The following is a 102,473-nucleotide window of genomic DNA, read 5'->3' as shown; positions in this document are numbered from 1 at the left end:
AAGGGTCCATCGTACAGCAAAATGTAAGTCTCCACACACTCCTTTCCCCAACTACTCATTTTCTTCCTGGAAGTAACCAGTTATAAATTTATTATGCATGATCTAAAAATGAAATAATGATGATAGCCACATTTGTTGGATACTTACTCTGTATCAACAATCATATAAGTACTACTATTATTTTCATTCTATAGATAAGAAAACTGAGTCATACAGACATTAAGACTCTTTTTTAAGGTCAGTCACACTTTGTAGGCAGGAGACTTGATTGAAGCAAAGCCCATTGCTCATGTATGTACAGATTGTGCTCAAATAAGAACTAAAGAGAATGGTTAGGAAAAACCTAGCTGAATTAAAACAATAGAGATTTAATAAAACTTAACTATTGTATCTTTAAAGGGGCTTTAAGAATTAATACTTTATTTATTTATGTAGAAGAATATATTAAATATCTGGCATGGTGCAGCTCTGTAAACATCCTTATGGAGCTAGTCTAGTGAGAGATGCAGACAAATGAAAAGCAACTACAATATTATACAGTGTATCAAACTGGGATAATGCCATAACAGAACTATGTGAAAGTGATTCCAGCATTCCCTGGCAGATGGCAGAAAACTGTTCAGGGAGCCTGGAAAAATAGCAAAAACATGACAGCATAGACTGAAAAAAATAGAAAGCTACTAGATAAACTGAAAAAAAATTAAAGATCCATGTTAAGTAGTGGTAAAAGTATCACCTGAAGTAACTTAAAAGCTAGTCCACCTAATGATTTGATAGATTTTTGTATTTTAACAGAGATTTATAGCAGGAAATTGTCAGCTAATTTACAGTAGTTGAGTATAAGGAACTTCAAGAAAGAGATGAATTCTAAAAAGAACTAATTTCTAAGCAAGTTTTAGGGAGACTGTAGAGGGGCTAGTAATGGCATTTTGAAATATAATTCTTATTTTCAGCTTGTCAAGCAAATGAAAGATTTTCAAATTAAGACATAGTCTAAGGATAAGGGTCAAATCACAGCTAAAGCTGCATGTATTTTTTCAGACTAGTAAAGAATTTAAGTAGGTATTTTTTCAGATGAACAAAATGGGTTCTTCAAAGCTAGAAGACATAGCTCTGCAGAAGCCTGGTTCCAAAGTAGCAGTAAGTCCATCTTTAATCTAACTCTGCCTTGCAAACAATTGTGGGTTTGGCTTCTAGTGCATGGAGTGAATTTTGATATTTAGAAAGTTCCCAAAGTTCTTAACAGAATTGTACAATGAAAGTACTGCCAGTGATAATGACCAAGACTAACCTGATTGGAAAGAGATTTTTGGCCCCTAACTTTACACCGACAGGAGCTTACTGGGAAAGCTGCACAAAGGGCATGTAGGGTGATAACTGGAATTGGACACTTGGAAACTTAAAAGCAGAGCAATCATAAAGTTCTGACACAGGAGATAGATGTAGGGTAGAGATATAAATTTGATGGTCATTAGCACATAATATAAATCCAGAGTTGCAAATCCAAGCTTTCAGCTTGGTTGAAATATAGGCAAAATCTTGGGACCCCTACATGATCGAGTTCCTCAACATGAACCCTTAATAGAAACAGAAAATTGTTGAATACGTACTTTTTTTTAAAGATCTATTTATTTATGCAAGAACTGGGGTACAGGCCAGAGGTGTGGGGGTGTGAGAGGATTCACCAGAGACAGAGTAGGGAACAGAACAGGCAGATTGACTGAAACACACTGCTGAGGGGAGCTGCGGGTGAATTAGGAGAGGTCTGCTGCACCATGTGGGTTGCTCCCTGGCTGGGGATCCAACTTGGGCTGCAGTGGCTGTGGACAGCTTCATAGGTTGCGTCTTAACCCCTTGCACCTCTGGGGAGGCCGTGAATAAGTACTTTTGAGAATATAAAGCATGAGGCTGGTTTTCAAGCACTGTTATATCAGTCTGATCCCTGGAAAGAAAAAAAAAATCACCCTAGATGGGTTCAAATTATGACTTCAGTGAAAAGAGCATTAACAAAGGTGTGGACAGAACTGATAGAGGTACTGAGAGGCTTGTGACAGTGGGGTACAATTTTGATGCCTACAACCAAAAAGTCAGGAGTAGGAAAGGTGTTAATAGAACACTGTTGAGGCCCAGCAAAACCTGGAGCTGGAGAGGAAGGAGGCAGGTAAGATACACCCTAGTCTTGCTGTCCTCCTGTGTTACATCTTCTGCTCATATCCCTCCCATTGAACAAACCAAAGGAAGATAACAGTTCTCAGAGGACAAGGTCCCAGGATATAGGCAAGGGAGAGAGGAGCAGAGAACATACCCGGATGAGCAAATGGAAAATAACTAGCACAGGTTTTAGGGTAATGATAAAGATTTAATTACATTTATAAATCAGATATCTTAAATGCACAAGGAAGATAGATAGATAGATAGATAGATAGATAGATAGATAGATAGATAGATAGATAGATAGATATCCCAGGTAGGGATAAGGACAGTTTCCATTTATATATATATATAGCTTCTGTAGCTTATAAATATGAATTGCTGGAAAGTTTGATGAGAAGGGGGGAAACCCTTTATTGTGATTCTCTACTTTTAATTATCAACATCATCATCATTATTTTAACTCAAAACAATAGAAACTGCAAAGTTTGTTTTTCATGCTTGCTATGATGAGGTATGTGTGCACTACAGCAGTACTGCATGGAAGTGTGTCTCTTCATCTTGTTTAAGAACTGACTTTAGGGCCTCCCCAGTGGCGGAGTGGTTGAGCGCTGGGTTGCGAAGCTGCCCGCAGCCTCTGCAGTGCTGGTTCGATCCCCGGCCCCCGGGTGAGGGTACCATATGGCATGCAGACCTCTCCTGCGGCCCGCTGTTCCCCTCAGCAGTTTATTTTGTCAGTCTGCCTGCTCTGCTCCCCGCTGTGTCTCTGGTGAATTCTCTCACCCTCCCGCACTTCTGACTGTACCCAGTGCTTGTATAAATAAATACATAAATAAATAAATAAATAAATAAATTAATCTTTAAAAAAAAAAAAAAAGGAACTTTACACATCTGTGTTGTAATACCCAGCATTGTGATGGATGACTAAGACACTGTCAACCTAATAACTTTGTTCTGTCACTCCACTGGTATTTAATTGGCATGAAATAAATTGCTAATCGGGATTCATTAACACATTTATTTTGGCTTTCTCCTCATAGACCTATTTAAACAAGATAGTCTGCGATTCCAGCAACTTCATGTCTAAACTCAATGTCAAGCATTTTCCTCCATGACGTGGGTGATAATTACAGTCTTGGGAACTGATGACATCAATCCTATACTCATGACAGTGAGAAGGAAATCTTGCCTAGGAGAACATGAGGAACATCAGCATTTACAGGTAATACTGACAAAAAAGTGTAACTTGCAGATAGACGGGGAAAGATGAATGTGGTGTCCTACAAACCCAGTGACAAAAGAAAATGATCACAATTTCAAATGCTGCATACAGATTAAATAAGGTCAATGACCGAAATGTGTCCATTTAATTTAGATGCGGGCCACTTATTGCTGACCACAGTGGAAACACTTTCACTGGGAACCTTAAGAGCAGAAACTCTGATCCACAAATTGTAGAATGAATGGGGAACGGAGATGTGAAAATACTAAGTATAAACTGTTTCAGAGATACTTAACTTTCAAGAGAAAAAGAGACAGGCTAGTAGCTGCAGAAAGTAAATGGAAGAAGAGATTTTTTTCCGTTTAGTTTATTTAAAGTGGTTTTAACTAGATACGAGTGTTAAACATGGTTAAACACTTTGGTGAAGGAACCAGTAGAGTAAGAGAAACTGACTCTACAAAACAGAAAAGAGTTTATCAGTGCATGGAGCCTGGCACTGGCTGCAAAGTAGATGATCAACACTTTTTTTTTTTTAAGATTTATTTATGCATACAAGAACTGGGGTACAGCCCAGAGGTAAGGGGGGTGAGAGGATTCACCAGAGCAGAGTGGGGAGCAGAACAGGCAGACTGACTCAAATACACTGCTGAGGGGAGGAGCGGACAAGTCAGGAGAGATCTGCTGCACCATGTGGGTAGCTCCCTGGCCAGGGATCGAACTTGTGCTGCAGAGGCTGCAGACAGCGTCACAGTGCTGTGCTTAACCCCTTGCACCACCAAAGAGGCCTGATGCATGTTTATTAAACAAATAAGTACATTCCTTAGGAGGCAGGAAGGCATTTAATCAAGAAACTAGATGAAGGAGTTATCTGCAGACAAGGAGTAGGACATCTCTTCTATCAAAAAGGTAAGAAGGTGGAAATAGTGTGGGAGCAGGTCATTTGGCAGATGTGGTGTTGAGCACTTGAGAAAGCTCCATCAGATGATGTTTTCCTTTAGAAATGAAAGAAGAGATTATCATAGAGAAATAAAAGAGGTCAACAGCTTGGAATTACAGAAAAGAATGAAAAAGACTTAGAAATAGTCTCCTATGGGGGGGCCTCCCTGGTGGCACAAGGGGTTAAGACGCAGAACTTTGAGGCTGTCCACAGCCACTGCAGCACCAGTTCAATCCCTGGCCAGGGAGGTGACCCACATGGCGCAGCAGACCTCTCCTATCTTGCCCGCTGCTCCCCTCAGCAGTATATTTCAGTCAATCTACCTGTTCTACTCCCTACTCTGTCTCTGGTGAGTCCTCTTATCCCCTGCACCTCTGACCTGGACCCCAGTTCTTGTATGCATAAATAAATAAATCTTTTAAAAAAAAGATGTTCTAAAAGTATGCTTCAGTGCACGGGTGCATTGGTGAAGGAAACTCTATGGGAACTACACTTGAGGGGGTGGAGGGAAGCAAATATTGTTTAAAAATGAACAATGATGTAAAAAAATTTTAAAAATTAAAAAAAATAAAAGTGTGCTTCAGTGAAAGGTCCCTTTCCGCAGCTTCCAGTCTCCAGTGTTTACAGTGGTTCTGGAAGGTGTGGCCCAGCCTATACTCCCTGTACAAGGCCTAAGAGAGAAGTCTGAGAAACTCATTCCCTAGTTCCTCCTGCTAACAAACTTCGTTACTTATTCTCGCCTTTGTTTTCCTGGCATTGTCCCAGCACATTTGAGAAATGCCAATAGCTCCCTGACAGTCCAAAATTTTGGACAATTCTGCCTCCCTGTCTGAACTGTGTTTCATCATTTCCCCTTGAAGACATTCCTTAAAACTCATTACAATTCTGATAACTACCTAACTAGATATTGACCCACAGACTTCAGTGGAGCAAACTGGGCATAAGGTGCAGGAAGTGGGGTAGACCGACTTCATTGTCTACTCAGTACCTTCGTGCAGTGCTTGAGTCATCTTTGGGGAAAAAAAAACAAGGGACATGGAAACCTGCTCATAAGTCTCAGCTCTAGTCGTACCAAGGGCTTAAGTCCCTCCGTTCTCTCAGGAGGCTGATGGTAGAAAACTCTTTTAGACAAGCCCCTACTTCAAATCTCCAGGAATGTGGCTTAAGTCAAAGGTCTTAACAAACCAATTCTATCAGGATCGAATAGAGAAAGCTCAACATCCCTCTGAAAGATTAAATAGTTATAAGATGGATGGTTTGTTACAATAATCAGGGAAACTGACAAATTTGACAAACAAGGTTAAGTATTACAACCCAACATGAAAATCGAACAGAAAAATTAATAAATGGTATGTTGATGCTAGTCATTACCTAACCAACAAATGATGTATATAGATAAAGCATTATTTACAAACTCTAGGATTTTTTAAATTACTTCTCATCAAAATTTCAGAGGCTGCAACACAAACTCTTGAATAACACATGTAGCTTCACAGGGAACTTTGCCAAAATAATTGATTATCTAATGGTGAGATTACTTAAAAGAAAACACTGCAAAAGTTGACCTAGGAAATTTATCTTTAAGCCAGTAGATTAGGGGGAGGGAAGGAGTCAAAATGATAATTAAGGAATTAAAAACATTCCAAGAAGCACTGGATCTGCCTCTGGATTTTATAGTTACTAAATTATCTCATCACTTTGCTCTAATGTACATGAGAAAAGTTATTTAAATCAGGTAATATTTTATGGTTGTGGCTATATCTCTAGAAAATCATTATTCTGTTTTAGATCATTAAACATATTACATGCTTTTGATTAAATTTTCACTTCTCTCTTTGCTATACATTTTGATATTCTCTGTTTTAAAGTAATTCTCCCTTGGTAAGCAATCTATTGATTTTCTATTTTTTTTTAATTTATGTATAAGAACTGGGGTGTAGGCCATAGCTGCTGGGGGTGAGAGGATTCACCAGAGACAGAATGGGGAGCACAATAGGCAGATCTACTGAAACACACTGCTGAGGGGAGCAGCAGGCGAGATAGGAGAGGTATGCTGGGCCATGTGAGTCAGCTCCCTGGCCAGGGATCAAACTCATGTTGCAGTAGCTGTGGGGATATCACTGAGACTTTAACCCCTGCACCACCAGGGAGGCCCAATTTTCTAAAAATAAAAATAAAAAATAAAAAAAAAACAGCAGTGAGAGGCAGTCTCTGAAAGAAGCTATTTTTTTTTTTTTTTGAATTTTGCAATAGCAACAGAAGAAGGAGACCTGAAACAGGGAAGCTAGAAAATCTTTTTTATTGGACCTCACCATTATAAAGTATGGGACAACTCATTTCATTTTCAAAACAAGCAATAGAAAAGAATTCAGTCAAATTTCATGCAAAATTGCCATTTGGGACAACATGGATAGCACTGGAGAGGATTATGCTAAGTGTAATAAGTCAGGAGGAGAAAAACAAGTACTGGCTGTCACTTATATGTAGAATTTAAGGAAACAAAGAAAAGGAACACACAAAAAAAACCTTTGAAATACAATTGCAGAGAATCTAGAAAAACTGAATAAGGGACCGGGAAAAAGAATAACTATAAGAAAGGAAAAATCAAAATCAACAAACAACTATAAACCAGAGACACACTATGGGGGAGGGGGTGGGGAAGGAAGGGATGGGGTCAAAATAAGGGGGGTGCAATTGTATGGGGAATATAAAAAAAAATTGGAAAAAAAAAAAGAAATACAACTGCAGAACTAAGACGACCAGAAGAGGAAGCTGGGGGTGGAGCAGAGCAGGCCGGGGGCTCAATGGGTGGTGGCAGAGGATGGTGGTGCTTTGGTGATGGGGTTGGTGTGATGACATACATCTGAAGAGGTATGAAGTTATATGCCTAAATCATATGCTGTGTTGTAAACCTCAATAAAAGAATTAATTTAATAAAACTTAAGCCAAGTTTCATGTAAAATTATTACATGAAAAAGTAGAATAAAGGATAAAAAACCCTAACAAACCATAATAAAAAAAAATGCTTCAAGAAGACATGACAACAGATGATGAACCTATAAAATCTAATATTTCAAAATAAACTAATAAACTGATATGAAGTAGCAGGTGAAGCACATGGTGGCTTTCCAGCCAGCAAAAAAACAGAAGAAATAGAGGCAACACAAAGTCTTAAGAAACACAAAGCCTTAAGAAAGGTGGTCTTGTACAAAAAGACTGAATATTATAGAATATTATGAAAAGAAAGAAATCATATTGTACAGCAGAAGGAAATTCGGGTGTCCAACTTGATGAATCAAGCAAATTCAAAGTCCTCTGGGCCAGAAATGAACTTATTACAAACCTAAGTGAAGCAATTCAGACATTCAGCAAAATGATAATAGATATAACCACACACTGGAAACACTGGTCCCCCAGGGTTTATACTCGTTGCTATAGACCTTCACTGCAGGAAGCCCCATCCTTCAAATTAAGCTGCTTTTATAGTTTGAAGGGATTTGCAGATATTGGAAGGAGACCATGACAGTCTTTGTCTCTAAAAGCATTTGTCCTACCATTCCTTTAAAAACTTCTATAGGCCAGAATATTAATTTATATGTGACTCCCTCAAACCTGTTGCCTGAATCACCACAGCTTACACTCTGAAGTCTCCCTTCGTGCTGTGTTTTCATGATAATAACAGTTCTGAAATGGCACATCTTAAATATTCTTTTGTTCTTTCATTTGCCATAGAAATGTGAAATGCAGTATGGCATGTGAGTGCTTTTCTTTATTTTTATTTTCCCCCTCCCTATAAGTGCATTTCTTTAACAAATGTTCTTCATATGCTAAGAGTAGCTGAAGATTAATAGCTACTTTTGCCTAGGGCACTGTTATTCAAAAGAACATAAATCAAGATCAAGTTCATCAAGCTGTGCAATCCATTATACTTAATATTTCTGTGTGCTGAGAAATGGTGGTTAAATCAATAGTGGAATATTCCCCTTATTAAATACAGGCCCTAGTAAAATCAGCACTCCTTTGCAAATGACATAAAATAGTAAAATTCCATGTAACTAATGGTCTACCTAAGAAATTTCTTATTCAAATTTGAAGATTTTTAATTATTTAATTCTGAAATTCTTGATCAGTATAGCCAAGTGTATAGTGTAGATTTATCCTAACAGCATTCATTTCCTAAGAGTTAATGAAATGTGAACTAGCACAAAAGGAGGTAGATTATTTCTTTAGGCAATATATATAAAAAGCTATATAGCAAGTTACCACCAGAATGTTAAATGCGTTTAATTGCTCCCGTGCAGAAAAGAGTTAATGTAGCAGTCCTAAGTGCTCATACTTCAAAACCCCTGCTTACAAGGATGCTCTTGGCTGGCATCTGGGAAATTGATATCAGGAGAGTTCCCATCATTAACTGATATGAATGTGTCTGAACTATTTGAACAAACAATATAATTTATGCAAACCCCAGCATTCCTTCTGGGAGTCTAAAATTTGTGTGAGTGCCAGGCAGTGGTGCCTATATGTTCAGTCCCAATAAAATCCTTCCCTGTTGAGAGCCTCTAATGAGCATCTCTCCTTGGCAACATTTCCCATAATTTGTCACAATTTGTTGCTTGAGGAATTATATGTGACTTCATCAGAAGAGGAATCTTGAAAACTTTCATCTGCTTTACCCTGGGTTTATCCTCACATGCCTTCTCTTTGCTGATTCTGCTTCACACCTTTTTTTTGTTGTTGTTAATTTTATTTACTTTTGTGTAGAAGAACTGGGGTGCAGGCCAGAGATGTGGGGTTGAGAAGATTCACAAGAGATAGAGTGGGTTGCAGAACAGGCAGATTAATACACTGAAATACACTGCTGAGGGCAGCAGCAGGCTGGACATGAGAGGTCTGCTGTGCCATGTGGATTAGCTCCCTGGCCGGGGATTGAATTCAAGCCATTGCAGTTGTAGCACTGAGACTTAAACCCTAGGCCACCAGGGAGGTCATGCTTCACATCTTTTCACTATATGACCATATGCTGAGTTCTTCTAATTAAAAAACTAAGGGTTGGGGCCTCCCTGGTGGTGCAAGGGGTTGAAACGCAACCTATGAAGCAATCCGAGCCACTGCAGCACAAGTTCAATCCCCAGCCAGGGAGCAACCCACATGGCACAGCAGACCTCTCCTGACTCACCCGCTGCTCCCCTCAGCAGTGTACTTCGGTCAACCTGCCTGTTCTGTTCTCCACTCTTTCTCTGGTGAATCCTCTCAACCCCCACACCTCTAGCCTGTACCCCAGTTCTTGTATGCATGAATAAATAAATCTTAAAAAAGAAATAAAAAACTAAGGGTTGTCTTAATGACCCCAAACGCAATCCCCAATCTACTTATTTTTTATTTATGCATATAAGAGCTGGGGTATAGGCCAGAGATGCTGGGGGTGGTGGTGAGAGGATTCACCAGAGAGAGTGGGGAACAGAACAGGCAGATTGACTGAAATACACTGCTGAGGGGAGCAGCGGGTGAGACAGGAGAGGTCTGCTACGCCATGTGGGTCTCTCCCTGGCCAGGGATTGAACTAGTGCTGCAGGGGCTGTGGACTGCTTCAGAGTGCAGTGTTCAACCCATTGCGTACTAGGGAGGCCCCCTAATCTACTTTTAAAAGAATCCTTAAATTGAGAATTTGTAGTTTGCATGCCAACATAAGAAACGTTTTTAAATTCACTACTAACGAAAATTTAGGGATCCCTATGCATTGTAATTCAAGAAATCTACAACAATTGATTCTAACTATAACTTGCTATGATGTCCCTTGCGATGCTATAACCAGTGTTAGGAACAATTGATAAAAATCTCTTTTAACTGGGGTCTATCAATAGATGTTGTTAGTGTAAAATGATAGCTGATCTGTGAAGTGCTCTTTTTACTAGGCAGGACCCATTTGCATCTCTTGACTAAACTGTATGTTTTGCTTTTATCTTGCAGTCACTCTAATGAGTGCTTGAGAGGGTTTTTTTGGGGGGGGTTCTTTCCTAATTTTAACTTTAGAAAACTAATAGTTAAATTGTAACCCAGTCTACACTACTGTACAGGATGGTAACCTATGCACGACATTTCTCGGCACTGATTGCAATTTTTTCCTCTTATTTTTACATGTAATTACCTTCCTTGACATCTTTTACTTCTCTTCCTGTATGTGTTATGGTCAGACATTTCAAAACTTTCCCGTGAGGGCTGAAGCAAGGAAATTTTCAGATAAAGCCACATAGGAAGGAAGAAAAGAAGTGCTAAATCTATTGGACATCTACAACAAGAATGGTGAGAAAATATACACCATTAATACAGAAAATGAGAAGCAAAGACAGAATGAGTCAATATACCACTAAGCACTATGAGGGGTACATTACAGTGTCCAGCTGTCTGCTGTGCCTGAGCCTGCTGGACAGAGACATCTTACCAGTGAATCATAGATGGCTTCTATAATTCCCTTTTTTCTGTCTTCATGTCACTGAGCAACCTTCTGATTTGCATTCCTCAAGGGGTGTTAATGTTTTCAGTGTTTACTGTGTTTCAAAAGTGGTGCTTAATTTTCGCGGCAACCCTAAGGGCTGTTATCCCTGTTTTACAGCTGAAGAAATAACTACCATTTCTACCTGGGGCTGCCCCTCTGGTCTCAAAATAGTCACTGACACCTCTCTTCCTACACTTTTAAAACATTAAAGCTTTTATCAAAGAGCAGCGTCTCCATTTGATGCATCCTTGTCTCCATCATAAGCATCTATGTAGCATAGCAATCTCAGAATTTTTGAGTTAACATGTCTACTCACCCCCTGCTCACCCCCTACACACCCTATATGAACTGGTGGGCCAAGCACAGGGTAATAAAAGCCTCCCCCAAGAAAAGAGACAAATGGAAGACGGGGCATTCACTGGTCCAGACAGCATGAAATCTTGCCAGCAGCCATGTTGAAGACCCCTCCCCCCGACCCAATGTCATGTTCATTCATTGTGCAAAATGGATAAATCTTCTGCTCTCCCACATTCTATAGTAAACTAACCAGTTGATTTTTGTTATGTGTTATTGATTGTATTACTTCCCTTCCCCAATAGGTCAGAAGCCCTCTGAAAGCTGTCTTTTCGCTGCTGTACCCCAAGTGATTAGCACATCAGGTATGTTCAATAAATATGTGTTGAGTGAATGAGTATCAAAACCATTACAGTCCCCTCTTCCCTTACATTTTTCAATATAAATTAGTAAGTATGGGTTTTAATCTCTATAATGGCATTCAGTGAATTTGGTCAGCATGAACCATTCCTCCTAAGGTTAGCTCACTGGCCTGATTGAGTTTGACTTTCAAAGCTCTAGATGCTGGTCCATAGACTCATTTCCATCATCCATAGCAAAATGCTGTGCATCAGAGACTTATTACTTGTTTGTTTTCACTTCAGAGGCACATACTTAAATACTGGATTAATCATTTCATCATGGTCCTTAGTTTGTGACATACTTTTGCCATTGGTCTAAACATAGCTCTCTTATTTTATGTATGCTAATGATATAATAAATGCCATGAACTTATCACCCAACCTAAAGAACTGAACGTTACCAATAATCTCATGTTATGGTTTCCTCTTCTGTTCTGCCCCTGACTTCTCCCTACATTATGGTACGAAAGTAACTACTACCTCTATTTTGCTTTTCATTTTTTTACTTATTTATTTATACATACAAGAGCTGGGGTGTGAGCCAGAGGTGTTGGGGGTGAGAGGATTCACCAGAGACAGGTGGAGAGCAGAACAGGCAGATTGACAGAAATACACTGCAGAGGGGGAGCAGCAGGTCAGACAGGAGAGGTCTCCTGAACCATGTGGGGCTCAAACTCATGCTTCAGGGGATGCTGATAGCTTCACAATGCTGAGACTTAACTCTTTGCACCATCAGGGAGGCCCTTACTTATTTTTTTATAAATTTTTACACGCACACATATTCAACATTATGTGACTAATCTCCACCTATAGTGTTGTATTTTTGGCTTGTTAATTTTCCCTCAATACAATAATATACTGTGGAAAACATACCACTATTATTAGCTCTCCTGTCCGTGGTCATTTGGGTTGTCAAGTGCTTCCCTATTGTGAACAAGAAGCTAAGGACATTCATGAAGATAAATGGGTAAGGATTCTAGCAGTAGAATTGCTGAGGCATAGGACATACATAATTCAACTTTATTAGATAATTCAAATCATTTTCAAAAGTGATTGGATCAATATTTACTTCCTTCAACAATATATGAGTTCCCATGGGTATTCTTTTAACTTCTTGCTTTCCTTAAAATGATAATTTCCTAGAAAATGCCCATTTTCTATGGAAATGCCAAAATCTCTGTTTGAATGTATTTGTCACAGTCTTTGGAATAACCAGAAAAGAAGTTGGAACTGGTCTGCCCCCTGAGAAGAACCACTGCACCAGAGGAATTAGAAAGAAAATGTCAGAACGCTGGTGTATAGCCCCCTTCTTGCCACATTTGTCAGAGTTCTCAGGCAAGGTTTATGTGCAGAGGTAGAGGGAACACAGCTTTGGAAGGAGGCTGTCTGTATCTGGGTGCAGAAACTGGCTGGGACTTTAGAATTGTCTTCCTTGTGAAGATGAACATGTTCTGCAAGCACAAAGAAGGATGCCTATAGTTGGTGAGCAAAGAGGAATACTGTTCCAGTCGTTGCTAGTTTTCCTTAGAATCCATTTTTCACTCATAATATAGCAATAAAATTTTAACTGTGTGCACAGCTACCCAGCTACAGACTGTTTCTAGTTTCCTCTGCAGTTAGATGTGGCTGCATGAGTAGGTTCTGGCCATGGGGTGTGAGTGGAATGAGCTAACACCTAGGAGATACGTTTACATGGATGAGTATGCCTGTCCCTTTCCCTCTTCTGCTGCTTGGTATGTAGACATGATGGAAATTGGACCTGCCATGTGTCACAGATGGAACCCAAGTTCAGAATGGCTTGTTATCTACAAATGAGCCTGTAGCCTTCAATGACTTGCAGAAAGACCATATTCTGTCAACAAAGTAAGAATTCTCAGCATCATTCTTATTCTTCCAAATCTCCCTTCTATAGGCACTGAAAACTGGAGACTCAATTGACTAGGTTCATGTGTCCACTGAGTCCTGATTTAACTTCCATCAATGAGAAGGACCCTCATTATGAAGAAAAGGGTGAAGAAAGTAGCCTGCTTCATTAAGCATGCTGACAGGTGGCAGAAAGGGTCAGTACAGTGGCTCCAGGTGAACTTCTGCCTTGTGAAGACTATTAGCAGTGGCTTTCCCTGAAATTTCTGTACCCCTGGATTTTCTAAAAGCCAGCAAAGATTTCTCCTGAATTGTTCCTTCAATTTTTCTGACAGATTAATGAACAATTTCTTGTATAAATTATCTTCCTACTTGAAATATTTAAAGCAATTTGTTTTCCAGATCAAGAACTTACACAACCATCTAGCACTTCTTTTGTCTGATTGCCTATTTTTTTCCCACATATTTCATTTTATATATACTTACACTTTTCTGATTTTTTTTTCCAACAGTTTTATATCTGCGGGGTTGCTGTTCCCCACCTATATTAATATAATATTCTTTAGATATCTAATTTTTATCCTTTGTATTTATTTATCATTAATCCATCTTGAATTATTTGTCCATGACTGCACTATTTAGTATATAAATTATATTTTCCCACTCAATTAAAATACCATCATTGTCCAAGATATATATATATATTTTTTTTAAAGATTCATTTATTTATACTAGCACTGGGTACAGGCCAGAGGCACGGGAGGGTGAGAGAATTCACCAGAGACAGAGCAGGGAGCAGAACAGGCAGACGGACTGAAAACACTGATGAGGGGAGCAGCGGGTGAGATAGGAGAGGTCTGCTGTGCATGTGGGTTGCTCCCTGGCCGGCAGGGAATTGAACTGGTGCTGCAGAGGCTGCACACAGCTTCACAGCACTGTGCTCAACCTGCTGCGCCACCCGGGAGGCCCTGTCCAAAATATTTTTATCTAATTCTAGACTACCCAATCTATTCCAGTGACTAATTTGTAAGCACTGCTATATAGTTTTGCTGTGGTTTTATAAAGTATTCTAACAACTAGGGTCCTCCCTGGTAGCCTAGGGATTAAGTCTCAGTGCTATCACCTCTAAGGTCTGAGTTTGATTCCCAGTCAGGGAGCTAACCCACATGGCACGACAGATCTCTCCTGTCTCACCCACTGCTCTCCTCAGCAGTATATTTCAGAAGATCTGCCTGTTCTGCTCCACACTCTGTCTCTGGTGATTCTTCTCACCCCCACTCCCTTGTACCTCTGGCCTACACCCCAGTTCTTCTATAAAATAAATATTTAAAAAAAAACAACAACTAGAGTACACAAATTTAAATTCGACTGAGATCATCTAACACAATATGTTGTACTATCTGGGTAAGCCAGTTGTATATAGAACTCAGAATAAAATTTATTTTTCTATCTCTGCATGTATTTGAAATTTCTTTAAATACTAATAACAATTAATGATTGGCTAACATAAGTAATGGTCAATTCTAACCTGATTCCAAATGTTTTGAGAGCAGCTGTCTCACCTCTCTCATTGACTGTTTTTATATTAAGTGAATATTATAAAATGGAATTATAAAGTAACTTTATCTTTATCAAATACTAATTTTTCATTCATATAAGATTTTGTTTATAAAATTAGTACCAGTACCTGTAAGTTTTAAAACTACTGGTCTAACATATAAATTGTGTCTTCAATATCAATCATCCAATTGTTTGATTTTTTTTTTTATTGAGATATAATTAACACACCAGAGTTCACCCTTTATAAGTATTCAATTTAGTGGATTTTGGTACATTCACAAAGTTATCCATTAATTACCAATAATTCCTGCTTGTCTGATTTTTTATTAAAAAAATAGAAAAACAAAAGTGTAATTTTTTATTCAATAAATATAATTTGATTCTTATGCAATTTTGTTACAGAAAGTGAAGTCCATGATTTTGGAAGGATGAGAGTAATCTATCAGCCAAGTCAGTTTCACACAGTTTCAATAACTGCAGCAATTTCCTTGAACTGTTTGTAGAAATTCTGAAAAGAAAAAGAAAAAGATTAATTTTGCCTTCAGATGACATTAAGGTACTACTTTTAATTATATTTGACCACCAGAGGCTATGTCACATATTGTTTGCATTCTTTATTATTATTGAAGGTTACCATTAGAAATATACAGGTGCAATTTTTCTGGTACCGCAAGAAAAATATTACTATAGAATTAGATAATTAGCGCATGACTGAAGTTTTTAAAAAGCACGAGAAAGTACTTTTGAGACCACACCAGAAAGATTTATTAAATGCCCAGCACTGTTGTAGTCACTGAAGATAAGAACAAAAAGACAGGACAGTTCACAGGCTTCAAATCACATTGCATTTCAGGGTGAGAGGAACCGTCCTTTTTAAGATATGGATTCGGGTACAGTAAGTGATGCAACATTAACAATGGTTTATATGGTAGAAGCTTATTTCTTTTTCATTTAAAAATTAAGCTGTGATGGTGGTTCTGTAGAAGTCATCTTTGTTAACTCAGGTAAGAAAGATATTGAACAAAATCTCTTTTCCTTTCTCCTCTACCTGCCAGGAGAGGTAAACAGGGAAACTTCACTTCAAAAATTAGGATGCCTTCTAATGATTTCTTTATTTGTATTTCCCTTCTTTTTGGGTCTTAATTCTCTAATTTGCTGCTTAAGAATATATGTATTTTGTTTTCATTTATGTGCATTCATTATAGAATGAAGCAGAATGTAACTTCTTTGAAGATATAAACTGTATAAACTGATGCTTAAAATTTCAGGTACCAGAAAGATGTGAGTTAAAAATTCAATGAGAGTTTTCAGTCCTGTAATTTGACTAGTGTGCTATGATTGCCTGGTTAACTTTAAATCATGTAAAAACTACCTTTGGAAGAGTTGCCTCACTTGTGTTACTTTTTTTCCTATGAGAAAAACATTTTAAAGGTAGAGTCAGAGATGAGTGCTATGCAGAAAAGTAAAAACTAGGCCAGGATTGTGAATTATAAGAAAGATTAAACCTATATTCTCTTTTGAAATTGATTTGGTCCTTCTATTCAACTGAAAGTTACTCACATAGTACAATTCACCACATTCATTTCCTTTTCATCAAGTCCTACTTCCTTCCAAGACACCAATTTAGAATTAATAATGCTGATTCTATAACCATTATTTTTTGTTCTAATGCAGAGATATCTATTTTAAAGGAAATCAAAGGGAAAGAAAACACTTAAAATATAATTTATAAAATATCACTATGGTATGATCCAGTGATTCCACTTCTAGGTAAATATCAAAAGAAATAAAATCATTACCTCAAAGAGATACCTGCACTCCCTTTTCACTACAATGTTATTTACAGTAGCCAAGATATAGAAATAACAAGGTATATATCTATTTGCAGATGAATAAGAATATGTGCTATATAGAGAATACTAATCAACCTCTATAAAGAAGGAAACCCTGCTATTTTTGACAACATAGATGAACCTGGAGGACATTACTTTTGGTGAAATAAACCAGACACCGAAAAGACAAATACATTATAATACATAAGTGTGGAATCTAAAAAAGTGAAACTCAAAGTAACAGAGAGTAGATGGAGATCACCAGGGGCTAGGGTGGGGGAAATGGATAATGCTGGTCAAAAGGTAGAAATGTTCGGTCATCATATGAAGTAAGTTTTGGAGACCTAGAGTGTAGTATTGTGAATACTGTTAATATTGTTAATATATTTTTATATTTGAAATCTGATAAGAAAATAGATCTGAAGTGTTCTCATCACACATATACACAGGTTAAGTATGTCAGGTGATAGATATGTTAATTAGCTTGATTATGGTAATCATTTCACAATGTATATATGTACCAAAACAGCACATTGTACACCTTAACTACATATTGATACAATTTTGTCAATTATACTTAAATCAGATTGAGGGAAAACCATAATTTATGAAGAAAAAATCCAAAGCCTCCTAAAATGGCATTTACAAAGCTTTTCTTTATTATTTTTTAAAAGATTTATTTTTTATTTATACAATAGCTGGGGTACAGGCCAGAGGTGCAGAGGTGAGAGGATTCACAAGACACAGAGCAGGGAGCAGAACAGGCAGACAGACTGAAAGCACTGCTGAGGGGAGCAGCAGGCGCAACAGGAGAGGTCTGCCACGCCATATGGGAATCTCCCTGGCCGGCCGGGAATCGATATTTTCCATAAATTTTATAAAGAATTCTCATCCCATTTCCACTTTATTCAGTATGGTTGCTTTTGCTGCTGCAGGGCTTCTGACCTATTCACTCACCAAAGGGAACAAGACAATGAAACAAAAGCAAAACTCTAAGGTGAGTTAAATTAGTCAATGGCAGGTGATACTTTCCTGTTTGAACACTTAAAAGTATATTTGAGGGGCCTCCCTGGTGGCACAGGGGGTTGGGATGCAACCTATGAAGCTGTCCGCAGCCTCTGCAGCATGAGTTTGATCCCCTGCCTGGCCAGGGAGCTACCCACATGGCGCAGCAGACCTCTCCTGACTCACCCGCTGCTCCCCTCAGCAGTGTACTTCAGTCAATCTGCCTGTTCTGTTCCCCACTCTGTCTCTGGTGAATCCTCTCACCCACCATGCTTCTGGCCTGTACCTCGGCTCTTGCACGCATAGATAAATGAATCTTTTTTAAAAAAAGTATATTTGATTTCTCAACCACTCCCCCTTTTTCTTCTTCATTCACAGAAAAGAGGTAGAATGATAATAGGAATAATGTGACTGTAAATATAGACTACTGAGTTGCTCAAACCTCTGTAAGACTAGTCATCAAGTTCTGGTGCTCTGACTTGCCCCCTGTAAACATAATTAGTCAGAAAATTTAGGGTCATCACTGCTCAAAGAGAAGATTCATTTAGCTTAACATTCTTGACCACTAAGCACAAGAAGAATAAAACAGTCAAATGCAGAGTAAATGTCCTGCCAGAGATGACATTTTCTCAAATACATTAATAGAAAACTGTAAAAGTGAGAGCAACAATAGACACATTCAACATTGTAAATGGAAAATAATTCATGAAATTCCCAAAGGGAACAAATTTAGATCTTTTGTGTGTACTAACAAATGGAAAGCACATGAAAACAAATGCAAATAAATGGTGATTAAAATTTCCCTCTAAGAAAGATCTTGAACATCTTTTTAAAAGCAGCAATTACAGAACAATGAGCTAAAATTGAATGAGTCAAATCACAAACCTGAAACTGTGGAATTGTCATTTCAAAGGACTTGTTCTTTACTTGCCCTGACTGATCAGCCACTTTTAGCATCACTGCCACGTAAGGATACTTAAGCGATCTGCAATTGTTGGAGCTCACAGCCATTCCCAATTTCCACTGAAAATCCACAAGCTGTAATGAAACAGTACAAACAACACATGGGTAATAACATCACCCTGAATACAGGTAGTCACTCAATTTTACTGTTCTCCCATTTAACTTTTAGTTTCAATGCCAATCACAGTAAAGTAAAATACCTTCATTTTAATATCACTCGGGGAACAATAATGAAATGAAAATGGAGAGGCAGTTAAGGCATATAAACAGAGTTAGAAAACAACAGTCATAATCACAAAAGAGAAAACACAAAGATCTCCAGCACATGTGTAACGGCCGTAGAAGGAAGATGTGGCAATACTAGTTTTCCTTTTATTTTGCTTCTGCACTTAGGGGGACTTCAAATGCTTTAAAGCATCTCTTACATCATTTTCCTATTCCACAAAAACTTTTCCCTCATTCCACAACCCAGAAGTCCAAAAATGGAAGCTAAATTATGTACCATCTTCAGAGTTGATCAAGGCACACATGGGAGCCATTCCAATGTCTTTCCTTCCCACAGTGCTCAACCTCAAACATTATGTAGCCTGGAGACTGGCTGAGAAGGTGGTTTCAGATTTCATCACTGTTGATGATGGACACCTGCCAGGTGATGGACTGTGCAGTTCACATGTATTAATTACCTCGCTGAACCATCATAACATTGGACGGTATTATTTCCATTTTGCACATGACAAAAGTGAATTTCAGAGCAATTAGACAACTTGTGCAGTCACACATCTCTGGAATGAGAACTGAAAGCTAGGTCTGTTTGACTCCAAAGATTACATGCTTATTGACTACTGGCTGCCTCAATACTTTTTATCTAATTCCTGTCAATGATTGTTCAGTGTTGCATGGCATAAAACTGGCTTGGATAAATGCAGTCGTTAATACTGACTCTAAAACTAAGCTCATGAGTGAAGGATTTTGTGTCTTGATACCAGGCTTAGACAGGTGTAGAGCACTTAGCAGAGGTACTCATAAAAAATAGCCACTCACAATAATTGCTACCAAGTTAGTGCTAATTAGGCCAAAAAAGGCCTTGCTTGTTGATAAATTTCATTTTGGTGGAATTGGCATGAGAACCAAAATTTCCTCTATCTCATACGGTCTTCGGACCAATCAGCTACAGCATGAACACCAGGCTGGTGCTGATAAAAATTTAGTACCTTTAGTAAGTGAAAAGACTGCATAAGATACATTTTTAAATGGAAATTTTCAACACAAGAATAAAGGATACATTTTAAAAATAACTCAAGGTGGTTAATAAACACACGGAAAAGTGCTTACCTATCACCAAGTAACAGGGAAATGCAAATTTAAACCACAAGGAGCTACTGGTACAAACTGACCCAAATGGCACAATCCCAACATTGGCAGGTAGGATGTGTCCCGTGCTGTTGATGAAGTCTAAATTGGGCCAATCTTTTTTGAAAACTGGCTTTATCTAGTAAAAGTGGAATTATTCATCTCCATCGCAATAAAACTGGAGTTATTCAACTACTAGGGAAATAATGTAGAAAAACATGCATATAGAATACACGAGAATGTTTTTAGTAATATATTCCTAATAGACCCTAACTGTAAACAATTAAAATCTTCATTGATAAATGAAAATGATAAATGAAATTCTGTACAGCAAAGAAAATGAACTTAGAAACACTAACACCAAAATGTTGGGGAAAAAGTAAAAGTGTTTTTTTTTTTTTAAGATTTATTTGCTTATACAAGAACTGGGTCTAGGTCAGAGGTGCGGGGGGTGAGAGGATTCACCAGAGACAGAGCAGGGAGCAGAACAGGCAGACGGACTGAAAACACTGCTGAGGGGAGCAGCAGGCGAGGCAGGCGAGGTCTGCTACGCCATGTGGGTATCTCCAGGGCTGGCCGGGAATCGAACCAGTGCTGCAGAGGCTGTGGACAGCTTCACAGCGCTGTGCTCAACCCACTGTGCCACCAGGGAGGCCCTGGAAAAGTAAAAGTTTTGATTCCATTCACTTAAACTTGAGAAGTAATGATAGGACATCACGAAAGGAAAATCATAACCTATAGGGAGGAGGGAAGACACTGGTTTGACTGGGGAGGGCATGTGGTGAGTTTCTGGGATACTTGTCCTTTTCTTGAATTTTGATTGGGGTTACAGATGATCACTTTTAAATAACTTTTTTTTTGGTTAACTATTATGAGATGGTTAATTAAATTTATTGTGGTAATCATTTTGCAACATATGCTATTAAGCAGTATACCTTAAACTTACACAAAACTGTAGGATAATTACAGCTTAAGAAAACTGAAAAAAAATTCACTAAACTTTCCATGTGTTACACACTTTTTGGTATATATTTTATCTTGTACATATACCCAGTGTGTGAGAGAAGATATAAGTCAGTGAATTTCACATTTCTGGTTGAAAAGAAAATTTTATTATGATCCAAGGTAAGTTTTACAGAGGGGCTAAGCTTGGAATTCAATTTTGAATGAACAACTGAAAGTAAGAGGAATATGGGACAAATATTCCATAAATACAAATGCTTAATAAATTTGAGCTGAACCAACTAAAGATGAAAATAGTATCTGGTTATGGAATAGAGCATTTATCTGGCTCTTGTAAGGAAAACACAAGAAAATAAAGCTGACAAGTGATCAGTCATCCAATAATTCTTTGTAAATTGAGATTTCAAAGGTTTTCAAAGTACTCTCGTATACTTTATTTAACTATGGAAAATACCTCATTTAAACTTTTCCTGTAGGCAACAAGGATCACTAAATTGAGTAAAAGGAACAAGAAAGTATTGTTTAAAAAACATTCATCTCTTCAAAGCTAAACACAGTATTCCAGGAATGGTGGTGACAAGTAGGATTAAGTTGATGCTATAAAGAATCACTAGGTCTTGAGTGGTATCAAAGACATCTATAAAAATTTGAGTCCAGGTGACTGTGAGAATGATGATATCATATATCAGTGAGAACTTTATATAGTTTAAATCCAAAGCTATTAAGCAGGAGGTGATAGGAAATACCGATATAGGAATGTTCAATCACAGGTTAAAAATCCAAGAACAGGATTCTAAGGAAGCCGTGATTAGCATTATCGTCATTTAAATCAGTTCAATGATGATATCCAAAAATTTAACTGACACTACTTAAAATGTACTCAGCCTCTATAACTTCTTCATGCAAGAAGTCCTTTTTTACTGTCCACAGTAAGCTGCTAAGAGTATGACTGCTTATTTGATCCTGAAAGTCTGAAGTAAAATAGAATTATCTAGAACATTTAGCAGAAAAGTAATTATGGAACTCAATTTTGAAATCCACTGACCATTGTTACAGAGAAACTGGCATGTGGAGGAAATAGGGAGAGCTGTCAGCAAGGCAGTTTTTGTCCAATGTTGGTAAAAGAAAGCTGGGATTAGTTTATGACTTCAGGCTCTCCCAAATTCTAAACTGAACATGTAAATGCAAATGAAATCAAATAAATGTGCTTTAGGCTTAAATAGAAAATAACTTTACAGATTTTAAAAGAGAAAGAAAACCTCAGAACAGAACAAACTTGCCACTGTAGAGAATATTAGGAATGAAATAATGTAGCCTCAAAATTCTTATGGTATGAAGAAAAATTTTTATGGTATGAAGGAAATGATTTAAAAAGAAAAACTGCAAAAAAAAAAAATCCAGTGGTAAACATCTATATATAGTCATCAGTAAGATAAAAATGCTACTATAAAGACTCATTTTATATTTATTTTTATTTTTCAAAAATCATAAAATTACAAAAGTAATCATGCACAACTCTACCATAGTATAAACTATTTTCATATTCCTATGTCCCCATTCTAGTCTGTATCTCTATTTTTTTATAGTCACAAAATACACACTTTGAGGCTTTTAAATAAGTTTTCAAATGGGAAGAATGTTGTGTTCTGTACACACTGATCTTTCCAAAAAGGCTATGAGAAAACTGATTAAATAATGTATCCAAAGTTACAAAACAAGTCCAGCTGGTGTTGAAACCCAAATTTATCTGATTCCAACTCCTCTTATACCTAGAGTATGATTACTAATTGGAATTGAACTATGTTCTAGTGGGTCAAGAAAGTAGATAAGGGCCTCCCTGGTGGTGCAAGGGGTTAAGACGCAACCTATGAGGCTGTGCGCAGCCTCTGCAGCACGAGTTCAGTCCCCAGCCAGGGAGCTACCCACATAGCACAAAAGACCTGTCTCACCTGCTGCTCCCCCTAGCAGTGTATTTCAGTCAGTCTGCCTGTTCTGCTCCCCACTCTGTCTCTAGTGAATCCTCTCACCCTCCCGCGCATCTGGCCTGTATCCCAGTTCTTATATGAATAAATAAATCTTTCAAAAGAAAAAGTAGATAAGACTGGGATGGGCCAAGAATGTTCAGTATCTTCTACATGCTGGAGTTCAGCATCTTCTACATGCTGTCCAATACCAATAATATTTATCACTAGCCAAATGTGACCATTTACATTAATAAAAAATAAAAACCCCAATTCCTCAGTTGCACTAGACACATATAAAGAGCTCAACAGCTACATGTGCCATACTGGACAGAGTCAAAGCAGAAAATTAACATCACACAAAGCTCTACTGGACAGTGATGTGTGTTCTCAGTACCTTTATATGTGGAAATTGATTGAAGCATGAGTATTATCAAATTTCTACTTGGGGAGTCATATTTGCTCTAGCCTGAGTTTGCTAAGACACTAGCCTTTTCTCATTTAATGACATACTTTTATTTTCTTTGTATCTGAAATGTTTATTTAGTACCTTTCACCTCAAGAAAATGCAAACTCCATGAAAGCAGGAACACTGCTAATCTAGGTAATCAGTGAATCTACTGGAACAATAGCTGGTAGAAAGTCGTTGTTCCAACAAGTATTTACTGAACTGTTTACAACTTCTGCAGTAAGTGGCAATTGGTCTCCAAAGATAGCTTTCAACATCACACTCCTCCCTGTCTACATTTTGCCCCTCAGATTAAGAAGTGGTGTTTAATTTTTCCTCTGCATGAAACTGAGTGGTCCCTGTGATTGCCTTGGCCAGCAGAATATGCTAGAAGAGGTTCGCTGGCATCTTCCAGCTCCTGCTGGCATCTTCCTGCTCCTTAGGATGGCAAGTGTCCGCCTCTGCCATAGAATGCTGGCTTTAGGGACTCTCCCTCTTGGAAACCAGCCACCATGATGTGAGCAGCCATTGAAGGAGAACCAAGTCCTTCTAATTATCAGCTGTAGCAGAGGTCACAGCCTAAGTCATCACTAATCACAAGTGAGCCCTCTAGATTTGTGTCCCAATTAAGCACCCAGATGACTGGAGCCCCAGCTGACGTGATGGGGAGCAGAAACCACCACCCAGCTTAGCCTAGCTAATGCACAGAATCACAAGAGATAATTAAACAGTTGTTTTCCATCATTAAGTTTTGGGTGGTTTGTAAGGCAGCAATAAATAATTAAAGCAGGGAAACAAACTGCAAATAACTTTGTCAATAAACTTAAGTTGATAAATGACTTATCGAAAATGTATTCTCCTAACTACATAATCTCAACTATTTGTTTATAGGAATTTTAGCAAATATAAATAACAAAAAAGCATTTCAGATTTGCTTACTCAGTTACCCCTGAGATGTCCATAGTGCCAGTAAAAACAACACGGAAGAATGAAGTATTTCCCATTAAACACATAAGAGTTGGGAAGGCATTTAGAGAGAGCATGGGAGAGACTTCTTTGCGGAATTGTTTTAAGTAGAAAGAGACGTAAAAAAAAGTGAAGAAAAAAGCCACAGGGGTATCTGAAGACAAATTTCTGAACAAAGGGCCTGCTGAGTAAGTGCAGAACCAATGAGGCCCATGTGGCTGGAGTGGCATGAACTAGAACAGGAAGAGAAGTTTTTGAAGGGTCCTGTAGGCCAAGGTAAATATTTAAGACTTTTTACTAGAGTTACAGAATCTCTTGAAAGGCTTTGGGCAGGGGAGGAACCTGGTCTAACTTAGACTGCAAAAAACTTACCAGGACTGGGCCTCCCTGGTGGCCTAGGGGGTTAAGTCTCAGCATGATCACCACTGAGACCTGAGTTCAATCCCTGGCCAGGGAACTAACCCACATATAGCACAGCAGACCTCTCCTGTCTCACCTGCTGCTCCCCTCAGCAGTGTATTTCAGTAGATCTGCCTGTTCTGCTCCCCACTGTCTTTGGTGAATCCTCTCACACACACCTCCTCCCCACTAGCCCCCCCTGACCCCGGCACCCCTGGCCTATACCCCAGTTCTTTTATGCATAAATAAGTCTTTAAAAATAAAACCAACTCATTGGGATAGGACATTAAGTATAGGAAAGCAAGGAGTCCCAGTTGGGCGAGAGGATAGTGGCTTGGATTCAAGGAAAGGTGAATTTAGACCCTAAAGGTAGAGAAAATAGTATGCTGACAAGTTGTATGGAGCTGTGAACTCTGTGGAGTGGTCACAACTGAAATCCCTAATTCATATACGGGTGAGACCTATTTCAAGACAGGGAGGTATGAGAGCTCAAAAATTTCAAACTATTGGCCCTAAATATTAGTTATATCTGGTACATTTTTTAAAAAAACATACAATACAAACAGAAATGAAATATAGTTGAATGTCATAAACTTTTTGAATATACATAATCACTTTGTTTAGCATATATTACAAGAGCATAGAGGGCCTCGCTGGTGGCGGAAGGGGTTAAGCAATGCACTATGAAGCAATCCACAGCCTCTGCAGCATGAGTTCGATCCCCGGCTGGCCAGGGAGATACCCACATGGTGCAGCAGACCTCTCCTGTCTTGCCCGCTGCTCCCCTCAGCAGTGTATTTCAGTCAATCTGCCTGTTCTGTTTCCCGCTCTGTCTCTGGTGAATCCTCTCAGCCCCCGCATCTCTGGCCTGTACCCCAGCTCTTGTATGCATAAATAAATAAATCTTTTAATAAAAAAAAGAGCATGAGCTATGAATAAAAATGTTCAATTTAGGAGTCCCTAGAGGTAACAATCATAAACGTGTAGGCTCCTGAGTTGACCTGGTTTCTGAGATCTTAAATCTTTAATTTCTCCACATTGAACCTCCAACAATTTGTCAGTTACACTTTAGGTTCTCCTACTCCAACACTGAGGTTTCTGTTCTGCTGTGATTTTTTTTGGTATTTATCTGTCACTCCAGTTTATGGGGCAGTAGTTTGTCCTGTGACCTCACCTCTCTGATAGATCCAAAAAAAGTTGACTTAAGTTTAGCTTTTTACTTTGTTTTTAGGATAGGGTACTTGACTTCAAGCTTCTTACATGCCAGGCCGGAAACTGGAAGTTAAAACACTTTTTGCGATTTTTCTTTATGAAGGTTTCAAACATCTTTTGTTCAATTTATTGAAAGGTACTTTATGAATTACCTAGTGTTGTCAAGGACATCTTTTAAAAAGTACTTTTCAACAGCTTATCACCTTTCTAAGCTCATATATTAATTTTGTTTGTAAACTACATGGATTGGATATGTGGCAGGCTGAATAATGGCCCCCCAAAGATGTCCACATTCCAATCTTTGAAATCTTTGAAACCTGTGACTATGTTGTTTTACATAACAAATCAGACCTTGCAGACATGACTGAATTAAGTATCTTGAAGGTGGGAAGATTTTCCTGGATTACCCAGGTGGTCCCTGTGTATTCACAAGGACCATTCTAAGACAGGTATTGGAGGGACAGTCAGAGAAGGCAATATGATGATGGTAGCAAAGAGAGAGAGTGAAAACAAAAGCAGAGATTGCTATGATATGCTTTGCAGATGGAAATAGGTCTCTCTTTTCTAGCCTCTCCCAGCTAGAAAAGAACAGGAAACAGATTCTCTCCTAAAGCCTCCAGAAGGAACACAGCCCTGCCAACACCTTGATTTTAGTTCCAGACTAATTTTGGACTTCAAATCTCCAAGACTGAAAGATAATACATTTGTGGGCCTCCCTGGTGGCACTAGGGGTTGGGACCCAATCTATGAAGCTGTCCACAGTCTCTGCAGTGCGAGTTTGATCCCCTGCCCACCAGGGAGCAACCCACATGGCCCAGCAGACTTCTCCTGACTTGCCTGCTGCTCCCCTCAGCAGTGTACTTGGGTCAGTCTGCCTCTTCTGTTCCCCACTCTGTCTCCGGTGAGGCCTCTCATCCCCCACACCTCTGGCCTGTACCCTGCTCTTGTACGCATAAATAAATAAATCTTTGAAAGAAAAAAAATAATACAGTTGTGTTGTTTTAAACAACTCTCCCCAGTCAAAAGTTTGATTTTTAAAATCCTATAATCTAGCATAATTTAATTTCCGGCTATCATAAAACACATGCTTTAGCGTAAGGGAATGGATAAAATGATTTATGAGATTGAAAGTGCAGTTAACTTAGTAATTGACTTCTTCTTCCCTCCCAGAATCCTCAAAAGCAACAGCAAGATCAGCTGGAGACGAGAAGTCAATGCACATACTTCATCCCCTGTATTCTTTTCTCTTACCACAGCCCTTCCTTATATTCTGTACAGACCTGGGTAACTCCTGACCTGCAACACTGTAGTTTTAGTACTACTATTTGGATAAGTATGCATTGTTATTTGTCTAAATAATAGATAATTAGCTGAAACAGGGCTGGAACACTTGGAACAAGAGGGCTAAAACACACATAAAAATTTAAATTCTTAATCCCGGCGTGCAAAATACAGAAAGGTTCAGTCTACTCTATCCTGTAAATAATTCTGAAGACTAAGAAACTGCGGCGCTATTTCCGTAAATGTTAATTTCTTCGTTCTTCATACTACATTTCTAAAATAATGCATGCCGAACTTGGAAAAACCAGCCCCTTATGAAGGAAGAACAACACAGTTTGTAGTTCTGAGGCTGGGGTGGGTGGGGAGGTGCAACCACCAGGGCAGCGGCTACCCTGTGGGATGCAAACGGGAAGGAGCAAAACAGAGTGGCGAAGCCAGGCAGCGGCCCGCGGCCTGGGCCTGGGCCTGCGGGGGGATCTGGCCAAGGCTCAGGCGAGCAGCATCCACGGGTGGCCAGAGACAGGGCAGGTGTCGCCGCCCGCCCCTGGCCCAGCGGCGGTCGCGGCCACTCACTCACCTGGTTGGTGACCTGAAACGGGAGCAGAAAACACAATTTAGGGCAAGATCGCTCTGGCTTCACAGCTCCGCCGCCCCGGCTCCTCCCAAGGGGGACTCACCTTGGACTTGGCATCCAGCTGCGGCTCGGGGGAGCCCTCCATGGCGACCACCGGGGCGGCGCAGCCCGCCAGGTGGACGCTCCGCGGGCCGCCGGCACTTCCGCTTCCTCTCGCGGCCCCTGGCGGCCGGGCGCACGCAGCGGACGCGGGGGAGGCGGAAGTGTTCAGCTTTGTGTAACTCGCCCTCGGCACTCTCTAAAAATCAACTTTAATTATTTCCTCAGCAGTACAAAATGGTTGTATGGAAAAATGTCCAAAGACTTGGAAGCTGCTTTGTCCAGAGGCGCTCACATTAGCTCCAGACTGCCGCCCCCCCCCCAACGCGGTGGACGTGGACTCTTCCCAGCCGCGGGCCCACAGCGCCCCCTGCCGGGGCGCGAGCGCGCTGCACGAGTAATTAGCCGAACACACCTTGGGAGCTTCCTGGCCTCCCGCACCCTCTTCCCGGGGGAATTTCGTTCTGCAAGGGTGGAGTCTGTTGGAATTCCAGTTGTAAGAGTAGTTTCCGACACTCGGGTTTACTTCACTGACTTAGCTGGGTGTGGTATAGGGATGCTTTTTCTTTCTCTGGGTTGCCCCTGTCCAATTCCAACCCTCAACTTGGTGACAGCAATACCTTCAGTCTGGTCTTCCCGCTTCCATCCTGTTCATCTCAAAACCATTCTAGACAGCATCCAAAATAATCCCCTCCCCCTGACTCCGCCAACTTTTTATTTTTAAAAACTTCATTTTTTTCCCAGAAAAGTCGCAAAAACAATCCACCAAACATCTCTGTAGTCTTTATCTAGATTCACCAACTGACTATTTTCCAGATTTGCTTTACCTTTAGTTACACAGTAATGACAACACTTCGTCTCTGTGGACTTGAGCATGTATAAGAACAAGGGTATTGACCATTGATCAGATACTATTGTTCTAACACATGGGCCAAATTAACCCCTCCTCCAGCCCCCCCCCCATGTTCCCACAATATTTTCAAAAACTGTTCTCTGCCTTAGTCACCACCAAAATCTAGTAAGAAACCACCCGTGAGTTTAGTAATCATTTCTTACTTTCCATCTCCATAAGTTTAGGGGACCATTTAGTCCATCCTGTCCTATCCATGGATGCGGTAAACAGAAAAATGACTCCCCAAAGATGTGTTAAAAGATAAACTGAGACGTATTAAAAGTATTAAGAGTTTATGGAAGTAAAGTAAGGAAATTATTTATTGGCTGTAATTTAACGCCTGACTGACGGGTTGTTATCGGCTTTTCTTACTGTTTTGATTTCGTAACTTGAGGCATTTATAGGCATCGATTTGGATTTGCTTATACAGGCCACCAGACAGTAGTGGCTTCTTTAGTTAATTTAGCAGATATCAATATCTAAACCTCCAGAATTGTGAATATATTATGTTACATGGCGAGGGAGGATTAAGATTACAGATGGAATTAAGTTTGTTAATCAGTGGCTCTTATAATATAATGTGTCTGGATTCCTAGGTGGACTTAATGTAATCCCCAGGATTCTTCATTGTGGAAGATGGTGGCAGGGGAGTTAGACTCAGAAAGCAGGTGTCAGAGATGGGATGTAAGAAAGACCAGCCAATCATTGGCTTTGAAGATGGAAGGGGTGGCCAAGAGCCTAGAGGCCTCTAGCAGACGGAAAAGGAAAAAAAAAAAAATCAATAGATTCTCTTACCAACACCTTGATTTTAGCTCAGTAACCCATTACAATGTCTGACCTTCAGACTGTAACGTAATAGATTTGTGTTGTTTTGAGCTACTAAGTGTGTGGAAATTTGTTCTAGCACCAACAGAAAACTATGGGACTGGAAGATTGCACGATGTGCTAGAATTTTTGGAATCACACAAGTCAAAATCTAAATCCTCTTTTAATCACTCAGCTGTGTGATGTCAGTATAGATAGCCTTTCTGAACATCAGCTTTCTAGGCTGTAAAAATGAGACTATTAATATTTGTGCCCCAGGGTTTTTATTAGAGGGGGAAAGAGGTCAGTATGTAAATCAAAGCTCCTTCACATAGTAAGTACTCGATAAATGCCAAATCCTGTTATCATCATTATGATAGTCAATCCTCAGAGCTCTCTAGATCATACATTACCTCCACTGTCAAGATGAAAATACTGAAGTTCAGGAATGCTAAGCAAGATCACTTAGCTAATAAGTAAAACTTTAAACTCTGGTTTTAATTTAGTCTTATAATATAATTTCAGAGAACTCCCGAGGGGTTCAGAAATCGCAGTGTACCTGATGAAATCTTTTCTAGTTGCCTTGTGCTAATTGAATGTTCTAGTTGTACTGCAGATATTCAAGGATGTATGTGCATGGGGGAAGGGAGGTGAATAGTGGTGATAATCGATGAGCAGCATAAGCAAAAATGCAAACCTGGCTGGTTACAACTGTGATGACAGCCTTATGTAAAAATTCTGTCCCATTAGATTCTATTTTTAATTCCATCTGTAACATCTCAGAAATTATCCTGTACATGACATCAGATGACTTCTGACATACAGGGAGCCAGGCAGCAATGGTGACTCAGGTACACACATGAACTTGGACATAGCTGTCCAACACTTCTATGGTATTGTTGACTGTATACTTACAATGTTTAACTGCCATTTAAAATGTCTTTAAAAGCGTAAGCTGTGATTTGGCATAATACAATGTTACCAGGTGGGGAAGTTGGCAAGGAGTGAGAACAGTGGGTTGTAAAGTTGTATCCATAAAGCAAACATAAATTATTGAAAGAATGACCAAAATTTGGGCCTCCCTGGAGGCGCAAGGAATTGAGTGCAGCCCTGTGAGGCTGTCTGCAGCCTCTGCAGCATGAGTTCTATCCCTGGCCAGCAAGCTACCCACACAGAACAGCAGACCTCTCCTGACTTGCCTGCTGCTCCCCTCAGCAGTGTATTTCAGTCAGTCTGCCTGTTCTGTTCCCCACTCTGTCTCTGGTGAATCCTCTCACCTCCCACACCTCTGACCTGTACCCCAGTCCTTGTAATCATAAATGGATAAATCTTTAAAAAAATGACCAAAATTCCTTATTTTCTTACAAAACACCCAAACAAAGCTTTGTTTTACATTTAAAAGGTGGATACTTCAGCAGTGTGGATGGTCTTTTTTTTTTTTTTTAAGATTTTTATTCATTTATACAAGAACTGGCGTACAGGTCAGAGGTGCTGGAGGGTGAGAGAATTCACCAGAGAGAGCAGGGAGCAGAACAGGCAGATGGACCGAAAACACTGCTGAGGGGAGCAGTGGGCAAGGCAGGAGAGGTCTTCCACGCCATGTAGTTATCTCCCTAGCCAGCCGGGAATCGCACCCGCGCTGCAGAGGCTGTGGACAGCTTCAAAGTGCTGCGCTTTACCCACTGCATCACCAGGGAGACCCAGCAGTGTGGATGGTCTTGAATAGATAAAAAGATTGTTTCAGTTTAAGGTTGGAGAAATCACCAAATCCTTCAGAATACAAGAAAGATATTTATAAGGATGAGAGAGAAGTCTTTGAATGAGAGGACAAAGACAAGTCAGTGTGGAGGACTGGGGAAGTACCCAGTTAATTTTCATCATTCGTAGAAGTTACGGGGGATAAAATCACTACCGACACTTAATTAGTAAATATATGACCACTGCTCCTAGGGGAAACGCCCGCTGGGTTCCTATAAGCCTCTGGTCACATTTTCATCAATAGATTGATATATAACCTTGTTTTACTGCTGTTTTTGTTTAAAGACATCTCACTCAATATATAGAGCTGATTTATTAATATTGAACTCAAGGCCAGCAGCACTGTCACTCCTGCTTCAAGAAACTTATTCAACATCTTCTCTATAAGGCACAACACAGCCTTTTTGTGCTTTGGAACATATGAAAGCACAATTGGGGGCCTTCCTGGTGGTGCAGAGGTTAAAGTCTCAGCGCTATTAGGCTATCACCAGCCATTGCAGCTTGAGTTTGATCCCGGCCAGGTTGCTGACCGATATGGCACAGCAGACCCATGTCTCTCCTGCTGTTCCCCTCAGCCGTGTATTTCAGTAGATCCGCCTGTTCTGCTCCCCACTCTGTCTCTGGTGAATACAGACACACACACACACACACACACACCCCTACACTCCTGCGCCCCTGCACCTCTGGCCTAAGCCCCAGTTTTTATATGCACAATAAATAAAATTAACAACAAGAAAGCACAATGCTTTAAGTCATTTAATACACCAAAATCACTGACAAAGAACAGAGAAATATGGCACTAAATAAGCTACAAAAACTGACACTTGTTTCTAGTATGAGAGCTGCTACCAGAAAGCAGAGCAATGACTTGTTCAAACTCAAATGGGAATTCTTTTTTTTTTTTTTTTTTTGCCACTCTGTATGTGCCTGTGAATGACTACAAAAGTACCGCAAGAGTATGAATTTGGAGATTGCAAATCAATTTTAGCAAGTGAGTGAATTAAAAATACAGAATTCTTGAATAATGAGGATTGACACTATTTGTCCCTTTTTTGGAGAAATACTTCATTCTTATTTGGCAAAGGATATGGATAAAGGGAGAATTAAAACACTGGGATCAATGATGTAAAATAGTGGGTCCCCTTTCAGACTTACTGAATCAAAATCTGCATTTCTGATTCCCCAGGTGTTTGCATGGCCATTCAAGTTTGAGTATGGCTGTCCTTGATATGACCCTAGGTATATCTGTGCCAGAGGGTGGAGGTTAAATCCTGTAAACATTAGATAGTTCCTACATAAATGTAGTTTTTATGGGTCCAAAGGTCTAGCACATGCTAGGAGAACCTCTCTAAAGTGAAAGGTGTTATGAGCTTGCAATTCCAATTAATAGGGAAGAGGCAGATTACACAGTGGGTTTCTTTGTCTCTTAGAGGCAGCTTATGCCACACTTGGGAATATAGTTGTGACGCATTTACTGAGTGACATGCAAGGCAGCAAGTTTGAGTAAGTGCCTCAGGAGAATTGTGCTCTGCAGCAAGTCCAAACTGGAGTGCATGTCACCTTGCTGTTTGGCTCTATGTCTTAGCAAATCTAGTGGTGCTAGAGACGTCCATGATGGACAAGGATGCTATGTGGTGTCTTCGGGCAAGTTCTAACAGGAGAGTCACAGTACAGAACCTCAGGGTTCTGGAGCAAGACCATTCCTCTGACAGCAAGTCATATGAAAAGCAGCCCGTGGCTTGCCACTGAAAGGCCCACATGGAACTCAGGTGATTACACAAGTACAACCGCACATCATAGCTGGACATTTCAGATTTATCAAGTCATAGTTGGGTGGATATAGCAACAGTCTGTCATTTGTGTAAGGAGAAAAAGGAGCTAAGAGACTGGAAGTCCCTTGGAGGCTGAAAATCAGTGGCCAGAATATCCCGGTGAAAGACTAGGAAATTCGCCAAGAAAGGCAAGCTCAGTGTAATAAAAATATCTTTTCTCACTTGACAACTCTTCTTTTTTCCTGAATGCTCTTTATAAGGTGGAGTAGTAATATATGCTGCTACCCAGGTCAAATGCCTGGAGTCATTATTGACAATTCCTGCTCATCAGAGGAATAAACCTCTCCCTCCCTTTTTTTCACTTTACTTTTTTTGCCATTTGTTTTTTTTTTGAAAGATTTTCATGGAAGTAACATTGGCTTATGTTATGTAGGTTTCAGGTGTACAGTATTATAATTTGGCTATCCCACCAAAAGTCTAGTTTCTATCCACCCCATAAAATTGGTCCTGTTTACCTGATTTGCCCATTCCCCCAGCCCTCAAGGACACTCCCTTAAAACAGTATTTCTTTAATCTGGGACTGCCCCTATATATCTCCATGGCTACTGCTTTAATGAAATCTCACTATTTTGCTCTTGCAAATCGTCCACATTATTTACAAATGGTGTTTCCCTATATCTGATTATTCCATTCATTCCTCAAATATTTATTGAGCATAAACTATGTATCAGGTACTGGGTTAGGCCTTGGGGAAACGTGCAAAAAAAAAAAAAAGGCATTACTGCATTCCTCTTTGAGTTTAAAGTCTGGCGGATGACAGCAATGAAAACCCTTCAATGATATCCTGCTATTTTTAGTATGAAACCCGGATGTCTTGACCCCACCTGTCCCTGCTTATCTCTCCAATATCCCTCTAACCACTGCCTTTCAATTCTGCAATTTTTGTAGCCACAATGCACACTTTCCCTTTTTAGAGCAGTCTCCTCTCTGCCTGGCTAACTCTACTATTTCTTAAGGGTGCAGTCCAGTTGACCCCCTTTTTGGGGATCCTTATGGATACTCCCTCTCCTCTTGAACTGCTCTTCTTTGCAGTTTACATATCAACTACCTCCTTCACATAATGCATCACCCTTTATTGTGATCTTTCTTCTGCCCCCGCTTTTTCTGCACTAGCGAGCTCGGTTTTGTGTACCCAGCACTTACAGTGTCTGATTCACAACAGCACTTGACATTTTTTTGTCCAGCGGAATTGTGTAGGTAGCTAGAAATGCACCCCACTCCGTAAGGCTAGCACAGCATTTATGTACACATCGCTTCTGGGGCACGACTCCCAGACGGCCTTAGGGCCCCCAGATGGGCAGGGACCCAGTTACAACCTCGCAGACTTGGCCCGGCTGACGCGCCCCCTAGCGCCTCGCGCTGCTCCTGCAGGAACTGGAGGGCGCCAGCCAGCACGCGGTCAAGGACCAGCTCGGGGCGCATGCGTCGTACACCAGCGCTCGGCTGGGAAGGGAAGAGTCCAAGTGTGAGGGGAGCCGCCTGTGGATTCAGATTATTTTTCCTCGTTCACTAGAGAAGTGCCTCCTATCCTTTCCTCTTACAGTGCGTCTTAACGTATCCTTTATTATGTGACTCTGAGGAGAATGGTAAAGAGGCTAGGGTGTTGTCAAGCTTGCCTGCTTCCTTCAGTCCCCCCCGCCCCTGTGAGTTGGACGGCCCCAGGTCAGGGCGCGCGGGGGCGGAAGCGCCGGCTGTCAGTGCTGGAGCGGGGCCGGGCGGAGCGGCGATGGAGGGTCAGCGCTGGCTGCCGCTGGAGGCCAATCCCGAGGTTAGCGCGGCGCCTCTCTTGGCCTGACGCTGCAGGCCGGGCGGAGGGACCCGGGCTGCCGCTGCTGCTCCCGAGGCAGCCTCTAAATTGTGTTTTGTGTTTTCTTTTCAGGTCACCAACCAGGTGAGTGCGGTGTCTTTCGCCCGGGACCCCAGAGCCATCACAGCTCGCCTCCACCTCTGCGCGCCCCGGGCGGCTGGGATTTCATCCCGCGGAGGCCCCTTTTACTCGGCTTCAGGAGGCTGTGCCCCCAGCACGGCCATCTCCCGCCTACCTGGCTGCTGGAGCTGCCTCAGCCCTTTCTGGGGTCCCCATCCCTGGTCATCACGCGTCCTGGGGTCTGAGGTTTGAGGGGCGGTCACCCTTTATTCCTGCTCGTCTTCCCTGATCGCTTTGCCTCCTGCTGGTGCCGATTCCATAAATTTCTCACCCCTGTGCCTTGTGGGTGACTAATTTGCCTACACTACCTGACTCCAAGCTTTGTAAACTCGCCCACCCAGTCCTGGTAATTTCATCCACCGCCTGCGCTATGAAATCATCTTCCAATCATCTTCTCCTGCCCCATCCAGTCACTTCTCTTCCCTGCCACGCCCCCTTTCTCCTCCAGTCTCTTGAAACTGGAATTTAGTTTATGCCATAAAAAATTCAGTGTGATGGGACCCACGCCATTCTTTGCCACCTACAGTCTTGAAAGTTCTAATGGCTATTGGAGGGTTGGGTTTGGGGACAGAGAAGAGGACATGTCTCAGTCACTCGATGAAAACAATAAGTGCTACCAACTGAAAACTTTTGTTTAGGTGGGTTTTTTCTGTTTTGGTCTTAGCCTGTTTGTTTTTCTTTTTTTTTAAGAATATGATTTTTATTTAAAGATTTATTTTTATTTATATGAGAGCTGGGGTACAGGCCAGAGGTGCAGGAGGGTGAGAGGGTTCACCAGAGACAGTGGGAAACAGATCAGGCAGATCTACTGAAATACACTGCTGAGGGGAGCAGCGGGCGAATCAGGAGAGGTCTGCCCTGCCATGTGGGTAGGTCCCTGGTCAGCCAGGGGAATCGAACCTGTGCTGCAGAGGCTGTGGACAGCTTCACAGCTCTGTGCTCAACCTGCTGAGCCACCAGGGAGGCCCTGTTTTTCATTCTTAATAAGTCATTTATTGTTCACTGCTTTCTTAGGTTATCATAAGATACTGTTGCTTCCTATAATATCCCTTCTTATCACCAAGGAATAACAAATCATGGTGTACTGAACTTAATTGGTTTTGGTTTTCAAAGCCTGTTAAGTTTTTATATCACAAAAAGTAGATAGAAATACTTTATCTTAATGTTTGCATCGAATCCTTTTTTGTTTTCTTTTTCAGATGTATTGTATGTTTTTGAAATGACTGTTATGGACTCAATAATTATATCTTTGTAATTTAGAAATGCACAAAGCTTAACATTCAAACCATATCTTTTATATAATTCTTACGACGATGCTTTCTACTGCTCTTAATTCTTTTTAGTTTTCCCCTTTCTGAAATTTGTTTTTCATATTTTCTCCTAACACATTTTGACTCTTGACAAATCTTTACACTGAGAAAATCAGTATTTGCAGCTTCTGATTTAGTGTCATAGGAAAGAAGCATGTTTCTCTCAGATTTAATCCAAAACTGTTTTTATGCTCTCTGCAAGAAATCAGTTTGTCATGTATCTCTGTTTCCATTGATTTAAATGTCTGCTCTTTCACGAGTACTATACTGCTTTGATAATGATATTTGTGTATTTAGTTGTGAAATCAAATAGTATGAATCCTACAATTTTGTTCCTTTTTCAAATCACTTAGGCTATTTTATTTACTTATTATTTCCATAGAACATTTAGAGTCAACGTTTCAATGTCTACAGAAAGTTCTGCTGTGATTTTGATATATCAAGCAAATTATTTTTGGGAAAATTAACGTTTTAACAATATTGACTCTTGTAATCCATGAAGATGGTACATCTGTCTCATTTACTTGGTTCTTCAATTTCTTTCAACAATGTTTTGTAGTTTCAGTGTGTAGGTAGATGTTGCATATATTTTGTTTGTGTTAGACCTAAGTAATGATTTTTGGTGGTTTTGTACATGATACTATTTTGACATTTCAATTTTTAATTTTCTATTGCTATATATAGAAATACAATTGATTTTTGTACATTGACTTTGTATATTGTATCACTTATTCTATATATATAGTTTGTTTTTTTTGGTGGGTACTGTGGAATTTTCTACTTAGGCAATCATATTCTCTGTGAATAGACTCTTATTGTTTCTCTTTCAATGTGTATGCCTTTTATTTCTTAGTGCACTGCTTGGAACCTTCAATACAAAGTTGAATAGGGTGGAGAGAGCAAGGATATCCTTTGATTTTTCTGGGTCTCGGGGGAGAATGTTTTATCTTTCATCATGAGATATGTTAGATGTAGGGTTTTGGTAGATGCTGTTTATCAGGCTAAGGAAGTTACTTTTTCCTAGTTTGCTGAGAGTTTTATCATGAATAAATGTTGATTTTTCATAAGTGACTTTTTACCATCTCTTGAGAGATTACTTCTGGAAGAAATACCAATTTAATAGAGGAAGGGGGACACTTCTCAGCTCATTTTATGGTCATTATGACCAGATGAGCAATAATAAGAAAACTGCAGACTAGTATCCGTTATGAACATGGATGTAAAAATCTTCCACAAAAAAGTAGCAAATAAAATGCACTCATATATAAAAAGGATAATATATCATGACCAAGAGCAGTTTATCCTGGTATTTCAGAAGCAGATAAGTATAACAAGCCATATCAACAGACTAAAGAACAAAACTACTTTTAGATAACATTATTTGTTGTAATATTTAAACTCAGATAGCTGGAAAGTTATATTCTCTGATTCAGCTGCTAATGAACTTTGTTCCTAAGTAGTCTTGATAACTGTAAATCACGTTCACTTACACATTAATTAAATAATATTTTGGGGGCCCTTTTCGAATATCAGGTACTTTAGAGGAGCTGGTAATTAATGGTTAAAATATTTTTTATTTCCTGCTTTATCAATTCAGTGGGATGACAGACAATAAATAATTAAGCAAACAAGTAACCAGCAGTTGGTATCATGCAATGAAAAAAATTAACAGGGTACTGTAATGGAGACTATCATAATAGGTTGGATGATGATAAGAGGTCATTCTGAGGTGACATAAGCAGAGGAAAGATGTTATTAGTATATGATTGTATACTATTTTCGGCATGCTGTGGTGTGTGGTTCAATTTATTTTAAATTTATTAAAGAGAAGAGATGTGTTTGTAGTGGGAGAATAGGCACGTATCTAAGAAATTGATTAGTTGTCACCAAAAATTTTGAGAGTGTTTCTTTAGTCTCTACATTTCAGTGGCAGAGATGAGAATAGAAAACGAATGGAAATTTAACTAACTGACTTAGCATTTTGAGAATTAATAAATTCAGCACAGATTAAAAACCCCAACAAGAAATCTGTCCCCACCCTCTCTTATTTCTTCAGCTTATGGAATCACAGACTTTTCGCTTCTTTTTATTTCCTCTGTTATCATTTGGTAGTTGCTTGTGTTACTGTACTCCTAGTTTGGGCAAATAATGTTTTATTCTCTAATGATGCCTAGTTTGTATAAGAATGATCAGCATGTTCTCTCTCTCTCTCTCTCTCTCTCTCTATCTCTCTATCTATCTCTCTATCTCATTACTAACTGGTAGACAGCTGCTAACCGTGTGCTTCAGGAGACAGGGAAGCAGTGGTTTCTGTAGTTGATTTATATGCTTTTAATTCCTTCTAACACTATTTTGTCATGCTTCAGGTAGGCCTTAGAATAAAGTCAGCTAATGGGCCTCCCCTGGTGGCGCAGCAGTTGAGTGCGAGGCTGCCCGCAGCCTCTGCGGCGCCGGTTCGTTCCCAGGCCGCCGGCGAGGGTCCCACAAAAAAAAAAAAAGAATTAAATCAGCCAATTGATAGAAAATGTTTATATTAGATATTCATATTAATTATTTTGTGACTTGAATGTAGCATAGCAACATTATGCATATTTTATATGTTATGTTTTGGAACCAATCATTTTTGGTATGAAAAACCCCTAGAAATATTCCTGGTTTTTTTTTTTATAGAGGCATGTTTTATTTATTTATTTATTTGTTTGTTTGTTTGTTTGTTTTGTTTATACATGCACTGGGTACAGTCAGAAGCGCGGGAGGGTGAGAGAATTCACCAGAGCCAGAGTGGGGAGTAGAGCAGGCAGAAGGACTGAAGTACACTGCTGAGGGGAGCAGAGGGCGGCAGGAGAGGTCTGGGCGCCATGTGGGACCCTCCTCCGGTGGCCGGGGAGCAGCCGGGGATCGAACCGGCGCCGCAGAGGCCGCGGGCAGCTTCGCAACCCAGCGCTCAACCGCTGCGCCACCGGGGAGGCCCTAGAAATATTCCTGTTTTTGATTTTATTGAGGAGACAAAATATTTCCTGCTTTAATGAGTAATGTCCAAAGGAAAATAAATTTACTTTGACATAGCTACTATGTTTAACTTGGCTGCTGTGAGTTAGAAAAAGCATTAAAGGTCATCATTGGATTATTACCATAGACATACATAAAGTTCTCTAGTTAGTAGATCCCATCTCAGGAGAAACATTTTGTTGCCCCAGTTCTCTCACTACTGCCATTCTCTGTTTTCCTTCTTTGTAAATTTCCCATCAAGAATTGTCCTTAGGAGGTGTTGCTACTTCCTTATCTTTGTTTTTTTCCTGTATGTGCTCTTCTCCATCTTGCCTCTGGCTTTACCATTTCATATAACTTCTTTTGTCAAGTTCACTAATCACAACTGTGCTAGACACAGGGACCACTTTTCTGTCACTGTTTCTTGACCTTTTGGCAGCATTTGGTGGAGTAGCCCACTCCTTCCTTCTTGAAACATCTTTTCTTGGCCTCCCTCCTATTGCTCTGGCTGCTTCCTAGATTCACCTTTGCTACATCAACTTCCTCCCAGCATCTTTGGAGCTCCTCAGATCTTTGTCCTAGACACCTTTTCGTTTCTACATGCATTCTCTTCCTAATGGTTTTTTTTGTTTTGTTTTGTTTTGTTTTTTACTGAATAGCTGAAAAAGAAGTCTGGATATGCACCCACTCACCTTTCCAAACACATTTCTTTCCAGCATTCCAAGGGCACCACCGTCTATCCAATGCCCAAATTCATGTCACTGATTCTTCTTCACAACTGAGCTAATTTAGACAGGCTGCAGTGTATTGATTTGATTTTCTGGGGTTTGAATCTCTGCTCTGAGACCACGGGTACTTACCTGACTTCTTTATACCTCAGTTTGTTAATTTTTTGTGATCTTGCAACATTCTGATAAGGTTTAAATAAACTACTGCATATAAAGTATGTAGGACAGTGTGTGGAACAAGGCATGCGTTCTGTGAATGTTAGCTATTTTAAATTTTCTTTAACTCTTCAGCTCCAACTAATGTGCAACTCTTATAGACCCTTTCAAAATCTATTCCAAACCAGCCATCATTAGTTGAGCAACTATAGCAGCCTCATAACCAATATTTCTGCTTTTTTCTCCCCTTTTCATTTATTTATTTATTTATTTATTTTTAAGGAAGATTTATTTATTTATTTATACAAGCACTGGGTACAGTCAGAAGCGCGGGAGGGTGAGAGAATTCACCAGAGTCAGAGCAGGGAGCAGAGCAGGCAGAAGGACCGAAGTACACTGCTGAGGGGAGCAGCGGGCTGCAGGAGAGGTCTGCGTGCCATGCAGGACCCTCCTCTGGTGGCCGGGGAGCAGACGGGGATCGAACCGGCACTGCAGAGGCCGCGGGCAGCTTTGCAACCCAGCGCTCAACTGCTGCGCCACCAGGGAGGCTCTTTTCTCCCCTTTTTAAAATTCATTCTCCATACACACTCAATGTGTTTTATAAAAATGCAAATCACATCACTTGCATAAACTATTCAAAATACAAAATGGCCTTGCCTTCACTGCTTGTCTTTAGAGTACAATTCAAGCTTTTTACTCTGTACGCATAAGGGGAAACTGCTCACCTTTATTCCATTCATGCTGGGCTGCATTCTTTGAATGCCTAACCCATTCTCTGAATCACTCTGTTCAGTTTCATAGCAATTTCTTTTTTATTTTCTATATTTTAATGTCACCTCGTTATTTTAGAGAAAGTCTAATAAATACCATAATAACTATATAATAATGCAAGAGTTAAATTTCTTTCACTGAAACAAAATCTGCTTTCCTGTAACTTCTTCCAGATGTCTTTGGTCCTCCCATTGAACCGAGATAGAGTAAAACTAATTGCTCTTCCAAGGTGTTACTGAAAATATCTGGGTTTATTGATGTTAATTTGTCTTCTGTGAACAGGCCCAGATACTCCAGCTCTGGTGTCTTCTTAAACCTTACCATTCCTAGTCACCGTCCTATAAGCCTGCTTCTCTTTGTCATTGTCCTTCATAAAATAGGCATCCCAGAACTGATATATTACACTCTGAATAATCTGTGTTGAATGTAGAGCACCACTGCACTATCCTCAACAACACTTCTTTTAAAAAGCAGACTAGCGTATCATTTCTGTTTTCAGTTTTGTAGTTACTCCATATTGAACCCCTGAAACTAAATAAACCCCCCTTTTTCTTAGTCCCTGCATAAAATGTATTCAGTAGTAAAATAAAATGTTCCCTTTTGTACTTAAATAATTTCACTTTTGTTTGTTTTATAACATTAATCTACTAACATTAATTTTGCTAGCTTCCAGGCTTTTAGAACTGTTATTTTCTGATTTAGCTATTATTCTCCTAGTTTTGCATCTACTTATTATTACTAGCATGCTTCTGTCAGTAGCAATATCAAGCAATTAGTAAAGTATAATTTCATAACCCAAATCATAAATAAATTAGTAACAGGGCAGAATCTATTGCTGTCTGGAGCAGGGCAATAAATATAGAAAAAGTGGCTTTAGAACAAATTTGGAAGGAAAGTAAATTTTATTTTTATATTTTTGAAAATTTATACAATTAAAGTTTTTGTTATTTGTTATTTGGGGAATAAGGAGGAGGAGGAATGCATTATAAATTGGGGTCAGAGGCTAACAGTTTTCAGATCGAGAAATCTAGTTTGTATACAAAAACCTAGAGATGGTGGTAGGCCCTTTGAGACTCCAAGAGTTCATTGTGGCAAAAGATAGAAAAGGTACAAAAAAGGTACTTTAAGCAGTGAAAGATGAACCTGGAAAAGTAAAGACTAAAGCATGAGCAGCTTTGCTAGTGGTTTCTAACAATGTCCTTTGAAAAATCACATCAACTCTCAGACTCCTTTGTCACATTCAGAAAATATAATAAAACCTACTTTGCCTAAAGGTGAGATACTTTAAAACTATCTGCCACATGGCACTCTTAAAAATATTTAATGTAAAATATACTTTATTTGGTGGAAAATTTATCCTTGGACCATAGGATAAATGATGGAGAATCTTTTATGAATACATCTTCTAATTTGCTAAGTATTTTTCTTGATTGGCCAACACTTTGGTGCCATTGTGAAAATTTAGAGACCTAATCAGTCAGAATTTTGTGTTATTTTATTACTTAGTGTTTAGAAAAGAAAAAGTATGATTCTGGTGAAAATGTGATCATTTTTATATTTGATTGGCTATTTAGTTATTATGTCCTCCCTTTGATACTAATCACTCTCACTAGCTTTCTTTGGATCGTGATGCTTTTTATACTTCTTAGTTTTGACTGACACACACTAAGTTTACAAGGAAGGCCCTTCATTTCATAGTAACTTAACTTTGCCCACACCTTTCTCACTAAAATGTTTAAGTTTGCAGCACAAACGTGAAATGACTCTGTTAATGGGCACTATCTTATAACTTTATAAAAATATGGCTTGAGGGATATATAAAATTGGCAAATAAATTAAAATCTCCTTACCCTAGTTTTCTCTCTCTCTCTCTCTATGTGTGTGTGTGTGTGTGTGTATGCAAATATATATATATATATATATATATATATATATATAGACAATATACCTTTTAGGGCAATTGATCCTGTGCAGGTAGTTTTTGGAGTTTATTAAATGAGTGCCTGGTTTTAGATTAGGAGCTAAATGTATCTTTTCTACTTCTCTAACCTGGCATAAATAAAAACAAATATTTATTAAATATTTGTTATAGATATAAGTTAATAGACATACAGTTGACTAGATTTTTCTATCAAAATAGAGTCAACCTTTTAGTTCATTCAACAAGTATAACTGTACTTCAGCCAGTTATAGAACTAGTCAGTGGGATTAAAAAGTTGAGTAAAACACATGCCCTTCCTTTGACTTTGCAGTCAATTTTAGTCCTTTTTGGTTTCTAGATAGAATTGGATTTTGAGAACAGTATAGACTAGGAATTTTGGAGAAAGTAAAAAAGGGAGAAGGAAACAGTTGGAATGATTTAGCCAACTTTTTTTTTTTTTAAAGATTTATTTTATTTATACAAGAGCCGGGATATTAGCTAGATGCATGGGAGGGTGAGAGGATTCACCAGAGACAGAGCGGGGAACAGAACAGGCAGACCAATGAAATACACTGCTGAGGGGAGCAGCGGGCGAGACTGAGAGGTCTGCTCGCGGTGTGGGTTGCCCCAAGGCCGGCGGGGATTGAACTGGCACTACAGAAGCTATGAACAGCTTCACAGTGCTGAGCTCAACTGCCTGCACCACTAGGGAGGCCCAATTTAGCAAACTTTTATTAAACATTTAGAATCTTATTTTGACCAACCATGTTATCACAAAGGTAAAGGCTTCTGCAGGCAGAGAAATAGAGGTATAAAGAGTTTAGCCCTTGAATCAGGGTGCTCTTGTCTTTTAGAACCTGACTGTGTGAGAGAAGAATAACACTTTTTAGTAAAGTGGCTTGGCTTTCATTGGTTTTGCAAGATCTTACTTGATCTAAGCACATGTGATCATTCTTCAGGAGAAATACCTTAGACACAGTTTTATTTTATTTTATTTTTTTAAAGATTTGTTTTTTTGTGCATACAAGAGCTGGGGTACAGGCCAGAGATGTGGGTGTGTCTGTGTGAGAGGATTCACTAGAGACATTGTGGAGAACAGAACAGGCAGATTGACCAAAGTACACTGCTGAGGGAAGCAGCTGGCGAGTCAGAAGAGATCTGCTGCACCATGTGGGTAGCTCCCTGGGGGCGACAAGGGAGGGGGTAAGAGGATTCACCAGAGACAGAGTGGGGAGCAGAACAGGTGGATCTACTGAAATACACTGCTCTGGGGAGCAGTGGGTGAGACAGGAGAGGTCAGCATGTGGGTTAGCTCTCTGGCCAGGGATTGAACTTGTGCTGCAGTGGCTGCCGATAGCTTGATAGTGCTGACTTTAACCCCTGTGCCACCAGGGAGACCCCTCTGCTTTGTTCCTTTTACCTTCCTGACATCTTAACTAAAGGGACCTCACTTTGTTTATTAGTGTCCACTGGTTTTCATAAGTATTTTGCTTTGTCTAATCATCTGTAACATGAATGTCTAATAGTTCTCGTTTTGACAAACTCTTTACATTTTGCTGTAAAAGGCAACATTTCTTCATTCCTTAGGGCTGAGTAGTATTCCATTCTGTTGATATACCACATCTTAATTCAATCCTGTATCAGTGAGCACTTAGATTTTATCTTTGTCCTAGCTATATTGTAAATAGTGATGCAATAAACATTAGAGAGCAGATACTTTTTTGAGTTGATGGTTTCATTTTCTTCAAATAGATGCCCAAGAGTGGGGTTGATGAGTCATATAGTATTCTCATTTTTAGTTTTTAAGGCAAACCCAGATTACTTTCCAAAATAGTTGTACTACTTTATTCCCCAAAGATTTAATAGGGTTCCTCTTTCTCTGCATCCTCTCTAGCACTTGCTGTTCAGGTGATTTGTTTTGTCTTGTTTTGAATATGTACCCTTCTCACGGGTGTGAGATGATAGCTCATTATAGTTTTGAATTACAGCTCCCCTGTTAAAAGTAATGATGAATACTTCCCCATGTATCTTCATCTTAAACTTACGTTGTAATTGTGTACCTTTGAAAATCATCAGCTTTATTTCTTCCAAATATTAAAAATTTATTTTGAAATTGATACTTTCATTCTTGTATTCTATTTTCTGCAGCTATTGAGTTCTCACATTTTATTTTCCAATGAAATCTTAAGAGTTTCAAAACAACCATCTTTTATTACAGGTTGTTTTTTGTTTTGTTTTTTTGCCAGATATGAGATGCAATGAAGTCAAGTAGGTTTTGCTATGTACTGAAAGTCAGGAATCTAGTAGTTTGCCATGTATATCAGCCATATAGTATTCCTATATACTCTTTGCTCATTAATATAATATATACCTACCTGTCCCTCTGTAAACTACAGACAACATTTTTGGTAAGAGGAATAAGCTATCTTTATCTCTACTTAAATAATGATTTACTGGAACTTAGATGTGTATCATTTTAAAATCAAGTGCTAGAAATGAGCTTAATATCAACCAAACCAACTTTTCCATGTTTGGTGAAATAAACACAAACCAAACTTTCTGTATTTGGTGAAATCCTGGCTTATTGCATTCAGTTCTAAAGTAATGGACTTTGAAAAAAGGAGTTTTACTTACTATGTTATGAATTTTAAGTGTTTGTTAATTTATATAAATGAATTACTATCTCTTCCCACCCTTTTCCTGGAATGCCTGCTTTATGTCATTCTTATTGAACATCAGTAATATTTGTACCTTACATTCTCTTTTATGTATTAGATATACACATGTATTATACATGTTGATTATTTCCCTGTTAACACTATACTATTTTTACCCTCCTTTCACCAGTTTCTCAAACAATTAGGTCTGCATCCTAATTGGCAGTTCGTCGATGTATATGGAATGGATCCTGAACTCCTTAGCATGGTACCAAGGCCAGTGTGTGCAGTGTTACTTCTCTTCCCTATCACAGAAAAGGTAATTGTTGTGTTTTTTTTTAAGATTTATTTATTTATGTATAAAAGAACTGGGGTATAGGCCAGAGGTGTGGGGGGGTGAGAGGATTCACCATAGACAGAGTGGGGAGCAGAACAGGCAGATTGACTGAAATACACTGCTGAGGGGAGCAGCGGGCGAGTCAGGAGAGGTCTGCTGCGCCATTTGGGTAGCTCCCTGGCTGGGGATCGAACTCGTGCTTCAGTGGCTGTGAATAGCTTTATAGGTTGCATCTTAACCCCTTGTGCCTCTAGGGAGGCCCCTAATTGTTAAGTAAGATATAAAATTTCCAGTAAATGCGGAGTTCTCTTTTATTGTTAAGTTAAAAAATTGCCCCTCTTTAAAGACCAGTTCTTACACGAAATCAGGAAATTTAGGCAATGTGTACATGTTAAAAAATTAGTGTAATTAGAGAGGTGATACTCAGATTTTGATAATTAGATTCATAGTCAAGTCCTGGGTTAATCTTTTAAATATGGGTAATTTGCACCTTTTATAAAATACAGTTTTCCTCAACTTTGTTTTGACATGACATATTGGCATTTATCCTTTAGAAATGGTACATACTAGAATAGTCTTAAACCTGTCCCAGGAAATAGATAAGTAAAGAATATTCAATTTTTCAGTACATATGTAATTTTTTTTTCAATATATATAATAGGTAGGTTTACCTAATGACACAGATTACATTATTTTCTGAGTAAACCTGATTTGGGTGAGAATCACTAAGCTTAAATATGATTTAATTGGCAGACTTAGGATGCATTGGGGATTATTAATAGCTATTCTTAGATGTTTAGATTTGAGTTCAAATTTCTATATTTCAGTACTTCTAGAATTATGTCATATTGATATATATCATGGAGCTAGAACTTTTAAAGTATTTTAAAACAGTTTTGAGTCTATATTCTTCTGGTTTTTATTTTTAAACTTAGAAATGATGGGATTAACTGTCATGGTCAAATAATGTGAAAGTAATTGTGAAAAAAGAAGTAAATGTTTGAGCAGTTGTGGGAGAAATGAAGTACGGATGACTTGGCATGTCCATGCTTCCTGTCCTCTTATTTTCCAGGAATAAATGGAGTCAAATCTCATAACAATTAAGAATTTGACTTTGCTAAATCCTGGAAATTCCTGAATACTTTTTGCCATATCTAATTAGCCTCAGTTCAAGATTTTCTTTCACTTAAGCATTCTACAAAACAAATTTAATTATATAATAGTATTTTGAAAAATTTATATTTGCTGTTTACAATATTAGAAATTGAGTTTGAAATCTTTTTTTTTTTAAGATTGATTTATTTATTTATACAAGCACTGGGTACAGTCAGAAGCGTGGGAGGGTTAGAGAATTCACCAGAGCCAGAGCGGGGAGCAGAACAGGCAGACTGACTGAAATACACTGCTGAGGGGAGCAGTGGGTGCGGCAGGAAAGGTCTGCGACAGGAGAGGTCTGCGCGCCATGTGGGACCCTTGCCCGGCGGCCGGGGATCGAACCAGTGCTGCAGAGGCTGCGGGCAGTCTCGCAGCCCAGGGCTCAACCGCTGCGCCACCGGGGAGGCCTGAGATTGAAGTCTCTTAGTGATTATCCATTATTAAATTTAGTTCCTACTTTTATGTGATGAGTTGTGCTTATTCTGAAATTTTTGGAATAGTTAGGACAAAAACTTAAATTACTCTCTTTGTCCAGTTTTATCTTCACCTTTTTTGATTACTGAAATAAACTAATTGATAGCTATCCCAGGACCCCAACTGTAAGGAGCAGTAAAAAGATGAAAAAAAAAATCAGCTGCTTAAAGCTTAGACTTTGTTAGTTGGTGTGATACAAATGTGAGTTTATTGTCTGATTTAGAAATTTGCCATACCATTGATTTTTATCATCAACCTTTTTTTTTTTTAAAGAATAAATTGGGGACCTCCCTGGTGGTGTAGGGGTTAGTCTCAGTGTTATCACACTATCACCACTGTAGCCTGAGTTCTGTCCTAGGCCAGGATGCTAACTAACTAACATATGGTGCAGCGGACCTATCCTATCTTGCCGACTGCTCCCCTTAGCAGTATATTTTAGTAAATCTGCCTGTTCTTGTTTTGCTCCCCACTCTGTCACTGGTGAACCTTCTCATCCCCCTGTATCTGTAGCCTATACCCCAGTTCATTTTTGCATAAATAAATAAAACATATCCTTTTTTAAAAAAGAATAAATTGAATTTGATCTTCTTCATTTACTGGGTCATCAATATTACAAAAGCAGATTTTCTTTATCAATAGGACTTCTTCATTTAGTAGATCATTAGTTTTAAAAAACTCAATGTTCCTGTTGGTAGGAAGAACACAATTCCATAGTATTTATATAAATAAATATTTATACTTCTATAAATAAAGACTATGAGTGGCACCTGTAACTTTCTGATACCACATCCAATTTAACAAATCTCCATTTTAGGTCATAAGTGACATAAATTCACACAAAGAATTCCTAGTGTGTGTTTTAGGAGATACTAAGTATTTCAGTCGTCTGATTTCTAATTTAGAAACTGAAGTGAAGTTGTGAATGACTTAAGCATACTAATAGCAAAAGAACTGTCCTGGATACCTCATTACCCTTTAAATAAAGTCAATTAGGTAGTTTTAAATGTGTGCTTTACCAGCCAATGAATCATAGGTGAAGAGGCTATAAATTCACTTCTCTCTGATATTTATGTTGTCTCTTGAGCGTGTGTTTTCATTTTGGTCTGCCATAATTGCTCTTCCTTTTTTCCTGTACTTTATATTATTTTAGGATTTTTTTCTTAAACATTAACTCTTAAAAGGCCATAAAATTTCATCTTGTTTTGTCAGCAAGGAACACTGATTTTAAACAACAGCAAACTAAGCTGTAGGGCTCTATAAACATTTCAATTTAAGACCTAATGGAACCTTTCCAGTTTTTATCATTTGAACTTATACGTATGGATTCATGTTTCAGAATTCTGAAAATACTACTGAAAACCTGATTTAGTAATACATTAATCAAGATTATGTTTTAAAGCATAGATGCATTTGTGGTTAGAAGCAGTGTCTTACTGGTTTTCTGCAATGATTATTTGTTTCTTTACTACATGGATCAGCAAACATATTGTGTAAGGGGCCAAATTGTAAATATTTGTGATTTTTCAGGCCTTATAGTTTCTGTTACAACTTCTCAGCTTAGCCTTTCCATGTGAAAACAGTAATAGTCAATACATAAATGAAACCTTACTCATGAAAATAGGCAATAAGCCAGATTGACCTGCAGACTGTCATTGTACTACTTTATCATTTGTCCCTGCTCTATTGGAATTTGAAAGTGATATGAAAACAATAAGCAAAATATTAAAACTTTCTTTCCACTTTTCTCCTCCTATTCACTATTTTTTAGCCACTTTATTTATATTTAACCTCTGTTTTATAATTAGAAAAATGAGCACAAAGACTGTAATTTGCCAAATTACAAACCTAATTTGGCAGAGCTGGGAGGTGGGCTCAGGCAGGTAGTTAGAGTTCAGACTTTTGATACTCATTACTTTATCATGTTGTTTTTATGACCAGTTATTGTAGGTAATGGTGAATGTTTGTTATAACTATTGTATGCTTCTAATTTTTTAAAAATGACATAATTTAACAATACAGCAATGTTAGGAATTAGTCATGCTGGGTCTCCCATGTATGCAGGAGGAATACATGTTGTTATTAAACTTCTTTTTGATTTTTTCTCTTGTCAAAGTAATAAAGCCAAAATAGGTATATAAAAATAGAAAATAAAAATCCTCCAGTGATTTTTGTTTTGGGTCCCAGAGATAATCTTTCTTTAGTTTTTGTATAACCTTTTCAGGCTTTTCAATATATATGTAATATATAATTTAAAATTATAAGTGAGAGTTATCTTAATATATACTGAACTATAAATGCTCTATAATCATGGGCAGATTTCTAAGTCAAAATATGTAAATCTACCTTACTCCCTTCCCTTAAAGTATAAATACAGTATTTCCTTAAGATATGCCATAATATGTAAACCAAGTCCCTGTTACTGGACAGAATTTTTCCAGATTTATGGTTCAGTCTCAATGTTTTAGCTTTCACATGTAGACTCTTGATTTGTTTTTTTACTAGTATGAAGTATTCAGAACAGAAGAGGAAGAAAAAATAAAATCTCAGGGACAAGATGTTACGTCTTCAGTATATTTCATGAAACAAACAATCAGCAATGCCTGTGGAACAATCGGACTGATCCATGCTATTGCCAACAATAAAGACAAGATGCACTTCGGTAAATCATTTTTCGTTGCTGCTATTTTTTTCCTGCTTAACTAGTAAGTTAACTTATTGAGCAGTAGGTGGTGCTCTAGTTCTTCCCTTCAAAGTATTAAAGCAGTTTCTTCCCTTTTTCTTTTATAATAGGAATGTATGTACTGTTAGAAGAAATATTAATCCTTCCCTTTCTTTTTATTGTCGATAAAGAAAGCTTCAATAAATAACCTCAGCCCTATCCTTTATCTCAACATGTATTTCTAACTTACGAGTGAAAGGGTTTTACCTAAAAAAATAGTACACTTCTAGAATTTTCATGTCAGTCACTGGGAGACTGCCAACCTTTCAGTTTTATCTTTTTAAATATTCTCAGAATCAGGATCAACTTTGAAAAAATTCCTGGAGGAGTCTGTGTCAATGAGCCCTGAAGAACGAGCCAGATACCTGGAGAACTATGACGTCGGTACCTTTTTTCTGTCTTGTTTTCGTATGTGGGCAAATTTTTGTGGGAGTGTAGATTCTCTTTGGGGTTTGTCTTGAAAGTAGTTTTGAACAGTTAACGTTTTTTTCATATTCATTAAAAATGACCTTTTGTACTTTTCAGGTGCCATTATCTGAACTATCCATAAATGTTGATAAATTGCTACTTCTATTTCTAGAGGTGAATGAAAAAATAAAGCAGTTTAATTTACAAATTTATAAAATATCTTATCATTGACTATTCCTTACCATTCCCTCCCTATAATAAATATATGCCTGGCAATACCCTGTGTGTCTTTCACTGGGAATTTGGAACAAGGCTGAAGACCAATGGAAAAAACAAAGGTTTAAAGGTAGATGTTAGACTATACTTTAGCTATTTTATCAGTGTGATATTTTTGCATGTGTGAAGACACAGGCCACATAATATAGTTTTAAATGATTGTATCATTTTGTCGAATTGTTTCAGAATGGTTTTAAAAATTAATCATTTTTGGAAATTTGTTTTTCTTTTGAAGTCTTTTTACCATTTAATAACATTAAATATATTGTAAGTTATTTGAAATTAGAAGCAGTACAAATTAATTGGTTAGAATAAATACATTAAACAGAGTTTGTGCCCAATCACTTCATTGATTTGATTATGTTGTTTTAGCATTATAATATATTTTGATGATTTTAATTTGTTTTTTCTTTTAAAAACCTGTTGATCTCATTAAGCATCTTTATTTTACATAAGAATAACACAACATAAAATTCTCCAGTAATCCCACCATTGAGAGGTAGTCACCATTAATAATTTTCACAGGGCATGTATATGTATATATGTATATACACAATTTTTTAAAACAAAATTTTGGTCATGTTGTAATAGTGCTTTATAACTTGCTTTTTCACTTAACTTATCACAAACTTATTACATACAGTAAGTATATATTTGACTTCATTTAATGGCTGCATAGCTTTCCATTGTATGATATTTTATTTATTGTCAGAAATGTCATTTTTCCTTTTTTTCACTATTTAAAAATATTACAAGACACATCATTGTACCTAAATATTTACAAATATCCTTAATTATATATAATTATATACAGTGGTATGTAAATAAATAGACAGCTAGAAAATAAATTGTTCAATCAAACAGTTTGCATGTTCTGAAGGCTTTGATTGCCAAATTGCTATTCATAAAGTTTGTACTCTTATCCGTAATTTACTACTTTGCCCATTTCTCTTCATCTTTGCTAATAGCGGGTATTATAAGATTATTTTCTTTTAAGTTCAGAAAATGAAAACTCTAGCTTTCAATGGATGCATGCATTTTCTCCATATTTCTAAATTGTCAACTGAAGCTGCATGATTAAGTGTAAATACAGCCAGAGCTGCAGAGGAGCATGTAACCTAGAGAAACAGATGAGAAAAGCTTCTTCAGTCTCTATCTGTGAGATGCCTACTTTATTCCAGTCTCATTTGAATAAAGTGTTGTGTATTAGTTCTCACAAACAAGTGACTCCTACTTATACCCAGTAATTATAAGTAAACAGATAACTCAGTTTCTTAAGTCCAGAGATTTGTGGGTTGGCAAGTACAGCACTTAATTTGGTTGCTTAGAAATCATTCTTAAATATCTAGTACTAAGCTGTTCTTAAATTTCTCCCAATTTTGTTGTATCTTAGATGTTAAAATTTACTTTTTTTTTTCATTTTAAAAATTGAATATAGTTATTTTCTCCTATTAATACCTTGTATTCTTATTACAGGCTATTCGAGTTACTCATGAGACCAGTGCCCATGAGGGTCAGACTGAGGTATTTCACATTTTTCAGAATTTTTCTTGCCATATTAAATTTAAACCATAGTGTTATTGTATGACATGCCCTTTTAGAAAATTACTTGGATTTATTGTTTTTTCCTTTGAGGGAATTTTCTCATGCAAAAATAGTCAAAATGTAACACAAGAACTTATTTTGACAAACCATTAAGATGTTATTTTGATATGGGCTATCTTTGTTTAATTTACACAGATTGCACATGTGTAATTAATGTTGGTTTTGGCTAACAAGTGGCTTGCATCTTCCTTTGTCAGATTTCTTTCACTTGCAAGTATTCTGAGAAAAATAGCTGTACTATAATCTTTATGATTTTTGAGAGTCCTAACCATGCCCTGCTTCTAGCAATGCCTGCTTTATATTTGCTCAATAGATCTGGGGCAATGTCATGACCTTCATTATTTTTACTTTGCTTATTCTTAAGCTGGAGTACCTCACCTCTCCTCTTAAATCGTTTTTCATTATATTGTTTTGTCTCATTCTCTCCTTCCATTTCTCCTTGTTCTTCCCTCTTATTTTTTCTTCCTTCCCTCCAATACTTACTCTCCCTCACTTGGGGGGAGGTTGGTCAGAAAATTTCTTAGTCAAGAGGAATAGAATTTAGGGCCTCCCCGGTGGCGCAGCGGTTGAGCGCTGGCTTGCGAAGCTGCCCGCGGCCTCTGCGGCGCAGGTTCGATCCCCGGCTGCTCCCCGGCCACAGGAGGAGGTCCCACATGGCGCGCAGACCTCTCCTGCCGCCCACTGCTCCCTCAGCAGTGTGCTTCGGTCCTTCTGCCTGCTCTGCTCCCCGCTCTGGCTCTGGTGAATTCTCTCACCCTCCCGCGCTTCTGACTGTACTCAGTGCATGTATGAACAAAACAAACAAACAAACAAATAAATAAATAAATAAAATATGCCTCTATTAAAAAAAAAAAAAAAAAACTTAAAAAAAAAAAAAAAAAAGAGGAATAGAATTTAATTGACCATTTGGTGTGTTTATAACACATTTAACTGTTAACCTCAGAGAATTCTAGATTTTCTTCTTATTTCAGGTATGACTTGAAACAAGTTTTTTTTTGTGTTTTAAGTTGACAATGCCTTTTATGCTCTAAAGATAATGGAAAAATTAATAGTACTTATTTTAAATATTGATCTTAAATATTTCTACTACCGTCAAAAAATGTTTTCGAGGAGAAAACAATATGATAGTATGATACAGCCACAGTTTTCCTTGATGGAACTGGATAACTGTGAATGCTTATACTAAAATCAATTAGGAATTTAAACATTAATTCTCTTGGTTATATTATACTTTTTTATTTGCCCTGAGGTGCTGATTTCAGAGGTGTGGATCTTGCTTTTTGACTAAGTTTACACACATGCACAGATATTTATATGGCATGTCTAAATAGTTTTAATACCGGGTTGGGGATTACTAAAATGCATTTTATACTGCATATTTATTTTCATATGAAATAATTTGTATATTTTCATAGAGAGAACAAAAGCCACAAATGGCCCCTGTACCAAGGGCCATTTCGTCAATATCTCATTTTGGGTTTATCTATCATCTATGGTCTTAAGAGCCTTGATACATTATTAACTTCATTGCTCTGTCTATATTAGGACACTGGTTTTTGTTAGTACCTACCAAACAATCAGGTCTTCCCTATTTGTATTCATTTGCTTGGGCTGCCATAACAAAATACCACAGTCAGGGTAACTGAAAGTTCTCACAAATCTGGAGGATCAAATCAATATCATGGTACCATGATATTTTCAGGGTAGGTTTCTGGTTATTCCCTGACCTGTAGACAGGAGTCTTCTCTCTCTCCCTGACCTGTAGACAGGAGTCTTCTCTCTCTCCCTGACCTGTAGACAGGAGTCTTCTCACTGTGTTTTCACTGGTCTCTCCTCTTTGTGCACATGCTTGGGAGGGTGGGAGCAGAGAAAGAGAGATTGATTGATTGATTTCTGGTGTCATTTTCTCTTGTAAGGGAAGATCTTATGATCTTTATGATCTTATGTAATCTTAATTAATTACTTAAATTCCTTCTGTACAAATATAGTCACATTTAGGAGTAGGGCTTTAATATATGAATGTTGGGGCAACATAGTTCAATCTATAACGTCATCTTTGCAATACCCCAGCATTCTTCAGGATATATCCCTCCTCTGTGTATTTTGCTGTCTTTTTTTTTTTTTAAAGATTTATTCATTTATATATTTATTTATACAAGCACTGGGTACAGTCAGAAGCGCGGGAGGGTGAGAGAATTTACCAGAGCCAGAGAGGAGAGCAGAACAGGCAGAGTGATGAAGTACACTGCTGAGGGGAGCAGCGGGCGGCAGGAGAGGTCTGCGCACCATGTGGGACCCTCACCCGGCGGCCGGGGATCAGGGATCGAACCGGCGCTGCAGAGCATCGCAGCCCAGCGCTCAGCCACTGCACCACCGGGGAGGCCCCTCCTCTGTGTATTTTGGCATCTTCTTCTTGTCCTTTAGATTTCATTTTAAAAGTATTTTCTAGAGTCTTGCATCATTGTTAAGTAGATCCACCTCTGAATTTGTTGTCATAAAATCCTGTTTTCTACCTGGTGGCCTTTTATAATCTGATTTTTTTTTCTTGCTGTTCTATTTATTTACTAGAAAATACGTCCCATGAGGTCGTAGGCCTTGTTTGTCACATTCCTGAATTCTCAGTATGGTACTATAGGCATTTAGGAGAGATTACATAGTATAAACCTTGGACTACAGGATTTAGGTTTATATACTGACTAGACTTCTTAGAGTTTAGGCAAAATAGTTTACTCAATGTAAAATGGTGATAATGACATCTATCTTATGGGATTGCTGTGAAGATTAATGAGTTAATCATATAAAGTACTTGGAAGTTATGGGGTGCCACCAAACATAATGTGTGTAGGTTTCAGGTTATTGAGTTTAAGGTAAGTTTAAGAGTTATCTGTATAGAAGTTGTGATGGAATCCCAAATTCCTTGGAGATGGTTGGAGTCTTTTGTATATGAGTAGTAAATAGTTAGAACCTGAGAATTCTATTGAAGGAGAATAGTGGTCGACCACAATAAATTCCTGGGGAAATGTGTTGTCATAAGGTTATAGGAGTGGGTAGAGGAAGAGGAGCTAGTAATTACGGTATAGAAGCAGTCTTCACTGAACATTGGTAGTCTGTCAGAACATGTTTATAGAAATGGAACTGGCAGGAGACTTAGTTCATGCAGACCTTTTTGTAGAGTAAATGAGAAATCAGTAAGATAAACCAACAATATGTGGTAGTCTTTTCAGAAGATTGACTGTAGCATGCTGCTATAGAGTGATTGTCTGTTTACTTGTATGCTTTTCCCCAGCCTGCCATGAGAAATTTGGACAGTTGTCTCACCTCACTTATGCTTTATTAACTTACACTGAATATCATTGCTCTCTTTTTCACTTAAGATAGAAAAAACGCCAGCAAGGGATATGAGGAAATTGAATTAAAGATGGTTTTTAAGTGATTAACAAAAATCAGTGATACAATAATGGAAGCAATCTACAAGTCAAATGTGAACGCCAAAATAAAAAATCTGTGAGAGTATTTATTTGCCAACAGACTCTACTTTTACCTCACTGATACTAACTACAAAGCAGTTTCTACAGATTGTGATTTTTCCATATTAGGAATCAACCCAGATGAGTCGAGCTCACCTAATGATTTATTGTTAACTTTTTACAAAAGGAATAAATTTGTTGCATTGTATAGGACCCCCCCATGCATATTTTTGATAATAATGAAAAATAACAGAGAAAAGACACTATTGTTTTTATTTTTATTTATTTATTTATTTATTTAAAGATTCATTTATTTATGCATATAAGAGCTGGGGTGTAGGGGGGTGAGAGGATTCACCAGAGACAGAGTGGGGAGCAGAACAGGTGGATCTCCTGAAATACACTGCTGAGGGGAGCAGTAGGCGAGATAGGAGAGGTCTGCTGCGCCATGTGGGTCACCTCCCTGGCTGGGGAATCGAACTCATGCTGCTGTGGATAGCTTCATAGTGTGTCTTAACCCCTTGCACCACCAGGGAGGGCCCAGACACTGTTGTTTTTAAATAAGCATGCCATTTTGGAAAATACAGCAAGAAAGGCTTTTAACATTTATATTAAATTGACTTCCAGTCTTTTTTTTTTTTTAAGATTTATTTATTTATGCGTGCAAGAGCTGGGGTGCAGACCAGAGGTATGGGAGGTGAGAGGATTCACCAGAGACAGTGGGGAACAGAACAAGCAGATTGATTGAAGTACACTGCTGAGGAGAGCAGCGGGCAAGTCAGGAGACGTCTGCTGTGCCATGTGGGTTTCTCCCTGGCTGGGCAGGGGATCAAACTTGTCCTGCAGAGGCTGCGGACAGTTTCATAGGTTGCGTCTTAACCCCTTGCGCCACCAGGGAGGCCCCTCCAGTCATTTTTTAGTTCAAGTTTTAAGAACAATTGTGATCAAACAAAAATGTGGGATTTCTTAACTTTTTATCATGAGCAATTTATGGTTTCATTAGAATTTCTTCTAATGTTTGTGACTGCATACCATTATGTGAGTGCACCATGATTTTCTTCTCAATTTCTGTCACTTTTGGTACATAGATTGTTTCCAATTAAAAATATAACATCAAGTCATTTTTTTAAAGATTGTAACAAAATAGTGTCAGTTTTCTGGTTCACTCCTGAGAGGATAATCTGAAAATTGTCCAGAGGAGCACTGGACCCAGAGGGTCCCATAACTGGGGGCAAAACTGGAGCACCTCTTGGACATGGAGACCAGCATGGACTTTGCCAGACTGGACACTGCAGATACAACTCCATACAAAAGAAGGTGGGGGGAGAGACTGCAGCCTGGGATGGGAGACTGAGACTGCAGCCTGGGATGGGACCCTGGTCTACATATCTTGGAGCTGTGTTTGCTAGTAGTCCTGGGGAGGGGAGATCTGTGTGATATGAAAGAACACCCTTGACTGAGGGGAGATACAAATGAGTTGCTGGGATGTGCCCAGGGTGCTGAGTCCTTGTGAAGAGAATAGTGTGTTGGACTATGCTCCTCCTCCCCCACCTTAGGACTTTTGCAGAAACCTGGGTCTAGAACCCTCAAAGAGGAGGGTTTTCAGCGATACTACAAACATAAGGCAGCCCCTGCCCACCAACTCACCAGCAACTGGACCTCTCCATATCCCTCTCCAAGCCTGGACTCAGCCGCTGCATATCAGTTCTTCCCTACATACAAGGAATGGAATATAAACACATATAAAGCCAGGAAAAGTTAAAAAACAAAAACACCAGCTATCTGATGGAATAGAAGTTCTGCACCCTCTAAGTTACTACTAAGGACACGTTTAAAAAAAAAAAAACAGGTCCTCCTCTGGTGGTGCAGGTGGTTGAGCGCTGCGCTGTGAGGCTCTCCGCAGCCTCTGCAGCGCCAGTTTTATCCCGGCTGGCCGGCGAGGGTCCCACATGGTGCAGCAGACCTCTTCTGTCTCGCCCTCTGCTCCCCTCAGCAGTGTGTTTTGTCCGTCTGCCTGTTCTGTTCCCTGCTCAGTCTCTGGTGAATACTCTCACCTTCCTGGGAATCTGGCCTGTACCCCGGTTCTTGTGTAAAATGAGTAAATTAATCTTTGGGGGAAAAAAACAAAGCAGCAAACTTCCAAGCAACAAAATGGGCAGATTAAAAAAATACAACACATCGTATCTTGAGTCCTCGAAGGAATAAATCAGCATTGTTTTGGAAAGACAACTTCCAGAGTTCTAACCACAGACATGTGGAAGACTTTTTTTCTACCTGATACAGAATTCAAATTGCCATGATAAAGAAATTCAAAGAAACAGAAAACAGGAAAGTTGATCAAAGATATATAAGAAAACTCAGAAAAACAAATGAATATCCTAAGAAATATCCATAATCAACAGAAAATAGAAATTGAAGCTTTAAATGAGAAAATAATGGAGATGCAGATGTAAAGAGATTGGTAGAGGGATAAAAAAAATTCTGGAGAAAGTTATAGAAACAAACTAGACAAAATGAAAAATTGAGCCACTGATCTTGAAGATGATAATGTTTCAAAGACCTTGAAAATCCACCTTGAAGAATTCAGGTAGAAGGAGAAATAGGAAAACAAATGAAGAAAAGCTCTGAGAATCATCTGAAACTATTAGGAAAGGCAACATAAGAGTAATGTGTATTCCAGAAGGGGCAGAGAGAGAGAGAAGGTAATGGCGAATTTTTTCAAAGAAATAATAGAAGAAAACTCCCCAAACCTGTGAAAGGAACTAAATTTACAAGTCTATGAAACTAGAACACCTGATTACTTTAATTAATGAGACATACACCAATGCACATAGTTGTTTATCTTCCAAGACTTTAAGACCAACAAAGAATTTTGAAGATGGTTAAGACAGAAAAGCAGATAACTTCTAGAGGTACCCCCTTTGGACTTACATTTGACTTCTCTGAGGAAATACTATGAGCAAGGAAAGGATGAAATGATGTATTCAAAATACTCAAAATAAAAACTGTCAACCAAAATATCCTGCAAGGCTGTTCTTCACATATGGGGGAGAAATGAAGCCTTTCCCATCCAAACAAACAGAAACTGAAGGAGTTTGCCAACACTAGACATCCCCTCCAACAAATGTTGAAAGGAGTATTTTATTGAAATAGAAGAGAAAAATTTCCACAAAAAATTTAACAAAAAAATAGAATCAGAAAATTTTAGACAAAATGGTTGTAATAGACCCTCATCTATCAATAATCACTCTAAAAGAACTGAATTCCCCAATCAAAAGTAGAAAGTGGCCAATTGGATAAGAAAACAAAGCCCAGTTTTTTGTTGTTGCTCCAGGAAACCTATCTGAGCTCGAGATTAACACAGGCTCAAAGTAAATGGTTGGAAAAAATCCTACAAACAGATGGGACCCCCCAAAAGAGGCAAAGACAACCCATTTACATCTGATACAATAGACTTACAACTGAAAAAAGTAACAAGAGACAGAGATGGACATTACATATAATGTCCATCAGGATGATGTAGCATCAATATATATTTAACAAACGAAGACAGGGCCTCCCCTGGTGGTGCAGCAGTTGAGCGCTGGGCTGCGGGGCTGCCCGCAGCCTCCGCAGCACTGGTTCGTTCCCTGGCCGTCAGCAAGGGTCCCACAAAAAAAAAAAAAGAAGAAGAAGAAGACACAACAAACTATTGAAGCCAACTGTTATCTGAAAACAGACATTGCAGCAACAATGATAGGGTACTTCAGCAGACCACTTTCATTACATACAGGTCAACCAACAAAAAATAAACAAGGAAACAATAGCCTGAAACAATGAACTATATCACGTGAGCTTCATGTATATTTATCGGAAATTGTATCCCCTAAACAGCTGAACAAACATTTTTCTTATGTCCACATGGGGCATTGTCTAGGAAAGGCCATGTATTAGGTCACAAAACAAGTGCAATAAATTCATGAAGATGGAAATCTTATCAAATATCTTCTATTGTGTGGTATCAAACTAGAAATCAATCACAAGAAGAACGCAGGAAAAAAACCTAGTATGTGCAAACTGAACAACACAGTACTGAATGACTTTTGGATTAATGAGGAAATAGAAGAAGAAATTTAAAAATACCTCATGACAATTGAAAATGCGGACACAACATAGCAGAATTCATGGGGACTCAGCAAAAGCAGTATTAAGAAGTAAATATATAGCAAAGTAGGTCCACATCAAGCAGCAAGAAAGAGCTCAAGTAATCTTATCAAGCAGCAAGAAAGAGCTCAAGTAATCTTATCATGCATCTTAAGGAATTAGAAAAAGATGAACAAAACCACAAAGTCAACAGAAGGAAGCAAATAATACAAGAGTAAAAATAAACAAAACATCAACAAAAAGACAGTTCGAAAGATCAAGGAAGTCAAAAACTGGTTCTTTAAGACAAATCTCTGTCTAGGCTCACAAAAAGAAAGGGAGAAATTGTTGATAAATTTGAATCAGAAACAAAAGATAAGTTACAACAGACATCTCAGAAATGCAGAGAATCACAAGATATTACTATGAATATTTGCATGCCAATAAATAAACAAAAGTTTCAGAGAAATCGTAAGCCATACGATAGGCAGTTTCACTAGTGAGTACTACCAAACCTTCAAAGATGAACTAATAGCTATTCTTACACTCTTCCAAAAAATTTAGAAAGAGGGAATGCTTCCTTGTACAGTGAGGCCAGCATCATTCTGATAACCAAAACCACACAAAGACATCGCACACAAAAATGAAAATTACAGATCAGTATCTCCGATAAACATAGATCTGGCAATCCTCAACAAAATCTTAGCAAAATGATTTCAACAATGTGTTAAAAGGATCATACATCTTCACCAAGTGTGCTGTATCCCAGGATGAGAGCATGGTTCAGAATCTGAATATCAGTGTAATTCACTTCATCTACAAAAACGAATGTAAAAATCATATGTCCATATCAATAGATGCAGCAAAAGCATTTGAAAAGATTCAGCATTCAAAAAAATCCTCAAAAATGGAGATAGAAGGAACATACTACATCATAATAAAGTCTGTATATGACAGACCTACAGCTAGCATTAGTCTCAAGTGAAAAACTGAAAGCTTTTCCTCTAAGTTCTGGTATAAGATGAGGATGTCCACTTTCATTGCTGCTGTTCAATATAGTATGGGAAGGCCTAGGTAGAACAATTAGGCAAGAGAAAGCTATAAAAGGAATGCAAATTGTGATAGAATAAGTAAATTCGGCATTATTTGCAGATCACATGATAATATAACTAGAAAACCCAAAAGAATCCACCAAAAACTAACTGAATCAATAAATCAGTAAAGTGACATGTTATAATATCAATTAACAAAATTCTGTTGCATTCCTACATGCAAAAAATAAACTGAGAGACAGAAATCAAGAAAACAATCCCATTTACAATCATAACAAAAATTAAATACCTACAAGTAAACTTTACAAAGGAGATGAAGAACCTGTATAATGAAAACTATATGGGATTGCTAAAAAAATAGGAGACACAAGGAATTGGAAAGATACACCCTGTTCACTGAATGCTGTTAAGATAACTGTGTTACCAAAAGCAATGCACAGATTAAGTGCAGTTATTTTTTTAAGAAATAGAATAAACATTACTGAAATTTCAATGGAACCATAAAAACAACAACAAAACAATCCCAGAGACCTAAGCAATCCTAACAACAGAAAGAAAAAAAAGAAAGAAAGATAAAGAAAAATGGTGGTATCACACTTCAGGCTTAAAACTGTATGCCAATGCTATGGCAATCAAAACCAGTATGGTAATGAAACAAAAACAGACATACAGATCAATGGAATAGAATTGAGAACTGAGAAACAATCCCACACCTCAATGGAATGTTAATTTATGACAAAGCGCCAACAACATATGTTGGAGAAAGGAAATTCTTTTTAACAAATAGTGATGGGAAAACTGGACAGCCATACGCAAAAGAACGGTACTAGTCCATTGTCCACACCATATACAAATTTAACTCAAAATATATGAAAGCCTTGATGTGAGACCTGATCCATAAAGTAAAAGAAAACATAGGCAAAAATGAGACTACATCCAGCTAAAGGCTTATGCACAGCAAAAGAACTTCACTAAAACAAGATGACACCCTGCTGAATGGGGGGAAGTATTTGCATAATGTACATCTAACATGGGACTGATATCCAAGATCTATAAAGAATGCATGCAATGCATACAAAAAGGAAACAACGCAATAAAAAAAAAAATGGGCAAAAGAGCTACATAGACACTTCTCCAAAGAAGACATACAGATCACCAACTGGCACATAAAAAAAAGTTCATCATCACTTATCCGAGAAATGCATATCAAAACCACCATTAGATACCATCTCAAACCTGTGAAAATGGCTGATATAAAAAAGACCAGGAAGAGTAAGTGTTGGTGAGGATATGGAGAAAAAGGAACCCTCTTACTTTGTTGATGGGAATGTAGCCTGGTCTATCCCCTACAGAATATAGTACGGATGTTTCTCAAAATATAAAAAATAGATCTACCATATAACCCAGCAATTCTATTCCTAGGTATCAACCTGAAGAATGCAAAGATACTAATTCAAAGGGATATATACACTCCTTTGTTCACTACAGCACTATTTACGGAACCTAGATATGGGAATAACCTAAGTGCCCAAGAGCAGATGAGTGAGTTAGGAAGATGTGGCATATATGGCATTAGAATACCATTCCTCTGTTAAGAAAAAGGATAAACTTGCCATTTGTGACAACATGGATGCAATTGGAGTGGATAATGCTAAGTGAAGTGAATCAGAATCTCAGAGAAAGACAAAGTGTTGCTTATTTTCACTTCTGTGTAGAATATAAAGGGTCAGGTAAAAACCAAACTAATAACAAACCCTAGAAATTTGACTGTAGAAGGCGACTACCAAAGCAGGAAGTCTGGGCAGGGAAGGGGAGAGGTCAAGTGGGGAGCGGGCATAGTGGGCTGTGGAGGAGGACTTTTGGTGCCTTGGTAGTGGGGGTGGTATGCTAACTTACTCTGAAGGGTGTGATTCTAAACTTCTAAATCATATACAGCGTTGTAAAACAATGTTCCTTCATTTAAATAAACAGGTATATGCATAGTGCCATCTTTGTTTAACCATATATTCATTCTTGGTTATTTCTTTAAGATTTTATAGGAAGAATTACTGAGTCAAAGGGATGAATAACTTTAATATGAAATTCTTTTTCCATTTGATCAGCTAAATAGCTGTCTTGAGTACCTACTATGTTCACTGTGCTAAAAGCTATATCTGTAAAGATGAGTAAGACATAGTTGTGTCTTCAGGGATCTCTTACTAAGTAAGGATAACAGCCTATAAAGTAACTCTTTTTTTTTTTAAATTATATGTTTATATGAGCTGGGATTTTTTTTTTTTTTAAGATTTATTTATTTATTTATTTATTTATTTATTTATTTATTTATTTATTTATTTATTTATACAAGCACTGGGTACAGTCAGAACCGTGGGAGGGCGAGAGAATTCACCAGAGCCAGAGCGGGGAACAGAACAGGCAGATGGACCGAAATACTCTGCTGAGGGGAGCAGCGGGCGGCAGGAGGGGTCTGCGCGCCATGCGGGACCCCCGCCGTTGGCTGGGGATCTAACCATGGATCTAACCTGCACTGCAGAGGCTGCAGGCAGTGCTCAACCGCCGCACCACCAGGGGGGGCCCTAAAGTAACTCTTGACATTGTTCCACTTTTAATTTGGTTTGTTTGATTGCTAACAATCATTCAAAAATCATTAATAAAGATTTATGAAAAGAAATTTATGAAATTAAATTGTAATTAATTTACTATGAAATATGTAATCTATCTTAATTAGTATTGTCTTTCTATAAGGTAAGATTTATTTGACTACTGAGTAAGCATTGTGTAAATTCTGATTCAAGTATGTGTTCATATATATGTATACACAATTGAAGATAAATTGTGTATATTGATGTATGTGTTTCAATTTGTCTGTTACTGCGCAATCTCTGCAGGCTGTCAATGGGGAAAAACAGTGTCAAGTTTTTTTTTTTATTTGATGTTTAAATGTAGTTTATATGACATCATTTTACTCTGAAGTATTTTTATTGTGTTAGAATTTACAGTGAGTTAAGATGCTTACATTTATTTACACTCTTTAGGGATTTCTTTTTTCTTTGGCTTTGAAAGAAATTGAGGCTATTAGTAAGGAACTTAGTTCTTTTATGATGTACAGTTTAAGTTCTTGATTATTTTGGAAGAGTCAGGAACAGTACATGAAACTGATGAAAAGAATTAAAAGTCCAGTTTAGTCAAGAAATCTGAAAATTTTCTTTCTGATTTTTTCAATTTACTTCTATACCTCATTTTCTTTATTTCATTCCTGAAATACTTAATAATAACCAGAAATATTTGAACACTTCATCTTCTTTCCTAAAATGGAAAAATGCTGTAAAACTCCTATCCTAGCAAGTCACTGTACTTTAATACCTTTCTTTTTCAGTTGTCCTTTGTTCTGCATACTTTAAATGGATCAAACTAGTCTGTTTTTCTATTCTAATCTATTCTCTCCTTTTTCTTTGTCACTTCCCTCACTCACACCCTCACCCACTCCCCGTTTCATGGTTTTGGAAGTGAGGTATTAAGCCATTTTTTATTTTAAAGGAGAAATTTTAGACTGAATTCATCAGTTTCTTCCAGATTTGACTAGATTCAATTCTTCTTTTTTTTTTTTTTTTTTTTTTTTTAATAGAGGCATGTTTTTTTTTATTTATTTATTTGTTTGTTTGTTTGTTTTGTTTCGTTTACACATGCACTGGGTACAGTCAGAAGCGTGGGAGGGTGAGAGAATTCACCAGAGCCAGAGCGGGGAGCAGAACAGGCAGAAGGACCGAAGTACACTGCTGAGGGGAGCAGCGGGCGGCAGGAGAGGTCTGCGGCCATGTGGGACCCTCCTCTGGTGGCCGGGGAGCAGCCGGGGATCGAACCGGTGCCGCAGAGGCTGCGGGCAGCTTCGCAACCCAGCGCTCAACCGCTGCGCCACCGGGAGGCCCTAGATTCAATTCTTCTAAAATGTCTTCAGCAATAAAAATAGAACCTGAGGTTCTGTTTGGAAATGGTGAGGTTTTTTTTTTTTGAGGTTCTGTTTGGAGATGGTGAAGTTTTAGTTTGTTTTGTTTTAAACCACATTTTTCCAAAACAGGATAATGTTAGGATTTAAAATTTTTTTCATTTGTAATAAATGAGAACCTTATTTGGGGCTTCTCTCAAATGATAAAAAAAACAAAGACAAAGACAAAAGAATGGGACTGTGTTAACAATGGTAAGCTTGAGTTGAATATAATGTGAAATATAGGTCATTATATTTATAGAGATTTCTGACTTGGAGAATTGTAACTGAAATGAGAAATACAATTGTTAAACTAATGGGGGAAATATCTTTTAAGAATATCTTGAAATCTCTGAGTATCTCTATTTATTAGTTTAGAAAAATGAAGAAATTTGCCATAATTCAAAATTTCCATGGTATATATAGTGGCATTTTGATATCTAGCCCATGTTTCACCTTGATTTCTTTACCAACTGAACACGAATGCTCTGTAGGAAAGTTTGCATCTTTCATATGAACCTGATTTTACTTTACTATTTTAAATTTGCACCTTAAATTTAGTGCAATCCAATGTATTGTACTGAACTTTACTTGAAAATCTATAAAAGTCCATTTAGAATTTAGAATTTTGATTTTAAACTTCTTAAGTTTTTTACATGTTCTCTTGCAAATGTGTAAACGCACATTTACAGTTTTACTTTTCATAGCATTTGGAGTCTTAGAGAAGTTCCTAATTCTTTTATTTCCATGTGCAGTTTTTAGACTCAGTGGTATTTCTAAAGTCTGAATGGACATGACACATTCAGGGAAGTAACTGTTCAATTTATGTATGATCAAGTTCATATATAATTAACAGGTAAATAAAAGGAAATGTGATTTCTAGTAATTATATAATGAGAAGCTAATAGTTTTCTGTTTTAATTTTAATTCTCTAAATTTTTGAATTTCATTCTTTTCAATATTTTATTATCATTTCTATCCAATGAAGGGAAGAAGGTATTACGAAGAATGGATACATTATTCTCTACTAGAGATCTATAAATACTGTCGGTATTAAAGCCTCAACTCATGAAACGAAAATGACTGGATTTTTTGGTAATGCTGTGCATTGTTTTTGGGTGGCACAGTGATAATGATGCAATTTTCTTGACCACTTTTCAGTGACACTTATGGGAATACAATGGAAATTGAAGTGCTTATCACTTTCCAAGTAGTCTCATCTTAATTTTCACTTAATTCTTCACTTAATGCTTTTGAAAGTGTATCTATCATCTTATTATAATGATAGTTACCTTTTATGTGGTACACATAATGTGTCTTATGTGGTACACATTATACTATGTGCTGTATGTACCCTATTCTAATTCTCTAATTCTGTAAAATAGATATTCCCCCACTTTATGAATGGTAAAACTAAAAAGTTACTAATTTATTAATTTGTTCAAGGTTACACAGCCAGTAAGTACTTCCTGTACCCTTAAGGCAACAAAATGTATAGATGAATCAAAATTGCTAAATCAAAAAAAAAAAAAAAGCAAGCGTTTTTAAATTTAAAATTTAAAAGATGGAGGTAGTAAAAGCAAAGCTACAAACAGCTGATAATTTAATGTAAGTATGTAATGAATTATAAATGACCTCTTAAAGTTATTCTGACTAGTTGGTTATTTACTACCTTTATATCTAAGTTAACTCTTAGTCAGTGTAGATTTTTTTTTTTTTTGTAAATGAAACATAAAATCTTACTATAAGCCAACCATAGTCTTTTGGCAATCATGTTATGCATACTTCGGAAAACAGTAATTATCTTAAGTATCTACTAGATAATGATCCCTTCATGTTCAGAAAATTACATGGTTATAATGATATTTTTCTTAATAATAGGATACACATTTAAATGCAAAAATGTTTTGGGAGTAAGCCAAAAATCTGCTTACTTTATTTTAGCATTTTAGAATCATTTAAACACATATGATAACCTATGAAACAATTTCTTTTTTTTTTTTAAAGATTTATTTATTTATTTATACAAGCACTGGGTATAGTCAGAAGCACGAGAGGGTGAGAGAATTCACCAGAGCCAGAGCAGGGAGCAGAACAGGCAGAAGGACCGAAGTACACTGCTGAGGGGAGCAGCGGGTGCAGCAGGAGAGGTCTGTGCACCATGTGGGACGCTCCTCCGGTGGCCAGGAGCAGCGGGGGATCAAACCTGCGCTGCAGAGGCTGCGGGCAGCTTCGCAACCCGGCGCTCATCTGCTGTGCCACCGGGGAGGCCCAACACTTAATTTGTTAATAAATATAGTACCTTTAGGCAGATTCTCAACCTGTCTGTATCATTACTTCTTGACCTTTGTGCAATTTCTAATTCTTTGGCTATTATTAAAAAGTTTTAAAGCATATTCACTTTTTTTTTTATACAGAGAAAGACATGTAAATTAACTGTAATTTGGCTTCTTAGACAGATATTCTCCCTTCACCTTTTCATTAAAGGTTTGGATCTTTTCTCTTTGACCCTTTTGCTATTTCTAATATTTTGAATATTACTAAATAGTCTAAATAGAGTAACTGACTTATTTTTTTCATATTCAAATTGACATATACATTAATTCTGAAGGAAAATAATTTAGTCTTTTAGGACTGAATATTTTATTGTTTTCTGCTGTTGTTGAAAGTTGTTATAAGTTTGAAAAATAGAAGATAGATTCGAATTGCATTTGGGGAATGCAGATAGAGATAGTAATAGATTTGCCTCTGTGAATCAGCTAAATTATTTGAGAGTTGATGGGTACAGAGCTTTGTACATAACAGGAAACACTGAAATTTGAGGCAGGAGTTGTGGGTTCTACCTCTGGCTTTGATGGTCTCCACTTATTATGGTTTTGGGCAAGTTAAGTAGGTCCTTGTGCTTCTGAATATAAAATAAACCCTAACACTGTCATACTTATGAGCCCAATCCACATAGCTCACTCTGTGTCTATTTATTTTTGTAACAGGAGATTTAAGTCAGAATCAAAATGCTTAAAAAAAAAAAAACTCTAAAAATGAATGTATGTACCCAATTACTTCATATAAAAATAATTTGTTAAATTCCTCAGAGTTTGCATGAAAACTAATATAGATGGATAAATACCCAAAATATATGCAATATGAGAAAAACATAATTAATATTATGATCCCTTTTTGTTTTTTAAAAATAAAATGCTAATTTTTTTTTTTAACATATTGCTAAAGACCAGGCTTAAGGTATCATGAGCCTAGAAAATCCCTGTAAGCAGCCCTAGAGAGGGAGCTCACAACCACTTTCCACAGACCTCCCTGGGTGCTTATAAGACACACTGAGGACAAGGCAGGAGAGAGCTCCAAGGACCATGCCTGTGGGGTGGTAGTAGCTTTTACTTTGGGAAAGGCACTAAACTGGGATTCTTTTCCCTCAAGGACAAAAGTTAAAGTCACTGGGACTGAAAACCTTCCATGGGGAGAACAGAAAAAACCACCCCTTCAGGGAAGAGGCAGGAATTCCTATGTGAGAAATCACTGGAGGTGGGAAGGATACTTTAGCAGGGCTTGCCTTTGATATACAGGGAGAAACAGCCTACCTGTGATGGAGGTGGAACCAGATAATAAAGAATGTCTCCATCTCCCCATCAGTAGAGCACCTGACACCAAAATGCAGGTGTCAAAATGTAGGAGCGGATCAAGAACATTGAGGAGAGACCTTCTCATGTAAAGGTTCAAGCAAAAGCCTAAAACTGTGAATGGAACAAGAATATTGAAAAAGAAACATCCAGCTCCTACCCTAAGTATAAAATATTGCTAGATGAATTTTAAGCCACTGGATTGCTGAGGGTCACCATAGCAAAACCCAAACAAGTAGACTCTTTTTACTGCTGACTCAAACACACTAAAGACTTAACAGAAGCATGCCCATTTCAGACATTTTATGTATATACACACACATATATAATAATTATATATATAATTATTTCATGCACCACGCAAGATGTGAAGCATTTAATCAAAAGTTATGAGACCAAGAAAAATAAGAAAAATAATAACACTATTATGAGATAGAGCAATCAAGAAAATCAGAGTCAGATATGACTGGATGTTGGAACTGTCAGATGTAATTTCCAATAACTATAATCAACATGTTAAAAATCTCAAATAGAAACGGTAGATAACCTATACTATCAGATGGGGAAATATCAACAGGTAATTAGAAATTGTAAGAAAGAATCAAATGAAAATGCTAATAATTAAAAATATGTTACCAGAGACAAAGAATACTTTCCTGGTTTCACCAGTAGACATAACAAGGTTGAGGAAGGGACCAGTGAATTTGTTTATCTCATTTTTATAGTGGAAGGAACCACTAGAAATTACCCAAACTGAAGCACTCAAAAAAATTTAAAAATAGAGCATTCAAGAGCTGGGGTGTGATGGGGAGGGTGAGGGCAATTTCAAATGATCTGTATCTGAATGAGGAATTTTAGAAGGAAAAGAGGTGGGGTAAGCAGGGGGCTTGGGGCAGAAAAAGTATTTTAAGAGGTGGTCATCAGTTTTGCAAAATAATGATTAAAGTCATCAAGAATGTCAGGGAATACTAGGACAAATATTCCTCCCATACAACAAACACACACCAATATAGATATGATTCAGTATGCTGAAAATGAAAGAAATAGGAAATGTTTAAGGCAACCAGAGAAAAAAGACACATTACATTCAGAGAATCAAAGAAAAACTTTAGCAGACTTCTCATCAGAAATTATGCAAGCAAGAACATAATGGAATTGTATTTTTACAAAATGCTGAACGAATTCAATGGAACAAATGTATCTTTCCAAAATAAAGGAGAAATAAAGACTCTGAGACAAACAGAAATTGAAAATTCATTACCATCTTACCTGCACTAAAACTTGGATCTACACAAAGAATTGGAGAACACTGAAAATGGAACAAGTGAAGGTAAATATTAAATATTATTCTTTTTAAAAACTTGCTCCAAAAGATAAGTGGCTGTCTAATTAGAAAATAATAACCACTTACTATACATTAATAGCATATATATGTAAATGAAATATATGACAAGAGCTGAAAGATAGGAGCAAGAAATTGAGATTACTGTAAAATTCTTTACAAGTGGTATATTATTATTTGAAGGCATACTGTGACTAAAGATATATTGTGTTAATCCTCAATTGATAAAAAAGTTAAAAATAAGATAAACAATAAGACAGAAGTACAGATAAAATACAATAATTAAAAATAATCTCCTCCCCAAAGACAGAAAATGATAAAAGAATAGATGGAAAAAGTAAACAACTGGCAAGATGGTAGATTTTAATAAAACCATATTAATAATTACTTGATATTAAAAATATAAATGGTCTAACTATAAATGCAAAGTAATATAAAACTTATCACACTGGTGAAAGAGCAAGACTCAGTTATCTGCTGTCTACAAGAAAGTCACTTTATATAAAGACATGGAAAGAGAAAAAATTATACGAATGGAAAGGATATACAGCAAAACTACCAATCATAAAACTGGAATAGCTATATTAACATTAGGTGAAATAAAACTTCAGAACAAGAAATATTACTAGTAATAAAGGGCATTACATAAAAAGGTCAGTTCACCAAGAAAACATGAATGAAATTCGTTACTGTACTAAGTCCTAGTTAACGTAGTAAGACAAGAAAAAAGAAGTAAAGGCCATATGGGTTAGAATGGAAGAAATAGAAATGTTTAGTCATAGAGGGCTTTTTTTAATGAAAAATTTTTAATAAAAAGGGGTTAAGGAGATTATATTTAAAATGTTGATGTTGTAAAACACAAAGACTGTTGGAAATGTTCCAGCTAAAATGATTAAGAGTCATGACAAATTTAATACCTTTCCATATTAGATTCTGAGGGAAAATACTAATGAATACATCAACTGATATGGACAGGAGATAGGATAAAAAACATACCAGTTTAAAATTATGAAGGTGATAACTACACTGCTGTTATGTAATAGATTGTCTTAGTCTTAGAAAATACTGAGGTATTTAGAAGTAAATGGACCTGATACATATATTTTATAAATTACCTGCCAGTGGTTCAGGGGTAAAAATGTAGGAAGTGTGTAAGTGCAGGTAATAAGTAAATTGAAATAAAATGTCACTGGCAAGTGTAGGTGTTTACTATTTTTGTAAGTCTTTTTAAGTTTTTAAGTTTTGTAAGTCTTTTTTAAGTTTTTAAAAAGATTATCTAAAAATGGCTACGTAAGAGAGTTATAATACTGGAACATGGAGATTGTTTTTCTCACAAAGTAAGCAACCCTGAGGGATAAGGTGATGTCTGCCTCCAGAACTAAGCAGATTTGCTTACTGCTTGCTATAAAAGACCCATTGCACCGACCTCTGTGTTCCTCTTCCTTAAGGGACCCATCCCTCTGTGCCTTCTTGTGTAAGTTGTGTTCTCCTCGTGTAAGTTGACACAAAAATACTGATGGTCATGCTCCCGGCTGTTGTTGGGGTAAAGTCCTCTCTGATCTGAGTCTCTTGTCTTCTGCCAGTGCCCATGAATAAGTAACAGGCTAACTTTAGATAGAGAGGGTAAAATCAAACCCCACACCTGATAGTTTGGTTCTTTGAGTGTGTCCTGCAAATTCCCACTTTTGTTCTTTTTCTCACAATTCTTTACCAGAAATACCTTTCTCATTTTGCCTCCCCAGCCTTACCCATTGGGCAAGTGTACTCCTTCAGGTCTACTTCTGGTTTAAACCTCTTCCTCCCCAGAATCTTAGAAAATTTTTGTTTTGACTACTACTTCCTTAGGCACCTCTTGGTCCCTCTCTTCCTTTACTCCGTTTCTTTCTCCTCTTTGTCCATTCCCTTTGTTCTCTTCCCCCATGCTTCCCTTCCCTCTCTCTTATTTAAATGTAATCAAATTGAATATGACAAACTTCTGATTAGACTATGTCTGTGAAAGCAGACACTAGAACATACCCCTCTGTTCCCAACCAGAGCCAAGTATTGGAGTCACTTATGTTATTTATGATTGATTCTTACTATGAATAGATGAAGTGTTCACAAACATGTATTTGTATTTCTATCACAATAACAGTTTCATTTTAGGTTAATATGAAAGTACTAAGAGGATCATAGAATTTTCAGGATTGAAAGAGTCAGAAAAATCATTCTGGACCAACAGCTTCTTCCTAAGAGGTTATCCTTAGTGAAATCTATTATCAACAATCAAGGACTTATATTAGAAATCTTGTTGCCTCTTCTTACCATGATAAATGATTATAATTTTGTCATACTCTTTCAAATTAAACTTTTTATTTCCTGTACTTGTATGGTGTTATTTATTGACAGTGACAATTATAAAATCACCAGTTTGATTACTGTCAATATGTTAGTTATTGTAAACATGTGCATTTTTATTATGATTTTTTAAAAGATTTATTTCTGTCTATGCATACAAGAACTTTGGGTGTAGGCCAGAGGTGCAGGGGGTGAGAGGATTCACCAGAGACAGAGTGGGGAGCAGAACAGGTGGATTTACTGAAATACACTGCTGAGGGGAGCACTGCGGGCGAGACAGGAGAGGTGTGCCGTGCCATGTGGGTCAGCTCCCTGGCCAGGGATTGAATTCATGCTTCAGTGGCTACTGTGCTGAGACTTTAACCCCTGTTCTACCAGGGAGGCCCAACATGTGCATTTTGTAGGAAACTGTTGGGTCATATTCAACTTTTGTGGTGTCATAGGCTTGAAATGGTGTCTTTCAAAATGTATAATTTTAAGAGGATTACTCCTCTCATTAGAATCTAATTTAATAAATTAGCTTTAAAATCTTCCTCTTGGTTACTTAGGCTATACGCTATAGTGATTAAGATCATTGGATTGTGCAAACTCATTCCCTTTGTTTGAATCTCAGCTGTGCCATTTGCTGGCAATATGACCTTGATTAATGTTTCTTAACCTTTTATATACTCTTGATTCTTCATTTGTAAACTGGGAATAATTATAGTTACATGTTACTGGGAAATTAAGTGAACTGATAAATCTAAAAGTGCTCACAAAATAAGTGAAACATATTTTAACTACTATTGTTTACTCAATGATGGCTCATAGGCCATGACAGCTTTTAATTAGCCTGTCAACCCAAATAATAGCATAGTTTATGCAGGTCATCAGCCTCAGAGGGGTTTATTTCACTCCTCTTTATATTAAAATTTGTTATTTTCATTAGAACTTATTCCTCCCTCTAAGGAATCCTTTCTGCCAGTGCCTGTCACCTCTACACATTATTCTTTATGTGTTTTATATGTGTTACATGTTTTGAATGTGTTCCCTTTTTTTAAACAATGTGATATAATAATTCCACTTTAGTGACCTTGAATCCATTCCATGAGTCTGTGCTATACAGATGAGGATATTGTAACTATTTTAGATATACACTTAACAGAAACTATGGCATATAACCTGATACCTCGGTTATATATTTCTACTTTACCCCCTTATAGCCAATATTCATATGTAACCCTTTTCTAGATGATGACTGATTGAAATTACTAGACCATATAAATACAAGTATGACCATACGTTGCTTTTAAGAATAAATGATCGCCCAGTAACGTGGTCTAAGTAAAATGTTCTCTTTTTTAATTATGTAGTCCTCGCCATCCTCATCACAGCCTCATTCTAGCCACTGCAGAACGAAGCCCTCATCATTGTGTCACCATGCATCCCTGCCCTGGGTCAAACGTAACCATGTAGGCCCTGCAAAGGCTACCAGTCCATCTCTCCGTCTTCGTCGCTGGCGACCCTTCTTACGCCTACCATCTTTGGGTCTCCATTCTGTTGTAAGTGTAGTCAATCTTCCATCTCTTCTTCCAGTGACAAGGGCTGTCCATTTTTCCCCTTAGACTTCTTCAGTCTTCATAGTACTTTTCTCTTGGTTCACTCAGCCATTAGCTTTTCTCCCCCAGTAAGATTGCCATATACCTCTACGCTTTGCAGTCCAGCTTGACTCTCACAGTGCTTTGGTGACCATCCATCTTTTCACTCCATAGCCTGCCAACATAAAGGTGCCTGCCTTTTGATGAGTACTGATTGACATTTTTGATAATGTTTAAGTTCCTGTCAGATGTTAAAGTGTATTCTCCTATCCTTCATCTTTCCCATTACATTTAGTTGACTCAGGTCAACAAATGCTGTGTACCTTCTGAGTTCTTTGCCATCTATTACTTTATTTTTTTCATGTTTCTGATGACTTTAGGCTCTTGTTGTGCTCTGGGTCACTTTACTAACTCTCTCCTTAATCTAATCCTTCATGGTGTAGGGTATTTCATCTAAGCTGTTTTATTCCCTGAGGTGGCTCAGGTATTTGGTTTAATCTTGATCCAATCTTCCCTGCCTATTCAATTTCTAAAGGTCTTTTTTTCCAAGTAAGAGGTGAAGATTTTCTCTTTGTGAATTGATGTAGGTTTCCCACAAATTTCATGATTTCTCCTTCTTAGGTTGATAATGTTAGCAAATGATTTAAAAGTAGTTATTCTTATAAGAATCTTGTTAATTATTTTAAATGTTGAGGTTGATGATGGAATTCTGATATTTCTCCTAATTAAAATAGATTGCAGGATTAGACAATTACAGCTTTAAAAAAAAAAAATGTTTGAAACTGAATGGCAATGATGTGGTTTGGCAGAGCCTCCCTAGAAATGCTGTATCTTAAATATTTGGCATATGGCATACATTTATAAGAAAATGGACACTTTAATAAATAATCCAAACTCAAGGCCATAGGAAGTCTGATTACATATACATTTAATGCTTTAAAAAATTTAAAAATTGATGTCAAACATTCTTTCCTCCCCCTTATTTACTCTTCCAGAGCTAAACTTGAACTGTAAAGTGGAGTCTTGGCACTTTTTCCTTAAACATCTGCTTCCACCAAATATCAGTATGGTCATCAAAATAACTTCATTTGTGCTGAGACTCAACACACTGTTGTCATGCTGTTTCATTATCCTCATTGGGTCATAATATACATTTATCATTTTTATTCATTTATCCATTTTAATTTTGCTTCCTTACTGTGCTGTATATAATCTGGCACAGTAGGAGATACAAGGTGAATTAGATGATCAGAGTAAAACCTTAGTTTTGTAAATTCTGGACCTGTGCACAATTGATCTAATTCTATATATGAATAAATTCCTTTGTATTTAAAGCATTTTCCTAAATATAAATGAACATGTCATAAACGTTGACATTTCTAATTTTATATATTTTCAGTGGTGATATTTGTTCCATTTAATTCATTGCTTTATAGCTTTCATACCTTAATAGTAAAAAATATGAGTTCTAGAACCACACTGCCTGAGTTGGAACCAGATTTCATCACTTGAAAGATGTGTGATCTACACATGTTAAGGCTTCCGTGACTCAGTTTTATTGAGAGTAAAATGAATGTAGGTATTTAACAATCTCTTAGGGTTTATATGACAATTAATTGGCCAATACCTATAAAGTACTTAGAACAATGCCTGGTATATATTAAGTGCCATACAATTATAAATTAAATTTAAACTATATTTTTTATAATGTGAAATTTACATTTAGTATTTAATGTCTACCTTATTGATTTATTATATCATTTTTTAATTCTTTGCCATATTAAGTGTTATATTCTAAATAGGGGACTTTGTGAAAAAAGAGCATGTAGAAATGTAGGTTTTTTTACCTTAGTTATTTCCAGTTTTTGAAATAAAATACTTATTAGAATTTTTTTCCTTTTCTTTATTATTCTTGCTTTTACTGGAATAATTTTTAAGCGATTGGATAATTGCAGATTTCATACGTTTATACTAGTTGAAGTTGACCAAAGAAAAGGATCCTGATAGTCAGGTTTTGTGAAGGGTAAGAAGTTTTGAGCTTTACTTTTATGATAGTGTGAAGGCATTTTATGCTGTCTTTAGAAATTTTGTGTATTTGGTATGTACTTTTGGATAAAAAGTACAGTGACTCTCAAATTTGAGTCACTGAATTGGAGTGATTTCTTACATTTGTGATAACATGTGTTGTAATAGTATATAATGTTTATATTGCAAGTACTTAACAGTATACAAACTACTGTCATGTATCTTATTTAAACCTTAAAACAGATAAGGAACCCCATGCTCACAGGGGTTGGGTATATGCTCAGGTAATACTTCTACTTTAGTAACAGTTACTTACCAACAAAAAATGAAACCATGAAATGTGTTATTTTAAGAAGAGATGGTGTTAATACTTTTTGCAAACATAGTAGCTTAAAAGGTTTAACATGCTTGATAACCCTGTTGGAGAATTGTCTTAAGTGATAAGACAATTCTTAGTTGGATAAAGACTTTTTTCCTAGCATTTTAATTATAGGGTTGAATTTGTAGCTTGTAGACTTACCTAGCTTTTGTCTTGAAAAATTGGATTTTCTTCTGGACATCAGTAAAATGAGGGGTCACATATATTTTTTGATTCTCTGACCAGAAAAGTAAGGAAACTCCTTGTCACCATCTCAAAGTATTTGAAGGGAAATGTTCAAGAGGTATTAGACTTTGTCTAAGATGCTGGGGCATATATTTCAGCCTCAGTCTGAGAGAGAGCTCTGCAATGGTAGCCCCCAAACCAAGTGGCAAGTCTCTGTTTTTCAGAGGGACTACCACAAGGTGGGGCTGTGGTAGTCAGGAACCTAGTGCAAAAGCAACAGTAAAACTAAGTTTTATATCTGCCAATTGTGAAATTTATTTAGTTCTTAGTTAAAATTAAGAACCGCTAGTTTGCCACATCAATTTATGTTGAGGTTCGCATGTTCATAATTTGAGGGAAATAATCTCTGAAGAGTATGGGCTGAGATGATTCACCCTATTAATTACATTTTAGAGGCACTTAGTAAATCTAGGATAATAATTATTTTTCTGCATCTTTCCATGTCTGCATCTAAAAACTTCATATTGCAAGTACTTAAAACTATATAATTACTTGAGGGTGAAAAAACTATTGTTAAGATACTGTAGTGTTATCTATGGGATGTTAAATGAGATATGATTTGATTTATCCCTCTTAAAAAGTTTCACCCCTAAAATTTATACATGCTTATAACAATGATAAATGGTCATTTAAACCATTTAGATTTGATAGATAGCCAGTAATGTTAGTTTTAATAATGTAGTTACTATGTATCATAGAAAGTGTCAGTTAATCAGTATTGATTTTGCATAAGTTATTTGAATGTCTACAAAATGTAGCAGATATTCTCATGCAAATTTGATTTGATAATCTAAAAAACCCTTAGTTTTAATTTGAAGTAGTTCACTAAGAAAGCAAGAGAAAAATCGTAGGCTGCACTTAATTGTACTTTATTTGCTCTTATCCCTTCCCCCTTTTAATATTTTATGCTCTTTTCTTGCATTGATTCATTTTTAAACTTTTTGAATCTAAGATGAGTAATGGCATTCTATTTTAAGACTATAGTGCATTGTTCAAAAAATAAAATTATGAAGTTCCAGTATTTAAGGGAAGAGCTCTCTTGATGTCTTAAAATTTAACCTTTTGAAAAAAGTTCCTTTAATTCTTATGTTATCATTAAAATTTTTAACCATTCTTCTTTCAAACTTCAAAAACTAGACAAATCAGTCATGCATCATTTCATTCACTCAGTATGCATTGTACGTCTCTGTGCACCAGGCAATGTGTGCCAGGTTTTAGGATTTGCAAGGTAATCAAGACTTTAGATTTTTTTTAAATCAGTTGAAATTACGGAAGATGTGCTTTTAGCCATGTTTTCCTTGGTGATGGGTGAGCACATTGTCCTAAATGTAGATGTGTTTACTCTTTATCCACCATATCAGAGTCAGCCTTGAATTATATTGGATAAGCGTTCTCTCATGTTGTATGATATTATTTGTATGTGTTTATATGTACTTGGTTAATATGTTTGATTACTAATATATATAATATGTGTGTTTTCCCTCCTATTCCAGGCACCAAATATAGATGAAAAAGTAGATCTTCATTTTATTGCATTAGTTCATGTAGATGGGCATCTCTATGAATTAGGTAAGAACTATTTTAACTTTCTCTGGGTAGAGAAATGGGAAAGTACTTATGATAAATGGAACCGTTAATATGTATTGTTTTTATTTAATAGAATTTCACTGTAACATTGTTGGCATAATGAAAATTTTTTAAGACTTTTTTTACTAGAAAAAGTAGATTTTTTAAATCTTAAAACTGCTTATAATTCAAGAATGTTTGTATATCAACTTTGCATTTTAACAAAGCAGGAAAGTAAAATTCACTATGGTAAATACCTATAAATCATTTCATCAATCTTTGCTAAATTGAGTTAGTTCTCATCAACTTTAGAGAAACCATCTTGATGGGAAAACTAGTTATAAACTCAGTGGAATATTAATGATGACTAATTTTTTGTCTTCAATAATGAATATTACTGGTTTTCAGGATTTTGTACTATCCATTTGTATTTTATCTGGATTTTTATGGGACTTTGTAGGAGTTATGTTTTCTAGTATTGATTCTCTAAGGCAGGTGTGATTAATTAGTTGGTATTTGGCCTATGCCTGTGCTTTTTTTTTTTTTTAAGTTTAACTCTAGGTGGATTACTTTAGGGAGTATTGGAGGAGTTTTAAATGATTCATTCAGACAGAAGAAACTTCTTATGATTCTTTCATAATTGGTATACAGTACTTATTATAAGTCCTTGTTCTTCTCCTGGGACCTTCTTGGCTTAAATAGGCCATATAAAAAAACAAAATAGGTAAGTTTCTTTTCAGTTTTAGATACCATGATTTTAGTCTCTTTCATCTCATTTCTTGTCTACATATTAACTTGTCACTTTTATCTTTGTTAATTAAAGGCAAAAGAGTTCAAAAGGACTCAGATTGTGACTGTAAATGTGGCACATAAAATTTAGATGGATTTTATGCTTAGAACATAGCAGCAGCCTCAAACACTATTAAAAAAAAGTGGCTGTTAAAAACGGGACAAAGAAAGAGCATAGTCTTTCTAGAAATAGTAGAGTGATTTGAGAAGGAATCAAAGTAAAATAAAAAGCAGTCCTTGTTTTGGCAGTATATAACTGATCTGCAGAGCAATTTGGAGGATAAGTTGTGCTGTTCAGTTTCAGAATCTACATTGAGATAAGATGTAATAGTGGTGGTTTCAAATGTTAGACTTATTGCTGGAAGCCAAATTTCTACTCTGAATTTTGAATAATAAATAGCTGAATTAATTTTGAATTAATTGTAAGTGGAAGTAGGGAGAATACTGAGACTTAACCAGATACTTTCTGTTGACATCAAGAAAGTTGTGAGGAAAAGTCAAAGAAATGATAAAGATTCATAATTAGAGGCACCAAATGTGGTGGTGACTTTCAGAATGAGAGACTTACAGAGCAAACAATAAATAACATCTAAAAGCTAATTAGGCCCAAAAAATCTCAGATCAGTTCAATGGGAAGGGAAGAGTTGCCTTAAAAAACTCAATTTTTTCTGGTTAGCTAGCTCTGAGCTGAGAAGCTAAAAGGAAAGTAGAAGAAAAGACATACATCAAGGATACGACACATGACGAATGGTTGTCTTTTGTAGCGTGCCAACATCCACACAAAAGGATTTTAAAATTGATTTGAAGTAGGAACATCAGAAAAGGCAGAACTACTAAGGTCTTGTTTGGATTAAGTATTCTTTAGCAAGATCAATATGGCAGATAGAGAATTAGAGCCCTTTGGGATTTTATTCTTTAAATGAGTTTAAAGAATTTCAGAGTTCTAAAGAATAACCAGTCTTTGAGATGTCATAGAGAACAGGGATAAGTACAAGATAAATGAAGATGGGCAGTTACTGATTTCATTGCAAGCAAAATTGGTGGTAATCCTGATGCAAATTCTAATAAATTTAAAAGGAATGTTGAGCAAGAGGAGTTTTGAGTTAGTGAACAGAGAGCAGCACAAAGTTTTTAAGGGAAGAAGTAATTTCAAAGTAACCTTATTTCTTAAAAAAGTAAACTATATAATTGTAGACATGGTGTAAGTTAATGTCTATAAAGCAATTATTTTAATAAAAGGTTAGTGTTAGTCTTTAATATATTCATTCCACACTAAATTGTAAGGCTAACTGATGAAAGGTTCTGAACTATTCATCTTTTCTTTGTCACCTTAGGGTCTCATGGAGTTTCTGGCATTTGTAGAGGGGGAGAAGTACATATTTTAAAATAGATATAATTATTCTTTATGGCTAAATTAAAGGGATGGGATTTGGAGGTGAATTTAGAACTGATCGAAAAGTCCATTTAAAAAATTGTTAACTGGGCCTCCCCGATGGCACAGCGGTTGAGCGCTGGGTTGCGAAGCTGCCCGCAGCCTCTGCGACGCCGGTTCGATCCCCGGCTGCTCCCCGGCCACTGGAGGAGGGTCCCACATGGCGCGCAGACCTCTCCTGCCGCCCGCTGCTCCCCTCAGCAGTATACTTCGGTCCTTCTGCCTGCTCTGCTCCCCGCTCTGGCTCTGGTGAATTCTCTCACCCTCCCATGCTTCTGATTGTACCCAGTGCATGTATAAACAAAACAAACAAACAAACAAATAAATAAATAAAACATGCCTCTATTAAAAAAAAAAAGTAAAAATTGTTAACTAATAAATTGTCCAGCCCCAAATTAATAGGAATACTTTAAGACATTAAAAGTATTTTTTCTTTGAAATAATTTTTAAAACTTGTGTATAGAACTCCCATAAACCATTCACTCAGATTTCCGAGATTCTGTTAATATTTCTGAACCGTTTAGAAATATATAGCACACATCATTCCCCTTTATTCTTCAATACTTCTGGATCTATCTCCCCAAACAAATGAATATTCTTCATACTTTCAAGATGTAGCAAATGTTCCAGCCCCATATTTTACTTTGCTCCAGCATTTTATTTGGTCATTTTGTTACAGCCCAAACCCTGCAAACCTGCCTATTCTAAATGGGTTCTGCCATCCGCCGCATCAACACAAAACATGAGACTTTAATGGGAAGGAACTTTAATAAAACTAGGAAACAATACAGGAAAGGCAAAGAGTCTAGTTTCTAAATGAAGCACCCAAAGTTACCCGTCCCCTCGTGGGTAAAACTCCATCCGTATGGGATTGGCCCAGAGCAAGGCCCCAAAGCCTGCCACAAGTCTAAAGCATCTTCCAGTGGGGACCCACAGAAAAGGGTCAGAAACAACCAGACAAGCCCGGAAGGAAAAGAGCAAAAATCAAAATCAAGATAAAAGCTGCCATTGTCCCCTCCCCACAGGTCTCACCCACATCTGTGTCATCCAGTCCACGACCAAAAGACAAGCGCAGTTTCTTCATGTGTCTCTAGGCTCCATGTGCCTCCTCCAGGTCTCCTTCTGGCTTCATCCTGCTTCCTTCCTTCCTCAGTCTCCTCTGCAGCCTCTTCTCTTCCTGCTCAGCTCCACCCTCCCTTGGGTGGTTCAGGGAACCTGGAACCTCCCCCTTTCCTGGGGACCACCCTGCTACAATTTCTCTAAGTGTTACAGCGCAGCCCCATGTAAAAACGGGTTGCCTGGCTGTGGGTCCTCACCTGTGCGCTTAAAGGGAACTTATTTATACTCCACTGCAGGCACACACAAAAAGGTTAATAAAAGGTTTATTTACAAGGGAAAGGGAAATGAGGAAATGTACAACTCAGGGAGAAAATAGGGAAATAAAGTCTTAAAGCGTCCTACCCGATCCGCCGACCTGGAAACCCAAAGGCACTCTGAGAGCTGGCCAAGCGCTGCGAGCTGGCGGAGAGTCAAAAAAAGGGAAACCCCCCCCAAAGCCCATGTGTCTGGTTTTATGCCAAACCTGGCTGCTTAACCCCACCCTCAGGTTCCAGCAACCTTCCCTTTGGTGGTGATGGGATTTGTCTTTCCTAGTGTCTTTTGGCTTTGGTCTGGAGTGGGGTGGAGTCCACAAAGCCTGTATGGAATTAGCTCAGGACATCCTTTCCCCTAACACAAGGAACCTGGCTTCTTTTATTAGAAAAAGTTAATTAGAACCAATATCTGGGTGGTAGATGTGCTCATTTGCTGCAAAGATATCTTTGCTTTTAAGCTGTCTGGGAAACATTGTATGCGTTATGCACATGCACTCACACACAAACTTTTGAATATGGATATATACACATGCGATTATATCTGTTTATTGCGATCCCTATATTTAAAAAGCAATGTTTACATCAACACTTCTAACTCTGACCTAACACTCTACAGTTTATTCTAGTGTTCTCCAAATTCGTGACACCCTGTTTTGCGTATCAGCAATCTGGCTCTGATTATCCTTGCTGTATTTTCTTACTTCTCCATTGCCCATGTATGTAAACAAGTTCTTGACCACCCCCACCAGCCTCAAGTTTAGTCCCTGACATCCTGCTCCTTGACCCCACCTGGCACATTGGCTCCTGTAAAGAGTACAGGCTCTCCAGAGTGAGTGGCTACCTTGCTAGTATTATGCAAACTCTAGCCCTCTGCTCTCCTGGAGTGCTGTTGTTTTTCTCTTTTTTCTCCTCCTGTTGAATCTTGCTTGGGGTTCACCTTCCTGCAGTGACTGAAAGCTGGTATTATTGTTGAGTTAACCTCCACCTCTGAGCTACCTATTTCCAATGTCTAAAAACAACTGTTACAGATATTTTGTCCAGGCCTTTAGTTGTTTCCAGTGGGATGCCTAGTCTAATACCAGTTATTACATCCTGGTTCGAGGGGAAAGTTGCCTCAGTACTATTTCTTGACTTCCTACAGTGAAAATAAGGACTTAGCTCTCCTTTGTCACCCTCTTATCTTCTCCCTCCCTCCAGATCCCCAAATATATGCTTTTTCCCCCTATTTTTCCAGTGTCATTGAAGATGTTGTTTACACTCTTATGACCACAGAAACATTCTCAGCTGAACCATAATTAATGTACTTTTTAACTTTTATTTTTTCTAAGTAAATAATTGCCGTTTTGCTTTTTGGTTATTATTATTGTTAGGATTATTTCAACGTATTTAACACTGTGCCTCTCCTAGGCTCTTTTCTCTTCTAAATATCTCAATACATGGGAACCCCTGGCATTCTGTTAACTTGATCTAGGAGAGCTCTCTCCTGGTATCTTCCCTGTTCCCATCCGGGTAGGTTGTGCTCTAGGCCTTGTGCACATTCGTCATAGTGGGCTGCTCTCTCCTTCGTTATATCATCCTGGGGATTCCTTTTGACTCATTCCTCTGTTGAAGCTCCTATTCCTGGATGCATGTCTCCTTCATTCCTTCTTTACTCACTCATTTTTTCAGTATTTCCTTAAGTATATTCTTAAAAGGGGAAAAAGGGAGGGCAGTCCATTTTTGACACCTTCAATATCTGACCTTACAAAGCTTGATTGTGTCTAAGTTCTAGAATGGAAAATAATGTTCTTTTAAAAAATGGCATTAGGGCCTCCCTGGTGGCACAAGGGGTTAAGCATAACACTGTGAAGCTAGCCACAGCCTCTGCAGTTCAATCCCTGGTGGCTGCCAATAGCTTGATAGTGATGAGATTTAACCCCTTGTGCCACCAGGGAGGCCCTGTGATTGCTGTTTTTTAAGCATCATGTCATAGGTTGTCCTCAGATATCTGATAATACTTGACACTGGACTTTCCCTACCAAAAAGCATTTTGTGTTGTGGTATTTGTGGTGTCTCTTGGAGTCTTGTCCTCAAACTGCCTGAAAAAGGCAATTTCTGAATGAATTGGTTAGACACTGCCAAGGGGCAACATGTTGTATTCTTTCCTGTACAAATTATAAGTGGTGCATTTAATCCAGGAATGCAGGGTTACATGGCTCATATGCAAGGCGCAGCTTTCCCCTGCTTCTCTAAGAGGGTGCATGTATGACAGTTCCTGAGCTGCATAGAGTCTTCTTCTGGATGTGCATTGACTTAAATTGAACCCAAAGCTGTTGGGAAATAGCAATTTTCTGGTAGTTGTGGTTGGAACAGTGGCAGGGTTCAGATGTTGTCTTGGCAAAGTTTTTCGGTGAAGGGCCCAGTACTAAATATTTTAAATTTTGTGGGCTACCTACTTTTCTTTAGCATCCCTCCCCCTCTTTTTTCTCTTCCTCCAGCTTCTCCTCCTTTCCCCTTCTTTTTCTTTCTCCTTTCTCATTTTTAAAATCATAAAAACCATTCTTAACTTACAAGATAAAAAAAATAGGCCAGGGTGGATTTGACCAACAACTGTAATTAGCCTATCTCAGTATTAGAATAACAATAAAATCATAATTAATCATTGTTCTGAACTATTTCTATAACAAAATAGTATACATTTCATTTTGTTTATATTGTGTTGACATTTCAAGATTGTTTAATAACTTTAGTCTGTAATAACATTGTTTGAAATTAATACATTAAACAACAGCAGCTTATGAAGAAAAATCACTCATTAGAGCTTATTAGTTCACCAGAAAATATATGTTAGTTTAGAATTTGCTTAAGAAGGGACTCTTCATTGTTTATTTAAATTTTTGCTTTTATTTGAGAATTGAAAGATAAAACAATATAAAACGGGGCAACACATTAATAGCCTCTTATGATTGTAGATGAAATAAGCTATTAAGGATAAGCATCTTCCACAAAAGGATATTATTATGTTTCATGATATGTTAGTGAGATACATACATTGCAGTTTAGAACAATTATATAAATTCATAGAAATGTGAATAACTAAGTGTTCCCTTATAAATAGAAAAGTATTTCTTCTATGGTTTTTACGAGCTTTAGGAGTTATGTCCCAAACACATTAATTTAGTATTTCAAATATCTTTAATGTTAGCACAAAAATGAGGATCACAAATTCTGATGATAGAACTTATATCACATTTTGAGTGTTAATTTTCACTCATATTTTTCTTTGAAAGTAGTATTTATCAGTTCAAGTCAATCACTGTGTGTGTGTGTGTGTGTATGTGTATATTTTCAAACTTTTTATTATGTTTGGAAGACATGGTGTTAATACCAAAGGTTGTGTTTTGTGGAATGAACTTGATGAAGTACAATTTAAAAGACATCTGGGATTATAGATTGGATATAGAGCAAAATAGTAGTTAACGCCAGGTTAGCGTGAGTTTATATAACTCTGGACATTTTCCTTTTCTCCATAATATTGGGAAAGTATTTATAATCACAATGTGATTGTAATTGTGGCTGATTACTTTTTGTGGTCAGTAAAATAATGCTAGCTATATTACTGCTTTTTGGTGGAACACAATTAGTAGTGGGAACAGTTAAATCTATGGTGGCTCCTTTCTTTGGTGTAAACCTGTCAGTCTTATGAGCCTTCTGATGTAGCTATTAAAGTGAAGAAAGATTTTTTTTTTAATATTTATTTTATGCATACAAGAACTGGGGTACAGGCCAGAGGTGTGAGGGATGAGAGGATTCACCAGAGACAGAGTGGGGAACAGAACAGGCAGATTGACTGAAATACGCTGCTGAGGGGAGCAGCAGGCAAGTAAGGAAAGGTCTGTTGCGCCATGTGGGTAGCTCCATGGCCAGGGATTGAACTCGTGCTGCATTGGCTGCAGATAGATTCATAGGCTGTGTCTTAACCCCTTGCGTCACCATGGAGGTCCGAAGAAAGATATTTTTCATAGCTGTCAAGGTAAAAACTGGGGTCCTAACTTTTTAAAAGCTAACTCTTGCCAGTTTCGTATATTCTTTCTAGAAAATTAAAGAATATTTTGGATAAATTCTGTATATGAAAACAAATTAGACTTTCAAATATGGAAACAAGGGTATAATAACTTTTAATTTAAAAAAATATTAGTAGTTAGCACATTTAATATATTGTTTTAGGATATATTGTTTTAAATACCTTTTCTTGCCTCACTGTGGAAAGAGGAAAATGGAAGTTGAGAGTGCATTATCCTGTATTAACAATTAAGCATTCATCTGTTTGTCTACTTTCCACAGATGGACGGAAACCATTTCCAATTAACCATGGGGAAACTAGTGATGATACTTTATTAGAGGTAACAGTGAACCTTGTGCGCCCACTTTCAGTATTTTTAATGTTCTTGTTATCTTTAAAACATCTTCAGAGATTGCTCTTGTAACATTTCCACTGCATTTAGATGCTTCTTTGTCCTTACTCTTTAAAAAATAAAATTTAAAAAGAAGAACTTGAATTATAAAAGTCCCTGAATTAGTGTTAAAAAATCCATAGCAAATAAAGAAGTTTTAGGAATTCTGTATTTGTGTGAATAAGTAATCAATCTGAAAAAGACAAGTCATATTGAAGAGTTTACTTCATATCCCATATTTCATTGACTCCAAGACACCATCATTTATCATTTATATCTTGATTCTGATTCTGAACAAATAAAATATATTTGTTTCAGGTTTAAAGTTTCCTAAAAGCATTTTAAGAAAGAACACTTATGGTCCCATATACCTTTGTATGAAGCAAATTGCATCAACCATTCATCCTTAAGATCGTACTAGAATAATTTTTCATTTGAAAGATGTCTTCAGTATAAAGCTAGTATATATGTGTTGGAAAAATATAAAATATATATTGTCTTTTGTAAGTAAAACACATGCCTATAAACTGAAAAATTATACTTTTTTTTCCCCTTGTAGGATGCCATAGAAGTTTGCAAGAAGTTTATGGAACGTGACCCTGATGAATTAAGATTTAATGCGATTGCTCTTTCTGCAGCATAGCTTGTCAATAATGAAAACACCAAATACTGTATTATTTGCAACAAAAATTAAATTTCTGCTGCCATACACTAATGCAAAACTTTTGATATTTTCATTAACTTGACTGATTAAACTTTATGTGAATTAAACTTTGACTTAATTTGTGTTTCCTACTTTTTTGCCTCAAATTAAAACTGCAGTTCTTTCCTTCCCTTTCTTGTGGAGGATTTACCTTATTTGATGATTAGCAATAGCTTTCTTGTCTTCAAATTTCATGGGAGATCATGTATTTGGATACAGACATTATTGCTATGTACATAATATGAATATAATCTTTTATATGGTAACATTTACTTAGCAAGTATTTGTTGAGTATATACTTGTAATGAACTGGATGTTGTTCTAGGTGCTGGAATTATAACAGTGACTACTGTCAACAAGGTCCATAGTCATGGAGCTTATGTTCTTGTGAGAAGAGACTAATAACAAGCACATTAATTAGACATTAATTAGACACATACCAATGATGAGTGCTATGCAGAAAATTAAAATAGAATTTGTGTTAGAGAGTGACTTAGTGGATACTTTTATAGTCAGATACCCCTATGAGGGGTAACTCTAAATTCTGAATACCAAAAATAGGCAATCAGAAAGGTGGAGGGGAAGAGTAGAGGAAATAGCTAATGCAGAGTCCTTAAGGTGAGAAAATCTCCATGCTTTGAGGACCAGAAGGATGTTTCATATGACTGAAATATATGGACAAAGTAGCAAGAGATGACATCAGAGAAGGAGGGGTGGGCTTAGTGATACAGGAATATAGAAAAAGCATTTGGATTTATTGCAGGTGTGATGGTAAGCCATGAGGGGCGGGGTTATACAGGAGAGTGACTTGATTTGATTTATAATTTTAGAAAATCACTCTGACTACTCGTGGATAACTTGGGGAAGGGTTGGAAGAACAGAAGTAGACTTGAGGAGTCCACTACATTAGTTCAGCAAGAAATGGTGATGGCTTGGTCTTAAAAGTGGTAGTAATTTACATAAAATAATGTGAATTGGGGTATTTTGAAGGAAGGGCTTCAGTTGATAGATGGAAGTCGAGGCAGTGGAAAGGAGAAAGGGTGTTTGTTAGAGATGGGTCAGAATAGTTGGTGTAAGTCAGTCCTAGGTCTCTTGGGGAGGGTACTAGTTACACAGGTCTATACATTTGTGAAAACTCATGGAACTATATATTTAATATCTATACTTCATTGATAAACATTTTACCTCAAAAAAAAAAAGGCAAAAACATAGTTGGGTTGGATTATTGCAGGACCAATATTATAGATGCTTAAACATGAATCACAGAATTAAAGATTTCTGAGGCTGCCAACAGGAGATAAGTGGTATTTTAGGAAGTGTAACAGGATAGTGACTTGTAGACTGGATTATTAGATCTTTGTTACTCAAAGTCTGGTTCTATCAGCATTACCTGGGGACTTGTTAGAGAATAAGAATTGCAGGTGTGACCTATTAGTTGTGACCCAAGACCTCTTAGAACCTGCATTTTTAACAAGATCCTGGGGCTATTCATATGCACGTTAAGTTTGGGAAGTCCTAGATTAACAATAGACTCTAAAGAGGAAGGTCAGTTTAGATGATAGTATAATTTCCCATCATTCTATGGTAAAGAGGGCCTGAATGAAATGATGGCATTAGCAATGAGGAAATTAATCTGAAACATTTTGATAATCGTGTATGCAGATGATGCTTTTGTCCAGCCAATAAAAGCAATCAAATGTTCTACTCTTTTGTTAAATTATTTGCATTTTATACTCACATCTACTTTGTATATCTTGAAGGTGTTCAATATTCCTAAGCAGCCTTGTGCTTGTTGCCTTGTTGGATTTCTCCTGTATAATTTCATTATAGATTCTTAATGGCATATTACTGAGAATTTAGTTTCTCAAAATTTCCTATGATGAATACTAACTTTGCAGACTGTTAATGGACAAGTACTTGAAAACACTGAGTTTAAGTTAAGTTAAAAAAATTAGTTATATGTGTTATGAAAATTATTCTCTGTTAACATTCCTGTTGCAACATTTAAGGCTAGCATTCTTTTGTATACACTGAAGGGTGACAGTCCCTTATGGAATACACAGCTTGAAGATTTCTGTCTCCCATCCTAGATTTGTGTCTAGGATTCTGGTTCTATTTCAACTCTATTTCCCATAACACTTTGATTATCACTTTCTTGAAACTTAGCACTTAGGGAAGTTTGATAATGGTTTACTTTGCATGGAAACTTAGAGATACTAAGGCTCATCAAGTTGTGGGTCATTCCGACATATTGCTGCTTATGACCGTAATGTAGAACTGAAACTTCGAATGTGTTTGCTTGGTGGACTTTAAATATCACCTTTCACCCATGTAACAGTTTGCTTTAAAATTAATAAGACAGGGGCTCCCCTGATGGCGCAGGTGGTTGAGCGCTGCGCTGTGAAGCTGTCTGCAACCTCTGCAGCGCGGGTTTGATCCCGGCTGACCGGCGAGGGTCCCACATGATGCGGCAGACCTCTCCTGTCGCACCTGCTGCTGCCCTCATCGTATATTTCAGTCAGTCTGCCTGTTCTGTTCCCCGCTCTGTCTCTCGTGAATTCTCTCACCCTCCCGTGCCTCTGGCCTGTACCCCAGCTCTTATATAAATAAATAAAAATAAATCTTAAAAAAAATTAAATTAAATTAATAAGACAGGAATGTTTATGAACCCCATGTATTTAACCCCTACTATTTTTCATGTTCATTTGTGACTAAAACAGAAGTTACCTGTATTCTATGGCAAATCAAACTTTAATGTCTTAAAATATTTTTAATTATGTATAACATTTAAATATTTGATTTAAATTAATTCCATCTTCAATTTGTATGCAGGGCTTATTAAGTAGAGCTGTGTATAACATACAACCTGCCTATTTAATTTAATGAAAATAATACAGTTTAAGACATATTTTAGCCACTAATGTTTGTCTACTACTATAGCTTCCAAAAGAAGCATTTACCTGCTCTTATATTGCTGTTTGTAAGAAAATTTGAAAGAGGCATATTTTCACCACTTTTTAAAAAGTTGTATTTATAGAAGCAGTTTTTTTAGGGAAAACTTACATAGGCTGTAGATATATGTTGCCTATATACGTAGATGCACATATATATACATACATGTATATATGTGCACACACATACACACACATCCATACCTTGAATAGGTAAATAACTTTGCTTTAAATTATCTGTGTATTAATTGAGTCCTTGACTGAAGTTAAAATAAAGCCACTCTGAAAAGTGTGTAAAAGGTTTTTAGATCTAATTTAGGATCTTTATACACAAAGTTTAATAGTTCAATGTTTTTATAAGATTCTCTGGTCAGATCTTAAAATAAAGTTCCTGTGCTCTCAACAAATTACTACTACTGTCCTATAACACTACTAGAAATCAAGTGTGGAATATGCTGAGTTATCTGAAAGCTGAAAAAAATTTTGCCATTTTCTTTGCTTCTTTTGATTTTAAAATTTGACCTAAAGTGCATAAATTATTGTGATGTAGAAAATTCAGCATTTTGAAGGACACTTATTTTATGGGTGCCAAGGGTGCTAGTAGATCAGACTAACCCAATATTCCTTAGTTTCATGTGTATCTGTCTTGCTTTGCTTTTGAATAAAAATTACTTTAAATCTTTTTCTTGACTTCTTTGTTTAGGATAGAGGTTCCAAACCTGTCTGTTGCTTCCATCTACTTGGTAGGTGAGAGACCCCAGTATGAAATTTCATAGTCCACTCCTAGATGTTATGTGGGAGTTATATAGACAATAAAGGCTAATTGGGTATTAATTATCTGTGTTTTTTTTTTTTTTTTTTAATAAATTTTATTGTTATATTCCCCATACAATTGCAGCCCCCCATTCTGACCCCAATCCCTCCCCTCCCACCCCGCCCCCCTAAAAGTGTCTCTGGTTCATAGTTTTTTGTTGATTTTGATTTTCACTTTCTTATAGTTATTCATTTTCCTGGTCCCTTATTTAAGTTTTCTAGATTCCTGCTATGAGTGAGACCATCCGGTATTTTTCTTTTTCTTTTTGGCTTATTTCGCTGAGCATGATCCCTTCCAGCGCCATCCATGTTGCTGCAAATTGCATGTGTTTATCTTTTTTGAATGCTGAGTAATATTCCATGGTATATATGTACCACATCTTCTTGATCCAGTCATCTACTTTTGGGCATTTGGGTTGTTTCCAAAGCTTAGCTATTGTAAACAGTGCTGCTATAAACATAGGGGTGCAGGTGTTCTTTGGAATTGATGTTTCTGTGTCCTTTGGGTAAATACCTAGGAGTGGAATTGCTGGATCATATGGAAGCTCTATGTTTAGTAGGTCCAGAAATCTCCATACAGCTTTCCACAGTGGTTGGACCAGTTTGCACTCCCACCAACAGTGCAGAAGAGTTCCTTTTTCTCCACACCCTCGCCAACATTTGTTGTTGCTAGTTTTTTTAATATGTGCCATTCTCACTGGTGTAAGATGGTATCTCATGGTAGTTTTGATTTGCATTTCCCTGATGACAAGTGATGTTGAACATTTTTTCATATGCCTGTTGGCCATTTGCATTTCCTCTTCAGAGAAGTTTCTTTTAAGCTCTTCTGCCCATTTTTTGACTGGATTATTTTCTTTGTTGTTGTTGAGTCTCATCAGCTCTTTGCAGATTTTTGTGATCAGTCCTTTATCATTAGTGTTGGGTGCAAAAATGTTCTCCCAGTTGGTGGGGTTTCTCTTTGTTTTTGTTATTGTCTCTTTTGCTGTGCAAAAGCTCTTTAATTTGATGTAGTCCCAGCTGTTTATCTTTGCCTTCACTATCACTGCTTTGGGTGATGTGTCTGTAAAGATGTCTTTGATGTGCAAATCACGTAGTGTTTCGCCTATATTTCCTTCTATATATTTTATGGTTTCAGGTCTTATGTCTAGTTCTTTAATCCATTTTGAGTTGATTTTTGTGTATGGTGTGAGGTGGTGGTCAAGCTTCATTCTTTTGCATGTAGCGACCCAGTTTTCCCAGCACCATTTATTGAACAAACTTTCTTTGCTCCAATGCATATTCTTTGCTCCTTTGTCAAAGATTAGTTGACCATAAATCTGTGGGTTTATTTCTGGATTTTCTATTCGATTCCATTGGTCTGTATGTCTGTTCTTGTTCCAATACCATGCAGTTTTGATGATTATGGCTTTGTAGTATAGTTTGAAGTCTGGGAGTCTGATGCCTCCATTCCCTTCTTTTTTTTCAGGAGAGCTTTGGCTATTCGGGGTTTTTGGTGATTCCATATGAATTTCATCAATAATTGTTCTATTTCTTTGAAGAATGACATTGAAATTTTGATTGATATAGCATTGAATCTGTATATTGCTTTTGGTAGGATGGCCATTTTAATAATGTTTATTCTTCCAATCCATGAGCAGGGGATGTCTCTCCATTTCTTTGTGTCTTCTTCTATTTCTTTTAACAGTGTTTTATAGTTTTCTTTGTATAGGTCCTTTACCTCTTTTGTTAGATTTATTCCCAAATATTTGATTTTTTTTTGTTTCAATAACAAAAGGGATGGTCTTTTTGATTTCTTCTTCTTCAGATTTATTGTTTGTGTATAGGAAGGCTACTGACTTTTGCGTGTTGATTTTGTATCCTGCCACTTTACTGAACTGATTGATGAGTTGAATTAGCTTTTCTGTGGAGTTTTTGGGGTTCTCTATGTATAATATCATATCGTCTGCAAATAGTGATAGTTTGACTTCTTCTTTTCCTATTTGGATTCCTTGGATGTCTTTCTCTTGTCTTATTGCCCTGGCTAGGACTTCCAGTATTATATTGAAAAGCAATGGTGAGAGTGGACATCCTTGTCTTGTTCCAGATCTTAATGGAATTGCTTTCAGCTTTTCACCATTGAGAATGATACTGGCTGTTGGCTTGTCATAGATGGCCTTTATGATGTTGAGGTATGTTCCTTGTATCCCCAGAATTTCAAGGGCTTTTATCATGAATGGGTGTTGCACTTTGTCGAAAGCTTTCTCAGCATCTATTGATATTATCATATGGTTTTTATATTTCTTTTTGTTGATGTGTTGGATAACGTTGATTGATTTTCGGATGTTAAACCATCCTTGTGCCCCTGGAATGAATCCAACTTGGTCGTGGTGAATTATCTTATGGATACATTGTTGGATTCTGATAGCTAAAATTTTATTGAGGATTTTTGCATCAGTGTTCATTAGGGAGATTGGCCTGTAGTTTTCCTTTTTTGTGTTGTCCTTGTTCGGTTTTGGTATTAGTGTAATGTTGGCTTCATAAAACGTGTTTGGTATTGTCCCTTCCTTCTCAATTTTTTGGAAGAGTTTGTGAAGGATAGGCACTAATTCGTCTCTGAATGTTTGGTAGAATTCATTTGTAAATCCATCAGGTCCTGGGCTTTTGTTTTTGGGGAGGTTTTTGATTACCATTTCAATTTCGCTAATTGTAATTGGTCTGTTTAGGTGTTCTATTTCTTCTTTATCTAGCTTTGGGTGATTGTAGAGTTGTAGGAATTTGTCCATCTCCTCTAGATTGTTAAACTTGTTTCCATATAACTGTTCATAGTAGTTACTGATTATTCTTTTGATTTCTGCTGTGTCCGTTGTGATTTCTCCTCTTTCATTGATGATCCTGTGTATTTGTGCTTTCTCCCTTTTTTCCTTTGTGAGCCTGGCTAGGGGTTTGTCTATTTTATTGATTTTTTCAAAAAACCAGCTCTTGGTTTCATTGATCTTTTGGATTGTTTTTTTAGTTTCAATTTCATTTATTTCTGCTTTGGTTTTTATTATTTCTTTTCTTCTACTGGTTTTGGGGTTTTTTGTTGTTCTTTTTCTAGATCTTTGAGCTTCGAGATGAGGTTGTTTCTTTGCGTTCTTTCTTGTTTCTTGATGTGAGCTTCTATTGCTATATATTTTCCTCTTATTACTGCTTTTGCTGCATCCCATACATTTAGGATATTAGTGTCCTCCTTGTCGTTCAATTCAAAAAATTTTTTAATTTCTTCTTTGATCTCCTCATTAGTCCAATGGTCTTCCAGTAGTGTGGTTTTTAATCTCCATGAGGTAGGAAAGTTCCTTGCCTTCTTTTTATGGTTTATTTCTAGTTTGATGCCTTCATGGTCAGAAAAGATGGTTGATATGATTTCAATCTTGGTGTATCTGTTGATGTTTGTCTTGTGCCCCAGTATGTGATCGATCCTGGAGAATGATCCGTGTGCGCTTGAGAAAAATGTGTACTCCGTTTTTTTGGGGTTTAGTGTTCTATAGATGTCTGTTAAGCCTAATTGCTCTAGGTCCTTATTTAGAGCTTTGGTTTCTTTACTTATTTTTTGTCTTGTTGATCTATCCATTGTTGATAGTGGTGTGTTGAAGTCTCCCACTACATATGTGTTTTCTCTGATGTCTGTTTTCAGAGAGGACAACAGTTGTCTGATATATTTTGGTGCTCCTTCGTTTGGTGAGTATATGTTAATGAGTGTTATTTCTTCTTGAAGTATTGTCCCCTTGATCATAATGTAGTGACCATTGGGGTCTCTTTTTATCTTTTTGAGTTTGAAATCTGTTTTATCTGATATAAGTATAGCTGTTCCTGCTTTCTTTTTTGGTCCATTTGCTTGTAGGATTGTTTTCCATCCTTTAACTTTGAGCCTATTTTTATCTTTTGTAGCTAAATGTGTTTCCTGGAGACAGCAAAAGGTTGGGTTTTGTTTCTTAATCCAGGCTGCCACTCTGTGTCTTTTTATTGAAGAGTTTAGTCCATTTACATTTAGAGTTAATATTGATATGTTAACATCTGTATTTGCCATTGTGTTTGTCTTTCCTTTGATTTTATTTATTTATTCTTTTAATAACTTTTTTTTTTTTTTTGGCCTTCTTTCATTGTTATTCGTCCCTCTGAGGTTCTGGCTTTAGGACTCCTTGTAGTATTTTTTGGAGTGGGGGTTTAGTTGCAATGAAATTCCGGAGTTTCTGTTTGTCTGGGAAGGTCCATATTCTTTCTTCAAAGAGGAAGGAGAGCTTTGCGGGATAGAGTATTCTTGGTTGGCATCTGTTTTCTTGGAGTCTGTTGGCTATGTCCCTCCACTCTCTCCTTGCCCGTAGTGTTTCTTCGGAGAAGTCTGATGTCAGCCTGATTGGTTTTCCTTTGAATGTTATCTGTTTCTTCCCTCTTGCCAGCTTCATTATTTTTACCTTGTCCTGGATTCTTGGGAGCTTTACTATTATGTGTCTTGCTGTATTTTTCCTTTCGTCGTGGAAGTTTGGTGTTCTTCTTGCTTCTTGTATATCAATTTTCAGCTCCTTCTTCACATTTGGGAAGTTCTCTTCAATTATCTCTTTGAATATTTTCTCTGTTCCTACATCTCTCTCCTCTCCTTCTGGTATTCCTATAACTCTTATATTTCCTTTCCTCATGGAGTCAGATAGTTCCCGAAGTCTTTCTTCGTTCTTTTTCCTTCGTACTTCTCTTTCCTTTTCTGTTTTGGTTCTTTTTATTTCTGTGTCTTCAAGATTACTTATTCGTTCTTCCATTTCATCTATTCTGCTTTCATTGCTTTTCCCAGAATTCTTTAGTTCTTCCATTAATTCTTTGATCTCCTGCATTTCTTTTACTTCCCTCTTTAGGGACTCAATTTCTTTCTTCTGACCATTGTTTTCCCTCTCTAGGGACTCAATTGCATTCTTCTGATCGTTGATTATTTTTCCCTTATCATTGTTTTCCTTTATGACTTCTGTCAGTTTTTTAATCACGGCAATTTTAAATTCTCTTTCTGGAAGGCTCAGAAATTCTTCCAAGTTATTGTCTTTGCAATCTGGGGGCTGGCTTTCTTTTTGTGGTGTGCTTTTTCTCTGGAGAGTTGCTAGATTGCGTGTGGTTCTTCTCCTCCCTACTGTCTGTTTTCTAATTTGCCGTATGCGTTGGGACACTGTGTTGTTGGGACTGGCCGGCATCTTGGGTGGGCTTCTCTGTTCCCCTCTGGTTCTTCCAGGAGTCATCTGTCAGTTTCAAGCAGCCGGGCGGCCGGGGCTGTGTGCTGGGGCTGGTCTCCTCCTGGGCGGGGCTCTCTTTAATGGCGCCTGGAGCTCACCTCCGCGGCGGATCCTGCAGGGTTCGCCTCAGCTCCCGTTCACGGGGTGTGGTGGCTGCAATAGTTCCTTTCCACTCACAGTCCCGCTTGCTGTGTCCGTTTTTCTTGTTGGCCGTTTTGGTTTGTTGTTTCCTCCTCTCTGCCGGTCGGAGAGTGCCGACTTTGTGGGCGGGGGAGGGGAGCAGGGTTCTGCGCTTCCCTCCCTTCTCGTCCTCTTTATGGCAACTTTCTTCTTCGGGCAGTTTGCTGGAGTCGTCTGTTTATCTTCCGTGTCCCAGTTCTCACTGGGACCTGCCGCTTTTCCTCCCTATTAACTTTTTTTAATGGGAGATCTTACTCGCAGCGTCTCCTCGCCGCCATGTTCTAATTATCTGTGTATTAATTAAGTCCTTGACTGAAGTTAAAATAAAGCCACTCTGAAAAGTGTGTAAAAGGTTTAGAGGCATTGAGAATCCTGATTTAGAGGCATTGATGTACATAATCTATACTGAAAGCTATTTTGCAAAAATGTATTATTTAAAATAATTAAAAATGCTTTAAATATTAATGAACTTGTAATTTATAAGACAGAGATGAGTATAAATTGAATTATTTAAAATAAAAATCACATGCTCAAAGTACCAAAATTATATGAATAACATGTTTTCATTGATTCAAAACTATCCCTTTACCAGCATGTTAACGACTTAAATAACAGTTGTTTTCAACAGAGTGTCTTTTAAGAAGCAAAGGATAAGATCTCTGTGTCAGACACATGTCCTATGATGAAAATGAATTTGCTTGAGGCTTTATTTATATTCAAAACATCAGAGGCTTGAAACACATGCAAAAATTATAAATTAGACTATCCTTTAAAAATGTCGTAAAACCTGTCTGCTGAAAAGTTGCATTGCCAACCAAGAGAGAGTTAACCTGTGTACAAGATAACAAAAGGTTGCACTTGCATTTTCCTTCAGGGTTAGACAGTAGAAAGTTATTTTTCTTTATTCTGTCTTGAAGGCTGAGGCCAGAAGCTCCTCCGTCACTACTGTAGAAGTATATATACTTAGTAATAGTATATATACTTAATGGAAATGTTACATTGTTCATATTTTTTGCCATTGAGACCAAGCATGCTTTCATGGTCTGGCTGTAATTGAAGAAATTCATTCTTATGAGGAATTGATTTCTTTTATAAACAAAATGCAAATGCCTTAGATATTTCTACATTTTAATATGATAAAAATATTTGCCCTCATAGCCATATTCTGGTATGTTTTACTAATCAGGTACATGCAGGATATTCAAGATAAGAGCACAACAGTGCTGATTTTATTTTTAGAATTTAAAAAATATGGCTTATGGGCAAAATAAACACAGTAAAAATGTTTGAAGCCAACTATTCACCTTACTATTTTAGTTTTTACCTGGCTTTTTTCCATTTTCAGAAGACAAGAGCATGAGCCTCATTTGCTGCAAGTATTCCAATGAAGACTTAGCTTATCAGGGCTAGTGATCATCTGTTGTTTCCTTACTATGGTTGGAATGCCTGGAGAAAGTGATTTCTTTAGCTATATTAATAAAACAGGAGGAAAAAAATGTTTAGGCCAATTCATAGCCCTTTAATATTAATTTTCTGGTTGCTAGCTATGTGGATGTTAGTGATTTTTGTTGCACAGCTAACTTGGTTTTAAAATGGGATTTGGTGGTTCTTAAACTTTTCAATTTCAAGTGCTCCTTAACACTCTTAAAAATCATTGACTATCTCAGATAGCTTTTACAGGGATTATATCTGTTTACCTGTCAGTATTAGAGATTAAGACATTTAAAAATAAAAGTCCAGGCCTCCCTGGTGGTGTAGTGGGTTGAGTGCAGTGCTGTGAAGCTGTCTGGCGCAGCCTCTGCAATGCCAGTTCGATTCCCGGCCAGCCAGGGAGATACCCACATGGCACAGCAGACCTCGCCTGTCTCGCCCACTGCTCCCCTCAGCAGTGTTTTCAGTCCATCTGCCTGTTCTGCCCCCCACTCTGTCTCTGGTGAGTCCTCTCACTCTCCCGCACCTCTGGCCTGTACCCCAGTTCTTGTATAAATAAATCTTTTAAAAAAATAAATAAAAGTCCATCACATACTAACATAAATAAGTTTCATTAAAATAACTTTTCTTTAAAAAGTGAGTAACATTATTTTACATTTTAAAAATCTCTTCAGTGTCTGATTTATAGCAGATAGCTGAATTGTCCTCTCTAATGTGAATGAAAAGTGCTTACTGAAATTGACAATAGAGAGAAACAATGGTGATGTATGTCAAAACAATTTTAGAGAGAGTCTTTTGAAGACATGGACCATGTCTCTTGCACACCATTTATCCTGAGAGTCTGGGACAGCTCCTGATGAATATTCAGTAGGTGATTGAATTGTACAGTAATGGGTTGAGAAGTGAACAGAAGGTGAATGTATGGATTTAAGGAGTACAGGCATTCCCTTCAAGGTACTCAGAGGAAAGGAGTAGAGAAATGAAGTTATAACTAGGCAAGGGAGCAATAGAGGACTTTTAAATGAGTGTTTCTATATGAAGGAAAAAACAGCAAGAAGTTGAGACCACAGGAAAAAAGTGGGATGATTGAGGGATCTAAGGTGGCATAAGAATTGTGTACTTTTGCAGGGCATTTCAAACTTTAATGAACATATGAAGGCCCAGATCTTGTTAACATTCACATTCTGATTTAGCTGGTCGGGGTGGAGCCCAAGATTGTACATTTCCAACAAGCCCCACGCTGATATGGTCTGAGGACCTTGCTTTGGAGGGGATTCTAGAACCCAGATGAAGAGGTACAACTTGGACAGGGAGGGTGAAGATCCTCACTGATGGAACTTTGTAAGATTTTTTTCCCCCAATGTCCAATTAGTATCCTTTCCCACAAAGTGGCTACTTTATGAGAATTGCTTCACTAGAAAATTCTGGCCTTGATAATATAGAATTTCAGTGTTTTAAGTATGCTTGTTTGCTAGCAGGATACCAAAGTTATGGCATAAAATATAATGGTTCTATTAAAAAAAAGACAAGATTGTTAACAATTATCTGAATGTCAAACTGAGACTTTGGTGTTAGACCTAGTTTGTCTCACGGTTCTGACTGTGAAGAGGTCTTGAGCAAATGACTAACACCTTAAGTAAAAGTAACCATACTTCTGAAGTTTCTTTGGGAGAATTACAAATCAAGAATCACCCAAGAGTGCAATAAACTGTAATGAAAGTAATTTAAAAGTTTGGTTCATGAATCATCAAATTCACCTAATTGTCAAAAGAATTTAAATAAGATGGAATGAATAGATGACATTTCATTTTCTTGCACAAGCTAACTGCATATTTCTTCTGTAACTCAGAAATGGTTTTAACTTAAAAAAATCTCAAAATAGCTGAAGTTTGCAGACATGCAATTTAGCAAGGATGACTGGAATTTTTGTCTTTCCTGTAATAATACTATACAGAACCATACTGCTCATTGGAAAACATTTTTATCTTTATCTTTTTCTCTTAGGGGCCAGGAAAACTGTTATTCTTTTTGGTAGCTATGTTTACAGAATCTAAATCACCACAAGCAATTATTTCAGCATTTCAAGTTATTATTACTTTTCATGTTTCATTTGGAGCTATTAGAATTTTAATGAATTTCAGTATGGTATTAGTCGAGTGATAAGACAAGTTCAGATAAGTTCAATAGATGGTTCTGGTGTCAGCTTATGTTAATTTTTATGACAACCACTATAAAGAAAATTATAATATACAATGTTTCTGCTTTTTACAGTTAGACTTCCTCCCTATGCTGAGACCAGACCTCCGAGCTCTGGAAATTAGGTGACAATCAGTGCCCTGGTCTGGGGATCTGTGGGCTAAATGTATCTCAAGGAGGGAGTTGGCAGCACACCAGGTAACAGTTCTTTGACTGCTTCTATACTGTTGCTCTGAAAGTATTTGGCAGAATAGCTCCATTTGGCTTTCTTCAGGAACACATGCAGATGGAAAACAGGGGGTCAGTGGGAGGTGAAGAAGTAAATACTGCAACTGAGATAAAATTGAGTCAAGTTTGTGCTCTCTCCCCAGGCGTATTTAACCCGAACCTCCATTGTCAGTAGCCACAATATGGCAAATATTTAGCTCTTATAAATTTTATAATCACTGTTGATCTCTTGCACTGGTAGCAAATGCTTGGAATGGTGGGAGATGTTAAAATAGCATAAGGCATGTTTTACTTTATAAGGTGATTTCACTTCAAGCTGGAAGAGCATGCAGAAGTGCAAGCGACTTCTCAAAGCCAGTTCTTGTTCTGGTTTGTGGCCCTAGAATTATTAAGATCTCATGGGACTCTGCTTTGAAAAGTTTTTCTCATTCTTTTCCTAAATCATGTAATTGTCTGTAAGTACTACTTTTATAACTCATGTTCCTTCTTTAATCATGCCTTTAAAAACTTTAAGAATTATAAGCCCAGGGTTCCTTTCAAAGAGACCAAAGTAGAAATGGAAACTTATGGTGGATGTCATGCTGATCTATGACCACTGTCCTAACCTGACATTAGATGTACTCCACAAATATGGCAATAAACATAGAGGATGCTAATGTTTGATTCTGAAAAATATCGCTATGCATAATTTATTTTCTCCTGCTGTGTTGGCTGAGTATGTCAAGATACTAATTAAAAGCAGATCTGAAAGTTAATGACTCTTGTTCTTTTGAGTGAGCATCCAATAAACTCTTTGACCACCAGGGTTAATGCTAAAAGCAACTGTTCAGCAAATATTTTTTTCTGGTATGAAATATTACTGTAAAACTTATTTGTTGGACAAATTAGAATGTAGGATTAATATTCCATTGCAATTATTTTGAAAATGGTATGAGCTTCTACAAACCACTAGGAGCAAAAGTAATCTTAAGTGTCTCTGAAATTGGAACTTAAAATATTCTCAGCATTTTATCAGGTACCAAATTTGTGTTTGACTTTTTTTAAAAGATTGATTTATTTATCTATGCATACAATAGTGGGGTACAACCCAGAGGTGTGTATGTGGGGGGTAGGAGGATTCACCAGAGACAGAATGGGGAACATAACAGGCAGATTGACTGAAATACACTGCTGAGGGGAGCAGCAGGCGAGACAGGAGAGGTCTGCTGCACCATGTGGGTTGCTCCCTGGCCAGCGGGGCATGGAACTCATGCTGCAGAGGCTGTGGATAACTTCATAGTTTGCGTCTTAACCCCAGGGAGGCCCTGTTTGACATTTTTAAAATTTTTTAAATTGTTCGTTGTTCATTTTTAAACAATGTTTGCTCCCTCCCTCCGCCCCCAACCCAGGTTGACATTTTTTGAATTAGCCTTTAAGTATCTCTGTTAACTAACACAGTGCCTTTGATATTCAGTAAATATTTGTTGGTGCTGAATAAATAATTATTATTTAATTTTCATTTTTTTCTCCATAACTTTCCCACTCATGAGTTATTACACAGATGTAAATTTGGAGATTAAAAGAAATTCTGGAAGGGCTATTCCCATTAAGGTAAACGTTTTCTGTAATTTCTAAGGAAGAACCAGAAAAATCAAAGTGTTTTTAATAATTGAATTGGTCACTTATTTTTTTTAAACATCTATTTATTTATACATACAAGAGCTGGGGTACAGGCCAGAGACAATGGAGATGAGAGGATCCACCAGAGACAGAGTGGGAAACAGAACAGGCAGACTGACTGAAATACACTGCTGAGGGGAGCAGCAGGCGAGACAGGAGGTCTGCTGCACTATGTGAGTTGCTCCCTAGCCAGCCGGGGATCGAACTTGTGCTGCAGAGGCTGTGGATTGCTTCATAGTGCAGTGCTTAACCCCTTGCGCCACCAGAGAGGCCCCAAATTGGTCACTTATTTTAGGTGTTGTTGGAAGTAGAATTTTTCTTTCAAAATTATGAAAAGAAAGCTAAACTTTTTGTAGATCTATTCAGCCTCTTAGCCTTTCTGTCCTCTATCAAGGTTCATTCTGTTTTTATTTGAAGAGAACACCTTTCAAAATATTTCACAAGGCCACTCTCTACCCTACTTTAAGAAAGTCTAGATTGAGGCTTCTGGGCCAATAAATAAACATGACCTTTCTTATTCTTCCTGATTCTTTTGGTCTCCTCAGAGTGCCTTTGGATAAAACAGACACACAAGATCTCCCAAGGCTAGACAATTATCTTCCAGGATCAGTCTAGGTCCATATTAATGGTGGGGTGTGGTTAAGAAGCGGGGTGGATCA

At 37.4% G+C, this 102,473-nt stretch overlaps 2 protein-coding genes and 1 long non-coding RNA gene across 6 annotated transcripts; 2 read left to right on the top strand and 1 right to left on the bottom strand.

Moving 5' to 3' along the window:
• The first annotated feature begins 3,201 nt into the window (after positions 1-3,201).
• LOC119259607 (uncharacterized) lies at positions 3,202-13,886 on the top strand. 2 transcript variants are annotated; one of them, XR_005128512.2, is made up of 3 exons: positions 3,202-3,373; positions 11,403-11,462; positions 13,411-13,886. It is a non-coding gene; the product is annotated as an uncharacterized LOC119259607 (long non-coding RNA). The 2 variants fall into 2 exon arrangements; XR_008554352.1 differs by lacking the exon at positions 3,202-3,373 and adding an exon at positions 10,510-10,610.
• A 1,339-nt stretch (positions 13,887-15,225) lies between these two features.
• On the bottom strand, positions 15,226-28,067 carry COMMD6 (COMM domain containing 6). Of its 2 annotated transcripts, XM_037528920.1 has the most exons (4): positions 27,979-28,067; positions 27,879-27,890; positions 18,644-18,796; positions 15,226-15,429 (listed from the first exon to the last, which is right to left on the bottom strand). In XM_037528920.1, exons 1-4 carry the CDS (start codon positions 28,018-28,020, stop codon positions 15,379-15,381), a joined length of 258 nt encoding a protein of 85 aa, XP_037384817.1. In that variant the 5' UTR covers positions 28,021-28,067; the 3' UTR covers positions 15,226-15,378. The 2 variants fall into 2 exon arrangements, with proteins under 2 accessions (XP_037384817.1, XP_054557529.1); XM_054701554.1 differs by lacking the exon at positions 27,879-27,890.
• A 7,016-nt stretch (positions 28,068-35,083) lies between these two features.
• UCHL3 (ubiquitin C-terminal hydrolase L3) lies at positions 35,084-87,196 on the top strand. 2 transcript variants are annotated; one of them, XM_037528919.2, is made up of 8 exons: positions 35,084-35,151; positions 45,909-46,037; positions 50,187-50,343; positions 50,698-50,783; positions 52,564-52,611; positions 78,326-78,401; positions 86,316-86,374; positions 86,985-87,196. In XM_037528919.2, exons 2-8 carry the CDS (start codon positions 45,963-45,965, stop codon positions 87,066-87,068), a joined length of 585 nt encoding a protein of 194 aa, XP_037384816.2. In that variant the 5' UTR covers positions 35,084-35,151; positions 45,909-45,962; the 3' UTR covers positions 87,069-87,196. The 2 variants fall into 2 exon arrangements, with proteins under 2 accessions (XP_037384816.2, XP_054557449.1); XM_054701474.1 differs by lacking the exons at positions 35,084-35,151; positions 86,316-86,374 and adding an exon at positions 73,979-74,167 and having other exon boundaries at positions 45,916-46,037; positions 86,985-87,072.
• Positions 87,197-102,473: the final 15,277 nt, after the last annotated feature.

The sequence above is a fragment of the Talpa occidentalis genome, unplaced genomic scaffold, assembly GCF_014898055.3.
Source record: "Talpa occidentalis isolate TD23 unplaced genomic scaffold, MPIMG_talOcc4v2.1 talOcc4.5, whole genome shotgun sequence".
NCBI lineage: Eukaryota > Metazoa > Chordata > Mammalia > Eulipotyphla > Talpidae > Talpa > Talpa occidentalis.
The sequence above is the reverse complement of the archived record's forward strand: the minus strand, read 5'-3'. Positions and strand labels throughout refer to the sequence as shown.

Bases quoted from the DNA above. Each gene is read 5' to 3' on its own strand.
- COMMD6 (XM_037528920.1), bottom strand. From the start codon at position 28,020: ATGGAGGGCTCCCCCGAGCCGCAGCTGGATGCCAAGTCCAAG. The intron at 15,430-18,643 runs GTTTGTGATTTG...TTTTCTTTTCAG, and splicing joins TGACAATTCCACAGTTTCAG to AATTTCTACAAACAGTTCAA.
- UCHL3 (XM_054701474.1), top strand. From the start codon at position 45,963: ATGGATCCTGAACTCCTTAGCATGGTACCAAGGCCAGTGTGTGCAGTG. The intron at 50,784-52,563 runs GTCGGTACCTTT...TTCTTATTACAG, and splicing joins GATACCTGGAGAACTATGAC to GCTATTCGAGTTACTCATGA. The intron at 78,402-86,984 runs GTAAGAACTATT...TTCCCCTTGTAG, and splicing joins TGGGCATCTCTATGAATTAG to GATGCCATAGAAGTTTGCAA.